This window comes from Palaemon carinicauda, chromosome 45, assembly GCF_036898095.1.
Source record: "Palaemon carinicauda isolate YSFRI2023 chromosome 45, ASM3689809v2, whole genome shotgun sequence".
Taxonomy (NCBI): Eukaryota; Metazoa; Arthropoda; class Malacostraca; order Decapoda; family Palaemonidae; genus Palaemon; species Palaemon carinicauda.
This window is the reverse complement of record NC_090769.1, coordinates 21,370,898-21,501,425: the sequence shown is the minus strand read 5'-3', so window position 1 is coordinate 21,501,425 and position 130,528 is coordinate 21,370,898. Positions and strand designations below refer to the sequence as shown.

At 38.4% G+C, this 130,528-nt stretch overlaps 7 protein-coding genes across 13 annotated transcripts in view; 3 read left to right on the top strand and 4 right to left on the bottom strand.

The window, feature by feature from the left end:
• Positions 1-9,370: 9,370 nt before the first annotated feature.
• LOC137635002 (transcription initiation protein SPT3 homolog) lies at positions 9,371-18,239 on the bottom strand. The gene is made up of 7 exons (XM_068367607.1): positions 18,114-18,239; positions 16,624-16,733; positions 15,521-15,629; positions 14,908-15,134; positions 14,121-14,249; positions 12,385-12,549; positions 9,371-10,456 (listed from the first exon to the last, which is right to left on the bottom strand). The coding sequence occupies exons 1-7, from the start codon at positions 18,127-18,129 to the stop codon at positions 10,286-10,288; spliced, it is 927 nt and encodes a 308-aa protein (XP_068223708.1). The 5' UTR covers positions 18,130-18,239; the 3' UTR covers positions 9,371-10,285.
• A 924-nt stretch (positions 18,240-19,163) lies between these two features.
• On the top strand, positions 19,164-33,502 carry LOC137634926 (uncharacterized). The gene is made up of 8 exons (XM_068367485.1): positions 19,164-19,294; positions 21,361-21,482; positions 22,632-22,783; positions 22,956-23,015; positions 25,802-25,873; positions 29,343-29,405; positions 31,068-31,133; positions 31,731-33,502. The coding sequence occupies exons 2-8, from the start codon at positions 21,382-21,384 to the stop codon at positions 33,407-33,409; spliced, it is 2,193 nt and encodes a 730-aa protein (XP_068223586.1). The 5' UTR covers positions 19,164-19,294; positions 21,361-21,381; the 3' UTR covers positions 33,410-33,502.
• Positions 33,503-36,512: 3,010 nt separating this feature from the next.
• Positions 36,513-40,080, bottom strand: LOC137634666 (aspartate beta-hydroxylase domain-containing protein 2-like). The gene is made up of 2 exons (XM_068367144.1): positions 38,871-40,080; positions 36,513-36,911 (listed from the first exon to the last, which is right to left on the bottom strand). The coding sequence occupies exons 1-2, from the start codon at positions 39,715-39,717 to the stop codon at positions 36,685-36,687; spliced, it is 1,074 nt and encodes a 357-aa protein (XP_068223245.1). The 5' UTR covers positions 39,718-40,080; the 3' UTR covers positions 36,513-36,684.
• A 1,092-nt stretch (positions 40,081-41,172) lies between these two features.
• Positions 41,173-48,488, top strand: LOC137634936 (mitochondrial import inner membrane translocase subunit Tim9-like). Its single transcript, XM_068367500.1, has 3 exons — positions 41,173-41,286; positions 44,214-44,419; positions 48,305-48,488. The coding sequence occupies exons 2-3, from the start codon at positions 44,222-44,224 to the stop codon at positions 48,404-48,406; spliced, it is 300 nt and encodes a 99-aa protein (XP_068223601.1). The 5' UTR covers positions 41,173-41,286; positions 44,214-44,221; the 3' UTR covers positions 48,407-48,488.
• Positions 48,489-49,130: 642 nt separating this feature from the next.
• LOC137634935 (NF-X1-type zinc finger protein NFXL1-like) lies at positions 49,131-86,819 on the bottom strand. Its single transcript, XM_068367499.1, has 16 exons — positions 86,697-86,819; positions 84,219-84,385; positions 74,329-74,465; positions 73,633-73,760; positions 72,873-73,012; positions 64,108-64,286; positions 62,271-62,533; positions 60,892-61,122; positions 60,355-60,486; positions 59,652-59,863; positions 58,682-58,826; positions 58,065-58,154; positions 55,798-56,007; positions 53,529-53,723; positions 52,375-52,554; positions 49,131-49,401 (listed from the first exon to the last, which is right to left on the bottom strand). Exons 2-16 carry the CDS (start codon positions 84,383-84,385, stop codon positions 49,180-49,182), a joined length of 2,631 nt encoding a protein of 876 aa, XP_068223600.1. The 5' UTR covers positions 86,697-86,819; the 3' UTR covers positions 49,131-49,179.
• A 3,445-nt stretch (positions 86,820-90,264) lies between these two features.
• Positions 90,265-104,423, top strand: Yip1d1 (Yip1 domain-containing 1). 2 transcript variants are annotated; one of them, XM_068367265.1, is made up of 2 exons: positions 90,265-90,394; positions 93,017-94,876. In XM_068367265.1, exon 2 carries the CDS (start codon positions 93,017-93,019, stop codon positions 93,806-93,808), a length of 792 nt encoding a protein of 263 aa, XP_068223366.1. In that variant the 5' UTR covers positions 90,265-90,394; the 3' UTR covers positions 93,809-94,876. The 2 variants fall into 2 exon arrangements, with proteins under 2 accessions (XP_068223366.1, XP_068223367.1); XM_068367266.1 differs by lacking the exon at positions 93,017-94,876 and adding an exon at positions 99,632-104,423 and having other exon boundaries at positions 90,331-90,394.
• Positions 104,424-108,755: 4,332 nt separating this feature from the next.
• The window catches only part of LOC137634751 (uncharacterized), a 22,162-nt gene continuing 389 nt past the window's right edge, over positions 108,756-130,528 (bottom strand). Inside the window, exons 1-7 of one of the 6 annotated variants that reach the window (XM_068367254.1) lie at positions 125,155-130,528; positions 117,086-117,166; positions 116,179-116,259; positions 115,892-115,967; positions 115,097-115,199; positions 110,667-110,818; positions 108,756-109,999 (exon numbers count right to left, since the gene is read on the bottom strand). The exon at positions 125,155-130,528 is cut by the window's right edge and continues 389 nt beyond it. In XM_068367254.1, coding sequence (XP_068223355.1) covers positions 109,879-109,999; positions 110,667-110,818; positions 115,097-115,199; positions 115,892-115,967; positions 116,179-116,259; positions 117,086-117,166; positions 125,155-130,528 — 5,988 coding nt within the window. In that variant the 3' untranslated portion in view covers positions 108,756-109,878. Of the gene's footprint in view, positions 110,000-110,666; positions 110,819-113,985; positions 114,110-115,096; positions 115,200-115,891; positions 115,968-116,178; positions 116,260-117,085; positions 117,167-125,154 lie in introns of those variants that run through there. The other 5 variants (XM_068367252.1, XM_068367255.1, XM_068367253.1 and 2 more) reach the window with 5 other exon arrangements.

The following is a 130,528-nucleotide window of genomic DNA, read 5'->3' as shown; positions in this document are numbered from 1 at the left end:
ATAAAAATATAACTTTCTGAGTCAGATCCTTGAGGGGGCATGAATCATTGTCCAAGTTGGAGGCGAAATGGAGCACCTTGTCTAGTGACCAGGAGATCGGTTTCGGAGGGGGTGCTGGGCGTAGGCGAGCACATGCTTTCGGCAGTTTGTTAAAGATGTCGTTGGACAGATCAATTTGGAAAGCATATAGAATTGGTCTAGTCAAAGCCGATTTGCAGGTTGAAATCGTATTGGCTGCTAATCCTTGTCCATGAAGGTGAATGAAGAAGGACATACAGAAATCAATGGTGATTTCTTTAGGATTTTTTGCTTTAACAAAGGAGACCCATTTCCTCCAGGATGATTCATATTGCCGTCTCGTGGATTCGGTCTTGTATTCCTCTAGGAAGTCTAGACTTTTCTTCGAGATCCCAAACCTCTTCTTTGCGGCAAGGGAGAGAAAATCATGAGATGAAGGTCCTTGATTTTCGATGATGAAGCGAAGACAGTCGACTTCTGTACTTGTTGAGAGAGAACTGGGCCCGGGAGAGGGATCAGCTTGGGCTGCAGCTCCAGGACCAGGGGGTACCAGTTGCTCCGGGGCCACTTGGGAGCCACTAGGGCCGCTGTCCCTTTGAAGGTTCTCAGTTTGGAGAGGACTTTCAACAGAAGGTTGGTGGGAGGGAACAGGTATATCTTGGACCATCTGTTCCAGTCCAGTGACATGGCGTCCACCGCTTCTGCTTTGGGGTCCTCGTACGGGGCTATGTACAGAGGAAGTTGATTGTTGTCGCTCGTTGCAAAGAGATCTATCTGAAGTTCTGGACTTGATGAGAGATGAAGGAGAATGATCTTGCGTCTAGAGACCATTCCGACTCTATCGGGTTTGTCCGAGATAGAGCATCCGCTGTCACGTTGCGGAATCCTTGTAGGTGAACTGCAGACAGGTGCCACTTCTTCTTCTCCGCCAGACGGAAGATTGGGAGAAGCACCTGATTTATCTGGGGCGATCTTGAGCCTTGGCGATTGAGACAACGAACTACCACCGAGTTGTCTAGGGTTAGACGGATGTGGATCGAGGGCGGCGGGGATAACTTCTTCAGAGTAAGAAGGACCGCCATGGCCTCCAAGATGTTTATGTGGAACGTCTTGAATAGTGGAGACCAGGTCCCTTGAGCTTGTTTCAGGTGGGAGTGACCTCCCCAGCCCTCCAGTGAGGCATCCGTGTGGATGTTGAGTGATGGAGGAGGGTGTTGGAGAGGAATGGACCTTTTCAGGGCCTTTGCTTCCGACCACGGCTTTAGGAGGCGTCGAAGTCTGTTTGGAAGCCGTCTCTTGAGGTCTCTTCGAGCGATGGATGCCGATCGTCTCCAGACTCCCGCGGCATCCTTTAGCTGTGCACGAAGCACTGGGTTTGTCACTGAGGCGAATTGTAGAGAGCCTAGAACTCGTTCCTGCTGTCGTCTTGAAATGCGTTTGGATTTCAGTAGTCGCTTGACAGACCCTGCTATTTCCTTCCTTTTCTTCTGGGGGATGGAAAGGCGGTGTGACTGAAGATTCCAGTGGATTCCCAGCCACTGAAACTTCTGAGCTGGAGAGAGGCGAGATTTCTTCTCGTTGATCTTGAATCCCAGGTGTTCTAGGTACTGGGTAACTTCGGCGCAAGACTTTGCACACTCTTCGGGCGATGGAGCCCAGACTAGCCAGTCGTCGAGGTAGGCCATCACCTGGACGTTTTTCAGGCGGAGCTGTTGTACTATGGCATCCGCCAGCTTTGTGAAGATCCGAGGGGCCACATTGAGGCCGAATGGCATGGCCCGGAAGGCGTAGCTTTTTCTTTGGAGTCGAAATCCTAGGTAGGAGGAAGCATGATGGTTCATTGGAATGTGCCAATAGGCATCCGCCAGGTCTATAGAGACCGTGTAGGAACCTTGAGGCAGAAGGGTCCTTATTTGTTGAAGCGTCAGCATCTTGAATTTGTTGTTCTCTATGAACTTGTTGAGGGGGGATAAGTCCAGAATGACTCTGAGCTTGTCTGAGTCCTTCTTGGGAACGCAAAACAGTCTCCCTTGGAACCTGGTGGACTTTACCTTCCTTATCACCTTCTTGTTCAAGAGGTCTAGAACATATTCTTCCAGAATGGGGGTCGATTGTTGAAAGAACCGCTGGAAGATTGGGGGTGGTTGCACCCAACTCCAGCCTAGACCGTTCTTGATGATGCTGTGTGCCCAGGGATCGAAGGTCCAACGATCCTGGAATTGGCGGAGTCTTCCTCCCACCGGAAGCACTTCATTGCTTCTGGTGTCCCGAGGACTTGTTGCCTCGGCCGCTAGCTCCCTTTCCTCCTCTACCTCTGGAGGGACGACGAGAGGCGTCTCTGCTTGCACCCCTGGACGAGCCTCTACCTCTGGCATGAAAGGTAGTAGATGGCTGCTCAAAGGCAGGGGTGAAGACCGGTGACTGTGACAACACCGGTTGGGGGACCAATTGAAAGGTCTGCTGTGGTTGGGCAACCACTTGGGAGGTAGCGGGTCCCGGAAACTGACGTCGTTGTTGACGTTGCTGGGGTTTTGGCTTCTGAGGTTTCCTCTTAGGCTGAGGTCCATCGTCCTGAGAGGTTTTCCTTTTTCTGGACATGCCCCACTTGTGGAGAAGGTTCCTATTCTCCGTGGCGGCTCTGTCAGTTATTTCCTTGACAAGGTCAGAAGGAAACAGGTGCTTTCCCCAGATGTTGGAGGAAATCAGCCTCCGGGGTTCGTGTTTCACGGTGGCACCGACAAACACGAATTCACGACAGGCTCTACGAGCCTTTATGAAATGGTACAAGTCCTTCATTACTGTAAGTAAGTGGGATTTGGCTAGTACCATGTAGTGATCAGGTACTCTTGTGTCACAGGCCATAACTTCAAGTTGGACTTGATGAGAAAGAGATGCTGCAAGCCTCTCCTTCGTGTCTTGTTCCCGGCGAAGGAGGTGATCATTGAGCTTAGGGAGGTCTTCATTAAACTGACGTCCGGCGACGTCAGGATCGAGCCTACCCACGACGAAAGTATGTTGAACATCTTTCCATTGTCTAGTGTCAGGGGGTGTCACGATGGAGAAGGGTCTGCACTCCTCCAGTGCAGGGCAGGGTTTTCCTTCTTCCGCCGCTTTAAGGCATGCAGCTAAGGCCTTTTCCAAGAAAGGAAGAACCGCAGTGTCAGGCGCGACATATGTAGGATGCTTCTTGCTCAAGGCAGGAAGCTTAGAGCAGGTAAAGCCCCTGCTCTTAAATGCGGAGGCTAGTATAGCCTGGGCCTTTGCGAGATCGAACACTATCTCTTCTTTAGGTTCGGTCTCCTCCTTCGAGGCAGGTTCGGAACGAAGCCGGACGTAACAGTCCGGGTAGGCCTCGAAGCTTGGGAAGAACTCCACATCTTCCAACGGGACCGTGCCGATCTTGTCACTAACAAAGATCCTGCCGGTCGCAATAACCATATGCTCTGCATACCTCCACGGGTTGGCATGAGAGCAAGCTGGGAGATCCTTGACCGAAATCTTCTTCGGTTCTCTGGATCCAATCATTGACCTGATGGACTCCTGGTTCTCCTTCAGTCTGTCGTCCATGACAGCTCTAATCAGCTGGATCAGTTCTTGGGTAGAAGAGGAAGGATCCAGGGTCGAGGAGGTAGACGGAATGGACATTTCCGTCGGTGTAGGAGTAGGCGGAGGGATGGACGAGGGGGTAGCTCCAAGCTCCGACTCGGTGTATTCCACCTTGTCTTCGTCCTCTTCGGCTCCTTGAGCCATAAGCGTCTTCTCCGTGTCTTCCGAGACGTCTGAGATCTGTTCATCATCCTCGGAATCTAAACGACACTCGTGCATGGACTGAGCCATGACCACATCAGGTTCCACCGTAATTTGGACAGTGGGGATTGCTTCTTTTGGAACCACTGAGTCAGGGGAGGCCTTAGGGAACAACAGGGACCTCAGTTCTTCGGTGGCCAGGTACGGTCCAGTAGCATTTCTCTGAAAGCCACGCACCCACTTGCGCAGCTTTTCACGAGCAATGTCTCTAACCTCCGCTGAGGGAGGGTTATGGAAGGCCTCAACTAGGTAGGCCTGGCAGACCGTACAATCCAGTGGATTCCAGAACTTCAAATCCCCTTTCTTGTCTGCACAAGGGGCGTGAGTCCTGCAAGCCGTATGCCCGTAAAACTGCGGGCGTTTCACAGCGCAGAAGGCGAAGTCACACTTCATCTGCTCCTCCTGTGGAAGAAAGAGAAAATGAGTATGGGGGAGTCATAGGAATGGCTCTTAAACTAAGTTAATATTAATCATTAATTTTAACTTAAAGAAGGTGTGATGCATAGAGAATGAAACAGTAAAGGAGAACGCGCTCCATGCATCTCGCACGGCTGGTTACCATAAGCTTGGTCCTGGGATAATCCAAATGACCGAGATCATTGGATATAGTTTCCTAGGATTCCCATTATATTGGAACTCCATGGAAAGCCAAGGACAAGGTTGGGATCGAATTCATTCGGTTCCCAGTTAAGAGCCAGAAGGCCTCATTAAAGGTAACTGCCTCTGGCAACCAGCCGTGCTAAGATGCACATAGCATGCTGGAATTAGAAGAATGCAAAGAGACAGCATGATCACTAATAGAGCAGTACTAGGTACTGATCTTAAAAGCAAAGCAGCTTATCTATTTGCTATGTAGGGCTATCTTAGTCTTATGATAGCTACAGTGAGGGGGTGCAAGTATTCTTGACGCCTCCGGGGCATCCGGCAAGCCGCCGGCATGCCGGAGCTCGCTCCAGCATAGATTCTGGCACTAGAACAGACAATTTTCAAAGTCAGTTAGATACCAGGATGGCGGCCGCCGGCACAACGGCGGCACGCCGGCAGGGAGCGGCGGCTCCGGCAGCCGGAGGATGCCAGGTTGGTGACTGGGGTAAGGATGGTACAGGTAGTATCGGGTTGCCGGCAGTATATGCCGGCACTCCGGAGATCGACCGGCAAGCGGACGATTAGATAGGAGTAGGAGAGCCGCCGGTAGTAGCCGGCGGCAGCCGGCAGTCCCTCGGTACACGGGGGGCTGGCGGCAAGGGTAGGGAAGTCACCAAGAGGGAGGCAAGTATTGCCGACAATAGAGGCGGCAAGAGACCGGCACCCGGATAGATAGAGAGACAGGGGGAGGGGGGAAAGGATGCAGGAAGTACCGTCAGGGTTCCAGACATCCCTCCCCCTCCCTGAGAGGGTGTACCCATGATAGAGACAGGCTCTAGCATCCATAAGCAGGGGTCACTAGGGACCGGGAGCAGGTAGCCCAAGGGAGGACTAGGGAACACCCAAGAGGGGGGGGGGGAGACTCCCCTATGCAGAACTACACTAGTAACTAACCTTATAGGACACTATGAAGGTATATGTACCAGAGCGGACAGCACAGGGAAGCTCGGGTAGCCCTACTCATCCACCCTAAGGAGGATTTGTAGGACAGGGGACAGATGAGTATAAACTAACCTAAGCATAGGCTAGGCTATACAAGAGATAGGTGGGGAGGGAGAAGAGAGAGGTCTTCCCAGGAAGGGTTTCTGTACCAGAGCGGCCACTAAGGGAAGGGAGGACACTCCCTAACCTAAGATCAGGCTGATCGGCTAAAACGGTGCAAGAGTACAGTTTCAGCATGGAACAGAGAAACCTTCCTAACCCGACCTAGAGCAGGGCTAAAAGTCCTGAACTAGGCAAGGAAGAAGACATATCGCTATCGCAGGAAAGTCATAGACTATCCTAGCCATAGAGGTAGGCTAGCCTAACCTCACTCTCAGACGCAATCCTAAAGGGGGTTCATTCCTTTAGGGAGGACTGAGAGGCGATATATATATACTCTATTAGACAATTAATCCCTTTACTCAGAAAAGGGATCAAGGCTAAATAGAGGGAATGTCAAGGCAGGGGATGAAGGAAGCATATAGGGGTCCTAAGGTTAGGTTAGGCTAGAAAGAATCACTGACTAGCCTATCCCCTATATGGTCCCTGAAGGCGAAAACATTTGCATCACTAGTCAAAAGTATTGTAAAATAATAATGCCACTATCTTCATAACTTAGTCTAGGATCACTAATAAATCATGCATGAACACTTGTATGTAGGCTCCTGGCCTGGGGGCTATAGTAGCCGACTGGTATGAGGTCAATCGATGACCGATAAAAAGCGTCTAAACACGATATAAAAGTTCCTAGCTATGAAGACTAAATAAACTAATGTATTCGATTAGTATATAATGCCGGAAGCGTTGTTGTGGCTAACTAAATAAGACATGCAAAACAACAACGACGCCATAAAATGGCGGGTCCGGTAGAGGCACAGCTCTGCCACAAAACATCAATTATTTCGCAAAATAATATTTACTTTACGGCCAGAGCTTAATTAAACAATACTGGAACCTTGTACTCAACTTTCCAGAAGAAGGCGAGGCTGAAGGTAACGACATAGCGAAGATGCAAAGCGATAAAGTTAACACAAGGGAAAATCCGTCTAAGTAGGGCAGCTACTAAACAAAGGATAAAGACGCGCGTGACGTCATTAGAGCAATGGCGTCCGTTTGTTTACGTCTCGAGTATCAGTAGTAGCCACGAGTGAGATTAGCTGTGGAACGGCTCCCAGCTATTCTCAGTCCTTACACACCGAAGCATTAACTCTGTTCGGGGTGGAGATAGCTATGTGGCACGTTCAGACATGCGTGTCCCCTGTTGTATTACGATGTCTTAAAGGGAAACCTTTGAGATACTCGCTCCAGAAGTTAGAATTCTGTGATAACCTGTGGTTAAATTCTCTGGGAATATCTTAGTAGTCTTATACACAAGGAAGCTACCAAACAGGAACCTTCCATCAGGACGCCATGGCTTGAGCCCAAAAATATATATATATATATATATATATATATATATATATATATATATATATATATATATATATATATATATATATATATATACCTAAATATACATTTACAGTAGCCCATGGTCCCTACTTATGGCATTTAACGTCGCTCATGAATGGCAGAGGCAAGGGACAGGCACATTGTTCTAGCAGGAAAATGCCCTAGAGACTGACCATATATGCATATGGTCACTGGCCAGGCCTCCTCTCCATCCAAGCTTGGACCAGGGAGAGCCAGACTATGGCTATTGATTCAGCAGGTAGACCTATAGGCTCCCCGAAACCCAACCCTATTCTTAGCTCACAGGGATGGTGAGGTTGCAGACACTAAAAGACATTATCAAGTTTGAGTGGAATTTCTCCATTTTGGTTTGGAACTTGGTGTTATGTATGGAATTTATGGTTATGTATGCAATTTTGGGTTATATATGAAATTTAGGGTTATATATGAAATTTATGGTTATGTATGAAATTTAGGGTTATGTATGGAATTTTGGGTTATATATGAAATTTAGGGTTATGTATGGAATTTTGGGTTATATATGAAATTTAGGGTTATGTATGGAATTTTGGGTTATATATGAAATTTAGGGTTATGTATGGAATTTTGGGTTATATATGAAATTTAGGGTTATGTATGGAATTTTGGGTTATATATGAAATTTAGAGTTATGTATGGAATTTAGGATTATGTATGAAATTTTGGTTATATAAGAAATTTATGGTTATGTATGGAATTTTTGGTTGTATATGAAATTTTGGTTATATATGAAATTTATGGTTATGTATGGAATTTTGGGTTGTATATGAAATTTAGGGTTATGTACAGAATTTAGGATTTTGTATGGAATTTGTGGTTATGCCTGGGAAAATGGCAATATAGCCAGTTCTCGATGCCATTCAGTGCCAAGGAGCTATTGCGAGGTAATCTCTCAGTTTCATTATGTCTAATCTAATAGAAGCCTGTTACCGATGACGACATTGAAAGCTCATGAATAAATTTTAAATGTAATGTGGACGCTCCTGCTATTTGTGTGCATTGATATGACTCTCCAGGCCAATCTTAGAATTCCCAGGGGTGAACAATGTTCCTGGGTACCATGACTGCTCCCACGAAACATCCGAATGTTTTAATTTTCTAAGATGTATGTTTCTTTTCATTACAAATTGAACTACACAAGATAACTTCATCCAAGAGTTGTTTATAACTGCAATTGTTTTTTTGCTATATTTTACATTAACCTGATTTTTGTTTTTAAAGGTCTTTAAAAGTCGCTCATGAATGGCAGAGGCAAGGGACAGTGACATTGCCCTATCGAGAAGGACAATGCCCTAGAGACTGACCATACATACATATGATCAACGCCCAAGCTAGGACCAAGGAAGGCCAGGCAATGGCTGCTTATGACTCAGCAGGTAGACCTATAGGCTCCCCCAAACTGCCCCATCCTTAGCTCACAAGGATGGTGAGGTTGCAGCGGCCAAAGGAACTAACAAGTTTGAGCGGGATTCGAACCACAGTCTGGTGATCACCAGTCAGGGACGTAACCACATCGGCCAACACAAGAGCTAGTTGAAATATAATGAAAATAAAAGTGATGGAAATGCTTTAATACAGATTTACTAGTAAAAAAAATGCAGTTGTGTGCAGTACATTGGCAATACTGTGGTACACTTTTACAAGTGTTCAAAATATGAAAATACAAAAATAAAATGACACCATTAACTATAAAGTACTGTACTGCAAATTTGCAAATAGGCTGCTCATGAGGAGAGCTCAGAAATAAATATTTCTTTAAATTTCAAAAGGTGAACATGACATATTTTCATGAACGCATAATAATGAGACCTAAATAAAACAACCTAGGTCATTTACATTCCATCACTGCTAACACAAAGAGTAATTGTGATGATACTTGCTATCTAAAATATTAGTATATTACAGTCCTGTAAATTAAATGTTACCTTTTTGGAAAAGAGAAGAATTTATAACATAAAACTAACCTTACATAAAAACAAAGCAGCTTCCTCAAATACTTATTATGATGTACAATACGTGTCATAATATTAACAGCAAAAAGCCATTTAGTAAGAGAGAAATAACTGAAAGAAAATAGTTTGCAAAAGGAACACCTATAAAAGTTTTAATTAAATCTTCCTGTTTTAACCAACACAATTAAGACTTAACCCTTTTACCCGCAAAGGACGTACTGGTACGTTTCACAAAACTCATCCCTTTACACCCATGGACGTACCGGTACGTCCTTGCAAAAAACTGCTATTTAAATTTTTTTTTTGCATATTTTTGATAATTTTTTGAGAAACTTCAGGCATTTTCCAAGAGAATGAGACCAACCTGACTTCTCTATGACAAAAATTAAGGCAGTTAGAGCAATTTGAAAAAAAATAACCCCTGGGGGTTAAGGGTTGGAAATTTCCAAATACCATGGGGGTAACAGGGTCAACTTCAAATACCGGTAATCTGACTCCTCATACTAACCTCCACGTATTAAAAAATCTCCGAGGATCTATATGGTAATGATGGGAATACAGGTATCAAATAGCTGACAATTTCTATTTACTGTGTTAAATCTATCTTCACTGCATAAGTCTGCATAAAAATATAGAAACCAAGCCACATATGAAACCACAAACAGTTTTAAGCTTAACTAGGAACCCTCACAGTAGAAAAAAAAAAAAATACAAAGAATATTATATAGTCAAATGTAGACCTAAATCTATGCAATCACGTTACAGTACTTGAATTTATTCTGATAAGCACTTCATCAACAAAGGGATTAACCGGTGATGAAATGTGGGACAGAGGTAGATGGAGAACGCTGTCCAGAAACATCGACCCCACATAAAAGTGGGAAAAGATGCAGACAAAGAAGAAGAAGAAGAAGCACTTCATCAACAACCTTGAGCTTATAATATGTGTATATCCTACTAAGATTTCATACCATTTAATACAGATGACATGATTAACATTCATTACTTCAGAGAAAAATAATTTAGCTCACACTACAAAAATGTCCATGATCACAAACTAATCTAAGAACTACCCATCCATAACTACCGGTAACTTGACTCATATTTTTCTAAAACATCATTACATTCAAAAGGAAAAGTGAGAAAATTTACCAATTCCATAAGTACCTAAAACAGAAATACGCAAATATTAACTTCATGAATACACTGGAATGTTCTTTTTATTCTATTCTTGAGGATACTGTATTTCTCTTTTACCGATGGCAAATTTCTTACTTTGAATGCAATTTCTTTCTCCCAATGGAGAGATTTAAGTGGTAAATAATACATAAATCTCAGACAATTCTTCAAAAACAAAAGTAAATAAATATAACTTCTCATACAATATTAATCTAAGCTGCTAAGAGTCTAGTATTTATGGGTGAGCAAGATTTTGAAAATGGAGCAAGAGGAGAATTATTTGCCCAATATCGTCGAACAGCTTCTCTAACTTGAGCAGGAGTTATTGGGTCCATACCAATATTGTGGTCTTCATTGGAACCCATTTCTTGCATTGATCCACTCTGAAATCAAAATGACAGATTGTAATACAGTACTGTACCTAGATCATTCCTAAAGTTTTACTTTCGTTTTATTGTTTCACCATACCCCCTTATCCTCACTTTCTTCTAAATTGGGACTACAGTAAATCAATTTCCAGCTACGACATTTGGTTCGTTGATATGACGAACTACGTTACTTGCAAATGCAAAGAGAAACTATAATCAATTTCTTTTAGCGATGCAGATTTGCACCGACTCGCAGCGGTGCCCTTTTAGCTCGGATAAGTTTTCTGATCGCTGATTGGTTGGACGAGATAATTCTAACCAATCAGCGATCAGTAAAATTTTCCGAGCTAAAAGGGCACCCCTGCGAGTCGGTGCAGATCTGCATCGCTAAAAGAAATGGACTATAATGCCCTGGAGTAGTGTGTCACGCGTTACTTTAGCATTGATTTGCCATCTTTGTTTACAAATTCGGGATTTTGGTACTGAATTATCCACTTTCTATAGCAGTGTGAAGGCCAACCATAGGAATAAAAGTAAAGAATTGTTATATGTATCACTCATTGTCTACTAGTATTGTATAAGTGTAGATAAACCATTCCGACATGGTGTAAGAATGGTTCCCTGTCATAGCCCGTAGACCTCCCGCATCATAATGTTAACAACCGTTCACAAAAAATTACAGTATAGTAATTGTTTAACTTAAGAAAGTAACAAAGCCAACAACACTTTAGTCAGATAAGGTTACACACTTAACCTGTACAGTAATGAACAGCTTCGAGATATAAAGTACTTCAGTATCTATAATACTGTTTTCTGTTTATGCTCTGTATACTACTACAGGTACTATTTTCATAATGAATGTATGTATACAGTAGTACATGTATTGTGCTGTATTCATTAATTTTATATAAATATTTTTTGCCATTTTTCATTTAAACTGTTCACCGTAGAGACTGACATACAGTTATGTAAAACGGCATATCACCAATTTAATAAGCGAGTACAGCCAGAACTGACGTACGCAATGTTGAACCTACGTAAAAGGGGTTACTACTGAGTCTCTGAATAGTAATAATAGTGACGAATGCATCACCTTTAGCCTCGGCAACAGAGAAAATGGGGAGGGAGGAATCAATTTCATGTATCCTTTCATAATTTGATATCATGAGTGAGCAAATTATCTTTAGACATTAGTGATTATTTAACAATAACAACTCAGAATAGGGTTTGTTATAAAGAATAAAACTTTACTACTTTATCAACTTGGTAATACAGTATAATCCCTATGATGTTTAAGGCTTTGCAGTCTCACAACAAAATGAGGGAATACTTTAACATATTCTATAGTTTTACACATATCAAAACGTATTTCTATGCAAACTAAATTCCTTTTTATACTGTATCGGTATTTTCCACTCTGCAGAGGAAATACGATATCTCGAATCTGACTTTGAAAATATACAGTATGCTACTTCTCGAATCTTATTTTTAACATAAACTTTTCATCTGAGATCTGCATCAAAACTCTTGACATTTTAGTGGTTTGTAATTAAACATTGTAAAAGTACTCATCGTCAACTGCAAAACATTATTATAGTCCATTTCTTTTAGCGGTGCATATTTGCACCGACTCGCAGCGGTGCCCTTTTAGCTCGGAAAAGTTTCGTGATCGCTGATTGGTTGGAATTATCTCGTCCAACCAATCAGCGATCCAGAAACTTTCCCGAGCTAAAAGGGCACCGCTGCAAGTCGGTGCAAATATGCATCGCTAAAAGAAATGGACTATAGTTCATTAGTTGAAATATTCCACAAGCAAATACTTTACTCGCAAATCAACACTACCATCCTATGGCAACTTTCTTCAAAATAATATCCAGTAATTAAAATGTCTACTCTTGAAAAATGTGCAATAAAACATCGCTGTAAATTTGATGTGAACAAACCTGATGTATGAAGACGCATGGATAGTCAGGGTTCAATGCAGTTGGCGTTCTAAAACGGGACAAATCAGATGTGTGACCTGTGGCATCTCGTCTCACAAGCAAGGCTAGATCCACTATTTGTGCTACCGTTTCATAAGCCAAGCGGTTCAGCATTTCTAAGACAAGCTGAAATAAATATAAAAAATTAATCTCGGGCAATGAATACGTATCTTGAAACCATTCTAAAAATAATTTGTTCCGACACAGATACAAACCTTACGGTATTAATAGGATGGGAGGATTACTTTCCCCCCATCTTATAAATAGCTCCAGGTTTGTACAGTATGTTAGGAAAAATACAAATTATTTCCAAATTTCTTATATTTAACCTATTACTTCACTCTTTATGTGACAAATTAACTCAAAGTCTGCTACCTCTGGCCAAGCATACAGGGAACTTGGTAAGGTAATATGATTACAATTTCAATGAGCACTTTAAAGAATCTAGTGAATGAATATGAGATTTTACTATATAATACTGTATTTACTCTTTAATCAAAACCTACAATTTATATTTACTTAATCCATAGGTCAGAAGCTCCTCAGACACCCGCCAACAGAAAAAGAAGAATACTTTACCTGCCAGGTATCCCTGTGGGTGGGGCCTTTAATGGCGGTAGCAGTAGTTTACACATTCACTGTTACAAAGTCTTACTACAAGAAGAGAGGTGGATGAGAGGTGGACACATTATCATGTAAACTGATGACTTAGTATTGAAAAAACTAAATTAATTTTCATAAAACAATTTTTTCATCACACCATATCAGTCTACATTTGCCCAAGTGGCTATTTAGGTGGGAAGGACCTTGTTTAAAGGTTTAAAAGTCACTCATGAATGGCAGAGGCAAGGAACAGTGACATTGCCCTATCGTGCAGAACAATGCCCTAGAGACTGACCATTTATGAGTATGATCAGCGCTCAAGCCCCCTCTCCACCTAAGCTAAGACCAAGGAGGGTAAGGCAATAGACCTAAAGGTTCCCCCAAAGCCCCCATCCTCAGCTCACAAGGATGGTGAGGTTGCAGCGACCAAAGAAACTAATGAGTTTGAGCAGGACTCGAACCCCAGTCTGGCGATCACTGGTCAGGGATGTTACTACATTGGCCACCACAACCCGTATGAAATATGAGTGAGAGAAGATATGAATTCAGATCTTTGTACTATCAATGGGTCAGAAGTAAAAGAGCTCTACACAAAAAGTATAAAAAAGTGTAAACAGGGGCAAACACCAGTTAGGGTTGTGGTGGCCGATGTAGTCACGTCCCAGACTGGTGAAAGCCAGACTGGCGTTCGAGTCCCGCTCAGACTCATTAGCTTTTTTGGTGGCTGTAACCTCACCATCCTTGTGGGCTAAGGATGGGGGTTTGGGGGAGCCTATAGGTCTATCTTGAGTCATCAGCAGCCGTTACCTAGCCCTCCTTGGTCCTAGTTTGGGTGGAGAGGGGGCATGAGCGCAGATCATATGTATATATGGTCAGTCCCTAGGGCATCTTCCTGCTTGATAGAACAATGTCACTGTCCCTTGCCTTTGCCATTTATGAGCAGCCTTTAAACCTTTAAGTGCTGTACTTAGTCAAAGAGGTAATGAGATATATGATTAAGAGGAAGGGTGAGCCATATATAAACCTCAGGTGAATTAAACTTAATTATAGTATCTTATATATTTAATCCTCATATTGTCCAAACGTATACTTGCCTGCGTCAACTTAACGTCCCCGCTTTCATCCCGAAGCAACCATTCCCTGAACTTGTTCACTCTTAAGCGAGGACAAAATGAAGCTTTCCTTGCTTCGCAGTATTCTTTATATTTCTGACAACTCATACCCTGCAAATAAAAGCAAAATTGTATCAAGATAGTCTTAATTTTAATACTGGCTAGAGGATTCCTTAAGGCTCAAGACAAAAAGTTAAACTATGCAAATTGTGATGATTCTAGCTAAAAGACATTGATAAAACAAAAATATAAAAAATATAAAAACTTCAAAAGCATAATCCTCAGGAGAACATTGAATGATAGTATAGTTTGAGGAAAACATAAAGATATAGTTTTGTCTCGGAAGTAACAAAACACTTCTCAAGATTTAATTTGCATGTGAAGTAGGGAACAAGCATTTGAGGTGTAAAAGCTACTTTTATAGCAACCCCCATCAGATATACATATGACTCAAGCTGCTTAGACTCAAAATTAGCCCCCCTCTCTATACGATGAGAGGAAAAGAAGCATGAATAACAATTTTATTATCATTACAAGCTAGGCTATAACCCTGGTTGGAAAAGCAAGATGCTATGAGCCCAAGGGCTCCATCAGGGAAAATATAGCCCAGTGAGTAAAGGAAATAAGGAAATAAACAAACAATATGAGAAGAATATACAGTATAATCAAAATGAAAAATTTAAATTCAAGTCCATAATCTTATTTCAGCTTGTGACAAAAAATTGCTCAAAATATCTCATGACAGGCATACATACAAAATATCATTTACCTGAGTCATACCATCAAGACGTGATGCTCGTTCAGCTCTGATTGGATCGTAAAAGGAAGATGTATACAATGGTTCGTACTGTCCAGTCTGATCAATGCTTTGTAAGAAACTTATACATAGCTTTTTCCTTGATACTTCAGTACCAGGTTCAGGCCCTAGTTCTTGTATGTCATTTGTCCCACTACCAGAAGTAGAAGCCCTTGCTCTCTGGTAGACATCACGAACACCTAAAATTATCAATAATGTATAAACATTAAATTGACTACTACAAACTATACAATAAAAGGGATTTTGACATGGTAAAAATCTATTATTGGGTGAGATAGCCATGTCGTCCTGATTGAAGTACCTCTAGGCGGCTTTCTACTTGGGATATTTTCTACTTGTGATATACCAGAGAATTTTACCTGTAGAGGTATCACAGGGTTACTATCCCTAGAGAAAATATCCCGACAGATATCGTGCATGTGTTCACTATGTTTATCCAAGTAATCATAATGATGTCAAACTTCATATTCCAGTGCTTTTAATCAGTTTTGACTGGAAGAATCACACTGACAATTTTTCTGATAGTGGAAACAACCAAATGTTTTTACAGTAACATTGATCTTACCCATATAATGTACCAGTCGCTGAAGCTTCAGCGGATCCTTGCGCATTATGAAGAGGATATCTTCAGGACCAACCAACCTGGAACCTCTCTGTTCGGCAATCTCTGTGGCCTGTAAATATTCTATGCTATATTACTTGTTAACAATTACAATACATGCATCTAAAAAAATACCTAAAAATGTCAATTTATAGCTGTTTGGTTTCTAGGTAATAAAAATAATTCAAAGCAATGTACTGTATGTTTCATAAACTCAAACTTTTATTTTTATTCATATTTAATGGATGTGGTAACGACCCTGACTGGTGAACGCCGGACTGGTGTTCGAGTTATGCTCAAACTCGTTAGTTTCTTTGGTCGCTGAAAACTCGCCATCCCATTACCTGGGCCTCCTTGGTCCTAGCTTGGGTGGAGAAGGGGTTTGGGTGCTGATCATATGTGTATATGGTCAGTCTCTATAGGGCAATGCTCGATAGGGCAATGTCACTGTCCCTTGCCTCTGCCATTCATGAGTGGCCTTTAAGCTTTTAAACAAAGGAATCTGCTGTCTGTATGGCTCATTCTATGTTCTCTAGCAGCTGTACATAAGCCAACCTCTTAAAGCAATATTTCCGTAAAGTTACAATATGTGAAATACATTATACTGTTTTATTGTTTTATGAACTGTGCTTTACCCAATTTACTTTTTCTGTGCATTAAATATGCATCCACTACAAAGTAAGAAGACATTACTGTTTTATTGTTTTGTGAACTGTGCTTTACCCAATTTTCTTTTTCCTTGCATTAGTTACAGTACAAAGTAAGAATACATTCTCATTAGAAAGTACAGTTACAAAAATGTTGCAGAGCATTATAAAGTTTAATTTACCTGTTTCAGAAGTCTTAAGAAACCATTTTTAAACCTTTCTAAATCTCCATACTTGAAGATTTTATTGAAAATTGAGAAATTTTGTATCATAAATCAATCAAAACTTATCCATGCAGAGCTAAATTCATTACAGTTTGAATTTTCAAATATTGTCCATTAACTGCAATAAAATATTCTACTGTACATAAAGTAGTAAGATTACAACTAAAGAAATATAGAAAAAAAAAATCCATTTTACCTGATGAAGAAAAAGCGTCATTTGTTGGTGAACAACAGATTCTATAACGGCCGCAGTTTCAGGTAAGGGCTTGCGGCAGTCGCCAAACCCATGCATCATTAGCTGTATATCTGTAACAAAAATATATATGTATATATTGTCAATACAAAATTAACTATGGTTGTGATATGTCATTCCATGCACCTGCAAAATCATACTCTGATGTTCTATTTCATTATTCATAAATTGTTGCTAATTATAACTTTACCCGTACACTGTTCAGATATACTTGAATGTTCAATGATAAAGAAGACCTCTTCCTTGGTCAATTTAATCTGAGGGTGTGTATGGGGGTTCTACACCCTCCCATTATAATAACACATATTCTAGGTTGGGTTCAGAGGAATGCGAGGTTTCAATGTACATAAGTGTCATCTCTAGGGTAAAGGTTTTCCCAAATTTTAATTCTATTGACGTTAAAAACCTTGGGGGTGTATGGATAACTCCCTTATTTTCAACCTTATTGCGAAGAATACAGGGTTTAATTATAGTTATGGATGGGAAAAACTTTCCTACAGATTTTTTCTTTAAAAAAATACATGTTTTCTTGAAAAATTACACTTATTTTCACCGCAAATAAATACATTATTTTCTAAAATGTATAATAAATCCATGGAAAATCGCACAAATTATCTATATCTTTGAAATGTTGTCTAGTCCCTAACTATAATTTTACCGAATACAGCAGCGTAGGAGGTAAGTAGGCAAGTACACGGACTGTAGATAAGGGTAGGTGGAGAAGTTTAGGTTATGGATGGTGTTCTATGCACACAAAGAGGTCCTGTCCGTCATTATACAAAGGCTCAGGTATGGGGAAGATCGAAATGGAACTTGGGAAAATTTAGAACAGTAGGTACAAGAATTTTATTATCTCAGTTATTATTACCCAGCGATTCATGGTTATGGGAGATAAACGATTGAATATTAATGATTTATTCCAATATGCCGGTGAAAATCGTTTTGAGAAAATTGTCGAAATTTAAAATGAAACTGCGCATGTGGTACGGATGGTTGAGGGAGGAAGGTCAAGAGGAAGATAAAGAGGGGCCTTTGTATATCAGCGTCCAGTTCCTCCCGTGTGGATTACAATTGGACATCAACTAACCTAAAATTTCCCCCCCTAACCTAACCTATAAGCCGTGTCCTTAGCTACTTACCTAACCGGGGGGGGGGGGGGGTAAAGCCCCTGCGACCCCCTTACACTGCCGTATTCTAAGTTAGTCATAATCCAACATACAGGTGGCCGCTATCGTACATACACCTCGACAAAAATTTGAATGACGCAATAAAAAATCATGACTTAGATGAGAGGTTTAGTAAATATGTAAATATTTTAGATAGGAGTTGGAGAGGACGGAGCAAGGCAACCAACCCCTTAGTTTATTGATAACTAGAAGGGATAAAGACGATTTTAGATATACGGATAGATATTTAGATAGATGCTTACTTACCAGTAACAAACGACATTGTAGGCCAGGTACTGCAAATTGTATTATATGTGCAAATTACGTAAAAACTAATTAACAATATTCCCGGTTCTTCGTTGCTCTCTCCACAACAATGTGAATTGTGGGCACACTACTAGAAGGAGCGTTGTAGATGTAATCTACGTAAAAAAATATTTGTTGTTGTTGTTGTTGTTGTTATTATTATTATTATTATTATTATTATTATTATTATTATTATTATTATTATTATTATTATTATTATTATTACAACTACTTGTTATGCTACAACCCTAGCTGGAAAAGCAGCATGTTTAAGCCCAGGGTCTCCAACAAGGAAAATAGTCCACTTAGGAAAAGAAACAAGGAAAAATAAAATGTTTTAAGAACATTACAATTTTAAAATTTGCATTTCCTATGTAAGCTATAAAAACTTTAACAAAACAATAAGAAGAGGGATACAGATAGAATAGTGTGGCTAAGTGTACCCTCCACGAAGAAAACTCTAACCTAAGACAGTGGAAGACCATGGTACAGAGGCTATGACATTACCCAAAACGAGAACAATGGTTTGTTTTTGGAGTATCCTCCTAGAAGAGCTGCTTACCATAGCCAAAGAGTCTCCTCTTCCTCTACCCTTACCAAGAGGAAAGTAACCACTGAACAATCTCAGTGCAGTAGTAAACCTCTTCAGAGAGGAATAATTGTTCGATTATTTGTGCTGTCAAGCGTATAAGGAAAGAGTAGAATGTGTAAAGAATAGTCAAGACTATTCTGTGTAGGTATCGGCAAAGGTGAGAGAAGGATCCAATGTAGTACTATCTATCTGGCAAGTCAAAGGCCCCAATAACTCTCTAGCGGTAGTTTCTTAACGGGTAGCTGATGCCTTGGCCAACCTACTACCTACTGATGAATTAAGAAAATTTAGAAGCAATGGGATAGAATTAGGGAATTTGGAATCACCAACTAAAGATGTTACCCGATATATTAAATAGGTCCTTGTTAGAAATAAAAGTACCATTACGCTTCTTCTAGTAGTGTGCCCACAATGATACAGTCAGTGTGTTGTGGGGAGAGCAACGAGGAGTCTGGAACTTGTCAAAACAAAAGTTCCAAAACTGTTCAGTACGTTCTTCAAATCTGATCTTGAATTTCTTGAAATTGATTATGAGCACTAACCTACCAAGGTAAGTCTGTGGTATTGCTCCTGAGTAAGCAGCTTAAGATAACGTCTAAAGCCTTCCAATTGTATTTTCATACCCAGTACAATAATACCTATATTTCAGGCCTGGGCTTAGAAAAAACCAGTAATTTGGATATACTATCTACTTTGGTCTTTGAATAGGTTAGACTTTGGGTTGCCAACATCATTTTGGCCCCAGGCATAATTACAAAATACGGGTAGTTTGTAGCGCTACGGCCAAGCGTCCTAATTTGCTTATTATCGCTCCGACTGTTATCTTGTATAGAATAAAAACGTTTGGAAATGGTCTACGGATCTTAAATTTGTGCTTAAACGCACACTTTTATGTTTTTTGCCGAAAAGCCTAAATTACCTGAAAATTTGTGGCTCGAGTTCTTACTCCGGCCACGAATCTTCTCGCTCCTGTAGTAGGTAAGGGGGGGGGTCCGGGGGGGCGAAGCCCCCTTGGGTAAGGATACGGCTATTAGCATAGGTTAGGTGGGTTTTTTAAGTTAGCTTCTCCCGCCAAAATCGTTTTTAGAACGACGGCCACAGTTCAGAATATTCCAGTTTTCTATGAACTCGATTTTAGAATGACGGCCACAGTCCACCCCACTTTATAATATTCCCATTTTCTATGAATGAAAACGGATCTGGCCCTCACCCTACAAAGGCTCCGACTTTGGGTTGCCAACATCATTTTGGCCCCGGACAAAATTACAAAATACTTTAGCTCTCGGGTTGTGGTGGCCGATGTGGTAACGTCCTTACTGGTGAATGCCAGACTGGGGTTCAAGTTTCGCTGAAACTCGTTAGTTCCTTTGATCGCTGTGGCCTCACAATCCTTGGGAACCTATAGATCTATCTGCCGAGTCATCAGCAGCCATTGCCTGGCCCTCCTTGGTCTTAGCTTGGGTGGTGAGGGGTGTTAGGCACTGATCATATGTGTATATTGTCAGTCTCTAGGACATTGTCCTGCTCAATAGGGCAACAACAAAAAGGGAAGTTGCCATCGCTCTCCAAAGATGCACCTTTGTTAATCGGACTATGCTTTCTTCAAACCCGCAGCCTTTGCAACCTTACCGACAATGCTGTTTCTTAGACAAGAATATCTTTGCTTATCTTCCTGTATACCTGTTAGAATTCCTTATATTTGTATTGTACTTTAAAGTTGGAAGGTTTAAGGATATAGTTTGGTGATAGGGTTATTTTATTTTGATAGCATTACATATTTTTTATAATACTGTATTGTTGTTGTTATTACAATACTGTATTATTGTTTAGCAAGACGACTTCATCACATAGCTAAACTGTCACAATACAGTCTGCTGTTCTTAGGAAGGTTCGGTTGTGATATTCTGTACTTTACTTAGCTGACACATTGGAAAGTGATATATTTGCCCCTCCCCTTTTTGACTAGTCACGGAAAATTACATGGTGGACAGCAGATAATAGTCAAGGGAAGATAATGACCAGTTAACACTATTACTTGTCATAATTAGGTCCTTAAGTCCAAAGCACCCAATCAAGACCAGTCCTATGACCAGTTATTCAATCATGATATGCAATATATCTTCTTATTAACTTTGCTAACAGTCCTCTTGCTTGTCGTATCTTCAGCCATGTCAGTATGTATGTATCGTATTCTAATGTTCAAATCCTCCAAGAAACCTACTGTATTTCATATCAAAGGGTTTTTTAACTTTCAGTTATCTTTTATAGGTTACAAAATTTTACTAAATCTTGATTTACCATATGGAAATTTTTCTCTATTAATGTTGATCTTATCTTCCGTGTTTAGTTTATAAAATGTTGAAAAATAATGTTTGTTAGAAATGCAAAAGAAGACCTTAAAGTATTTTAGTTTTGTTTAAAATTCATCTTACAAGTACCAACTGTTGGGAAAAGTTAAAGTTTCATTTGCATTACAGACTATACTGTAGTTGCAAATACCTACAAACTTAAAAATCCACAGTATAATCAAGCTATCAAATCTTAGTGAATATTGTGCTTGTACTAATATAGGATAGTCACATGAATATTTTGAGTTACTTGATTTTGATTCTACAGGCAAAGCCGTTTCGACTAAAAATGCCAAACAAAATAAGAGGACATCGATGTGTTCTATGCAGAAGGAATAAAAATGACTGTGGGTCATTGATGTTACATCGATTTCCCAAGGATGTTGCCAGGTAAGAAGTTATTGTTGTTTTATAGTTGCGCTCTAGTTTTTTTAATGTATTTTGATCACTTACAGTACAGTAGTCAGTTTCTGAAGAAAAAGCAATTATATTCAAATTCCTGTCTACATCGTAATCACTTGAACAAAGTTGCATATCTAATGACAATATAGAACTCTTACCTATACAGTACATTATACTGTAGTCTGTTGTGACTATTGAATGATTACCCATGAAGTTTAGTGATGAATGAAAGCCAAAGAGTGTGGCCTTTTAACAATTTGATAACTGACCATTCAGGTAATTTGAATATCAAATTGCTTTCTTCAAAAGAGTTTTATTCGTGAAAGACTTTTGCAGCGGAAAATCATAGACATGTGAGTTTTGTGAAGCCTACCATAGACCAAAATTTAACCAAATCGGACTTACAAACAGCTTCTTGGAACCTATCAAGTTTGTAAGTTAAAGTGGCTCCTCGGTGCTGAATGGCCTCCCATTCCTTGCTCCAGCCATATGGCCCGAAGTCCTTAATTCACAGAGACCTTATTTGTTAACAGATACTGAGCAACCCTGTTATGTGAAAATGGTTTTGTATATCTGTGGAGACTATGGAATTAATTATGCAAACTGTAGATCTCTTGTTTAACCCTTTTACCCCCAAAGGACGTACTGGTACGTTTCACAAAACTCATCCCTTTACCCCCATGGACGTACCGGTATGTCCTTGCAAAAAAATGTTATTTAAAATTTTTTTTGCATATTTTTGTCAATTTTTTGAGAAAATTCAGGCATTTTCCAAGAGAGTGAGACCAACCTGACCTCTCTATGACAAAAATTAAGGCTGTTAGAGCAATTTAAAAAAAATATACTGCTAAATGTGTTTGAAAAAAAAATAACCCTTGGGGGTTAAGGGTTGGAAATTTCCAAATACCCTGGGGGTTAAAGGGTTAACAAGTGTTGAGTTTTCTTCTCGTTCGGATGTCAGTAGCGTACTGTAATTGGATCTCTGGTCTAATATGCAAAAGAGCTTCAATATATTGTAATCTATTTGGTATGGGTATTGGCATTATGTAGGAAAACACTTTATTATGTTTTATGAAATGTGTAATTATTCAAAATAATGCAATTTCCTGTCTCTTTAACTGATGCTCTATTTTCTAGGTGTAAGAAATGGGTGGAGGCCCTAAATCTACCGAGTCTTGCACGTGTTCCTCCTCATCAGCTGAACCACTCGTATGTATTATGCAGTGACCACTTTCGAGATGACCAGTACCTCAATGGGCGACTTTTATACAACAGTATACCTGTCAGAAGTAAGTTTGCCAAGTTACATGGGCTACTGTTTTGCTGGTTTTACTAATTCATATAAGTTATTATACTTGAAAGTTGTAATCATGTGTATGACAGTATACTGTACTGTAGTGCATATTCAATTTATCATTCTTTTTTAAAGGTTGATATTGAGATGAATCCCCTTTTTTACAGAATTAACACGAGTTAAGCAAGGAGATTTCAGTGAAGAGACATCAGACTCCGATGAGAGAGGTAAATAGTATGATACTTCATTGAATTGTAGTACCTTTGAAGTTTTGACGGGTCACAAAATAGCAGTACAATTGGTTGTGATGTGACGCAGGATTTACGTAGAAGAAGCTGATGTAGTACTGTACCATTATTATTAGCTAAGCTACAACCCTAATTGTAAAAGCAGGATGCTATAAGCCCAAGGGCTCCAGCAGGGAAAATAACCAAATGAGGAAAGGAAACAAGAAAATAAAATACAAGAGAAGTAATGTGCTATTAAAATGAAATATCTCAAGAACAGTAACAGCATTAAAATAGATCTTTCATATATAAACTACAAAAACTTTAAAAAAAAACAGGGGAAGAGAAATAAGATAGAATAGTGTGCCCGAGTGTACCCTCAAGTAAGAGAACTTTAACCCAAGATGGGGAATACTATGGTATAGAGGCTATGGCACTACCCAAGACTAGAGAACAATGGTTTGATTTTGGAGTGTCATTCTCTTAGAAGAGCTGCTTACCATAGCTAAAGAGTCTCTTTTACCCTTATCAAGAGGAAAGTAACCAGTGAACAATTACAGTGCAGTTGTTAACCCCTTAAGTGAAAGAGAATTGTTTGGCAATTCTAGTGTTGTCTGGTGTGTGAGGACAGAAGAGAATGTGGAAAGAATAGGCAAGACTATTGTGTATGTTTAGGCAAAGAAAAATTAGCTGTAACCAGAGAGAGGAATCCAATGTAGTACTGTCTGGCCAGTCAAAGGACCCAGTAACTCTCTAGCGGTAGTATCTCAATGGGTGCACAAATTTTGTTTTCAAAAAAGCCACATTCAACTGCCTTTGTTTTTGCATGAAGTTTTTGAGATTTCTTAATTCTGAAGTTTTTTTATGGGTTCATATAGAATACAAAAAATTATCTTTATTAGTGTGAGTAAGCCCTGTGGAGACTGGGGAGAACACTCTACTTGTAGTCATATCTGAAGTTAGAAGGTGGGGAAGCAGCTTCATAAGAAATAGATACTATGCATAACATTGAATAGAATGTCTATATACCTTCACTGCTAGCCAGCCTCACTTTAATAGTACCACTCTTGGTCTTCATGTGCAGGTCAGTTGAAGGAAGTGTATTCCCGTTACATGTGGTTTGCCCTAAAAAACAAGCTCGTTGCATATGCAGATGATGCTACTCTCTTTGCATTAATTCCATCTCCTAAATGTAGATCTTGGGTTACTGAATCCCGTAATAGAGATCTTGCTAAAATTAGTGTGTGGTGCAAATTATGGGGCTTGAAGTTGAACCCTAACAAAACTCAAAGTATGATTGTAATTAGGTCAAGGACAGCGGCTCCTCAACATACTGATCTCAGCATTGATAATAATCTTTTAAATTTGTATGACTCCTTAAAAATTTTAGGTCTGATTCTTGATAGCAAATTTACTTTTGAGAAACATTCTGTATGTCTCTTCTTCAGTTGCACAAAAAAATTGGCTTATTGAGAAAGAAAAATTGGAAAAGGGGCTCCATTTAATTTTTCTATGATGTCTTCATAAGGTTTATACCAAATTTCAGTGCTATAGCTTTAAACTTGAGGGAGGAAATAGAATTTGAAGGTCAATAATATGGGTGTTCAAAGTTGTTCTATGTATTTTAGATAGAATTTGAAGGTCAATAATATTGGTGTTCAAAGTTTTTCTTTGTATTTTAGATAGAATTTGAAGGTCAATAGTATGGGTGTTCAAAGTTTTCCTTTGTATTTTAGATAGAATTTGAAGGTCAATAATATGGGTGTTCAAAGTTTTTTTGTACTGTATTTTCACAAAGACGGAATCAATAAATCACGATGATTATGAATTTTATATTAATTTTAGGGTATTACTACACCAAAACTATGTTATTTATCATAAGTTAATCATAAATGAAGATTCATTTACTCAATATCTAGCTTCTGTAGGTTCTTGTTGGTCCCTGCCCTTTTTCTGTGGTAGGGAATTCCTTCACTAACTCTGCTAAGTTCGCCATGGTTATGCACTTCTGAACTCTTATCAGAGCAAATTTTCTTGTTCGGTATGTTAGCTAGATGTTTTGATTGTCTTTTCCTCTTTGGCATGACGAAATTCTTGCCAAAACAAAGATAAACGTATACTAAAAGCAAGTGAATGTCAGAGGTCAAGCTCAAACATGTACTCTCTCTGAGGTTTCTGTTTGCACGGAAGGGTGTAAGCATATCACAATTCCATCTTGTGACCTGAGGAAACTACAGATGCCATTACTCACACTTTTTTATATTAGTGTAATAATTTTCAAAATTTACAATAACAGGACTACTGCATTTTCTTGTATGGATCAGCAATTTTGGCTTATTAAGTTACTAATTACCCTGTAATTATGAAAGTAAGGAATTTTGACAAAATATTTTGTATAAGCATTATCCGTTGCCATACGAAGCTCCGTGGAGAAGTCTAATTGGAAAGGGATCTCTGGTAGTGGTATCACTCGCCCCAGTTATAATACCGACACCCTTTAGGGGTGAGCGAGCTGGATATATTTCTAGCATTCCATGCAACTTTTTTCTCTGGTATATTTAGCAGTATTTATACCTTTGAAATGGTGCTTTAAGGAGCATTTCACGGAGCGACATAGGTTCCTCGCCCAGAAATAGATTTTTCCTTCTTCAAAATCCTTTTATTAGAAATATTTTTTATAGACAAAACTTTTAGATCTGTGTTAGAATAACTGATTGAAATAGTGTGTAAATTTTCACTATTGAATTTGAATTATTTTCAAAATCATAGATGATTGTTTTTTCCAGCATTGTTTGTACCCAAGAAAGAGCCATCCGTGGTACGAATCATAGACAACAATTTCCCATTTGTAAGCACAGGTAAGTTATTTTTCCCTAGTTTTGTCCCATATTTTTTTTCTGAAACATTCACAAGGTATTTGTTCTTTCATGAATCCAAACCTCCGTCTTTTAATACGAGTATGATTTCCGCGAAGCTTGAACTTAGTTGTTAAAATTTATGACAAGGCGGTGGGAGTTACTGGCCAGTGATTGGTAAGACCACCTTCTCAACAGTCTACTGAGTAGCCACTTCGATTTCAGCTGCTGAGCATACGAGTTTTCTCTTTTTGATTTAAGTTTTTGGCCGTATTAATTTGCTATGCTTCCACTTTTCTGTGTTTTCTATTTGTGTGGTGCGATGAAAAATCCACGTGCAGACGCACAGGTCTGCTCTGGTAAGCCTGGCTACAATTACGGCAGGTTTGTGAGTATGACTGACATGAATCTTCGTTTCCTTTTCATTTTATCTGTCTCATCATGGGTGGCAACTATCAAGCATCTCCTCTTTCCCTTTCTCCGTCTCTTCACGGGTGGTGACTATCCAGAGAATGTCTGGCCGGTTTTCCTCTTTTCTTTCCTCTCTCTTTGGGTGCAGAGGTCATGACATTTGCTGGACTGGGCACTTGATACAGCTAAGCCTCACAACCGAGCAATTATTCTGAAAACATTTTTTTGTGTAGAAGTATCTCCTTCATCTTCCTTAACGAAGGGGAGGATTGATTTAGATGTATGCAAACCCATTTCTCATAAATGACTTTATGTGGATATAGATTCTTCCATGAATGTCTACCAATTTTCTTGGTAGAAACTTAGCTTAACACCTAGGTCATCTTTTCCCCAGATTGTTAGGAGGTTGCGAGGATTCATCACTTAGGTTCCTTTTACAAGACCAGGAGCTTTGACATCCTGGGAATTAAACCAGCCAGTTTGGTTATAGGAACTACCTCCCTCCTAAGGATAAGTCCTATAAAAAGATGAAGGCTTGGATATGTGTAGGAATAAATCGCACATTTTTAGTCATTTGTATTTTTCCTAACTCTACAAAACTAAGTCCTTTAAGTTAATGCATCTCCAGAGAAATTCAATCCTCATGCACAACTCAGAATGAGACCTTCCAATTTCATCTCATTCAACCCTGGTACAGATTATTAAATCCAAAAACAGTCACTATATCAGGCACCAAAAATCATTCAGAATTATTCATTTGGTAAGAATCCTGTCAGTATCTTCAAAGAGTGATTCTCAAACTGCAAGATCTAGGTCTACTCTTCTGCAACCCTTCATTAATAGAGTGGGGAGCAACTTTTGAGAGCCTTCACCTGTCATGAGCATAGTTTGATATAGTCACGGATGCACACAGATATCCTAGAATTGCTAGCAGTTTTCAGGGCATCACTACAGTAAGGGGACATAGTGAAAGGAAAAGCGATTGCTGTACGTTTGAACAACACAACAGCCTGGTCTTACTTGAAGAAACATGGGGGTATAAAATCACAAATTACTATGTTGGAAAGAATAATGGCAAATCAATGTACTATCCCATTTTGTTCCAGAGAAGCAGAAGGTCCAATCAGATTGATTAAGCAGGAACGACTAATTGTTAACCACAGAATGGTTTCTTCACCCGCAGGTGTACCATTGATGAACATTTTTTTAACATCATTAAACAAGAAGAAGGATGCTTATTGCTTCTTTATTCAAGACCCTCAAGCTTGGGCAGTGGATGCCCTGCTGCAAATTGCTTAAGTCTAGTGATGCAGACTTTCCCTCTCTTTGCCGTGATTCGTTCAGTAATGTATTCAACAAGTTCCGTCCCTCGTGAAATGCAAGAATGATTCTTGTAGCCCCTGTTATGGCTACAGAGAGAATGGTTTACAGACCTGTGTCCTCTTCTAATCCAGTTGCCTGCCAGGACAAATCTACTCAAACAACCACAAAGTCATGCAGTACACCACAACCTCCTCATGCTACAGCTAACCATATGAAAACTCTCCACTGTATCCTTAGAAATAAGGGAATTTTCAAAACACTTTAGGATATTTATTATTATAGCAGACATGATATCCTCTACAAATATGTTATACTAACATTAGTGACACTTGCTTTGTTCTGTGTAATTGTAGAAAGATATGAGCAACCAATACCAGTTTGAACAATATTATTGCATTTTCATGTATCTTAGATATAAAAAAATATTTTGCTGTTTCATGATTTAAAGGTTATAGGACCAATGTTGACTTCAGTCCTGAAACACAGGGTTCTATATTTAGACGCTAACTGTAATAAGGAACACTGTTAGGTCTTACATTATTGAAAGACCTCCTCTTTAAAAAAACCCAATTAATTAGAACTTGGATGTGACTCCTCAGTTTGAACATCTGGATAAAGTACCATTGAAGTATTTAGCAGTTACAATCCTGCTTCTTTTAGCCTTAGCAACAGCCAAAAGAGTAGAAATTAATACAAGCTAGCTCTGTTCTCATGGGATTCAACCAGGAAGGGGCATAGATTTCACTTTTGCCAAGTTTCAGGGTAAAAAATTATTATTATCATTATACTAGCTAAGCTACAACCCTAGGTTGGAGAAGCAGGATGCTATAAGCCCAAAGGGCTAAATCAGTGAAAAATAGCCATGTGAGGAAAGGAAACAAGGAAGTAGATGAACTACAAGAGAAGTAATGAACAATTAAAATAAAATATTTTAAGAACAGTAACAACATTAAAACAGAGCTATCATATATAAACTTTGAATACTTCTAAAAAATTGGTGGGAACAGCTATAGTACATGCTGAACATCTTTACAAAGGCTTATTATATTTTTCATTTGGCTGGAATATTCACACGGAGTATAAATAGCAAATGAATATCAGGCAAAAAATAAAATCATGAATTTTATTTAAATGATTAGGTTTCTCAACCTTCAGAATACAAGCATTTGTAAAATACTCATTTGCATGAAAGGAGATACAGGTATCACATCTTTCTAATTATTTTTTATTAACCGAAGTTAAGTAGAATCAGAGATTTAATTTAATTAAATCAAGATAATCATGATAATATTTAATTAAGATTTTATGAATCATTATGTAAAATACTCATTTGTATGGAAGGAGATACATGTATCAGACCTTTCTAATTATTTTTTTATTAACCGAAGTTAAGTAGAATTAGAGATTTAATTTAATTAGATTAAGATAATCATGATAATATTTCATTAAGATTTTATAAACCAACTTGTGTCTCTATGTTAGATGTCTCCATACATTGTAAAAATTATTTTGGTTTAGTTTACCTGTGATAATAAATGGCTTAATTTTTTATTTGTTCATTTTTAAGTAGAATCAGATTTATTTTAATTAAATATATATTTTCATTATAATATTTGATTAAGATTTTATGAAACAACTTGTTTTTCCCTGTTAGATGTGTCTCCATACATAGTAAAAATTACTTTGGTTTAGTTTACCTGTGAAAATAAATAGCTTAATTTCTTATTTGTTTTTCTAGACTGGAATTTCCATGATTTTCCACGTGGATGTTATGATAAACAAGCGCATGGCTCCGATGAGGGTAAGTTTTTATCTTAATATTAAAAACAATAATTGTACTGTATATCTATTAAGCGACATTTGTTGAGCTTTTGCATTATTATTATTACTAGCTAAGCTACAACCCTAGTTAGAAAAGCAATATGCTATTAGCCCAAGGGCTCCAACAGGGAAAAATAGCCCAGTGAGGAAAAGAAATAAGGAAATAAATAAACAATATAAGAATGAACAATTAAAAAAAATATTTTGAAAACATTAACAACATTGAAACAGATATTTCATATATAAACTATACAAAGACTTAAGTAAGTCTGTTCAATATAAAATTTCCTGCAAGTTTGAATTTTGAAGTTCTACTGTTTCAACTACCCGATTAGGAAGATCATTCCACAACTTGGTCACAGCTGGAATAAAAATGCTAGAGTACTGTGTAGTATTGAGCCTCATGATGGAGAAGCCTGACTATTAGAATTAAATGCATTGCATTACCAATATCATCATTATTAACATTGCTTCAGTTAATATACCCTAACACGCATATGCTTTAATTCTTCAAGTTCGAGCTTATGGGAAGAAAAAGTATAACCAGAAGTTGTTCTTTAAAGGTTGCTCATAAATGGCAGATGCAAGGGACAGATCAATGTCCAAGAGGTTGACCTTGTATACGATGATTAGTGCCTAATCCTCACGTTCAAGCTAGGACCAGAAAGGGCCAGGCAATGGCTGCTGATAACTCGGCAGGTAAACCTATTATCCCTTTTACCCCCAAAGGATGTACTGGTACGTTTCACAAAAGCCATCCCTTTACCCCCATAGACGTACTGGTACGTCCTTGCAAATAAATGCTATAAAAAAATTTTGTTTCATATTTTTGATAATTTTTTGAGAAAATTCAGGCATTTTCCAAGAGAATGAGACCAACCTGACCTCTCCATGACCAAAATTAAGGCTGTTAGAGCAATTTAAAGAAAATATACTGCAAAATGTGCTGGGAAAAAAATAACCCCTTGGGGGTTAAGGGTTGGAAATTTCCAAATAGCCTGGGGGTAAAAGGGTTATTTTGCTAAGATCATTTGAAAATCTGGATTTCATCTCATGTCTATGACAGAAAAGATCTGTGAAATTCATATCTCGCGGACTGAGGTAACGAGCCTCTCTTCCCAGCCATTAGTTCAGGAACAAAATTAAATTGAAAAGAAGTAAGGTCCAGGTGGACCCTGCTTTAGTTTTCCTGCAATCTGTGATGTATTATAAAAGAGAGGAAAAGAGAGTCACTCAACCTGAACACTTATGGCCACAGCAGTGGCAGAACTAGAACTGGAAAATTTTACCGAGACATTAAAGGGTGAAAGCACCCACATCCGTCTTTCAATAAAGATTTTGAAGTGAATGGAAGTTGCAATGCATGTACAAGTACATATAAACTCCTGCATATTTTACCAAGATTTTTTATGTACTGTAATTCATTATGTAAAAATTTAAACATACTTATTTCGTACTGTATATAGCATTTTATCTTTAAAAGGAAAAATTATAAAAAATTAAATACCAAAATTGTTTTCTATTTTAAGTTTTGTAGTTAAATCCAAGAAGATTATAGAATGGTGTGGATGATAGGTACTGAATTATATTAATATCATGAAGTTTGTGGTAAGCCGTTCATCATTTTTCTAAACTCTTCCAGTACGAGTGGGGCCCTCATTCTCACACGGAACAGGAACCATGGGAAGAAGTTCTCCGGCTTTCATAGGTACGTTTCACGAAGCTTAGTTTATTAAATTTTGAAAACTTACCGAATCTAATTTACGAACTGGCCAAGAAGGTTGTAGGCTCCTATAGCATTTTTGACCTATTCCTTTAATATGAGTGTTCCTTTAAAAAAAACTTTTGCATCTGACATATGCCATTTTTTGTGACATGAAGAATGATTTATCAGTATGCTATACATGTACTTTTCCATCCAGTATACTGTATACCATTTACAGTTAACCCTTTTACCCCCAGGCTCTTTGGAAATTTCCAACCCTTAACCCCCAAGGGATTATTTTTTTCCCAGCACATTTTGCAGTATATATTTTTTAAATTGCTCTAACAGCCTTACTTTTTGTCATAGAGAGGTCAGGTTGGTCTCATTCTCTTGGAAAATGCCTGAATTTTTTCAAAAATTCATCAAATATATGAAAAAAAAAAATTTTTATAGCATTTTTTTGCAAGGACATAGCGGTACGTCCATGGGGGTAAAGGGGTGAGTTTTGTGAAACGTACCAGTACGTCCTTTGGGGATAAAAAGGTTAAGAACATTCATACCGCATCTTATGCAAATGAAAAATGTTTACCTTATCCACAGGTCCTGATGTCCCAGGCACTCATTTACATTGCAAAATAGAACCAGGCCCAGCTTGCCTTATCCCATATGATAATGATGGAATATCATTAGATTTCATTGACGTTTATCCAACTACTGTTGATAATGAAGCTAGAAATGTGACTGATAATACTATCAAGAGTGTTGGGTATGATTTTTCATTGAAACTGGTGAAGAAGGACGGTACTGTCATCAGAGTACGTGAAGAAAGGCCTTCTAGTGTATTGAATAATCCTCGCGTGAACTCATTCTTCCGGAAAGATCTGAAAAAAACAATGACTTTTAAAAGGTCAAACAACAGTCAAAAAATGAATATATTTGCACTTTCTACCTACAGTAAGAATCCAAAAGTGTACAATTACTTGAAGGAAATGTTTGGGCTTCCAGATGTTAAAACAGTTAAACAATGGAAGAAATCTATATCTTTCGATGACGAGTTTTGGAATTCCTATATTTTCTCCTTTTTTCAAAGAAAAGCTTCGGTAATGAAAGTGGAGGACAAATTATGTGGAATTGTTTTACATGTTTTTCCAGTTCAAAACAGCCCTGCTGAGAATACTAATTTGTCTCACGAGGAAGACTTGAGCCAGAGCTCAAAAAATGAACAGAACAGCAATATAAATGAAAACTCGGAAAATAACTCTGTTGGTCATGTTCTCGTTTTAGTTCTGAAAAGCCTGAAGAAGAGCTGGCATTATGTTCTAGGTTGCCACCAGCTAGGCAACAGCATTAAAGCCAGTTTTGTGAAGCAGATTCTGGAAGAATATGTTATTAAACTTCAAAATATTAAAATCTACGTGAAATTTGTGTTGAGCATGTATGATCCCGTGAGTTATTCTCTTAAAGAGCTATTTGGAGTGACACCAGACAAACCATATATCACAGTAAGGAAGAAAAGACTGTATTTTTTGTGTGATCCGCAAGTGCTTATTTTGGATACCCTGAAGGCTTTCTCCAAGAATGATATCTACACTGGAAATGGCTTAGCAAAATGGGACTACGTTTACAAGTTTCTCGAAAAGGATTCTCAGAAGGACATAAGTATTGGTCCAAAGTTGGAGTCAGTGCTTGAAACAATAACATTGGAAAAATCTCTTGATAGTTGTGTCAAAGTTGCGTCGCAAGTTTTTAGTCAAGCAGTTGCTTTGGGCATTTATATTTGCACTACATCAGATGTTCTTCCAGAAGAAGCTGTGCACACTGCAGAGTTTGTTCTCATTCTTGGAAAATTGATAAATTGTTTTCTTCTCTCTAAAACATTAAGCAAACCTTACGAGAAGAAATATGTTGATCATATGAGATTTCTTGAAAGTCTGAAGTCTGGTATCTTTACATGTAGATTTGTGTCTAAAACTAATGAACAAAGTATTGATTCATCTAATGCAGAAAAGCATTGTTTTCTTACTTGGCAGACCAATGTTAATGCGCTATTGCAGATGTGGAAAGAATTATTTAATATCTATAAGATTTCACAAATTAATGTTCAAACACTTTGTCAGACATGTGTAGATGATTTACATAAATTAAGATATACGGACAAGGATCAGCCTATGCTAACTCATCTACAATTTGAAAAAGTAATGAAGAAAATATTTTTCAAATCCCTAAGACAAACTTCGTATCTAGAGGACTACGAATCTTTCTTTCGTCAGAATCCTTGAAAAAGTATTTTGGTGTTTTGTTAAGCATATGAGCCTTTGTCATAGATTTTTCAGTATTAAAAATATTTGTATGAGTTTTGAAATACTAGATTAGTTTATTGCTGTTATTTTCCTATTGTAAGCAACAAGATGAATCTTGCGTCGAGGTGTATTTTTCTTCAAGTCAATCATATATATATGATTGTGTGGAATATGATTAATTTTTATAACATTTCTTGACGCTTTCATCATTACTGGTGAGATATATGTTTATAAGTCTCAGTGGGATAAATCGAGGCTAGGGTCTCCCCGAGGTGGGGTCCGGCTCTTTAAGAGCCGGCATGGCTGAACCTTCTTTGTCAGCTTGAATAGTAAGACCTGTCCATTTATCCGTAATAGGCAAGGCAACAATGAGAGCAGTTGTAGATATGGCGTATTCCCCATTGTGTGGGGTGAGCTTGGAATTAGCGTACTCCCAGACCGACAACATCCTGGTCCAGACAGATCAGGCCTGCCCTTTAGGAAATAATACCGTTACCTTCGGTACCTTGACTATGGGCGTCACAGGTCAACCCAGAAATATAAATTTTGGGATGGACAGATAACATGTAGAGGTCAAAGGCCTTTGAGAAGATGAAAATGGAATTACACAGTACTCCCAGTCATCTAGACTGGTGAATAATTTTTTTAGAACAGTTTGGAAAACTCTGTTCATTATCATAATGATGCAGAAAGCTACAAAGCAGTGCAGATGACTTGGTTGATAGCAGAATCAGAAGAAGAATTGGTTGTGATATTAAAAAGACAAGATGGGAAATGGAGAGAAGAGGATTGAAAGTCCTGGCATGCTAATCAACTCATTGCAGCTGAAGCAGCAAAGAAAAAGGTAGAGAAAAGTGGCCATTTGGATCGTATTAAATAGAACGGGGTGAAATCAGCATTGTGTATTAAATGTAACAAGTTCCAAATTGCTGCTCAGGATTACAAGCTAAGATACTTTTTAACCCCAGACCCTTAACAGGCCTCTACAAAGTGACAAGCTGTTCTAAGCAGTGAAGGGTATTAAAATAAGCATTTATTCGAACTACTATATTGCATTTTAATATGGGCAACTAAACCCAGGTAAGTCGATTAAGTTTACAGTTTAAAAGCCAAAGGTAGAATAACTGTAGTGAGCTTAATAATATATTTGTTAGGTTGAACAAAAATATGAAAATGTCATCTAGACCAAATGTTTTCAGTATAAAGAAAAACTTTGAAGTTGAATAAATTTTATTCACTAAATCATAAATTCTTTGATTATATTACTATGAACATTTATTTTTCACAATCTATAACTAAATTACAGTATTCAAACTACATAATTGCCTTCACAGTATTTTGAAGTTAAAATACTAAACCAATCTGATCATTTAAATCAACGTTCAAGGTATACCGTACCGCAAATAATTATTCAGACATATCGTAAACCTTTCCATTAAATTATTAACTAGCATAGTGGAGGTATAATGAATGACTTTAAATGGCAAAAAAGAACAAAAAGATCTTCATTTCAAAAGAAATGACATGGCTTACAAATTATTTTTCTTAATGATCAGCAATGTCGTAGAAATTATTTTTCTTAATGATCAGCAATGTCGCCAAAATGGGGAACCAATATTTTACATACTGATAACTACCCAATACAGAAATTGTAGAACATTTTCAATTGGCAAAACTACTGATCCAAAATGTGTCGATACTATTGAGATTTTCCATTGTTTTATTGCTCTCGCTTCCTTTTTAATTAAACAATATACAAAAGACAAAAATTATGTATTTCTATAAATTTAAATTTAATCACTAGATTTTTAGTATGAAATATGTTTGTAGAAAGTATTGCACTGGTAGGAGAATAGATTACCCTTTCTTTTAATCATGACTCAATATCTTCTCATTATTATTAACAGGTACTTTAACCAGATCACCAGAATTTAAGGTAAAAACATCATTAAGAGAATTATGATATCTACATAAGAGCCAGAAAGCTGTTGCAGTTCCTTCTGCCTAATGACCGAAATTGCTAAAGTCTGTAGTTTGGCACATCCTGAAGGTAATACCTATACAGTACTAAGTATGATTAGATAACCCTTTTACCCCCAAAGGACGTACTGGTACGTTTCACAAAACACATCCCTTTACCCCCATGGACGTACCGGTACGTCCCTGCAAAAAACTGCTATTTACAATTTTTTTTTTATATATAATTTTTTGAAAAAAATCAGGCATTTTGCAAGAGAATGAGACCAACCTGACCTCTCTATGACGAAAATTAACGCTGTTAGAGCAATTTGAAAAATATATACTGCAAAATGTGCTTGAATGAAAAATAACCCTTGGGGGTTAAGGGTTGGAAATTTCCAAATAGCCTGGGGTTAAAAGGGTTAATTGACAGTCAAATGAGGTACCTTTATTATCATAATCATTGTATACCGATGTGGCTGCATTCTCCATCGTTTTATAACGAAGGGCGATCATATATTTGAGTTTTATTGTAGAACCTACATGCAAACACATGGAAAATTATTGTAGAACCTACATGCAAACACATGTGGAAAATTTCTAATTAAATACTATACAGTATACTGTAGTGAATTTTCAATATTCTTTGTAGTCCTCTGAATTTATAAGACCTAGAGCATTCCACAATAATCCAAGGATGAGGCCTTCAAAGTATACTTTTATTTCAGTTGCAACTATTATTTATCTCTCTTAAAAATTCAACACCACCAGCAACAGAATGCAAGAAATACAAAGGACTAAAGTGAACGAAGATTGAAAAGCTAAAGTAAGCAAAGTGTTTACTAACGTGCAATTCTCACTTTTGCAAACAGACTAGAGTGATATCCTAAGTACTTAATATCAATATATAATGGTCCTCCTATTCCTTTACTGGGCAGTTCAGTATAAAATATTTGTTTACATTTGTGTAGGAATAACTTGTTTTTTCCATCATCATCATCACATACCATACATATTTTATTTTTCAAAGTTTAAGATAATTTTAAGAAAATACTTTCGTGAAGGGTCAAACCTTTTGAAATGACAAAAACATGTGTGCACTTGAATAATATAAATGTTGAGCTTCATATAAATACATTTATTTCATTTATATATACAAATCTCTCCTTTCACTGAAGCCTTAACATTTTGTGCATTTAAAGAATTAGTAGTAAGGGACTTTGTAAGTCATACAAATAGAAACACTTATTCATGACTATAAGAATCAACCAAAACAACTCTATCCTTATCGCTTGTTAAGGAGCTAACAATTCCATGAGTACTTTCTTTTCATCGCCAGATATATCAGGATGCCAAAAATCTACCATCAGAATGGCTCTTGGCAGAGATTGTAGTGAACTGTGATTATTTTTGAAAGTAGCAGAATGTTCGAACGAGTCGTCAAAGATGATGGTCTCCTTGACTTCCCATTTACGTTGTTCTCCTCCGACTTCTAAGAAACATCCGTCTGGTATCTTTAAGCCTGAAAGAAAATATAGTTACTAGTGCCAAAATGTACGTAATATCACACAAAATTAAACACTCTAAATATCTTTAACATTTGGAGTTACAATAGTACCAAAGCTTTATAATAGCAATAGTTCTAATTTGGATCCCAGAGACAGTTTAAGCCCCTAACCACAATAACTATAACTGGACTATACTAGAAGTGTCCCTGTATAGTACAGGTATTCCAAAATGTTTGGTAATTTCAATTTAACATTTTAAAATTTTTAAGATGGATAAACAGCTAGAAATATTTTAAGGAGTAAAAATTTTGTCTGGATGAGAACGGTCATCAATTTCATACATAATTAACCCTTTTATCCCCAAAGGACGTACTGGTACGTTTCACAAAACTCATCCATTTACCCCCATGGACGTACCGGTACGTCCTTGCAGAAAACTGCAAATTACATTTTTTTTTCATAATTTTGATAATTTTTTGAGAAACTTCAGGCATTTTCCAAGAGAATGAGACCAACCTGACCTCTCTATGATGAAAATTAAGGCTGTTAGAGCAATTTTAAAAAAAACATACTGCAAAATGTGCTTGAAAAAAAAATAACCCCTGGGGGTTAAGGGCTGGAAAGTTCCAAATAGCCTGGGGGTAAAAGGGTTAAAGCAGTAAAGTCTTGCTCTGTTACTTTTTTAACATGGTACTGAGAATTAGCTTTATGAATTGGATGCATAAGAAGTTCTCTAATCAGTTTGAGGTTGTCATAGAATTGATAAAATTTCATGGAAGACACACAATGCTAATGAGTAATGTAATGGACACCAACTAACCTAAACTCCCCCCCCCCCCAAATGTATTATTATATCTAACTTAGAATACGGCAGTGTAAGGGGGGCGTTGGCCCCTTCGTTAGGTAATTAGGTTAGGACACGGCTTGTAGGTTAGGTTAGAGGGGGGGTCGCAGGGGGGCGTCGGCCCCCTCGTTAGGTAATTAAGTTAGGACACGGCTTGTAGGTTAGGTTAGAGGGGGAAAGTTTAGGTTAGTTGATGTCCATTTTGGTATTATTTTACCGTATTACAGGGCAATGTAACCTAGGAAAAAAAACTGTGACCAAGAGCCAAAGTGATACCAAAATATTCATCAGAATTAAAAGATTGCATCATTATATTTTTTCATGCTGTTATCATAAAATTTCCTGGCCCTCTTATGCCAGTCTGTGATTCACCATGGGATTTCATATTTTTTATATTTTGTCAAAATCTTCTTCATTAAAAGCATGGCACTCATATTCACAATTATTTGGGCAAAAGTGTTGAAAGTGTGGTATTACTGAATTGTATTACACTGCATATAAATGGTAATTTTGAGTTGGAAAATAAATATAATTTGTCTGAAAAATTACATCTTGAGTGTAGCTAAGTCTACTTGTCTACTTGTTTGAAAGTGTATTCCTTTCAAGAGGACATAATTAAATTAAATTAAAAAAAATTAATAGAGAAACAATATACTTTTCATATCAATCAAAATAGATCAATTTCCATCCTAGGTCATAGAGTATACGTAAAAATACACTCAATGGCAATTTTCCTCTACATTTAATAGCTAAAACAAATCAGTTTTAATACAAAAATTTGACATTACTGTGATAATTTGATAAAACAAAAACTTTTTGTTGAGTATTAAAAGTATTAATGAGAGCTTACTACTGTATCTAGAACCCCAAAGAAAGTTCTAGCTAAATTTATCAAATAATTAATCTAAAACACATGGCTGACTAAGAATATGGCAGTGTAAGGGGGTTTGATGACCCCCGTTAGGTAAGTAGGTAAGAACACGGCTTGTAGGTCAGGTTGGGAGGGGAGTTTAGGTTAGTTGGTTTCCATTTTTAATGTACGCTTAAGGAACTGGCCGCTGATAAACAAATACTCTAATTAATCCTAAACACAGTAAAGACATTTCTTATATTTTATATTGTTCCTCACCTAAATGACATCTCAGTCGCAAGTTTGTCGGTCCATGGTGTGGTTCTATGTGGGAGTCGGGATATAATATAGAAAAGCAAGCATTTCCAAACACGCAGTCTCTCATAACGGAAGGCAATGAGCCGAGCATCGTAGCCGTGTTCGGGCATTTTCGGCAATTCCTTTCGACAGCGACTCCTTGATCTATGAACGGGTAAATACACCAATGACCATTAGCGATGTCATTTAATTTCCATCCATGACTACTGCCACTCTGTAGACTTTCAAAGACATCTTGAAATTCCTCCAAAATAATTTTGAAATTCAATTTCAAAAGCTCTACTTCTGGAACATAAACATTAAAGTCGTTCCAGAAAGCATTTGCAGCAAGATCCATATAGAATATGGTTGGGTTTTGATACGATGACCTGCGTTTTTTTAATTTACGAGTTGATTCGACCTGCTTATGGTCCGAATCCATATGTTTGTTATGGCTAACATTCTCCTTCACAGATTTAATCGCTTCTTCAACCCTTGACGTCAGTCGTACATTCCTTATTTTCATGTCAGCATATCTGCTAATGAGTTGAATAGACAGTTCTTTATAATTCTGACATCTAACACAACTAGGATTCTTACACGCAGACAAACCCTTGGTATCGGTCTCTTCGTGGGAAGGCAATGCATACACCAACATTTTCCCAACATCAAAGGCAATTTCTCTGTATGGTTTATTTGTCTGTCTCTTGTAAACTATCACGAGAAAAAGGGCTGCGAAGAATGTTCCCAGCAAAAGCGATGGTAAAAAGGGTACTGCTGGATCAGGGAGACCAGCCACAAAGGTCGAGCAACATTCTTTGAACCCCATTTTAAGGTATATTTAAGTTTCCTCCCGAAATTTAAGAACCCAGCTCAGTTAAAGTCCTTTCCTTTTCACCTATTAGTACCCAGATAATGAGGACTGGTAAGTTATAAAGCTTACAGTATATTGATAGCAGTGTTTGACGTCCATCAACGATTCGCCACAAAGGTCAAACTTCCTTTGAACCCCATTTTAGGGTATATTTAGGTTTCCTCCCGAAATTTAAGAACCCAGCTCAGTTAAAGTCCTTTCCTTTTCGCCTAATAGTACCCATATAATAGGGACTGGTAAGATTTAAAGCTTATAATGATGGCAGTGATTGACTTCCATCAACGGTATCACTTCACTTGACACAGCAATGTTTGTTTTGGATTAACAGCTGATTTTGAGAGAGACGCCTTTTAAAGGGTACGTACTCGATGACATTTAGTATTGTCTCGTAAGTAATACACACCAAAACTATATTTTCAAGATATAAATAAGCTGTAAAATTATAATAACTGTTTTATTAGCACATCAAAAAACACATAAATACTAAACCCGTGTGCTTTTGTACATACGATGCAAGAGAGATATTGGTGTACGGCAAAGAAGAATTGAAAAAAAATAGTTATTTAGTTTCCTATGGTAAAGAATTGGAAAGATAAATGAGATACCATTTAATTTCTTGTTTTATTTAAGTATAATTTATGTAATATTCTAATTAATCTGTTAATACAGTTAAATATAATTTCCCCATCTATCAGCTAGACCGTGGGAGAGTTATTACTAATTTGTAAGTACAGATTCAGTTGTTGGGCTGAGGGACCTCTTTAGTTTTCTTCTTTATTCTATTTCTTTGATTCTTTCTCCCCTTTTCCTCATATTTAGCATATAAATACTCTTTCTTTCTATTCTTTCCACCTTAAATAAACAATTTTTAAGGGGACAGTTTATACAACAATAGTGATTAACCAAAAAAAAAAATTGTTCACGGTGTCACAGTTTGAAGATTATTCCAAACCATTTCTAAGATTCTTTTATGGAATCATTATAAAATCAATTGTAGTGCTGGCATTTAAAATTACATAAGAACTTAATAATAATCTTATTTTATATAACACAATCTAATGTAATATTAATTAGAACACGAGACGTAATCTAAATGTTATAATACGAGTCGCCTCATAGAAGCCGAACTCAGAAACTACGGAACTGTTACGTCGTTAATAGTAAACACGGCAGGGTTGCCATTCGTACGATAATTATAGTACGTGTACGATTATTTTGGGTCCGGTACGATGTACGATACATACCTAAGGTATAAACAATGTAGGTGTGTGTGGGTTTAATTAAACAATTATACTAAAATCTTTTGAAATACGTCAATCATGTAACACCCTAATAATTATATTGAAACTGTGTACGATAATTTTGGTTGAAAAACGACAATTTCAAGGCTCATGTACGATAATTCAGTCGAAATCATCTGGCAACCCTGAAACACGCTTCGTGGGTAGCTGACCATCAAGTGTGTCACTTATCTCTACTTTTGATAATATTTATAATATTTAAAGGGAACCGATCTTTTTAAAGGTAACTTACTAAGTTATTTTTCAGTTTATCTATTATACTGAGTGTTGAGGCAGAAATTTACTAAATTCAGTCTCCTTCCAGGTTTAGGGTACATCTCTGCCTACCGGTAGTCTGCCGCTAGTCCATTTGCTTTCATTTTGTGAATTATTTTTATATTATATTTTCTTACTTACCTTAGCAATATTACGATGAATTTATTTCTCACCAAATGCATGCACTACCGGTATAAATTTTCCCCTATGGACATTTTGTTTATTGTATTATTTCGGTTTACCTGCATTTCTGACTTTTTTTTCTCCACCCCTGTCGAAATTATAATTATGGGGAATCCTGGGGGTGTATGTATGATAGCAGCCACCTGTATGTATTATTATGTCTAACTTAGAATACGGCAGTGTAAAGGGGGTCGCAGGGGAGCATCGGCCCCCTCATAAGGTAAGTAGGTTAGGACACGGCTTGTAGGTTAGGGTAGGGGGGGGGAAAGTTTAGGTTAGTTGATGCCCAATTTGGTATTTTACTGAATTACAGAGCAACGTAACCTAGGAAAAGAACTACTTTTTCTTATAGAAAAAATTACGCTCTTCGAAAATGACACTCGTTCCCGTCGCAAATGAATAGTTTAAGCCACACAGGAGGAACTGGCTGCTGATATACAAAGGCTTCAAATCCCATATGAAAACGGGCTTTTGGGTGGGGACACCTGAAAATTTGTGTTAGGCCAGTTTGGTGTTCACTAGTCGAGGACGTTACCACAATGGCCACCACAACCCCTAAGATTGGACTTTGAATGGTCACGCAGATCCTAGCACTGGTATTGGTCAAAATTCTTAAATCAAATTCCGTAGCTTCTGTATATCAGTGGCCAGTTCCTCACACGTTCATGAAAAATGGATATCAACTAACCTAAACTTTCCCCCCCCCCTAACCTAACCTACAACCCGTGTCCTTACCGACTTACCTAACGGGGGGGTTGGGGGTCACTAATGCCCCCTTTGCGTCCCCCCTTACACTGCCGTTCTAAGTTAGATATAATAATACATACAGGTGGCCACTATTATACATACACCCCCAAATTCCTTTCATTATGTATCCAGCTACTCATTTTACTAAGTAATATAGTTTTCTTACTCTTTGTTTTGAATATTCACCCTCTAAAGTATTTTGCATTCAAATATATGCTACTGTATATTTGTTATTTGTATTTTCTACCTCCTCCTCCTCCTCCTCCTGGTGTAATATGGTTTTTCTTATACAGTACAGTAATGTCTTTCTATGATTCGTACAGATTTGGTCTGCGTCTGTCTGATATATTACTACACCATCGGTGTAACGTGAACATAGTTCTGCAAATTTGGTACCCTGTAAAAGTCGCTTTTGAATGGCTGAGACAAGGGACGGGAGTGTTTTAGAGACTGATCATATAATATATACGTATGATCAGCTCCCTAGCCCACTCTCCATCAAGGTAGAATCAGGGAGGGCCAGGTAGTTGCTGCTGGTGAATCAGCAGGTAGGCCTATAGGCTCTCCCAAACCTCCAACCTTTGCTCACAAGGTAAAGGTTTGGAGACGCTATTAGATACTATCGAGCTGGGGCGGGCCCGAACCCTTTCCAGTAGACTACCAATTATATCCTATAATGAACTATAAATGTGAAATTATTTGTCACATAGTTTTTGGTAGGATTATTTCAAATTTTGTTATTTTTTAGCAATATTTTTTTTTCTTAAATCAGTAATACTAGACAAGCTGCAACCTTAATGAAAGAGCAAAATGTCATCAGTTTAATGACCCTAACATGGAAAGCAGTCAAGTGTAGAAATACGGAAGTAAGGATTAAACTGTACAGTATTGTTTAATAGAAAGAGAAAAGATTAATATAGCTTTTAATATATATACAATACTGAAAGATTACTATATGTATAGCATTATCTATAAGTTTCTTGGTTTAGATAAAATGTTACTGAATTGTTATGAAAAAATCTTATGGTATAACACAAATTTGTTTATCGACAAATTTTTGGTGCCTGGGGACAAAGCTTCTAATTATTAAAATTAATATTGTCTTAAGAATTATCAAAATTATAAACCATAGTTCTATCTGCCTCCAACTATCCTTGCATTTGTCTTGTACATACATACATACATACATATACCAAGGCACTTCCCCCAATTTTGGGGGGTAGCCGACATCAACAAAGAAACAAAAATAAAAAGGGGACCTGTACTCTCTACGTTCCTCCCAGCCTAACAAGGGACTCGACCGAGTTCAGCTGGGACTGCTAGGGTGTCACAGCCCACCCTCCCACATTATCCACCACAGATGAAGCTTCATAATGCTGAATCCCCTACTGCTGCTACCTCCGCGGTCATCTAAGGCATCGGAGGCAGCAGCAGGGCCTACCGGAACTGCGTCAGAATCGCTCGCAATTCATTCCTATTTCTAGCACGCTTTCTTGCCTCGCTCACATCTATCCTCCTATCACCCAGAGCTTCCTTCACTCCATCCATCCACCTGAAGGAAATTATAAGGGTACAACCTGGTGAGTTGATGGATTTCCCATCATAGCAGACCAACACATACACACACCTCTTGCTACTGTATTGTCAAGATTCCATAATTGAACCACTTTATGCAATATATGTGTCTTAAGTTAAAAGACTTATGTTTGTATCGTCTATCTAGTTGAAATTCAATTAGATTTTTAAAACTGCCTTCTTTTCTTTATAAGTAAAATTACTGTCTTACAATTAAGCTCACCATTCCTCCCCTCTGATTAGGGCCATACTGAAGCTCATTTGACATTTAAAGAACCGAAATTGAGGAATTATATGCTGGAATCATAGTTAGTATTTATTATAGTGGCTTGTATTAAAAGAAATTATTGTTTCAAGACTGATATCTTGTGTATTTTTCATGCATTGCAGGAAACAACATGGCGGACATAGATATGTCATCAATGAGTGATCAGATTCAAGCAGAAGTTCAGGTGAAGCAGTTTAGGGATTTTCTAGTTCAATATAATAAGTTGAGTGAAAATTGCTTCAATGATTGCGTTTGGGACTTCACATCCAGGAATATTAGAAGTAATGAGGGAGATTGTGTACAAAATTGTGTCGAAAAATATACAAAGGTAAGGCAAATTTATAATTTGAGTATATAAAAAATTTATAACCCCAAATATTTACTGTACTACATTTAGTTCATATTAGATTTTAAACCCATTGCTTACTTCTGCCTTTCTTGTTCACTTTAATTTGGAATAAGGCTCAAATGGAGAATAAGCAAATGAAAGCTGAATGGATAGTTAAGCATAGGTTTAACTGAAGGAATTATTTTACATTAGAATCTACTTCAATGTCCCATCCCATGCTATTGGGGACAGTTTCTATGGTTTGTTAACAAGATTGTGTTGCCTTGGATATGGTATATTCTTACATTTTCTCCATTTTGCATTGACTATTATTATCTATTTAGAAGATTTCAAAGCTAAAAGCCATTTGTTCCAACACGGAGAACTTACCTCGAACTACTTTCTTAGGAGTATCTGGGATTCTCCTCCCAACCGACCAGAAATTTGTGTAGTTTCCCCTATCTCCGTTTTCCCTAGTGGGTCCCTCTGTGGCGGATTAATACGCGCCCTGAGGCGACCCGGGTCAGCGAGAGCGCGTGGCCAGGTCTCGGTCACCAGTAAGTTTCTGCCATATTTTAAGTAGGCTCATACTTTCGGATATTGTAGAAGATGCATATTGTCGTTATGGGACCATGCCAAAGCACCTATTTCAGAATTTGGGGTTATATTTCTTGAGTTCCCTGACTAGTGGTCAACGTAATATCAAGATGTACATCGGTGTGCTTGTGGCTGTGGGCAACAAATACAAAAAATTCCCTAATTAGGATGGGTACTGGTGTTAATTGAACTTTGACTATCTAAGTCAAGTTCTGGTAACTGTATGAACATTGGGATACTGTCATTATTATTATTGTTATTATGATATAGTTTAACCCTTTTACCCCCAGAAAAATTTGGAAATTTCAAACCCTTAACCCCCTGGGGGTTATTTTTTTCCCAGCACATTTTGCTGTATATTTTTTTAAAATTGCTCTAACAGCCTTAATTTTTGTCATAGAGAGGTCAGGTTGGTCTCATTCTCTTGGAAAATGCCTGAATTTTCTTAAAAAAAAAAAAAAAAAAAAAAAAAAAAAAAAAAAAAACTCAAAAATATGAAAAAACAAAATTTATAGAGCATTTTTTTGCAAGGACGTACCGGTACGTCCATGGGGGTAAAGGGATGGGTTTTGTGAAACGTACCAGTACGTCCTTTGGGGTAAAAGGGTTAATAAGACTACTTATGTATGTTATCAGACATAACATGGAAATTCTCAATAGAGTAGCTGTAATTTACCAATACATGGCAGCTTTGCCATAGCACACTGTACAGAATATGAGTGCCTGTAAATCCTGGCACATACCCACCAGGATCTTTTCATGCTTGTGTCATGAATAGAAGTTCTCCGGTTGACTTTGGTTTCCTATATTTTCCCAAGTGTTTTAGAATGCCACACCATATTTTCTGTTTGATGGTTTTACTGCCTCTTCACCAGTCGAGAGGTTTTACCACCTCTGCCATGTTATGGACCAGAGTGACTGTAGAACATTGGGATTCATTTTTAGAGTTTGATATGCTGAATTTGCAACATTTACTTAAATGGTTTCGTCTGTATATCCTTTTTTTTAAACCATTTACGGTATTGTCTCACAGGATGTAGATACAGGAGAGGGGGTTCCCAGCCCCCTCGTCCTGTCCCTTTCAGTCGCCTCTTACGAGACGCAGGGATAACGTTGGCACTATTCTAATTTTTTATGTGCCCCCACGGCCACAGGAACGTAGAGAGTAGAGGTCCCCTTTTTTGTTTTGTTTCATTTGTTGATGTCGGCTACCCCCCAAAATTGGGGGAAGTACCTTGGTATATGTGATTTACGGCATTAGGGTGTTTTGGCTTTTTCCTGCCCAAATGTATGGAAGTATCGTGATTTTATCATAAGTACAGTATCGGTTCTCTCGTAATTGAGAAGGCGAGATACATTTTGCAATGGCCTTTATTTGTTTCAACATCAATATTCTTTTAACCCTTTTACCCCCAGGCTATTTGGAAATTTCCAACCCTTTACCCCCCGGGGTTATTTTTTTTTCAAGCACATTTTGCAGTATATTTTTTTCAAATTGCTCCAACAGCCTTAATTTTTGTCATAGAGAGGTCAGGTTGGTCTCATTCTCTTGGAAAATGCCTGAAGTTTCTCAAGAATTATCAAAAATATGCAAAAAAAAGAAATGTAAATAGCAGTTTTTTTGCAAGAACGTACTGGTACGTCCATGGGGGTAAAGGGATGAGTTCTGTGAAACGTTCCAGTACGTCCTTTGGGGGTGAAAGGGTTAATACTCCAGACAATTCATGTTCACTAACCAGCAACTTTATTGTGTACATGTTAAATACGGAAGTTGGGCAGCTTTCCTTCTTTTCCTTTAGTCTGTAGTTCCATTATCAATGGAGATTCCTTTCCAAGTTCCTCAATGCTCATATGATGGGTTAGGTTATCCTAAAGAACAGTTGATTAGGTTGAAGACATCCATGTTGTATTCTTGAAGGGATTTCTATGGTAATTTTTTTTATGAGAGGTCTTTTTATATATTTTCCCTAACATAATGAAGACTTAAACTCCTATCCAGAAAGTATTCTAGCTGCCTAGGTATATTACTAGTTTAAAAAGAATTGGTAATAACAAAGGGGAATTGGTTAAAACACTGTATTCTTTTGTTACTTCATATAAATTACTAGAGGGTCCTCAATTTACAAACACAAATCTAACTGAAATAATAAATGTCGGGTATTGTTTCAAAAGTTTATAATAAAAGAGTGTAATTAAACAAATATAATTCAATGCAATAAGCAGATTTGAGAATAAAGCCTTCATTAGGATATTGGTAGTTGAATGGCAAGACAGGATTAAAAATTAAACTATTAAGAGATTACTAGATTGCCATATGTGGATGAGATATTGGTAAGGGGTAGAAGGAGATGGTTTGGGCATGTTCTTCGCTCTTCCCAAGAGAGAGAAGCTCACCAAATGTTTAGCTGGGCTCCACAAGCTATTAAAAGAGCGAGCACAGGATTTTAATTCGCATAATTTCCTTGTTGACAGATGTCAGGATGCCTGAAAACCTTAAATCAATCCAATCCTTGTTGACATTTTCTTCCTTCACTAGCATCCCACCTCCATTATAGTGGGAAAGTCAGCAATATGAACATCAGGGAAGGTTTGTAGAAATAAAACGTTATTTTGATAAAATGTCTCTTTTCTATACTCACCTGATGTTCATATATATGCCCACCTTCCTCCCCACTGACTTATTTCAAGTAAAAGTGAATACTGTACTGCATGTATATCACAAATGCTCGTACACTGTAACTGTATTTCTTGTTTTGTATATTTTCGTTATCGCTCTCCCTTCTCACCGATAACTTGTTCATTCCTCTTATTTTCCTACACCATTGTGTTTGAATTTTTGTGCCGTTCTTGACTGGAATGGGTTGTATAAATATTCGAGCTCTAACTGGTTCAATTACATTCACTAGTCTCTCTGTTACAACCTAAGTGCTTGCGGCACAATACTTTAAGACTTCCAAACTTAATGCTGTAATGTGTAATATACATTACTCCTTACCATTAAGCACCATTGTTCCAATACTTTACTAGGGATGTGTATTTTAAAAGGGAGGAAAATAGAAGAATTTTAAATAAATTTTGAGGATAAAGAACAATAAAAACAGGCTTCTTGGGAAGAAGCTATGTGAACATCAGGCGAGTATAGAAATAACAAATTTAATTATTAAAATTCCTTTATTATTAGACAAAACATGAAATATTGTATTTGTCATTGACTGGTGGGCAGCAAATGCATGATACTATGCTTTCATGCAATATATTATTAGTATAATAAGCTTTGTGTTTTTTCAGGTAACACAACGAATATCTGAGAGGTTCCAAGAAATTCAGATGCTTTCCAATGAAAATGCATTAGCCGCATCGCAAAAACTTGGGAAGATGCCTGCAATTTGAATTTTGGTTTTAGGTAAACTTTATAAAATACTTTATAATTTTTATAAGTGTAGAATTTCAGGATGGTATATTTAGCGAGGTTTTATTTAATTGTCACACAATACTCTTTATACATGGCTCGAATGACAAGTAGAATCAAGTCTTAAATTTATAGATTTCATCGTTTTCGTAATACAGTTCTGTGCTTTATTCCCTTCTTTTGTCGTGAGGAATGAAGAAATTAATAAATAAATAATCTGACATGACTACTGTACAATTGAGTATTTCTTACAGAATTTTCTTCCATCATAAGAATCTAAGAAAAAAAATTAATATACTTCTTTGCAGAATTATTTCCTTCCAGCGTAAGAAATCCAGCCAACTGAAATTTATTAAAAAAATTTCTTTAAAATTTTGGTTTTTTCCAACTACTGGTCATCTAATGTAGTGAAATGCCATGGATAAATGGAATAGATTTGTTGTAAAAATCTGAACTTTGTTTTTGTAAATAATGTACATGATTTCTAGTTCTTGTTTTTTAAGAATAAAGTTTTTATGTAATCTCCAATATTGGTTTTAGTAATTATTATGGAATGAATTAGCAGTCCCCAATTCATCAAGTTTAATGATAAAAGTATAGTATTTACCGGTATGTATAAATTCAACTTGTTAAGATATACTCTTACTTAGGAATACAATGTCAAGCAGAAACCCTATATTTTACATTTCCAGGAAAAGGAAACAATTTTTGTACAAACACCATTATTGCAAGAATTTTCAAACTCCAAATTACACTATTCATTCCAATAGAAAATACAATATATTAAAACATTTAAAATCAGTATGAAAATACTAAGTCTAATCCACTTATTGTTAATCCACTGTGATTCCACAACTTCAGCCTCAACCTGTTTTCGGTTCTTCTTTTTGTGTTTTCGTCCCTCGGGAAGCTTTTCTGAGCTTTCTGAGTCTTTCCTCTTTAATTCCTCCTCCTCTTCTCTTCTTTTTTCTTCAGCCTGAAAATATAAATTTATAATGAGGTATTGATACCTATACATGTTCAGTAAGTTGTAGTTGGTCATATATAAAAATTTAAGATTAATTCCTCTTATAATTACTGCACTGTATATCCTCTTTTTATAGAATTGTGAAAATTGGCGTACCTTCAACAAAATGAGCGCACCCACTTTTGTGACAGTTTAAACACCGACTATGTCTGTTATACTTAGTGATGACTGTTTTCATACAAGGATTACCACCCATTGCCTAGAGATATTGCGGTGTTACTTTGAAGGACAGAAAAGCATTGGAATTCATTAATGCACTTACCTCCAAGAAAGATTAAGTAATAGTGACCTTATGTAATACATAATGCCCCCGTCGTTCATAATACTTGAAGCTTACTTTTTGTGCTCGACTAATGCATCATCATCATAAGAGTTATTTTGATGTATAGACTTCCATCATAGAGAATATTTTTCTCCTCGTATTTGTTGATCACGTGTCGCACTGCTGGGTTGTGGAGGTCATTTAGTGCCCAAGTGCAAGTGCGGGTAAATTCCTATGCAACGCTCGCCTAGTAGCGATAGCGAACCTGGACATTTACACTACTGGAGAAGCGTATGCTCCTGTCCACACACACACCCTCGTGTGCTATTGTTCATAATGTTCACAAGAACTTGCCAACCAAACTGCCTGTGTGTGCTAATGCTGCCCCTGACTAAAAGCACTCGCCTGCCCTCTCGCCCTCATCGGGAAAGACAAAAGGGATGGAACACATTAGTTCCCCTAGGTATAAGTACCTACCTGTTTGATAGAACTCTCCTGTTGGTGAGCGATCTTCCATTTGCAATCATGCCAGACCTGACTAAAGTAGCTCCTCAACTTTAGAAAGGCAACCTAAGGTGAACAGTCCACAGGTTCTCCCGGAGTGAACACTTGTGCCCTGCAGCGATCCAGTTCTTCTACCATTCATCCAAGGCTCGCATGAGATCAAATAATACCTCCAGGAGGAGGGGGGCTAACGTGGCATTCTGCTATTTGAAATACTGACCAGGTTCTTTATCAGAACTAGGAAGGTAACCGGTTGACCCTTGGCGACCCACTTTTGGGAGATGAGTCGACATGTTTGGATCCTATTACTCAGGACTCAGATGCTCAAACAGAAGCAGAAAAAAAAACCCTGAATCTAAATCAACCTTCCGCAAGATGCCTGCCATTATCAGGCAAATGAATAGCTTAGGGGAAGCTTCCAGGGCTGCTCCAGTCAAGACCTCCATTAACTAATTATTTTGGGCTATACAAGGCTCAAGAACCTCCTTGGTATTTTCCTGGTCTTAACTAGCTCTTGAGGAAATTGAGAATGGAGATGTACAAGTTTCAAGGAGAATTCTCTCAGAGTAAGCTATTCTAACAAAAATCTACCCTCGGCACTCTCTAGGCAGAAGGGATTCAATACACCCGTGGAATCCAGTCCTTCCCCTCGAACTATTGATGACGCATTTACAACCCTGACTCTAGGGACATCGATGGAAAGACTATGATCTCGTCTTCCAGATGTGCCAGCATGGAAGCTGCTTCCATGGTAAGCGTCCAGGGGACACCTGGCTTTGGTCGAGTGACATGCTTCACTTCTCACAATAATTCAAAGTCTGGGAACAAAAGACTTTTACCAGCCCGGGGTAGCCCAGGCAAAACAAATAGGAAACGCCGTATCTTTTTCAATATCACTAGTCATTCTGAAGGATAGAAAAAGATCTCCATCACCTTAGTTTGGAAGTTTAAGGCCAGGACTTAGAATCCAGGTGGCCATCAGTCCAACCACCCTTCATCTCTTCTCTCTAGAGTTGAGTAGCAGGGACCAGAATAACTTGCCTTCCTGTTTTGGGGGGAGGCACTGCAACTCTTCCTTCTGTACTGGATGAATTAAGGAGAGAGATCTTAAAAACTTTATCTTTCTGGTTTCTTGCTACAATCTCACAAGATAACTAGAGGACCACCCTGGATTCGATAACACGAAGCCAGAATATCAAATCTGCTCGCAGGAAGAACCTATCAAGAGGTGCTTTTCACAAAGACAGTACTGTAATCCAATAGCAACGGACAAACCTTCGGAGGTTACTGGATACCTGTATCCTCGAAACAGTGGTAGGGACTCGACAGATATTGTAGGAAATGCAAAGCTCCCTCAAGGGACAAGAAAACACCTTGTCTAAGTTAGGTGTCGTCAAAATAAGAGGTAAGATCAACTGGCCTTTTACCTCTCTATTCTTCCCCTTCCTTGGTGTGCAGCAGTCAAGCGGTTATTCACTAAACCGAATGATCGATATGGGCAAGCCGCAAGATCGAGCAACTTTTCTTAGCAATGGTAAGCCACATGATCGAGCCACTTTTCTTAGCAATATGATTTAGTTTAGAAGTACCTCTCCCATCCTTCAAAATGAGGGGAGGAAGTATAAATGTAAGCAACCATGTTATCATATGACAATGATGACCAAATATTTAGCATACGTCTACAGATGTAAGATTTTCCTTGAATGTATACCACTTCATTACAGTAACTTAGCCTTACGCCAGCCTTATCTTCACATCCAAGTTATTAGACAACTGCCAGGAGTTGCCACTTTTGCTCTTATGCAGGACCAAGGTGCTTAGACATTCCCGGAAAAGTAAACTAGCCAGTTAGTTATAGGAACTTCTTCCCTCTGAAGAATAAGTCTTCTATTAAAAGACAAAAGTTTGTATCTGTGTAAGAACAAATGACACAATTTTAAACTAATTTCTAATTTTCCTAATTATACAAACCTGAGGGGTGTGGCTTTCCCACCACCAGCCAGTAACTACCAGAGCATTGTTATACATTTTAACAACTGAGTTCCAGTTAAGAAAAATAGAAATTTCCTTTCAAAATTTGTGAATCTGTTTTCAAGTACTGTACAGTCCAAATTTTTCACTATAAAGCACTATCTAATACAAACTGAATACTTTACCTTTTCCTTGCAAATGTCATCGCATTCTAATTTAACTTGACCTGACATCACCAAGTGACACACAGCCTCTTTCTTCATCCGTTTGCAAGGACATCGTATGGTGATTCGTTTACGACAACTTGCTGGGTCGCTGCATGGGCCACTGTGACATTCTTTCATGCACCTGTGACCACATGATATCTGAAATGACATTTCATTCATTAAGAATTAGATTACTCCACATCTTGAGTGAGAATTACTAGTGTATTATAATTTCAGTAGAGCACATTCACAAGTCTATTTAACCCTTTTACCCCCAAAAGGATGTACTGGTACGTTTCACAAAAGCCATCCCTTTACTCCCATGGACGTACCAGTACGTCCTTGCAAAAAAATGCTATAAGAATTTTTTTTTCATATTTCTTATAATTTTTTTAGAAAATTCAGGCATTTTCCAAGAGAATGAGACCAACCTGACCTCTCTCTGACAAAAATTAAGGCTGTTAGAGCAATTTGAAAAAAATATACTGCAAAATGTGCAGGGAAAAAAATAACCCCCTGGGGGTTAAGGGTTGGAAATTTCCAAAAAGTCTGGGGGTAAAAGGATTAATATGCCAAGAATATTTCACCTCATTTACTGTAATCAAAAATTCTTGAACCCAAAACTATACCACATGAAGTTATTGGAGGAAATACCAATGCTATCTAAAAAAAAAAAAAAAAAAAAAAAAAAAAAAAAAAAAAAAAAACATTTCTATTTAACCCTTATACCCCCAAAGGACGTACTGGTACGTTTCACAAAACCCATCCCTTTACCCCCATGGACGTACCAGTACGTCCTGGCAAAAAACTGCTGTTCATATTATTTATTTTTTTTTTGCATATTTTTGATAATTTTATGAGAAACTTCAGGCATTTCCCAAGAGAATGAGACCAACCTGACCTCTCTATGATGAAAATTGAGGCTGTTAGAGCAATTTAAATAAATTATATTGCAAAATGTGCTTGAAAAAAAAAATAACCCCTGGGGGTAAAGGGTTGGAAAGTTCCAAATTTAAATAAATTAGATTGCAAAATGTGCTTGAAAAAAAAAATAACCCCTGGGGGTAAAGGGTTGGAAAGTTCCAAATAGCCTGGGGATAAAAGGGTTGAAGAATTTTAAATGTAAAACTTACTGATTTATTGCAGTGATTTCTACAGCTGCACAATGTCTCCTTGTCATCTTCAACAGCAGTATTTAGAGTGTGACACTCAACATACAGATTATTGAGTCCACAGTGACATTTCAGTTTGACCAGCTGTTTGCAGAAAGAACATTTCCCAGGATGACAGGGGATTCCACACACGTGACTACAACCCTTTGGGCGAGGCTGTAAAAAAAAGAAAGTTATATATGCAATGCATTTGAACAAATATAGTGGATAGATAGGAATTTTGGAAATATGCACTGTATTAATTTAAGTTATAATGATGTACTTTACGTACGCCATTTCTATTCCCTTCAGCGCCATATGACATAACTTACAGCCCTTAATTAATATTTACATATGAAAATTTTATAAAATATATAACATTATATATCAATGGTAGGGAAATTTAGTTAACCATACAGTAATATATATTGTAAATTCTTATCTCGTAAGATATTTGTGCTACAATGATGCGAGTAAAATGTCCAAAAAGATAAGGGTCTGAGCTTCAGTGCCAAACCATTTAGGAGGTGTTATGGCTTGTTAACAATTTCTTTATTATCAATTATGAAAGTTTACTTCTTTCCATGAAGAAGCGTGTTCACTTGATGTTATTAACCCTTTTACCCCTTACTGGTATGTTTCACAAAACTCATCCCTTTACACCATTGGATGTACCGGTACGTCCTAGCAAAAAACTATTTAAAATTATTTTTGCATATTTTTGATAATTTTTTGAGAAACTTCAGGCATTTTCCAAGAGAATGAGACCAACCTGCCCTCTCTATGACAAAAATTAAGGCTGTTAGAGCAATTTGAAAAAAATACACGGCAAAATGTGCTTGAAAAAAATAACCCCTGGGGGTTAAGGGTTGGAAATTTCCAAATAGCCTGGGGGTAAAATGGTTAAACTATAAAGTAGTTGTCAGTAAATCAAATAAACCATGGTATTTACGAATCTTAACTGGCCTGCGTACGCTACTAGAATACCACCTTAATATTGGTTGACTGATGCTACCCAACAAAATAGAAACCATAATCGTTATTTTCCTGTTGGAGGCTGAAATATATCCACCTGTCTTTTGGCAAATACAATACTTGGAAATGTACTGTAGTTCATTCAAAAGCAGGATTTTCCAAGACTTTTGTAATACCTTTTTTTTTCTTAGTACAGTATGCATTGGTAATGGTACTGTATTTGAAGCTTTACATTTGTGTCTAATGATACACGTTTCTTGTGATTCACGAAAGTTTAATGCCATTAAATGGCAATAAAAATTATAAATTTATTTCTATACTCACCTGATTTTCATATTGCTTTTTTCCCAGATGCTCAGTTAATTGACATTTATCCTTAAAATAAAAAAAATAAATTCCCCTTTTGTTTCTTATCAATGGACACATGCCTCTAGTTCTAATGTGACAGTAGCATTAGGTACTCTGTTATTTCAGTTTTGAAATCAAACTATTCACTATCCTCTTGACATCCTAACTCAGTTGGGAGGAGAGTGGACAAGTATATGAGCTTAGGTACCATGACCTTCCACTGCCTTGGATTAGAGTTCTCTTGCTTGAGGGTACACTCTGGCACGCTGTTCTATCTCATTTCTCTCCCCTATTTTTTTTAGATTTTATAGTTTATGTATGAAAGATCATAATTCAATGTTGTTACTCTTCTTAGTATATTTTATTTTGAGTGTTTAATACTTGTAGTTTTTATTTCATTGTTTCCTTTTAAGTTACGGCTGAATGTTGATAAACTGGGCTTTTAGAGAAGCAATATGAACATCCGGGGAGATATAAAGAAATAATTATACTCACAAAGCACTACATGATTGAAATTATATACCAAAACTGTTATCTTAGTTTACCAAGGCAATAGGAATATGGCAATGTTTTGACGTGTGAATTTGTGTTTACACGAGCATTTGACATACATGGCCTTTATTAGTCATATATTTCTTTTTATGATCCAATAATTAATTGTCAGAAAGCAATTGCATTGGTTGAACTATGATTTCTACCTGTATATAATCATGCAGATTTCAAAGAAAATGAATTACTCTCATTACTGAAATCGTCAATATTTCAGGAAACTTCTTCGTAGATTTCCATAAAAATTGATATAACATAAATAAGAAAAACAAAACTACTGTGCAAAATTATCTTCATTATTCCTCATAACCATATAAACCAAAGGAATAAAGCTAAAGTTTCTTGTATATTACCCCAGACACCAAGAATATCAACTTACTTTGGAACAGAGTTTATCACACGGTGCACAGTTCTTCCCAGCGTCCTTTACATTAACTGCTCCTTCAACAACATGACATTCACGAGCGCACGTATGATTGGTGCAAGCTAATGCTCGTCCACACTTCCGGCCACAAGAATGGGGGCGGATGTCACAGCAACGCCAATCTACTGTCTCGTGATTACCAAAACAAGTTGTTGGTACTGGAACCTAAAATCAAGAATTTTGAGATATTTATTTACTTGTCTGTTCAACCAAAAAACATCAAATGAATGTGAAAAAAGTCCAACAAAAACAATCACTTTGCATCTACAATAAAACCTCCCTACTTACCCGTAAGGAAACTGCTATAAAAAATACCTGAACATGAGCTGATTGACTACAGAAACCCAAAGGATGTTCAATACAGCATAATTTTGTTTACCAATGTATTTATCCATAAATAGGGGATCTTGACTTCTGGAAAAGTCGACAGGATATAAGTGACTGCCACCCCTATGTTGAATATGTGTAAACCCTTTAAGAAGAAAATTGTAAAGGCATCAGTTTCATATGCTTACAATAGTGGAAGAGAAAAAGAGGGCTTTTGAAGAATGGCTGCAGAGTAATAGTATAGAGAAGTATGAAATATATAGAGAGAAAAATGTGGAAGTAAAGCGCAAGGTACGTGAGGCAAAGAGGGCAGCTGACCTGAGGTGGGGTCAGGGATTGGTCATTCATATGAAGAGAATAAGAAGTAGTTTTGGAAAGAAGTGAAGAGAGTAAGGAAGGCTGACTCAAGAATTGAAGAGACAGTGAAAGATGGAAATAGAAGGTTGTTAAAAGGAGAGGAGGCAAGGAAAAGATGGCCGGAATATTTTGAAAGTTTACTGAACGTTGAGGATAATAGGGAGGCAGATATAATTGCTGTTGCAGGTGTTGAGGTGCCATTGATGGGAGATGAGAATGAGAGAGATTACAAGAGAGGAAGTGAGGAGGGCACTAGATGAAACGTGAGTAGGAAAAGCATCTGGTATGGATGGTGTGAGAGCTGAGATGTTGAAGGAAGGGGGTGTGACTGTACTTGAATGGATGGTGAGATTGTTTAATATGTGTTTTGTGTTGTTAATGGTAACAATAGATTGGGTTTGTGCTTGTATTGTACCACTATACAAGGGTCAGGGAGATGTGCATGAGTGTTGTAATTCAAGGGGTATTAGTTTGTTGAGTGTAGTTGGAAAAGTGTATGGTAGAGTACTGATTAATAGGATTAAGGATAAAACAGAGAATCCAATCTTATGAAGCTTTATCTGTGGTGGATAATGTGGGAGGGTGGGCTGTGCCACCCGAGCAGTACCAGCCAAACTCGGTTGAGTCCCTTGTCAGGGTGGGAGGAACATAGAGAGGAGACGTCCCCTTTTTTGTTTCATTTGTTTGATGTCGGATACCCCTCAAAATTGGGGGAAATGCCTTGGTATATGTATGTATGTATGTGACCAATGTATTTATCCATAAATAGGGGGCTCTGACATCTGAGAAAGTCGTCAGGATAAAAGTGATGTTGAATATGTATGAACCCTTTAAGAAGAAAATTGTAAAGGCATCAGTTTAATGTACTTACAATAACTTATTGGCATCATGTCAACCCTCTTTAGAAATTCTGTGCAATTCACCTCAATCTTGCATCGAGAAAATTGACACAAATGCATTTGGTGCAATGCCTGCACAAATATGTGAAAAATCAGCTAAAAATTATAACCCCTCTATTATTATATTCAGCAACACAATTTCAGTAAAAAAAAAATTCTCAGGCAGCAATCTCATTTCTCAATCAATTATTAACAGCATGGCAAAAATACTATAAGCTTAGAATTCAAGTATCAACTGCTGAGCACGGGGATTAGAATTACCTTGAATAAATGTCTATTAAGGACAGTCTCTTACCAATAATCCAATAATAGATTAAAATACTATTGGGACAGCTCACTATTTGCTAGTGGAGCCTAAATTTAGGGTTTTATTATTAGGTGAAAGCTAAAACGCAATTTAACTGTCACCAAATGGCCCCTACCAAACACCTTCAGTACAAGTAATATGTACTGCATAAAAGACACTTACAGCATTAACCTAAAACAGCACCTCTTCAAAGTGAATCTTCACTTCACATGGTATCCATAGGCTTATAAAAATTCATTAGCCTTTTTTTTTTTTTTAGACAAATTTTAATTTGAAATGTATGACCCAATGTAAAAATAGCACGCTGGAAACGAATCAACAAAACTACTAACCTTACATGGAGGACAGGGCTTCTTTTGAATTTCAATGCGTGGCCCTTCTACGGGTTCCCAAGGACCAGCACGTTTTTTGTGACTTACAATCTGAAATACAAAGCAAATAGAATTTATTACAGAACGACAAACTTCTAATCTTATGCTCTGGAGATAGCTGGACTGGTCGTTGACCGTTAACAAGGTAGATAAGACGCAAGAGGTTAAATATGTAGTGAGGTATTGCCCATTCATGTGTCTACTGGAGGAAGCCCAGGGTAGTTAAAAGCAGGATTATGGAAAAAAGACCTCAGGTAGCTATTATGTCTTTAGTTAAAGTAAATAAGACATCTCGATGTCTATAATACAGTAATATCAATAATATTGTTAGTCTAAAAGTATTCAATTCTGCAAAAATGTTTCTGTTCAAATGTGTGTGCTACCAATACTATATAATAAGAATTATAATAAATAAAAAACCCAGGATCCTAGACAATTGACTGTTCTTCAAGAACATAATGACTTACCAAGAACCTTAAAGCTTCCCTCAAATAACTTGAAATGCCTAAAACTTCCTCCAAAACACGAAAAGCTTAAAATCTCAATGTAAATGACAATGTAGAAGATACGTAACTTACCTTGACAGGTACAGCATCATGACATGGTGCAGGGCAAATGTGACCACAATTCAAATTAAGGCTACATATCATTCGACACTGGGGGCATTCTCCGCTGTGACATTTATGTTTTGCTCGTGCTGGATGATGACAAGCTGGTGGTTTCCTGTGTTGAGTAAATATGGATTGATTAGAGTTGAAACTGCAAGAGTAACTCCCTCCTATGTGTGCTGGTCTTAATAATAATCAGTCTTTATTCATATATTTAGGCTTTTTAAAATTACTGCTGTACCTGTGGAAGTAGTAGGACAATGACTGCAGAAACTCACAGATTACCTACATATTTGATTGCTGAATTAATTTTACTATAATGTCCCACTTTTAATGTTACAACAGGTTCCTTTTCAGTTCTTTGTGTATATATCTCTACAACAAGTTTCTTGGTTCCAATATTCTCAGTAATATTTTCCTTAAAGTAAGCCTCTTTCTATAAATCAGAATTAAATAATGGAATAATGAATATTATTTACAATTGTAACCTTTATATAAATCTTGCAGAAATGATATCTTGTTTAACATATGCACAAAATTATTATAAAAGTCTGATTGAGTAAAGACTTCCTTCCATAACTATCCTATCCTGCTTTTTATAAGCAAACATATTACTCTACATAAATAAGGAAATGGAGAAGAGTGCCAAGGCTTGTAATTTTGAGATGAAACTGGAACATTATCAGTCATAACTTCTTTTCAGTAAAAATACATACATACATATACCAAGGCACTTCCCCCAATTTTGGGGGGTAGCCAACATCAACAAATGAAACAAAAACAAAAAGGGGGACCTCTACTCTCTACGTTCCTCCCAGCCTAACAAGGGACTCAACCGAGTTCAGCTGGTACTGCTAGGGTGCCACAGCCCACCCTCCCCCGTAAAAATAGCCTTGCATTTAAGAATCGATAAGCTTAAGACTGGCAAATGGTTACAAACCTGCATAGTTTTGTGCATTTTGGGGGTAAAGTATCCTTTTCTCTCCCACAAGGGACAGTAATATTTGTAGCTTTGCAGCTGCAACTTATGGTATGGGTTAGAGAGCAGGGGTAACAAGGTCCAGGGTGGCATCGACTCTTGCATTTATGATTTCGACAACTTAAAGTTCGTCCACACACGTGGTCACACGGAGGGCAGTTGCCTTCGCAGCACTGAAAATAAAGTCATTCACAATGCAAAATAAAGTCATTCACAATGCATTAACAGTTAAAACCAATATGGTACGTCTGTTAAAAAATGCTACATTAGAAGACAATTTCTAAAACAAAGTAAAAACCAAAATATACAGTGAAAAGTCACTGCATAAAAGAACTAGTTCTTAACCATAGGTCCTTGAAAGTTTAGGGATCAAGAAAGGTTAGAGTGAATTAACACTAAAATTCCTGGTCTTTCATGAGATAAAACATTAAAAATGCTAAAAATCTCAAAAACAAATTTCCCCAGTACTGATTTCTTAATACGATGACACATTAGTAATAACCGAGTGCTAGACACAGCACTTTTTCTCATTTATAAACTTTGAACACATCGCTTTCTCATTAATAAATTACACGTAAGTCAAAAAATACTCTGTATAATTGAACTATTATTAACAAAAAAAATTAATTTATAAAATAAATACTTCTAAATTCATATACTGTACCTTCCTATTACAATTATGACGTCTGCAATCCTTGATATTCTTACACTTGATTTCACAAGTAAATTCTTTACTACAGGCCATCTCCTTTTCTCTGGCACCACATCGACATTTCTTTACACAAAACTGAAGACACTATAAAAAAATATAAGTTTCATATATTAAGTGTATTTTGGAATACATTGAAATTAAAATAATTTTAATAGATAGAGGATGGATTAAATTCTAGTACTATCCTAAAAGACTATTCAGCAGTGTGATGAAAGAAAATAATGGCAAATGAAAAAGTGGTTGATTAAGATCTAAGGTAGTGCACAAGAGTGACCTCCATCATCCTCTTTCTTCTTTGAATGAATAATGTATAACATGAATCCCAGGTAGTTTCATTGAAATAATAAAATTCCCTTGTAAATAATAATACCAAATGTATAAGTATCGCAGCACAGTTATGCAGATGTGTAAATTATGTGTAAAAAGATTGCTTATTACCCATACCCAAATACAATAAAAATAAACATTACTTGAAACGTCACTACTTACTGCGGCACAGCTTCCCTTGTGGCAACGGTCTGCACAGTAGTGCATGCCACAAGCCAGCTGTTTTCCACATGTATCTCCACAACCGGGAATCTTCTCGGTACATGGTAATATATGTGATGTTTTGCCACACGGACACGTGCGAGGCCCGCTAGAAGGACATTTGCCGCATTCCCCACCGTGACAAACCTTCTTGCACTCGTGATGGCCGCAAGTATAAACCTTATTGCAAACCTAAGGCAAAGAAAATCAATAATATCATGTTATCTCAGGAGTGATGTATATCACAAAGATATTTTCTACAATCATCTCTCGGTTTTATGTCTATGGAAAATGAGCTCTACATAAACACATATGAAGTAAGAAAAAAATTGTAAATGCTTAAGAAACCCTAAAAATGTGAATTTTTTTTGCAAAAACTAACATGCAGACCTAAAGTAAAGAACAAGGGCTTTAGGAGCAAAGTACATAATTATGGGTAGGGATTTTATTTTGTAAGAAAGTCCTCAACTTAGAAACTTAATAGGTTCCAGGAAGTTCTTTGCAAGTCTAGTTTTGTTACATTTTGGCCCAGGGTACAGGCGGGTTAACACGATAGAACGGTTTTTCGAACGCGGTTTGACAGGCAAGTGTTTGAAGGGATGTTCGAACGTGTGAACGGGGTATTCAGTTGTCGAACACGCTCGTCGAAAGAAAGTCTGTTTTCGCCTGACTTTTGTGGGCGGGGCTTCACTGTCCACAAACCTTTTGCAATAGTGGCTGACTTCACCTCCTCGAACCGTTTGACAGGCAGGTTCGTCATCCAGGTTCGACGAACCGTTCGATCGTGTATACCCCGCTTAAGCCTAATCTGAATTCCATGGCAACGATTTCCAGCCACAAAAGTTAATAAATTGTAGGGTTTCATATGAAATAAATATCTGATTAATACTAATGTCATTATGCTTAAGTATTAAATGATATAATGTTATTATATAACAATATTTCTTTATCTTATCTTTGTTATTTTCTGTTGGATTTGTGTTTATATCTCCCATTTTTTTCAAGTCAAATGTTTGTACGTTTGGGCCCTTTTACTGTAATTTTCATTTAGATGCATTTTCTTTTTACTTCCTGGATAACGTTATGAACCAAAGATTTTACTTACTTTCATAAGTTTATTCATCAAAATTATAGAGAGATGATCTTTAAATAATACCATGAAACCACAGTCTGAGAATTAATCTAATCAGTGGTATGCTAATTTGATGGCTAACTATAAAATCCATACCTGAACACCAACCTATGCTAACTATAAAATCTATACCTGAACACCAACCTATGCTAACTATAAAATCTATACCTGAACACCAGCCTATGTTCTCTGAACTGTATGACCTTACCTTTTCACACTTCCAAGAGGGATCTGCACATAACCTCATAGTTTTTTTATTGCCACACAAACATGGCTGAAGGCTTTGTCTTGGGCAGGGTTTACACTCGTCTGCATGACACGGCTCTTCGCAGGTATGCTGACCGCAGCTTAATGTACGGCCACACGCTTTTCCGCATGACCAGGCTTTGGCCGAACACCTGCGTGTTTGAGGTGGTTGACGACCACAGTAGCATTTGTTTTTCACCATTGAAGGGCAAGGCGGGCATGGACCTTAAAAGAAAATCTTTATTAGAATATTATGGGCATAAATTTAGGTCATAGGGCCTAGCACTAATGTTGGGTAGGCCATTCAATGACACGATTACCATTAACCCTTTTACCCCCAGGCTATTTGGAAATTTCCAAGGGTTATTTTTTATTCAAGCACATTTTGCAGTACAGTATATATTTTTCAAATTGCTCTAACAGCCTTAATTTTTGTCATAGAGAGGTCAGGTTGGTCTCATTCTCTTGGAAAATGCCTGAATTTTCTCAAAAAATTATCAAAAAAATAAAAAAAAATTGTAAATAGCATTTTTTGCAGGGGCGTACCGATACGTCCATGGGGGTAAAGGGATGTGTTTTGTGAAACGCACCAGTACGTCCTTTGGGGGTAAAAGGGTTAAGTAATTATGAAAATGTAAAGATTGTTGGAAATTGCAAAATTACAAAATTGGTTACTGTAACTTCCTGAAAATAATAACAGTAATCACAACATTTGTAGTACTGTATCTAAAGAATAGAAAATGACCTGTATCTTCGTGACAAAATCATAGACAGTCCTTACTGAAAATGAAGGATGTTAGCCAATATGAGACAACTTTTATTTAACAGCATTGTAGATGAAGATAGATAATATGAAAGGAAACCTTTATTCCAAAATATAGCAGAGGATGAGGAATAAAGTGTCTCCAGAATTACGGAATACAATTATTGGTAAAAATACTAAGAAATATTAAATTGGTTCTGTAACTTTGTTGGCAGCCAGCACAAACATAACTCTTTATATCAAAATGCCAAAGCACATAAAAAAATATTTTGATGAACCCACTCAAGCCAATGTCTCTTAAAGAGAAGAAATATGAATTTTAGGCCAAGAGATTTTGTAGTCTTATAATTTCTCCCCACAAAATTTAACTTCCATTTACAGTAAGGTAGGCAGAGTGAGAAATGAGCGTAAACTGAAAGTGCCCTTGCAAATGCCAGTATCAGTGCTCTACAAAAAACATTAAACCATATTCTAACAATGTGGTGTAAATGCAGCAGTGTAATAAATAAAAAATGAAAACTATCAAAATTCATGGTTCAATGAAGACCACAACAATCTATAAATTAGCCTATACAATAAATAAATGTGTATCAAGAAGGAAAAAAACCCTCTCTATGACAAATGATGTCTCCCCAATTGCCCCAATAAATGCTGCGCTCTTCATAACATGGAACATGACTTCTGGTTTAGTGTTTGGCTCTGCAGAAAGATGTCAACAAATTATTTTTTCACCGACTCAATTTAGAATCTTGAAGTATATTTGACAATACAAGGCTACTCTATCATTGCTACTAGGAAAACATAATGTGATACCTGTTAAAATTATACAGTACACTCAGGGCCAGACATTTAATCTTTGAGGATTTTTTGAGATTCTAACTGAATAAGGAAGCAATATTTAGAAAATAAATTTAGAAAATAAACAATGAAACCAAAATATTTACTAAACATTACGTCACATTAACTCGGATTCACTTCCTATGATTTCTTATTCCAACAACCTGTCAAACCATGCAGATCCACGTTAAATACATACCTGGGTGACATAATATCAAACAAGAATGACCACATTCTGGCTTGAGATGTTTGCGGCAAGTTTCTCCACACGAATGGGGCACTAGCCACGGGTCAAACTTTGGATCCTCTTGCTTGCCGCAATAACAATAATATCGACTTGGTATAGCAGCTTGAGCGTATTCGGTACGACATTTTGGGCTGAGGAAAAAAATAACGCTCTAGGAGTGAAACTTGTATCCAAAAAATTTCAAAAATTCAATTAAATAAATATGGAAATAATTGCTGAATAAGTAATTGAGGATTTATAATAAGGGTGCTTGCATCCGTTCACATCGTCTCTCTGTCCCTTCCTCTGCCTACTTGAAAAAAATATTTCTAGCTACAGGCTACTTCCAACCACTCGTATCTTTCGCCATTAGGTTTTTTTTTTTTTTTTTTTTTTCGAAAATAGGGTCCCTCAAATTTTATATTTTTAATGATAAGGGTGCTTAGCAATAAACCTGTCAGTTTTGGATACATAAAAATACTTTAAACTTAAAAATACACTATGCTCATTAAATAGAACCAGTTGCACTAAAATACGCATGAATAAAACAAACTTTATAACATAAACATTTTAAGATACTACAGTATAGGATATTTTCTTACTAATATATAAAGGGTAAAGCTATTACACCAATAGAGCAAAATATCAAACTTAGTTGGGAAAGCAGTGTATATACATAACCAACATGTATACAAATCAAATTCAAAAGTGAGGATATTTGATATAGATGTGGTAGCTTTGATGACTTTCAATCTGTGGGTCGAAGTTCACACCCTGTTCATGTCACAATGAGTTTTCATACACACTATTCACCCTCTTTAACCTTAGAAAATTCATACTCTATAAGGTCTTTTATTATATTTATTACTCTCTCAATCAAATCACTACCAAATACTTTCCTCCAAATACTTTCCTAAGTGACATTATGACTTAAATTCTAAGTCTCCTACATCATCTTTACCTTGTGCACTGTAACGATATTCCCTTCCCCTTGCCCATACATACTGTACCTTACAAACCTGATCAATCACTCTATCAACCACCTAGGGGGCTAGACGCACCGTCAAAAAGCCCCTGTCCGGAGAGAAGCTCCGGGCAATCTAAAGAAGAAGAACCACTCTATCACAATATTGTCCCATTACAACAGATATCAATCGTAACCCCATCAACTCCTGGTGTCTTCCATTCTGAAAACATTCTTCAAAAGCATTCTGAAACTTACACTAATCATTTCAATACTGCATCACTCAGCTTTGCCTCTCCTCTACCTTCCACATTCAAAAACTCTCTAAAGCAATCACTCCATCAACACAAGATTTAATTCCATTAAAATGTTATTTTCATTAGTAAAATAAATTTTTGAATATACTTACCCGATAATCATGTAGCTGTCAACTCTGTTGCCGACAGAAATCTACGGAAGGGATACGCCAGCGATCGCTATACAGGTGGGGGTGAACACCACAGCGCCATCTGTGGTCAGGTACTCCAGTACTTCTTGTCAACACCACCTCAATTTTTTCCTCGGTCCACTGGTTCTCTATGGGGAGGAAGGGTGGGTCAATTAAATCATGATTATCGGGTAAGTATATTCAAAAATTTATTTTACTAATGAAAATAACATTTTTCAATATTAATCTTACCCGATAATCATGTAGCTGATTCACACCCAGGGTGGTGGGTGGAGACCAGCATACATGTTAACAAAGAAGCTAAGTATCCCGTATTTTATTTTATTAGTTATTCAAAAATAACATAAAATAAATAAGTACCTGGTAAGGAAGACGACTTGAACCATTACTCTGCCTTTATTAAGTACGTCTTTCTTACTGAGCGTAGCGGTCCTCTTAGGATGCTGAACGACTCTTAGGTGCTGAAGTATAAAGGGCTGCAACCCATACTAAAGGACCTCATCACAACCTTTAACCTCGGCGCTTCTCAAGAAAGAATTGACCACCCGCCAAATCAACAAGGATGTGGAAGGCTTCTTAGCCGACCGTACAACCCATAAAAAGTATTCAAGAGAAAGGTTAAAAAGGTTATGGGATTATGGGAATGTAGTGGCTGAGCCCCCGCCTACTACTGCATTCGTTGCTACGAATGGTCCCAGGGTGTAGCAGTTCTCGTAAAGAGACTGGACATCTTTGAGATAGAATGATGCGAACACTGACTTGCTTCTCCAATAGGTTGCATCCATAACACTCTGCAGAGAACGGTTCTGTTTGAGGGCCACTGAAGTAGCCACAGCTCTCACTTCATGTGTCCTTACCTTCAGCAAAGCAAGGTCTTCTTCCTTCAGATGAGAATGTGCTTCCCTAATCAGGAGCCTGAATAGGTAAGAAACTGAGTTCTTAGACCTTGGAAGAGAAGGCTTCTTGATAGCACACCATAAGGCTTCTGATTGTCCTCGTAAAGGTTATGACCTTTTTAGATAGTACCTAAGAGCTCTAACTGGGCAAAGTACTCTCTCCAGTTCGTCCCCCACCAAGTTGGACAGGCTTGGGATCTCGAACGACTTAGGCCAAGGACGTGAAGGAAGCTCGTTTTAGCAAAAAACCGAGCTGCAAGGAACATGTAGCCGTTTCAGATGTGAAAACTATGTTCCTGCTGAAGGCGTGGATCTCACTTACTCTTTTAGCTGTTGTCAAGCACACGAGGAAAAGAGTTTTTAATGTGAGGTCCTTAAAAGAGGCTGATTGGAGAGGTTCAAATCTTGATGACATAAGGAACCTTAGGACCACGTCTAGATTCCAGCCTGGAGTGGACAACCGACGTTCCTTTGAGGTCTTAAAAGACCTAAGGAGGTCCTGTAGATCTTTGTTGGTGGAAAGATCCAAGCCTCTGTGGCGGAAAACCGCTGCCAACATACTTCTGTAACCCTTAATCGTAGGAGCTGAAAGGGATCTTACGTTCCTTAGATGTAACAGGAAGTCAGCAATCTGGGTTACAGTGGTACTGGATGAGGAAACTGCATTGGCCTTGTACCAGCTTCGGAAGACTTCCCCTTTAGACTGATAGACTCTGAGAGTGGATGTCCTCCTTGCTCTGGCAATCGCTCTGGCTGCCTCCTTCGAAAAGCCCCTAGCTCTTGAGAGTCTTTCGAAAGTCTGAAGGCAGTCAGACGAAGAGCGTGGAGGTTTGGATGTACCTTCTTTACGTGAGGTAGACGTAGAAGGTCCACTCCTAGAGGAAGAGTCCTGGGAATGTCGACCAGCCATTGCAGTACCTCTATGAACCATTCTCTCGCGGGCCAGAGCGGAGCCAACCAACGTCAGCCGTGTCCCTTTGCGAGAGGCGAACTTCTGAAGTACCCTGTTGACAATCTTGAACGGCGGGAATGCATACAGGTCGAGATGGGACCAGTCCAGCAGAAAAGCATCCACGTGAACTGCTGCTGGGTCTGGAATCGGAGAACAATACAACAGGAGTCTCTAGGTTATCGAGGTAGCGAACAGATCTATGGTTGGCTGACCCCACAGGGCCCAAAGTCTGCTGCAAACATTCTTGTGAAGGGTCCACTCTGTGGGGATGACCTGACCCTTCCGGCTAAGGCGATCTGCCATGACATTCATATCACCCTGAATGAACCTCGTTACCAGCGTGAGCTTTCGATCTTTTAACCAGATGAGGAGGTCCCTTGCGATCTAGAACAACTTCCACGAATGAGTCCCTCCCTGCTTGGAGATGTAAGCCAAGGCTGTGGTGTTGTCAGAGTCCACCTCCACCACCTTGTTAAGCTGGAGGGACTTGAAGTTTATCAAGGCCAGATGAACCGCCAACAGCTCCTTGCAATAGATGTGAAGTGTCCTTAGCTCCTGATTCCATGTTCCCGAGCATTCCTGTCCGTCCAAAGTCGCACCCCAGCCCGTGTCTGATGCGTCAGAGAAGAGACGGCGGTCGGGTTTCTGAACAGCCAAAGGTAGACTTCCTTGAGAAGAAAGCTGTTCTTTCACCACGTGAGAGTAGACCTCCTCTCTTCGGAAACAGGAACTGAGATCGTCTCTAGCGTCATGTCCTTTATCCAGTGAGCCGCTAGATGATACTGAAGGGGGGGAGGTGGGGTCTCCCTAACTCGATGAACAGGGCCAGCGATGAAAGTGTCCCTGTTAGACTCATCCACTACCTGACTGAGCATCGGTTCCTTCTCAGCATGCTCTGGATGCAATCTAGGGCTTAGTATATCTTTGGGGCCGACGGAAAAGCCCGAAAAGCTCGACTCTGAAGATCCATACCCAGGTAGACAATGGTCTGGGATGGGACGAGCTGGGACTCCTCAAAATTGACCAGGAGGCCCAGTTCCTTGGTCAGATCCATAGTCCATCTGAGAATCTCCAGACAGCGACGACTTGTGGGAGCTCTTAAAAGCTAGTCGTCTGACGGAGCCGGACACAAGATCATGGTACTGCTGCACAGTCTGTGAACTGTCAACCATGGGGAAGCGAGGACGTACAGTGACAACCCGAAGCTGTCTAGACTGTCTGGGTCGTACAGACAACTCCTTATCGGGTTGCTGAGGTTGCCGCACTGCGTCACAACAAGTCACTTCTGCTGGTTGTTGAACGTCTTCCCAGTGACACACTGACTCCGTAAACAAAAAATCCTCTAACAAGGACTAAGCTTGGACTGCATGTCTTGCAACACAGCTCAAGGTCTATGGGAGCAGGTGTGGTAACAGACGGGGTTAGCGACTGAAGTGGAACCATTACCCTCCCTGGAAGCATGCTATGCTTAAATAAAAGTCCATAGGAGGCTAAGCAGCTAAAGGTTCCCTCCAAATGACAGAGTCCTCAAGGGAAAATCAGGAGGGAGAATAGCACTTTCTAATCTACAGGAACCATATCCGAGAAAAGCTAAGTTCTCTCAGTGAGGGTTTCACTGGTGCAAAAGCAGCAGACTAGAAGGCAACGTTATGAAACTGCTTGACAGTCTAGTGAGTTGGCAACAACCAAAGATGTGTGACTGAGAAGCATGCGGTAAGGTATGCAGAGCATACTGTATGCAGAGCATGCTGTATGTAGAGCATGCTGTAAGGTAAGCAGAGCATGTTGCATGGCGTGCGGCTTATGCTGCATGGGATGAGGCTCATGTTGCATGGGATGAGGCTTATGCTGCATGGTATGAGACTCATGCTGCATGGGATGAGGCTCAAGCTGCAAGGGATGAGGCTTATGCCGCATGCGTTGAGGAGGATGCCGCATAGTATGAGGCTCCTGCCTCATGGGTTGAGGCGGTTGCCGCATAGCATGAGGCTCCTACCTCATGGTTTGAGGAGGATGCCGCATAGCATGAGGCTCCTCATAGCATGAGACTCCTGCCTCATGGGTTGAGGAGGATGCCGCATAGCATGAGGCTCCTGCCTCATGGGTTGAGGAGGATGCCGCATAGCATGAGGCTGCCTCATGGGTAGAGGAGGATGTCGCATAGCATGAGGCTCCTGCCTCAAGGGTTGAGGAGGATGCCGCATAGCATGAGGCTCCTGCCTCATGGTTTGAGGAGGATGCCGCATAGCATGAGGCTCCTGTGAGGTTCCTGCCTCAAGAGTTGCGTCTGCCTCAAGGGTTGAGGAGGTAGCTGCGCAGAGAGAGGCTCATGCTGTGAAGAATGCGGTTGCTGCATGCGTTGAGGCGGCTGCCTCATAGCATGAGGTTCCTCAAGAGTTGAGGCTCTTGCCTCAAGAGTTGAGGTTCTTGCCTCAAGAGTGGAGGTGGCTGCCGCAAGAGTTGAGGTTGCTGCCTCAAGGATGGTCGAGGTTGCCGCAACGCAAGAGGTTGCTGCCTCGAGGATGGAGGAGGTTGTCGCAACACATGAAGCTCCTGCCTCAAGGGTAGAGGAGGTTGCTGCAAAGCATAAGGCTCCTGCCTCAAGTGTTGAGGAGGTTGCCGCATAGCAAGAGGCTCCTGCCTCAAGGAAAGTGGAGGTTGCTGCACAGCGCTGGTATCTGGCAACTCCCAATGCGGCAGCTCACGCGTGGAGGTAGGTTGAGGAACCTCAACATCATACGTCTGGCAGGGTGGACTGCGCAGAGGTGGAGTTGAGGCGGCTGCCTCATGAGCGCTCGCAGGAGGAGGTGTGCTAACCTTCTCTGCCTGAAACTCCTGCATCAACACCGCAAGCTGAGACTGCATTGTCAGCAGCATAGACCACTAGAGTTTAAGAAAGACAACAACAAACGGAGCTACTGTCCGTTGAAACTGAGGGTCTAAAACAGCTGGTGCGGCAACAGACGGAGTTACTGTCTGTTGCGATACCACCTTGCCTCTCTGGGAGGTGTGCAGTTGTCGTACTGCAGCAAGTCCGAACTGACCCAGTGCTAATGGTACCACCTAGGAGTTGGACTTGCGCGGAAGGGACCGACTTGCACTTAAAAGCTGCAAGATTTGGTCCATGGTTTCTGCGAGAAACCTCTTCCGCAGACGAGGAATAAAAGGGCTCTCTCATCTTTGTGTGGGTGGGGTGATCACGTCGGCTACGTGAGTTGGTAACACCCGAAACCACGGAGGGAAACGTCTGTTCGTCGATCAAGGCCTGCTGAACCCATAAGTCCTTCGACATTACTTCTCCCCTGGGCTTGGGAGCTTGTAAGAGGTCCCAGACTAGGCGAACAACTGGCACGAACAGACGAACCCTCGAACGCAACACTGTAACACTTTGCGCTTATCACTTTATCACTTTTGATTTTCTGTTTGCACTTATTTCACTGAACTCGAAACTTTAAGTGGTTTGTACCTGAAACACGCAATTCTATCCTTCATTAAAAGTTAGTAATTGCGAAAACAGTATTACAATGTAACAGAAAAACATAATGAAAGATAAATAATTCAGTGGCTGGAAAAGAGACTAAACACTAGATCAAATAAACTACGTTTAAAATCTCTCACCGCATAAAGCCTGAGAACAAGAATAAAACTCTAGAAACGTTTACCTTCTTCCCCTAAAGAGACTAGGGAGAAGAGCAAAAACGATAACAACGTTACCAGCTTGAACGAAACGTTTATCCTCCTCTCTCTCCCTCCGTCTCTATCTCTCTCTCTCTCTCTCTCTTGACTTAGCACCTGAGAGAAGAGCCCAATTATATATATCGTTAAAACATATTATTGTTAAAGGAAAAAAACTGAAAGATTTCCCAAATAAAAAGTTCCTTTATTAGAATTAAAACCATTTAAGCTAAGAAAGAATGAACAAAACGCTAGAATCGGTTTACTCTTACTGCAACGTGACACCGTGATAGACTCTCTCTCTATCGTAACGATAGAACGCAAGTTGAACGTTCCGAACGTCAACAAGTGCAGAGACAAAACAAAACGTTAGTTCAACTTTGAAAACAGTACAAGACTATCAAAGAAATTCTTTCAAAAACATTAAAATAGCATAATATGTTAACAGGTAAAAACGAAATGACGGGCTCAATGTTAATTAACTTCGGTTCCAAGAAAAGACCGCCTACTATTAGGAAAGGTCGAATATAAACAAATATAAAAATTAATTTTAATAAGTTTATAATAAAAGGAAGTTAATCAAAGAGGCCTATAAAAGGCGGAGAGATATAAAATAAATCTATAACTTTGTTAAGCAAAATTAAGAGAGTCTATACTCTCTTCGACACCAACACTTCCGTCTAAGGGAAGGGTCGGCCATTTAAAAGTGAAAGAGAGTTCATACTCTCTTCGTACCAAAATTAAATCAAAAATTAAATCAAATTAATTCCAAAAACTTGCTAAGCTAATGATATAGCTTCCTGAATAGCGAAGGCTAAACTCTAGAGCAAATACATCACCAAATCGTGAGCAATAACTCCAGAATCAACAGCGTATCCATGTAGGTCTAGCCGGAGGCACGACAGAGGAAAAATTGAGGTGGTGTTGACAAGAAGTACTGGAGTACCTGACCACAGATGGCGCTGTGGTGTTCACCCCCACCTGTATAGCGATCGCTGGCGTATCCCGACCGTAGATTTCTGTCGGCAACAGAGTTGACAGCTACATGATTATCGGGTAAGATTAATATTGAAAAACATCATCTCTCAATTGAGTCTTTCAGTCGAGAAACATGCCAAGTGCCATTTTTAAAAAGTGTCAGAAATCACGATTGAAAATTGCCAATATTAAATTGTTTATATTATTATTATTATTATAATCATTATTATAATAATAATAATAATAATAATTATTATTATTATCATTATTATTATTATCATTATTATTATTATTATTTTTATTATTATTATTATTATTTTTCAATCACAATTTCCGACACTAATTAAAAATGGCGCTTGGCATGTTTCTCGACTGAAAGACTCAATTTACATGTTATAGTCTGAGATTCTTGGCTTTCAGGCGGCTTCTGTATAGCACGGTCGATACCTTCTTTTGTACGACAAACGTACTGTACGGCTGGTGGGCCTGGGAATTTTCAAACATGACAAATTCGAAGATAATTTGTATTTTTCCTAACCATACAAACCTTAGCTATTTACATTGGGTTTACCTTTTAGCGTCCAATGTAAATAGCGTGGTTTGTATTTCGGTTACGGAACAAATGACAAATTCGAAGATAATTTGTATTTTTCCTAACCATACAAACCTTAGCTATTTACATTAGACGCTAAAAGGTAAACCCAATGTAAATAGCGTGGTTTGTATTTCGGTTACGGAACAACTGAATATTAAAAGCATATATAAGATCAACAGGGCCGTGATGAAACACTCATCTATCATACTGCAGAGAGAATGTATACTAACCAGCACCAATTCAAAGTTGATTTCTTAAAATGGGGATCAGATTCCAGATGTGCTTCAGATAACTGGTAAATGCTATCCTTTGCCCATTTTTGTACACAGCTCATATGGAAACTGCAGAAACACTCCTTACAGCTCCAGACCTATTAAAAAGAAAAACAAGAAGCATCTTCATTTACCGCAAATCCATTACTTTAAGACTTTTGTGTATCTACAAAAAATGGCTATGTAATAAGAATGCATGCCAATAAAACACAATTGGGTGTTTATATGAAATGCAAATCCATTACTTTAACTAAGATTTTTGTGTATCTACAAAAATGGCTATATAATAATAATGCATGACAATCAAACACACTTGGGTGTTAACCCTTTTACCCCCAGGCTATTTGGAAATTTCCAACCCTTAACCCCCAGGGGTTATTTTTTTTTCAAGCACATTTTGTAGTATATTTTTTTTTAAATTGTTCTAACAGCCTTAATTTTCATCATAGAGAGGCCAGGTTGGTCTCATTCTCTTGGAAAATGCCTGAAGTTTCTCAAAAAACTATCAAAAATATGCAAAAAAAAAAATTTAAATAGCAGTTTTTTGCAAGAACGTATCGGTACGTCCATGGGGGTAAAGGGGTAAGTTTTGTGAAACGTACCAGTACGTCATTTGGGGGTAAAAGGATTAATATGAAATCAAATTTGCTAAGGATATTGACAGTCAAATGTGTAATTAGAGATATTTCTTTCCTCCTTAAAACAAAGAAAAACTTACCGAATCTGCATGCTTGATAGTGTCGATACAAATGAGGCAAACTTGGGCACCAATCTTACAGGCATCCTTAAGGAACTGGTCTGTACGCGAACTAGTTCTTTCTCCCACATATCCTTGATACAGCTTTTCTATAAAAGTAAAAAAATAAATTAATACTTAAAACTTATTCACATACACTACTATAATAACTAAGCAATTTACCTGTCATATACTGCATTGTGGTTTCAGAAATTATAAGTTATTTCAACTTTATTGCCTTATAATAATTTACTTAAATAGCAGCAAATAATAAATTTTCTAATGCTGTACTTGAATATTTAGTCATGTGTAAAACAATCTTTGTTATTTATGTCATTATAACAAAGACTACTAAGGTTAAAACACAAGAGTATACGGTAATACACATGTATTTCATACACGCTTATACTTTGTAATGCGATTGCTCTTTTACTCTCTCTTTTTCTCTCCTGCACTGATTATAGAAAAACCTGTTTAAGCTTGCCATTGCATTTTTCACAACGTTAAAGTTCTATATCATTGTTATTAACCGTTTGTATAACAGCTTTTTATGCCACGTTAATAAACCAGTCATGTCCAGCCCATCTTTCTATTAAGACCTAGTCCCAGCCTGTCGCAATACATTTGCAAGAAAATACATACATATTAATACTAACAAAATTAATATGAAATCCATACCAATAATTCCATCTTCTTCAAGATCATCGCCGTCGTCGTCATCACTTTCTACATCCTCAAACTGATGAGTTGCAATATACTTTTCCACATTCTTTTGGATTTCTTTGCATGCATCCTCAAACTTTCGCTCGCCAATCCTGCAAAATATAAACTGTATTTTTCCTCTCATTAAAACTTAATATCTAAATGTATATAGTTGTGGTCAAGCACATTAATTTTTCATAAAGAGCAATAATGTAAAAAAAAAAATAAAAGAATAATAACGAAATCCATAACTTTATTTCTAGCATAAAAAAAAGTTATGTAAACACCTCTGACAAACAGATCTATAAACATAGGGTGTCTGGTTCATATTATATTGGTTTGTCAAAAATAAAAGTACTGTATTATACCACTACAAAATATCCTTCAATAATAGAAAATTAAAATATATACAGTACTATGGATCATACTTTAGCCCAGAAATCTGGGCCTTGATAATCAGAACTATAAAATAAAACATAATAAATGCTGAATTATTTGACTATGCCTAGTATCTCGTTGGTGAACTATCTAAGATAGGGGAGGTTTGCATTTCCCACCATAATGCGTTTTCATATGTTTTAAAGCAGACCAACAAATGGTCCTGTCAAACGGAGTTTAGTAATGAAAGCTACTTCTTGGTAATCTAACACACTGTTTAAACACTTTCTGATCACACAATGCAAACCATTACTTTTATTCAAGTTCAGTTACTATTTATTATCATTATTATTATTATTATTATTATTATCACTAGCCAAGCTACAACCTTGGTTAGAAAAAGCAAAGGTTCCAATAGGGAATGTGGCCCAGTAAGGAAAGGTAATAAGGAAAATCAGTAGCGAATAAACTACATACAGTACTGTATAAGTAACGAAAAAAAAAAAATATTCTTAAATCAGCAATAACATTAAAACAGATCATCGGTTATAAATAAACTATAAATGAGACTTGTCAACTTGTTCGACAGAATAAGAATTTACAAAATGTTATAACTAATGAAGTTCAACCGATTCAACTGCCAGATTACAAAGTTCATTCCACAATCTGGTCACAGATGGAATAAATTGTCTAGAATACTGTGTAGTATTATGAATTATGATGGAAAAGGCATGACCGTTAGAATTAACTGCACACCTACGTGCAGGATGGTACAGTCTGGGTAGATCTGAATGCAATGGATGATCTGAATCAATGAAAAATCTTATGCAATATGCATAAAGAACTCATTGATTAAAGGTACCAGAGATTAACCCTTTTACTCTCAGGCTATTTGGAACTTTCCAACCCTTAACCCCCAAGATGTTATTTTTTCCCCAGCACATTTTGGAGTATATTTTTTTTAAATTACTCTAACAGCCTTAATTTTTGTCATAGAGAGGTCAGTTGGTCTCATTCTCTTGGAAAATGCCTGAAGTTTTTCAAAAAATTATCAAAAATATGCAAAAAAAAATGTATATAGCAGTTTTTTGCAAGGACGTACCGGTACGTCCATGGGGGTGAAGGGATGAGTTTTGTGAAACATACCAGTACGTCCTTTGGGGGTAAAAGGGTTAATATCCACTTCAGGAACAAAGAATGTAATGACTAAAAAATTTCTATCCAATAAACTAAGACTCGAGTCGGCAACTGAAGACCAGAAAGGAGAACAATGCTCAAAACAAGGTAGAATGAAGGAATTAATGCATTTCTTAAGGATACACTGATCACTGAAAATATTTAGATTTTCTCAATAAGCCAATTCTTAGTGTAATTGAGGAATAAACAGACAGAACGCACTTATCAAAAGTAAATTTCCAATCCAGAATCACACATAAAATTTTAAATGAGTTGTATATAGTTAATAAGACATTGTTAACGCAAAGATCTGGATTTTGAGGAGCCACTGTCCTCGACCAACTTACAATTATACTTCAAGTTTTATTAGGGTTCAACTGCCCCATAATTAGCACCATGCACCAATTTCAACTAAATATGACAAATTCGAAGATAATTTGTATTTTTCCTAACCATACAAACCTTAGCTATTTACAAAGGGTTATTACTTTTAGCGTAGCTGAAATGGCGAGCCATTAGAATTTAACGAGGGTGTATTACCCCCGCGCTAGTTAGCGGGGGGGTAGGGGAGTGGTAGCTAGCTACCCCTCCTCCCCCTCACACACAGGTGAATACTCACTTTCACTTAGAGGTAGGACTTGTCTTGGGGGACAGGGCTGGCGGGCAAATATGTGTAAATAGCTAAGGTTTGTATGGTTAGGAAAAATACAAATTATCTTCGAATTTGTCATTTGTTCCGTAACCGAAATACAAACCACGCTATTTACAAAGGGTGACTTATCCCTTAGGAAGGGTGGAAAGTCCCCAGCCATACTGGCTTTGGCTTTACCCGGGGACTCAGAATCCGAGTGAGTCGCACTCGAGAAAAGGAGTCCCTGCACCTCACAAGTTCCTTGCACCGCAAGGAACCATGTGGCCTATGTAAGCTTGTGTGTGAAGGAAGAAGTGTGACCCGTCTTAGGCAGTTGACCTGGAGTTCCAGAAGGAACTCTGGGTTAAGACGTTCCCAATACCACCTCGTCAGGGTATGGGGGACGCGACAGTATTGACTCAATACTCGGAACACAAGGAAGCATGGTTTACCTGCAGAGGTTCGAGGTCAGCTATGCAGAGACCAGGATGCTGCTTCCCCGTAGAGGGGATGATGAAGAAAGAAGTAAGGGCCAGACATACTTCTTTCGTTCATGCAGACTAAAACCTGATAACAATGCCCTCAACCTTCTGCTACCTGTCCAAAAAGGAGCCTGAGGTTAGACCAGCTGTTGTGTAGCCACCACAGAGCGATAGAAAACGTATCGAGACTCCTGTGGGTCACGCCCTGCAGGAAGCGGGCTGCGAAGGTCATCAGACGCTTCCAGACTCCAGCTTGTAGCACCTGCGTCACAGAGTAGTATTACTCGAAGGCGAGGGACGTTGCGATGTATCCAACATCGTGCTGTAGGGCGACGTGACGGGGGAGGGTCTGAAGACAGGTCGAGATGAATGTCCTTGAGTCCGGGCTGAAGAGGTATACTGGTGACTCTCCCCCCATGTCCTCCTTGTGTTCCCAAATCGGCTGCAACTGAGGCCAAACTGCAGCTGTTCCCAGCGCTAACCTCTCGATTCCTGTACTGGCAAGAAAGAGAAGGTCTTGGGACATCAGACACAGAATGGAGACTCAAAATCTTGAATGAATCGGACCGAAGGGTCGGGACCCACAGATTCTGAGTCTAGCCAACAACTCAGGAGCGAGCCTGAATGTTGCCTTCCCCTCTTCCTTAGAAAGGGGGGGAGTAGTAAGAGACCAAGAAGATTGCTTACACACTGGCCGTGGCCAGAGTGAGCAGAAGACCCAGGGCGGAATACAATCCGAGGCCTGTCGTAAAAGGGTCTTGAGAAGATCTCTTAAAGGACTAAAAGTCCGAGCCATGCTCCAAGTTGGAGGTCTTCCTCCGACTAGGGCAGGGACGATCGTAGCTTCGCATGAGCGAGGATAGATCCAGCGGGCAGGAAAAAGTTATTCCTTTAAGCCTGAAGGTCAGGGAAAGGCTGAGCGACAGGCTTCATTGCCAAGAGCGGAAAGGAGTTTCCTCCCGCCGAAAGGCAATAAGACCGTTATTGCTGGAGAAGAGGCCTCACGGGAAGAGGTATATCTCCCACGGCACCAACCACCTTAGACTCTTCACTTTGCCTGGGAGACCCCTGTGGATGACTATCGCAGATGACGCGACCTCCGTACCGCGACTGTAGCGGGTTGTCTCTTCTAGAGGAGGAAGCGTAGTGTCTCCAGGCATGAAGCCGAAGCGACGCCCCGGTTCGGGAGAGATGTCGCAGTGTGGTTGCTTGAGTAGTCTGCGCCGTGGGAGAAGCTCTCCCGGGAGTTCCGTCAGGGGAAGCAGAGGGTCCAGAAACCGTTCTGCACATAGTCCCAGTGGAGCTCTCCCATTGAAAGGTTGACAGACAACCTGGTTTTGTTGAGACCCATTGTCCGCAGACAAAAAGGAGGGAAGACGCAGGCGTCGAAGTTGTCCCACCATCACCGGAATGCATCTTGCCAGAGTCTCGGGGTCTGAGACTGGGGGGAAAACTAGCGGAAGCTTGAGGTTCCAAGCTGTCGCGATCAGGTCCCCCAGACCAGCACTTGCTGGTTACCCAAGGTCAAAGACCCCTAGGTACACTCTCTCTATGAGGCTCTGCTCGGATAGTCTGAGAGAAACATTCCCCTGCCTGGAATGAGAGAGCCGATGGTGGAATTGAGAGAATCTCAATCATCCCGATATCTCTACTGCAAGATGTGAAGGTGTGAAAATGTGTCCCCTGCTGGTTAGCATGAAGTCGACACGCAACGGGGCGACTTGGCAGGAGCGGTAGGATCTGAAGAGGGGCCAGACTAAGGCCCTTAAGCCTGCCTGAATGATGGAGAGGTATCCTTCAGGTCTTGACCATAGGCCTGGACCGGAACATGCCCCCCCCCCTTTCCTTTGACGAGTCCGAGAACCGCATCAAGAATGTGGGGAAAGGACGAGAATATCCACTACCATCAAGAGGCTCCATAGGTCAACACCCATTGTAGGTTTAATAGTTCCGCTGGTCCCATAGGGCCAGGGAGTCCGGTTAAACATTGCCTGAAGCCACCGGAACTTGGATCGCCCCACATGGAACTTATCCTGAGGCGACCGTTCGGACTATAAACGGGTCAATGAGGAAAGAAGAACTAGGAAACGTTCCAAGGTAGGGCTGAAAACTCTGCTTGACTGAGAACAGGTACTGCGACTCTCCTCAGTCTTGCCACGGTGAACCGAAAGGAAGGCTCGGAGGATGTGGTAACAGAATCTGGCGTCCCCAGGTGGTCACCCATCCAAGTACCGACGTTGCTTAACCTCGCTGGACGGACGAGAAGCGGGGTTTCCAACGTGGTAAGGCGGTTGACTCAATATCATGGCCAGATACTCCAGATGTTGAGGCAGAGGAAGAGAAGGCTCCAAGCAAAATACCATGAGCCCACACTCATGGTCAGCATTCGGAAGCTTTTCCCGGCGCTGAAGAAGGTCGAAACCCGAGCCTACCGGAGTTGACCAGCCCTCCAAACAGCAGAGGAGGCGGAAGTCTGCACCTGAGCGGCCAAGAGGAAGGCAGGGAGAGTTCTCTGGGGAAACAAACCTGCTATGCCACGGCGGGATAGCCACACTGCATCATAAGCAGGAATACTTGCAGTTTAGGCTGAATTCGACGAGCACCCTGGAAGATGGATGGAATGGAAACTGAAAGTACCCGTCCTTCCGATCCAGGGTTAAAGGAGTCCTGTCGCCTCGTTACCAGTCTGATCGATTCTGCTGGTCTACGCTGGCCGAAGTTTGTTCGACAAACTTGATCAGGGCTGAGAGGTCGACTATGGACATCCCCTCTCAGATCCTTCCTTACAAGAAAGGATCGACTGAGGGGGCCGGGGGTGAAGCCGTCGATGATCCTAAGGAAGACCTTCGCCTAAGGTATGGATCATTCTGCCCAACCGGGCAACTCTGCTGATGCTATGGCATAGAGGTTCAGAGACACTGAATTCGCTGACAGAGACGGCAGGCGCGATATCCTTGGCTACTCACAGAGATTGTGCGGGAATGGGCATCGGGAAGCTGTCATTCGGATGAGTAACCTTAAGCATCCTCCCAGCGAAAAAACCTGCAATCCTAGAGTTCGTGAACTCCTTTTAGGACTATGCCCCCCCGGGGGAGTCTCCCGTGCCATCTGTTCCTGACAGGAGGAAACTGCAATTGGACACCTTGTCCCAGTTGTCGTAGCCGATAACTTGGGCCGACGTGGTTGAAAGAAAAGGGAGCTGGAGCCCTGCAGAGTCTGGAAGAAAGCGCCTTGGAGGAGTGAAACCGGAAGTCGATTTACTCCGCACAGCAGACGTCTAAGTCTCTGTCCTTGGGCAAAGACAAAACTCTTCTCAAGGATGGAAGGGTGTCTGAGGTCGTTGACCTCCACAGATGAGACACCCGAATGAAGCCTTCAGTCAGCGCGTCCAGATGGTACAACATCGAGCTTGTCCGCAAGTAGATACTTAACAACGAAAGGCCAAGGTGCCTGAGCTCGAGAGGAGGAAAGTACCCTTGATCTTCCTGTAGCTTCCTTGAACCAAACCTCGGGCCGTAACCGAGGAGGGAAAGAACCTGGTAAGCTCCCAGAGGAGGAGGTAAGCAGTCACCCCTTGTCCGATGGAGAAATCTTCAACGGAAAGCCCCCCCGCCAAAAATCCTTCCAGGGCGGGAGAAGGAGAGAGTACTCGTGCAGGAGAGGGGACCCTCGAGACCGACCTCTTGGGAACCAACTTCGCCCTGGGGGAAGTCACCACGAAGTCCACTCCTCTCTTTCTCTTCAGCGTAGGAGAGACAGCCGCTGGTTTGTTACCCTGGCCGGTGAGTGCTGGTTTCATAAACCTCATTAACGCCCGTGCCAGCGGATCAAACCATGTCTGCTGCTCCAAGGACACAGAGTCCGAAATCCTCGCTAAGGTGAAAGGGATCGGGCGATCCTTTGGAGAGGACACGACGGTTCCTGCCTGAAAAGAAGGTGGGAAGAATGCTGTACTGACCTGTCTTCGTCCTGCACTACCAACCTGTGCTTGGATGGAGGTGATCCCGAGTGCCGCCTAGGAGCACGCGTCCCTGCTGCTACCACCGGCTGTGGAATTCGCCGCGAACTATGGTCGCGCGAGGGCGAACAGTCGCGCAAAGGCGAATGGTCGCGCGGGCGCACAGGCGAGTGGTCGCGCGGGCGCGCAGGCGAGCGGTCGCGAGGGCGCGCAGGCGAGCGATCGCGCGGGCGCGCAGGCGAGCGATCGCGCGGGCGCGCAGGCGAGCGATCGCGCGGGCGAGCGATCGCGCGGGCGCGCAGGCGAGCGATCGCGCGGGCGCGCAGGCGAGCGATCGCGCGGGCGCGCAGGCGAATGGGCGTGACGGCGAGGGATCGTGCTGCCGCGTAGGTGAAGAAGATCGCTGGCGGTAAGCGATGGCGAGCAGCATGTGTAGGTGAATGATCGCGTGATAGGGTGCGATGGTGATCAGCATCCGCAAGAGGGCGAGCGTTCAGGGTTGTGCGATGAGGAGCAGCATGCGTAAGCGGGCAATCGTGCAGGGTTGTGCGATGGCGAGCAGCATGCGCAGGTGAATGATCGCGTGAAAGGGTGCGATGGTGATCAGCATCCGCAAGAGGGCGATCGTTCAGGGTGGTGCGATGAGGAGCAGCATGCGTAAGCGGGCAATCGTTCAGGGTTGTGCGATGGCGAGCAGCATGCGCAGGTGAATGATCGCGTGAAAGGGTGCGATGGTGATCAGCATCCGCAAGAGGGCGATCGTTCAGGGTTGTGCGATGAGGAGCAGCATGCGTAAGCGGGCAATCGTTCAGGGTTGTGCGATGGCGCGATAACGATCAGCATCCGCAGTTGAGGGTCGCGCGATGGCGATCAGCATCCGCAGTTGAGGGTCGCGCGATGGCGATCAGCATCCGCAGTTGAGGGTCGCGCGATGGCGATCATCATCTGCAGTTGAGGGTCGCGCGATGGCGATCAGCATCCGCAGTTGAGGGTCGCGCGATGGCGATCAGCATCTGCAGTTGAGGGTCGCGCGATGGCGATCAGCATCCGCAGTTGAGGGTCGCGCGATGGCGATCAGCATCTGCAGTTGAGGGTCGCGCGATGGCGATCAGCATCCGCAGTTGAGCTAGTAGCTGGCGAACCATGTTCCTTCAGAAGTGTTGGAGAACGTTGGCGTGCCAGCTGTAACACACGTGGGCGATCCGGAGATCGCTGGCGAGCTGATGATCGCTGACGAGCTGACGATCGCTGGCGAGCTGATGATCGCTGACGAGCTGACGATCGCTGGCGAGCTGATGATCGCTGACGAGCTGATGATCGCTGACGAGCTGATGATCGCTGACGAGCAGAAGGCTACGCGTGGAAGCCTGTGCAAAGAAGAAGAGTCCTTGACCCCGACCTGAACCGAAGTTCTAGATCGCGAGGGCGAACGTGGGCGCACAGGGCACGTAACAGGAACAGCAGGGAAGATCATCTTGAAAGCGCTGACGAACAGGAGAGCGCTGACGAACAGAAGGGCGCGCAGGGAAACCCTGACACGCAAGGGAAGAACCCCCGTGGGGGCAACCCTTAGCCCCGAAGGGATCGTTGTCCGCCGGGAGACTGATGTCCGTCGGAAGACCGCTGTCCGTCGGGAAGACCGTTGTCCGTCGGGAAGACCGTTGCCCGTCGGAAGACGAGATTAGACTGCTGTCCATCTGCACCAAGACGGAAGATCGAGAAAAAGAAGTTGTAGGCTGCAAACGGAGATTCAAAAAGGCGCCTCAAGCACCCTTATAGGGAGATGAGAGGCCCTTACGACGAGGCGGACGGAGGGCCTTACGGCGAGGGAGGCCAACAGCAACAGCAACAGAAGAAACCTCCGAAGAGGAGTCTCTATGAGTGTACTCTCTCGCGAACGAAAGAGAAACACTTCGTGGAAGAGACTGGTCAGCCAGTGACCTAAAAGGGGCAATCCTCCGAAGAGGAGCTCCTGCAGTTGCCCAGCCCCTTGAGCGAAACTGCAGGTGCGACCGCTCAGCACCAAGAGCATAGTCGCACGAAAAAAAGGCAAGAGAAGAACCCCCCAAAAGAGGAAAAGCTCAAGCCTGGACAGGAAAAAACTTCCCTCGGAAGGAAAGTTATCCGCCCAAGGAGGCAAGCCTCCTGACTGTTCTAAAATGAACTGGAGAGCTGTCCGTCGACACGGGAGTACTACCAGTAGAAGGAGACACGCCCCTGACGACAATACAAGGGGGGAGGCAGCAACAGCCGAATCCCCAGGACTCAACCAGACAGCTCACACCGTTGCTATATTACAGAAACGAACTAGATCGGTAACTGTAAAAAAATAAAAACAAATAATATTAGTACACATTCATTCCCCCGGGAAGGCTCCGAAGAGGAATCCCGAGGAAAAGGAACAAGAATTACACAACAGGCACGTGCCCTCACAACCACTTACACTCGCGGAAGGAGAGCTGTAACCAAAACAGAATTATAACAATTATAATTATGTAACTATGTAATTATGTAATTTAAAAATGAATGAACACTAAAGAAAAAAACGAAAACCCCGAAAGGAATCGTTCTACAAGCTGAAAAATTAACAACTACAATTAGATTCATAAACTAATTGAAACAAAATGTACGGCGTAGCAACCCCACCCACACGGGAAGGAAGCTACAAGGGCGTAGTAAAACATAGTAAAAGGGTGAACGACCTCAAGAGAGAGAGAGAGAGAAAGACCGAAGTCAAACTCGATCGCAACCCATAAAATTAGGCCGTGGTGGCCTAACTGCCGAGGCCTCCACGTAGATATCGTACACTACACACACACATCTGAAAAGGAAACTTACTTATTTCTATACTCAAATATATATACAAACATGAAAACATGTTTACATATATATTGAGTAAAAGAAAAGTAAGCGATTAAGTAAAGACAAAACAGACAATGGCTGCCAAGCGAGGACCAAGACAGAGACGTCTGTCACAGTCCGAGCCAAAAGTGAAAGTGAGTATTCACCTGTGTGTGAGGGGGAGGAGGGGTAGCTAGCTACCACTCCCCTACCCCCCCGCTAACTAGCGCGGGGGTAATACACCCTCGTTAAATTCTAATGGCTCGCCATTTCAGCTACGCTAAAAGTAATAACCCTTTGTAAATAGCGTGGTTTGTATTTCGGTTACGGAACAACTCTATTAACGAACTCTGCAAAGAGAACGTCAGTTGATTTGAACTCAAGAATTATCAAAGCTTACTTTCTTTCTTCCTCCAATTTGGCAGCAGGTCTAGCACTGGGGCCAGGATCCTTTTGAGCCGACTGCAGCTCTGGACGTGAATTTGGTTTACCCCAGAATCCTTCATCGTTGGTACTTGTAGAACCTCTACCTCTGCCTCTACCCCTGCTTTTTCCACGTCCAGACATCTGTCAAAAATTCATAAATAAAAATGAGATAAGTACAGTAAATCAGAACTAACATTGAGTATGTACCTTAAACATCATAAATATACTAATGGTCAACCATATGTATTTTTCCTAGATTTGCAAATCAGATTCTTATGTGATGTATGAGCACAGTATTCCGAGTGCAAGTAGAATTAATAGTTGAATCTTAGTAACAAGACAGTTAGATGGTGACAGGTGTTGCAATGTCTCAAATTTTGATGGACTACACACTATAAACTGTGTCTTTCTTCAGGTATAGTAAATGGGGTGTGGGGGCCTCTGTTATATAAGAAGACAGCATCCTTTATTGTGTTTGGGGGAAAAGGAAGGACTTGATGTTTGCCAGTGATGGTGCGAGTAAAGATTTAGCCTATCTCAATGGGCTAACGTAATCATTCACCCAACACAGGAAAATAAATGAGGAAAATTTAATACTTAAATTTCACACCAAACTTGAATTTGCTAAAAGGAATGGATGAGTACGGGTCGTTTCGCTGTTTGTAACTAAAACAGCCTAGTATTTACACATCAGTCAACACAAATATCTCAAGCAATTTGGATTTTTCCCAACTACACAAACCTATGATCTTTAATAAGAGTATAACTTTAGCGAAATTGGAATAGTTGTTAAACTTTTAACATGGTAAACAATAGTAGCTTTCGGGTGAGAGGTAGGCCCTGCCAACACGACAGGTAGAACAAACGGTTTCATTGTAGTGTATTACAGGGCAATGTAATCTAGGAAAACAACTACTTTTTCTTATAGAAAAAATTACGCTCTCTTCGAAAATGACACTCGTTCCCGTCGCAAATGAGTAGTTTCAGAAATATATATACATCTATATCCTCCCGTAATGGGGGACCCCCAGTGGGAACTCAGGGTTTTGGGTGGGGAAAACATACTGGGGAATCGATATATAAACGTAAAACAAACCTTTTCTTCTCTATACATTACCTTCTTGAAATTATAATAACCGGAGGAAAATACAAAACAGTATATCTGGATAAACTTTGGAGGCGCCGTTGCAAAGATTGTGTCATGAAAAAATACAGTAACCAGTGCTGCCAACGTCCGATGTAGATCAAATGTTATTTTGTGACCTGTCATACTACTAGGCTAGGTTAGGTGGGTTTGTTAGGTTCTGTGCCCTTTTTGTTCTTTTTATATATTGAGTAAAACTTATATGGAGAAATTATTTAAAATACGTATGGAAATATCTATCATTACTGTCGTTAGTAATGTCAGCATGCCGTTGGTAACTGTGTACCATACGTCAACGTTGGTAACATTGCTAATGTTATCGTTCGCAGTATATTCGTAAGAGAAGTGACACCGTGCAACTAATTGGTTGATCTGTTTGTTTCCGATTGAAATGAACATCAAATTCGGTTAATTCACGTTATTTACTATAGGAAAACATATTTTCTGTTCGAAATCTTACCCTGTAACACAATACAAAATTACCAAACAAACATCACTTTGACCTTTACCGAACCTAAACTTCCCCACCTAACCTAACCAACAACCCGTGCCCTTACCTATTTGACTGACGGAGGCTTAACAACCCCCTGCAACTCCTCTTACACTGACATTCTAATGAATAGGGTTCAAAATAAGTGAGTTGTGTAGCATGGCCGTCATCATACATACAACCAAAAATTGTTATATTTATTCTAAAATATATGTCACTACGGGCTACTTTGATTGGGGGTCGGCAGTTGTGTTCGGCAAAGTCCCTCGCCCCATAGTTAAGTAAGGAGGTTGGACCTGGCCCCATAGGAAAGATTTGTCGGGTGTGGTTAGGTGGATGCATCCATTTTTTTCCTTCATTGGGCTCCCCAATCATTACAACATATTGGGGGGTGGGGAAACGTTTACAACAACAAAGAGGACCAGAAATACATTAAACACGACATAACAGTCTATAAAAGGTTTAATTTCTGTATTTGATGAGAAAATAAAGTATCAGATAATTAACTTCTTTCGTGGCCTATGTATGGTCACGCCTACGGTATTCAAGTTACTAGATAATGGTAGGTTAATTGGGCATGGGTTAAGCAACACCTAAGCTATTCTTAAAACTAATTTGGATTCAAAGTTGCTTATATCTAATTATCCAATTACATAATATACAAATAAAGAATGGGGTAATGTCTAACCCATACCGTACCTAACCACAACATTAAGGCAAGAATGTTTTCGTTACTTTATTATAAAAATCAAAGCAAAAATATGAATGAAACTATGGATATAAGGTATATAATCCCTTTAGGCCATAATACAACTTACTAGAAGTCAGCACACTCAGCAGCCTGTCAGAAATACGTCCGGAAGTCAGCAATGATGATAGTCACTCTAAGCAACCTGTTAAAGTTTACGAGTTCTGAACAGGGTTGCCAGTTTGGCCTTTTTTCAGGCCAAAAAATCTCAAATTTGTCCTTTTTTAAAATTAGTTGGCCTTTAGTAATATGAAAAAAAATGTGGGCTTTAAATACCATATTTTTGGCCTTTTTCTAATAATGGGTTGGCCTTTTAAAGCTGTGGTTTGATTATAAGTTGGCCTTTTCTCATTTAGAAAACCTGGCAACCCTGTTCAGAACTCGTAAACTTAACAGGTTGCTTAGGTTTTCTAAATGAAAAAAGGCCAACTTATAATCAACAGAAGCGTTAAAAGGCCAACCCAGTAGTAGAAAAAGGCCAAATATATAGTCCTTAAGGCCTGCATTTTTTCATATTACTAAAGCCAAACCAATTTTTTAAAAAGGCCAAATTTCAGGGATTTTGGCCCGAAAAAAGACCAAACTGGCAACCCTGGTTCTGAACTCCAAATTCCTGATGTCCAATGAATGAAGAACAAATTCAATCAGCTGATTCTGAAACGTCATCAGTTCGGTGAACATTATCGCTTTGTTTAAGTTTATTGATTTATTAATGCATAATTAATGAGATTTTACATGAATGATTTACTGTACTGTACTTCAGTAAGCACTGCGTAGATGAGAACAAGTTTTAAAACAATTCTCTGCTAGTCTGCTGCCTCTCTAAATTATATATATATATGTTTTTTCAAAAAGGCCCATAAAAGAAACACAGGAAATATGAATAAATCACACTATATTTCGGTCAATAAACATCGACCCTCTTCAGGAAGTAAAGTTAAAGTGAGAATTACAGTGGAGAGTGACGGTTTATATATGAAAGCAAAAGGGTGTGTTCAATTGTTCTATAGTTGTTATAATTGCTGGAAGGATTAGCCAAATTTAATTACATCCAGGTGCGTGTTCTTATTGTTGAGCCGCTTGAAGGAAGTCTTGACCTCTGATGCATGTCTGGTGGTCGGTCTCCGTGGATTATCTTCTTAATGATAGGGTTGAGAAGAGTATTGTCCACTGTGTCAGCTTTCCATTGGCCCCCACATAGGTTCATTGTGTTTGATTGATTTATGATGGCTGATTCCAGGATTTTCCTTCTGTACGGACAGGTACTCTTAAAAAGCAAAGACGACTCACTCCAGTTAATCTGGTGCCCTAAATCCCTAAGGTGAATGAAAATCCCCGAATTTTCATACCCATATCTAACAGATCTTTTGTGTTAGATATGGGTATGAAAATTCGGGGATTTTCATTCACCTTAGGGATTTAGGGCACCAGATTAACTGGAGTGAGTCGTCTTTGCTTTTTAAGAGTACCTGTCCGTACAGAAGGAAAATCCTGGAATCAGCCATCATAAATCAATCAAACACAATGAACCTATGTGGGGGCCAATGGAAAGCTGACACAGTGGACAATACTCTTCTCAACCCTATCATTAAGAAGATAATCCACGGAGACCGACCACCAGACATGCATCAGAGGTCAAGACTTCCTTCAAGCGGCTCAACAATAAGAACACGCACCTGGATGTAATTAAATTTGGCTAATCCTTCCAGCAATTATAACAACTATAGAACAATTGAACACACCCTTTTGCTTTCATATATAAACCGTCACTCTCCACTGTAATTCTCACTTTAACTTTACTTCCTGAAGAGGGTCGATGTTTATTGACCGAAATATAGTGTGATTTATTCATATTTCCTGTGTTTCTTTTATGGGCCTTTTTGAAAAAACATGTTAAACTGTTCGATTACAGTTATAAATAAGACATATATATATATATATATATATATATATATATATATATATATATATATATATATATATATATATATACAGTATATATATATATATATATATATATATATATATATATATATATATATATATATATATATATATAACATATATATATATATATATATATATATGCACAGAGAGAGAGAGAGAGAGAGAGAGAGAGAGAGAGAGAGAGAGAGAGAGAGAGAGAGAGAGAGAGAGAGAGAGAGAGAGAGAGATCCTTACATAAGAAAATTTAACCGAGTCAAGTCTATGGGCTTAAGTATAAATGGTACAAATATGTACAAGAATTATTATCAAAGTATGTTAGGTGGTTTGGACAAGTGGAAAGAATGGGCAATGGTAAATCGGTTGGTATTTCGAAATGGTGAGGATGTAGGATGAGAAGATTATATAAAGGATGTTGCATTTTGACAGGAAGGGGATACTGGAAAGTAAGGTCTTTTAATATCCAGGAAGTGAGAGTGGTTGTGTGTTTGGGGTGAGTGACATATCCTACAGGTTAATTTTTGTGAGTCCTCTATATAGTGATCCTCATTTTGTCTTATCTGAATTACAACCTCATGTGTACTTCCTACTTTGAGGATATAAGTTTCACTGTGAATTTTTTTTTTCTGTGATGAACTGCAAATCAGGTGTCTCGACTATAGTATATAATGAGAAGGATACATAAATTATTTTCAGAATTACACTCCTTGGACATTTACACACATACATTCAGATGAATTTACCCTTTTTTTAGACAATTAATTCGATAGACTTGTTGTCCACGAGGCTTGTTGAATTATACGGCTCTTTACAAAAAGAAAAAAAAACCTGTTTGACAGGTCCTGTCTGGGACTATGGACCGCCCCAGGATGGTCCCATTCCTCTACCATAGATATACTATCTTTTCTAAGGATATTAAGATAATTATATACTGTAGTCTTCATAGGGAAAAGCTGACTTCATTTATTAGTTTACTGGACTGGTTGATTGATAAGCTCAAGTTAATACCATTACCATTTAGTTGAAGTAAAATTATTTTAATATAGTCTTAGAAATTCAGAATTTGCAGATACACTGGTGAAGAATGGAAGAAATTTAGCTGCTGAAGGTAAGAGGAATGATCAAGACTACTTTGATAAACAAATCTACTGTAATTTCTCAAATATATCAAACAAAAAGATGATGGATGGTTAACAGTCGAACAAATAAATAAGCGAATAGACCAATGAATGAAGTTAAAAAATATGAAAAATTAATATTATATGAAAGTCGAAAGTTCTGAAAAAGTAAAACGGAGTTCTTATCAGTATGAATTAACAATTTTTGCTTTTGATGACTAAAATTAATTGGCCTACGTCCAAACAGTTATAGATATTTAATTGAAGATGCTAATGATCTTAAATTAAAGATTATAGATGAAATATTCTTATTTGCGTATGATGAAATTAAAATAACTTTGACCTCATATACAGTTCCTTTCTGAAATTCCCTAAATGCTGATTTTTTCTTTTATTAATTGATAATAATAAGTAAAGTGCCAGCTGTTTCTGACACAACAGATCATGACGTCATTTTGTGAAGCTCAACTTGAGTTATACATCTTTGAAATTGATTTTAGCGACGCTGATGAAAGAATTATTTTAATTTTTACTAAGATTATATATATTTTAAGATAAACTTTCTTAGTAAAAATAAGATTATCTATTTTCTTGGTTATTAATTCATCTATGGGCATATTTTTTATATTAATTTTTATTAAAGATGTAGTACCTTCGCCTCCAGCCTGGTTACATGTTGGAACTGTTTGCCTGAGATCTTGCAAAGGTAATTATTATAAACATTAAGTACTTAGGACTCTCTATTATAATCTGTACTTGATTTATGATCTATGATTATTAGGGTGACAAGAATTAAAATCCATAAACTCAAGAATAATGTAGTTTCCTAGTCCGGGATGCTTAGATTAGGGTAGACTTCATGGCTATGTCTCTCGTGTAGGTTATTTAGCCGTACCGTATATTTTAAGTAACATATTTAACTAATAATTTAACTGATATATAACATATTTTAACTAATTTATATACTAAGAACCTTCTCTTGCCTAACTTAAATCTATGAAGGCTTTGTATTATGCTGGAACCTGATTAGGGACCTCATAGAAAACGGGAGTTTTTCAATACGATTTTATTTTATTAAGAAATATCCGATATTTATAATAATACCACTTAATGAGGCGCTTAATCAATTGGCAATTGCATTATTACCACCTTATCCTCTGTCTTGGCTAGTGGTTAATATTTTCCGAGTGTTAAAGTCGCGTGGATACGTATTTTGGAGTTTTGGGGGTGTATGTAGGATAGCGGCCACCTGTATGTATGATTACAGCTAATTTAGAATACGACAGTGGAAGGGGGTCACAGCCCCCCCCCCCCCCCCCCCCCCCGGTTAGGTAATTAGGGAAGGACACGGCTTGTAGGATAGGTTAGGGGGGAAAATTTAGGTTAGTAGATGCCAATTTTTAATCGAAATAGGAGGAACTGGCCGCTGATATACAAAGGCTCCATAAATGGTGACGACCAAGCCCCTCAACTCCATTTTTTTTTTTAATATTGTAGTTATGGTCAGGGAAACCTTTCCTAGTAAAAACCAACTTTTCCATATAGAAAAATGCCCGTTTCCTTCTTAAATGACACTTATTTTTGTCGTAAATAAATACTTAATGTACTGAATTCAAAAGATAATGAACTTATACGGTGTATATATATATATATATATATATATATATATATATATATATATATATATATATATATCTATATATTATATATATATATATATATATATATATATCTAAATCTATATCCGCCAATAACGGGAGACCCCAGTGGGAACTCGGGGTTTTGGATGGGGAAAAATTATACGGAGCTTGATGTTTTTATTTTTCGGTGAGCGAAGCGAGCCTACTGCGGAACAAGAACCATTATATTCAGGTTAAAACATTTTGAACAGAAAATATATGTTTTTCAGTAGTAAATACAGTAACATGATTTCACCGAATTTGTCTTCATTTCAATCGCAACCAAACAGAACAACCAGTTCGACTAACTTCTGCGCAGAATGTAGTTAGCCGAACTGGTTGTTTTGTTTGTTTGCAATTGAAAGGAAGGTCAAATTTGGTTAAATCACGTTATTTACTACAGGAAAATATATATTTTCTATTTGAAACGTTTCCCCGACCGTAAATAAAATTTCACCGTAGGCCTCGATAAATTTTGTCAAGCCTGACTTCTTACCAATATATGAACTGATGGTTATTTATTCTTACACTACCTCTGTTAAACAACCAAACACAGCATTCCTCCCCAACCCAACCTTGAACGCTGTGCTCTAACTCATTGGGAAAGACAGTCTTTGACCAGTGTAAAGGTAAATTAATGCCCATAAACAGTAGGACTATATTTACAAATTCTTCTCTCATGTGCTATGCGTTATTACCTGTTAATGTTGATGTAAACTACAATTATTTTATCATCTACCCAGAAGTATTTGAGACCCCAATGGGAAAGATGATTTTGGATGGGAAAAAACTCATATAACTTTGAATTTTAATAGCCCCAAATTCATGTCATACAGAGAATTATTTTAACCCTTTTACCCCCAAAGGACGTACTGGTACGTTTCACAAAAGCCATCCCTTTACCCCCATGGACGTACCGGTACGTCCTTGCAAAAAAATGCGATAAAAATTTGTTTTTCATAATTTTTGATAATTTTTTGAGAAAATTCAGCCATTTTCCAAGAGAATGAGACCAACCTGACCTCTCTATGATGAAAATTAAGGCTGTTAGAGCAATTTAAAGAAAATATACTACAAAATGTGCTGGGAAAAAAATAACTCCCTGGGGGTTAAGGGTTGGAAATTTCCAAATACCCCGGGGGTAAAAGGGTTAATAGCCCCAAATTCATGTCATACAGAGAATTATTTTAAAAAATTGATGTAAAATTTAAAATTGTATTTTCATTAAAAGTTGGTGTTTGGCACCTGAAAGAGCTGAGCTTGTCTTTTGTCGATGGTTAACAATTTTAAATGGCTTTTGTAAAGGAAGTGATTTTATTGGCAAAAATGTAGATTGGTTTAAAATTTGATAGAAAATTATAAGGGTAAAGATTCTTTAACACATGCATTTTGGTACATATATGTCTAGCTTAATAAGATCTCACATTGTTGTTATTATCAAGTCAATCTGGAAATGTTAGCATTTTTGTAGATATAGCACTGTATATAAAGTACAGTACTACACTATTAGCAATGAACAAGTGCATGTTGAACTAATTTGCTTCATTCACATAAACCTATAAACTTTATTTGGTCAATGCCGTTAGTACAAATATAGTAAATAAATCTCAATTGAACTTTCAAATGAATTTTGCACTTGTTCATTGCAGATGTCCTACAACGATTGGGACCAGCAACAGCAGTATGGGAATGCTTGGGGAGACCAATCCAGTTTTTCCTATGACATGGGTTCACCGGACTTTGGAGCTGAGCAACAGTTCCAAAGTTTCGATTACAACCAAGCAGCATCAGCTCCACCACCTCAAGGGCCTCCTCCTACGACAAACTACTACGCTAGTAGCCAGCAACCTACCTTCTTCACTCCAGGACCTTCAATCATGACTCCAGGGCCAAATCCAGAAAACCCCATTCCAGGCGACTCCATAGAAGATGAACCGCCTCTCCTGGAAGAGTTGGGTATTAATCCAGATGCTATCTTGCAGAAGACCTTGACCGTTCTCAACCCAATGAGGCGCACAGACCCTGTAATACTCCAAGACACAGATCTTGCTGGACCGTTGGCATTTTGTCTTGCATTTGGTAGTTTTCTTCTACTCTCTGGGAAAGCGCAGTTTGGTTATATATATGGTATAGGTTTATTAGGGTGTATATCCATGTATGGTCTCTTAAACATGATGTCCATGGCTGGTGTTAGTTTAGGGGTGGTTGTTAGTATTTTAGGTTACTGCTTACTTCCAATGGTAGCACTTGCAGGTGTTAATGTTCTACTGTCTCTCCAGGGAATTGTAGGTATGCTACTTACTGGGGCTGCCATCCTTTGGTGCTCTTTCTCAGCTTCTAAGTTGTTTGTGACAGGATTGTCAATGGATCACCAACAGCCGCTTTTAGCGTATCCTTGTGCACTTTTATATGCTGTCTTTGCACTCCTCACAATTTTCTAATGATGCAAAAATGTTCTCACAGTATTCCCTAACTTCATTTGTATTTAATAAAATGTTTGTATCAGTGTGGAAGTTTCTCGATTTTGTGTGTGCTTCTTGATGAGACTAAATTAAAAATTTTATGATGTTTATTCAGTATTGACAGTTTTTGTTGCTACAACATGAGTTATATCCAGCAGTGTCCCACTGTAGCTATTTAATCATCATACTAGGAATCTGAAGTCTTACAGTAAACTTGATTTCCATTATTGCTATATCCAGTTAACCTACTTCTAATGGCCAATGTAATTCTGCTTAGCTGTATTTTCTTTTATCGTAGCTGGTACTTTTTCTTTGGTAAGCAGTTGCTACATATCTTAGGTTTGAATATTTAAGGCTCAGTTGAATAAGAAAATGATGAGCATTAATATGAAAGTTGAAACAGTATTTGATATACAAAAGTAAGTGGATGAGTTTCAGGAAAGTTCAACATAAATATAAATTGTACAATGTATATTAAACATGCTTATGTTCTATATGATTTTAGTGATGTGAATTAAGTTCTCATGCTTATTATCGAATCATTGCAAATATATCTGTAAATTGTTCATCTTTAGGAAACTGCCAATCAATATGAGCAATTTGATTAGAACATGTCAACATTATCATAATTATAATAATTTGTTTTTGTATAATCAGTTATATGTAGCTTTAATCATGCCTAAAAAAACTTTATTACAATTTATTACTTTCGGGAACTTTAAAGAATATAGCCATTATAATCATTGAAACACTGAAATTACTACAAGACACATATGTTACGATGTAATGAGGAAATTTTGATAGAAAATAAAACCGCTACGGGAAAGTTATTTTGCAGTGTTTAAAAACTGTCATCAGGCGTAATGATAATACTCTTGTAAGGATATTTAGGAGTTGTCATGTTGATAGGCAACTTGAATGTGGTTTAATTACAGCAAATGCCACGGTCCTAATTTCTCCATTGCTCATTTGGTTGAGATTTTATAATTTTTGAAGATGTACTATAACAAAGTGTATATTCTTTATATTAAAAATAAAGGAAATTTATTTCGTGTTTAATTGACAGATGGCATGCATAATAAAGGGATATTGACGAAGGAAAAATCTATTTCTGGGCGAGAGACCTGTGCCGCCCAGTGAAATGCTCCTTTAGCATCATTTCTAAGGTATATAACTGCTATGTATTACCAGAGAAAAAAGTTGCATAGGAATGCCAGGGATGAACCCAGCTCGCTCACCTAAATAGGTGTCGGTATATAGTAACTGGGGCTTTCAAACCACTACCAGAGGTCTCGTGCCATTTAGATACAGTATCTCCTCTTAAAATGTCCCTGTTACTACGAGGTGCCGTTCTACATCCACTACTGATTGCTACTACCTCTATCTCCACCCACGCCAACTACGTCACTCCTTTCATAGTATCTTCGGTGTTTACCCGCGCGTTCCCTTGCTTGTGATTTTTGGTTGTTTTGGTGCTTGTTTGTACAAGATGTCGGACGTTCAGGCTTCCTCATCCTAGTTAAGTACTAGAACTATGGATTTTGAGTTTTTGGAGGTAGCGATGCCTTTTAATCTATTTAAAGCAAGTTATTAAACTTTTTATTTGGTTTGAAAGATTTTAGAAACTAAGCAATGTTGCTTATGTTGCAGATCAATAAAAATATAATGGGAGAAGATGCAATACCAGTGTGATTGTATATAGACAACATGTTTTTGTTCATGCCTCAGTGCATGAGAAAAGCAGAAGAAATAAGTACTGCATTCCTACCTACATATAGGCAGACGAGTCTACACACATGAGGAACTTCCTTCATACTAGTAATACCATCTGATTGAATACTTTTCTTTTTATAGAAAGTGACATTTTACTTTCCATAATCTCATTTTTAACAAAAGCGCACCATCCCATGCTTATCCTTCTTTTAATTTCGGTTTCGTGTCCCGGGGAAACACTACCTGTCTGTCCTAAGTACGTATAATCATTAACAATCTTTAGAGGTTCGTCCATAACCCTTATTTGTTGCGTACCTGTCCCTTGAACGGGAGTTACTATAAAATCCAGAGGAAGACATCAGAAAATGCATTAAAAACCTTAGTCTTGAGGCAAAGATTCTGTAACTCTCCCAAGCTTCAGTTCTTGCTATTAATTGCTAGTTGTTCTTGTGCAAAATACAAACCACCTTCTCTTTACTGTTTAGTATTATTTCGGCAAAGCTGAAACCAGCTAATAAACTTTTTTTGTCGGACCGACCATCCTTCGACTGTTCCACCATTAGTCAAGACCACACTAGGCAAGGTCTTTTCCATCAGAGGATCAAGTACCGGCAGAGCTTTCTCTCGAGAGGCAAATTGCTAGCACCAGTGTCAATATGGCTAAGGCATCTAACATCTCTCGAGAAGTTAGTGCCCCATGACTGTCTCCACATACAGTCTCTACAATGACAGCTGATGACCTTCTGGTCTTAGCACAGAGATTACCGAGTACCCTATTACCAGTGGGACCCAAACAGAAGAGTGACCTGAGTTTGATTTGTTGTTCTTCACAGATGGCTCAAAAGAAATGGGGGTGTCTCATCTGTTACACCTGACGGCATTCGGACTAAGGTCCGAATCCGAAAGGTGGTGCCACATAACCTTCGGGAAATGAGGACAGCTTACCTGGCCCTCGCGTACTTCCATCTGTTCCTTTCAGGGCATTACATACCGCTGATGAGCGACAACACTACAGTAGTGTTCCACATAAATAAACAAGGAGATACAGTACCTTTCCACAGCACGAATGTCTGCTAGCTGTGAAATCCTCAGGTAGATGGAAGAAAATATGGTAGCCTTAACAACCTACTTCATCCTGGGCAAGAAGAACATACTGCTGGACAATCTAAGCTGAAGGATCCAGATAATTGTCTCAGAATGGACAATTGGCCTGTCTGCGACGTCCCACAACTGGAACTTACGGTGTACTGCTCACTAGTACTGGAACCACTAAGTATTTGGGCAGGATGCTTTTCAACAACCAAGGGACAAGAGGGATGTCTATGTGTTCCCTTCTTTGTGCCTGGTAAGAAAGCTATTGAACAGGGTAAGGGAATTGCAAAATCTAGCAATGACCCTCATACCTGTATTTCCACTGTGGCAACATGCAGAATGGTTTCCAGACCCTCTGCACCTGCTCATAGAGGCACCAGGGGAACTCCTTCCACTTCCCGAGCTACTCGGACAACCACACGTGAAGATTTTCCACCAAACGATACCATCACTTCGTCTTCACACCTGGAGGCTATCCAGCAACTACTGTACTCGTAAAGAGAGGTTTTTCGAAGCCAGTTGCTAGGTACATGGCAAGATACCTCTGGGAGTCGTTGTCTGCTGTGTATCAGGCGAAGTGGTCTGTCTATTGTGGTAGGTGTCATGGGAGAAGTGCCTGTATTCCAGCAGTACAGTAGTGGAGATTTTACTGTACCACTGGGAGGAAAAACTCCACTCAGTGTTGGTGGTGAAAGGCTTTCTTTCAGCCTTGAACATTCTCTTCAAACTGAATAAAGTTAACATTTCCTCTTTTAAAGAATTGTCACACCTCATACAGAACTTTGAGCGTTCCTGCTCTCAGTCGGAAGTTAGACCATTTCCTTGGAACGTTGTCAGGGTCTTACGTTCATGGAAAGGAGCCCCTTATGTGGCTTTACGTCAAGCCTTGGATAAGGACTTGACCTTAAAGATGGTTTTCTTTTGGCCCTGACCTCTGCAGGTAGAGTCAGCAAGCTACATAGTCTTGTATACATCATCACCCATTCAAGGAGATGGTGGGACAGGTTACACTCGGTTTCAACACTGAGTTTGTTGCAAAGACTCAAAACCCGTCCTTTGCGAATCCTAGATTTGGGCCCTTTCGGATTGGGAGTCTCCGATCGGTAACAGACGATACTGATAAACTGTTACTATGCCCCATAAGGACGATGAGGTTATATCTCATAAGGATGAGAAAAGCTCGATCACAGGTCAACAAGCTGTTTGTCAGCACGGGGAAGACCAAGAGGAGAATCACGAAGAACTAGATTTCCTCTTGGAACAGGCGAGTAATAGAAAGGGCACGGGCTTCAGACACGTCAGCGTCGAGATGTCCCCGTGCCCATGATGTCAGAGGAGTAAGTATTTCTGAAAGAATTTGTCTGTTCAGCAGGCAGATGGAAACGTCAAACAATGTTCACCTCCTGCTACCTGCAAGACATAGCCCACAGGAGTTTAGACATTCTCAATATGTCTTGTGGTAGCTGCTCATACCATGATCTAAACACCTTGGCTCCCTTGTGGGACAAGTATCAGGGGTTCGAGGGCGGACGTTACCCGTGAACTAAGTCTAGGATGAATGTGGCAGTGACTGGCCACTTCCTACTTAATCTTTCCCTCTCTTGGGGTGTAGCTTTTGGAGGACTCTGCGCAGCTGACCTTGTTCTTCTGTGGGTGAGTATCACGCTCTTTGGACAACCGTGTATACATGTATACTGTATGTGTTATGTCCCCGTCTTCCTGTCAGGGGGAGGCGGGAAGAAATATACATTAGTAGAGGGCCTGGCCTGAATAGCTACAATGTACAGTATGTTCCAACAGATTAATTCCTTATTCTCTAGCAAGGATTGCCTGGGCTGTTATCCTACAAGGATAATGTGGTGCAGGATCTGTCAAGGTATCCCTATAGAGAGGCTATCCTGGGACAGTTGCCAGCCAGTTGGTTTCAGACTTCCATCCACCTAAAGGAGAGTCTCCATAGTAAAGAGTGGAAGGTTTGTATCTTACTCAGGAACAAAGGACAAATTTGGAATTAATTTTTCGTAGCAATACAAACGTGGAGCTCTTTACACATACTGACCCGCCAGTACGTGTAAGTCCTGCCGCAATTACAAAAGTGAGGGCTAGTCGCTAGTACTGCTGTGAGTGGGAGGATTAACTTATCTCCTCCCTCTAACTAGTGGTGGGTAGTTAGACCTTGACAAAAAAGCTTATCGTCTGGTTTCAGCTTCGCCAAAATAATAGTCCATAGAAAAGAACTCCAGGTTTGTATTACTAGGAAAAATACAAATTGCTTCCAAATTTGTCCTATTGTCTCATTAACCCTATTTGGAACTTTCAAACCCTCAACCCCCCGCCATTTTTTTTTTCAGGCACATTTTGCAATATATATTCTTTAAATTGCTCTAACAGCCTTAATTTTTATCATAGAGAGGCCAGGTTGGTCTCATTCTTTTGGAAAATGCTTGAAGTTTCTTGTAAAGTTATCAAAAATATGCAAAAAAAATGTAAAAAGCCGTTTTTTGCAAGGACGTACCATTACGTCCATGGGGGTAAAGGGATGAGTTTTGTGAAACGTACCAGTACTTCCATTGGGGGTAAAAGGCTTAATTAATATAGGCATAAGCTAAATCTATTGAAGTGAAAGAAAATGTGAAATTTGTTAGGTCGAAGGGTAAATATTGATAAAATCAAGCTTCCAGGGAAGAAGCAATATGAACATCTGGTTAGTATAGTTGTGACAAATTTTTAAATATTCAATTTTTGTAAATTTAGACACTGATTTTCATTTTTTATCATGCGGCATAATATTACCAAACTTTCTGAACAAGTAATTGGGTATCAAAATTGCCATTTAAAGTTTTTGAGGTGACTTTAATTGTGACCCCGTTATTAATTTTTAATTGTCTATTCATTGTTTGACAGCAGATGCTGTATGCAAAATTACCATAATTAAAAAAGCACAATTATTGCTTAATTATGTAAATTTTTAAGGCATTGCTTATTTTTTTTTTCCAGATGCTGAGAGTAAAAAATATTAAAAATGTCAAGATATTCCAGAGATGTAGCAACAATCACATTTATTATAGTGCACAAGGTAAGACGTATGAAAACTTCTTTTCAAGTTCTTCAAAAGACCCCGCTGACCTCCGTCGGTCAGGGGAAGAGAAGCGTAAATCCCACGAACCTGATGTTAAAACCGGGGATGAATCGGGAAATGGTCATAATCAAAAGGTGAATGAACACAGGCCTCCTGATATTCGACTACCTATTAGGAGGCGCAGGAGGTACATGGCCCCAGGGTCAAGAATTGTGAGTATGCTCCCTCAGCAGTATTGGCAGGTAGCGGGAGAAAGTCGAGAGGAGATACAAAAAGCAGTTGGCGATGTGCAGCAGGAGTTTGGACACAAATCGCTGAATGAGGGTAAAGTTGATATAGATCAACGTATGGTTGAAAATGTACCTCTAGGCGACAAACTTGAATTGGAGGGAAATATCAAACAAGAAGAAAATAATCCAGTGACAGTGGGTATTTCAAGAACTGTACATTCTGGGGAGGTCTCTGCACACCTTTCTCCTGTTATGCCTAAACTAAGACGACAGAGAACTCTAAATGTATCTTCAAGACTGAGCCAGTTAATCGATACAACTATTGACTATGGTGAGAAAGATGAAAAAGTAAAATCTAATGAAGAAAATAAAGAAAAGTAACCTTGTGGTAATTGTTTATAGATACATGTAATTTAGTGTCATTACACAAGGCAAATGAAGTGGATGTGAATCACAGAAAAGAGAGGAAGTGAAACATTTGTTCTGACAATAATACTAATTTATTTATAGGATTTTAATTTCTACTTTTTCCGCATTTTTAGTCTTATTCATTTCTGATGCTTTTCCCAAAAATGTCAACCATATGTTGAATTATTTCTGTTCATGCTGTCTGCTTTTTGTTTAATTATTGATATAGATTAAAAAAAGTATTTTTATTGATAAACAGCCGACTCACATAAGAAACTCTAGCCCACTCGCCCAGTGTTGCATAAAAAAGGGTTTTTCTGAATTGGCTCCCCCTTTGTTTAGATGTTCCACTATTTTCTTCCACTCTTGTAAAGTTCTTAAATACAAGATTACTTTTGGAAATTGTTCCACTATTCCACCTAATCCTTTCGTTCAGAGATCATAACTCCTGATTATTTTAGTGTCGACGATATATAATTAGACAAGCGGAATGATTAAAGATTGTAAGAGGGGTATAAAAAACTCCACTATTGAGAGTTGTACTAATACATGTTGAGCTGCAAATGTGCCTTTGAAATGCCAAGTGTCGTCAGAAAGTTTACTGTACAAGTGAAATTGTTACAGAAAGTTAGTAAAATTCAGAAGTAGGTAAATACATTTCACCATACCTTTACTGTGGTCACTGTTTATTACTTTATTATCTATTTACTTTCTTTCAGATGGCAGTATTGTGGCCATTAGATTTGCATGTAGGTGGTGGAGTTAGTTTAAAGTCGTTATTGCATCGTGTCGATTACAGGTTTACTTTGTATCTTTGGCTATAAGGACATTTCCATGCTCCATTCACCATTTCTTAGCTTTTAGAAATGTTATCCTCCTCCATCCCACTTACTAGTTGGTTTATTTCATAACACTTCCTGATAAAACCAAATAATGATGTGTGAGGTGGAAAATTCAGGGAAAAATTCATTCGGGACGGTTGAAGAAAAATATTACCTGAACAAACATCCAGCGCAGACGAAACTGGCTTGTACTCGAAGTGAATACCCAAATGCACATATATTCATCAGGAAGTGAAGATAGTTCCTGGATTTAAGGCTTTTATAGATTGTATAATGCCTTTTGGGTGGAAATGTTTCTGACTATAGACCAGTCTTTCATGATTCACCTCTTTCAAAACCTCAGGTCATTAGCAAAATTAAACAAGTATTTGCCTCCTTTCACTTTTGCCCCAACAAAAAAAGCCTTGATGATGATAGCTTTGTTTCAGTATTAGTTTGTAAATAATTTCATGACTGAAGATTATTCCTGTGATATTTCTTTCAAGATTTTCATTATGAAGAATGTCCTTTTCAATACTTATTGGTTTGGTGAACCATAGGTTCAACTACTGGGTAGTTAAAGGTATGACTCCCTTATCTAACCCTTAATTCGTTGTCAACTATCTATGATAGTTAGGGTGGGGACCAGTCATTTTGTGAGCCTATCTCTCTTTTGTATATGTGGGGACCTGTATATTTGGGGTAGAAATACTACCCCTCTCCTAGTTAATATTGAAATACTGGAGGTTTTCAATTATAGCTTTTTCTTAGAGATTAATAAAATCAAGTAAAATATGTCCAGGACGGATGTGATAATCCAGCGGGTTAGTCATCACAGTGACTGTTTTGCTTCTGGGAGGAGGGTTCGTGGCCCTGTCAGCTGTTACATCTGTTCACAGTTGATCCATCTGCATGAAATATGGATCCACTTGCAGCAAGCTTGAGAGAGAATGCCATCCTTCTGCTTTCAATGTGGACGAAAGGGTTTCCGAAGATCGCCAGTTCAACCGAGTATTTACCTGAGCTCTAGCGGACAAAGCCAAAGCCGATGCTGAGACAAAAGCCACTTCATTCCCCCAAAATATATCCCCTTTATTCCTATAATGGGGTAATAAAGAAGCAGCATATATCCATCAAAAAGAGAGATAGATCTGTTATAACAACATGAAGTAAGGCAGCGTTGGATGGAACACTTCAGTGAAGTCATGAATAGGAGATTTGAAGGGAATAATTTGATTGATTTACCCAAAGCTGAGGAAGACCTTGATGTGCCCATGAATGAATTCAGTGTGTTTGAAGTCGATGCTATTATTAAAAAAAACTGAAGAGATGGAAAGCCCTTGGATACAATGGAATAACTACAGAGATGATTTTGGCTAAAAATGAAGTGACTCCCAGAATACTTGTAAGATTATTTTGTAAAATGTGGCATGAAGAGGCAAAAGCAGATAAATGGGAGCTAGGAGTGTTGGTGAAAATGACCGAAAATGGAGATCTGACTGATTGAAATAATTACAGAGGCATCACACTTGTCAGTTGTCATGAAAATATATAGTATGCTCATTCTAAAGAGACTAAAGAGAAAGATTGATAAAAAGCTGAGAGATGAACAAGCAGGATTTCAAGAAGGTAGAAGTTGTACTGACCACATTTTCATTTCAAGACATGTGCAGTAATGTGTAGAATATAGAAATCCAATTTTGATGGCATTTGTGGACTAAGAAAAAGCATTTGATAGTGTACACCATCAAATTTTATGGAGACTCCTGCATTATTATAGAGTTCCTCTTGAATATGTAAATTTGATTAAGTCTGTTCATGAGCATAGCAAGTGCTAAGTTAATGTCAGTGGAGTCCTATCAAATGAATTCCCACTGAGCAGTGGAGTACTTCAAGGGAATGTGTTGTCACCTATTTTGTTTATCCTCCTCATGGATTTTGTAATACATAGAACAGTTGGGGATGGTGAAGGATTGGACTGGATTTGTAACAGAAAATTAGCTGACCTAGAGTATGCTGATGATGCTGTCTTTATTAGCAGAACACCACAGAACTTGCAAAGCTTGCTTACCAGAATGCATGAAATATCACATGAGGTTGGGCTCAAGATAAATATAAGAGACAGTGATGTTGAGAACGGAATATGCTATGGAATATGAAATATCATTAAAAGGAGGAAGGATTAATGAAATGGAATCATTTAAATATTTAGAAACTATGATTTCTAATACAAGATCTTTAGAATTTGAGTTTAATGAAAGATTGAAAAAAGAAAACCAGGCTATATATAGGTTTAATGAGATCGGTGTTACTGTAAGGACATGAGTCGTGGCTTGACAGTGAAACAATATCCAACGGATTTGTAGATTTGAGAATAAAGCCCTCAGAAGAATATTTGGAGTTAAATGGCAGGACAGGATTAGAAATGAAACTATAAGAGAGATTACTTGAGTGCCATATGTGGATGAAATCCTGATGAGGGGTAGATGGAGATGGTTTGGGCATACTCTTTATACTCCCCGAGAGAGATTAGTTCACCAAACTTTCAACTGGTCTCCACAAAGCACTAGAAGATTTGGAAGATCCAGGCCTACATGGCGAAGGACTATGAAGCTTGAAGTAGATGATGATATAGAGATATAGAGACGACGCCCTTTGATTAAAGGTATTCTTCCTTGATAGGTATTGGTAATATTCAGAGGGGATGGCTGATATCCTAGAACTGGTATGGCATCCTTAAGACATTGTACCAACTGTTTTTTGAAATCCAATCGAGAAAGCTACATTACTTGGGAATGGGCGGAACAATTTAAGAAAACGAGGGTTGGCATTTTAATTCAAGAAAAAACAGGAATGTTTGCGGTCGATAGATAGGAAATTAAAATAGATTAGGTTAAGGATATACAGTAGAATAGGAAAAGTGCAAAAATATGAATAAAATCAAGCAAGAACTAGAATTACCTTACATTTCTTTATTACATCTATTTCTTGAGTAAAGTTGCCTTATTTTCACAATGTATAGTATTCTTTGTCATTAGATTTCCATCAATTACTACTCCCAAGTTCCTCACTGTGTACTATTTAAACTTGTGTATTTTAATTTTCTAATTCAATCAAGTTTTCTTAGGTTTTATTTGCTACCATGGATGTACGTTATCTTAATTTCATCTAGTTATGTTTCATTTTATCCAGTTCTGTTTGGCCATGGTACTGTTTATGTTTTTCCACTATCCATGGTAATTCAATATTTTATGTACTAAATATAGCAATGTCAGTCCTTGGACTCTGGTTTAAGATATTCCTCTTCATTTAGTTTTAGATGCAGATCGATGATGGATGTTCTACAACTGATGCACAAAGGATATTAAAATCTCTCCAAAACTTACCAGAACCATCATCGTGTGAGTGCCCGGGAAGTCTAAACACAAAGTAAGAGGCCCTAAATGGTACCCATTGTATCTTCATGAACATCAGGCAAGATATTTCTTTGAAAATGTATTCAAAAGTATGTAAAAGTAGATGTATTATTATTATTAAATGCTAAGCTACAACCCTAGTTGGAAAAGCAGGATGCTTTAAGCCCAGGGGCCCCAACAGGGAAAATAGCACAGTGAGGAAAGGAAATTGTTTGGCAATCTCAGTGTTGTCAGGTGTATGAGGACAGAGGAGAATCTGTAAAGAATAGGCCAGACTATTCGGTGTCTGTGTAGGCAAAGGGAAAGAACCATAACCAGAGAAAAGGGTCCTATGTAGTACTGTCTGGCCAGTCAAAGGACCCCATAACTCTCTAGCGGTAGTATCTCAACGGCCGGTTGGTGCCCAGGCCAACCTGCCATGATGTTTTTCGGGCGGTTGGTGCCCAGGCCAACCTGCCATGATGTTCTTTCTAATATTTCTTTACTGACTTTACCCTCAAATTATACAGGAGTTTAACTTACAAACTTCTGGAGGGAATTCATCTTAATCACCTTTCTCCTGACAAACTTTTGTACCTTAGAAAGATATTGCTGTGGTAAATTTAATGACTGATCCAAATTCTTCAATTTTGCATTTAGCAATTATCATTTATCTGGTTCCAGGCTTTAGCCTTTAAATGATGTTTTTAAATACCAACGGAAGAAGAAATGTGGAAAAATTTCAGTGACCTCGCAACCCTCTCTGAATCATGACTGATTTATGGGTCTCCTAGGTTATCAAGTTTCCAACAGTTTGGTATTGGTTTCTTTGGAATTGAGGGAAACAAATTCAGCAGTCACTTCTTTGTTGGCTTGTCAGATCCTTGACCCCCTCTAGCTTAGGTCCAGAAGGGGATATACGAAGCCTTTCCGAGAATCAGACAATAATGAACACTATTGTATTCCTTTTCTTCGGTAGTTTGCTTTTCGTCCTCAGTAGAAATTTACGACACTGAATGACTTCTCAGCCATAACCAAGTCCTGGTCTCTCTTTTGTTGTAGTATTTTCTTTTAATGATTATCAGATTGCTCCTTTGTAGTTTCCATTTTCTACAGATCGATACGGATTTCTCAGATTCCAATATAATCTCAATGAGACTTTGTTTGTAGAAGCTACTGTACAGTACTTGCATGATTCTGATCATAATCTATTTTCTCCATGATCTTTCATTGTTCCTACATGAATACAAACCTTCGTCCTTCAATAGGAGAACAATTTAAGCAAAGCTGTTAAATTGTCTGTTAAAAATTATAACAAGGTGTTGGTAGTTAAAGGCAGCGAGCAGGGAAAGCCCTGCCCCCTGCTGGCTCACTGAAAAGTCAAGAGTAGTATATACTTACTCTGGGTCAACCAAGTAGGATTATGAATAACTCTTCCTTATCTTTTCAAATATCTTGTGTGTTCCTGTTCATGGTAAACCCATGAGTGGGCATGCAATCTTGCCCTGGAATTCCTAGACAATGTTGCCAGACTTTTCACGAAAAAGCCTAACATGTATCCGCATTCGTTATGTCCTGCTTACATGGATATGATTGTTTGCAGTCTTCCCATTATAATGAGTGTTGGGAGGGGTCAGCCCCCAGGAGTTCAGTAAGATGAAGAAAAAGGAAATCAGGCGAGTCTTCCCATTCTGGCTCTCCCCTGAAGGCGATGAAATTTGCTGGTTCTCTTCTCTCTACTTTTGGAACTAAGGCTTCTGATCCTTCTCCATCCCCCTCCTCCAGGGGAAATATAAAGAAGGAAGATGATGGTAATCGAACAGTGGGTCAATCCCAGGGTGAGGTAGCGGTACTGTATCTGCTTCCCCTAGAGGAGCACATACCTCTTCTGTTCTTGCCAAACCTGATAAAAACTTTCCAGATTACACTGCTAGTGACGATGCCTTAAAGACGTTTTGGCCATCATTAGTATTAGAAGGAATACTTTCCAGAAAGAAACTATTACAAGCCTTTGCTTTATCCAAAGTAAAGCCTCCATCACTGGAGTCTGCTTCATCTGTTGAAGATGCCCTTGGCTCTTCGCACTCAGAATTGTCTAATTCAGGATTAAACAGCCATCCTCTCCTTTAGAGACACCTTTAGCTTCAAGGATGCCCTTATGCCCTCCTTTGCCTCTCATCTCTTTATGGGGCTACACCTTCATCGGATAATTAATCTCCAATTGTGGACCGCCTTTACAAGACAGAGAGTTTCTCTTCGACAAGACAAGGATGTTGCTGTCTCACCCAAGGAACATCCTTCCCCTCCTGTCAGGAGACATTATTACGTCCTCGGAGGAAGATTTCCTTCATAATAAAGGATTCCAATCTTTCTATGGGAAGCAAGAAGCCCCCCAAGTGTGCATGCCCAGACTCTTTTGAATGCTCCCTGACTGGATCTCTTTCACAAGTGTGTGCCCCTTGGAACAAGCACATTTGCCAAATTGCACTCACTCTAATTGAACTTACTCCTCATTGATTTTGAGCACTTCAGTTTGCCTTTGTTCTACGAGAGAGCATTAATTTCGTAGCAGGTGGGCCTTTGTGTTCGCACGCTACCTGAAAGTTGATCGTTGCCTCTAGCAAAAGTTATCTCCAATTCGCGTGCGGAAGTACTTGCTTCAGAACGTTCTCACCAACTTCTTGGCGCTATACCTTCAGACTTGGAAGAATCTCCAGCAAGCAAACATGTGCTTCACAATGAATACTTTCTTAATAACCAACTATCTTCTATGACAGCATGCCAGCCAATGGGAATGTGCAACTGTGAGTGTTCTAGGATATTTTCTCAAGGACTTTTCAAGATTGCCCCTTGTCTCTGTTGCCAGACGAGGTCATAGATAGGGTATTGTATATGCGCTCTTCTCACGCTCAAGCGCGATCATCCTCACGCAAGAGCTTTACACAAGAAAGTATTCTTGTTAGAAGTCGAGACATAGACTTACAGTACAACATGCGTGAGTGCTCTCACAGCGATTTACGATATTCTGAGCGCAAGTGCTCTTCAGTACTGTACAGTAATTTCTTCAAGTCTTTTACTCTCAGATCAAGAAGAAATGCCTTTCAAAGAGCATTCTTTTGCAGATAAAAGAGTATCTAGGCGCGTGATAGCGCGTTTTCCTTCGGATTTGCGAGTTGGATGTTATTAGCATTGATCTATGCATATAAGAACTACTAATAGGAAAGATCAGGTTATGCGCAAAAAGGTGCAATCGCAGTTGGTAGTTAGAGCTCATAATACGCGCTCAAGTTCCCAAATTTTGGAACACAATCTAACTCCCACAACTACTTTAATATGCTATCATGGAGGATCACCTTGTACTTTATGTAGTTCACGCTCCCAATCAATTTTAAACGCTCTCCTCCTATAGCAGCAAAAAAACCTTTTTAATAACATGTAGGAGGCACTCATGACTTGGAGAAATCTATCCAACACATAGACTGAGGACAATTTTACCCCCTTAAGCCGGGCTTTCTGCTGTCATTCTCTTTGGTAGGAAATTGTTCTGGGTGGTGTCAAATGGACACATTTATCTAGCAATCTCTTTACGAGATAACTTCTTGGCAAATCTTCTTCGTTACTAAGGATATAAAAACCATACATCATATTCACATTTATTCCATGACAATTTTCAGCATTAAGGCTCCATAAGCATAATAATAGCATTCCATGATAAGTGTAATTAAGCACACAAATCAGCTTTCATAAAAAAGGAAAAAAAAATCTATCTTCTAAATATAATAGTTACACTATATTTGAAGCTGAACTATCATTTTATATATATATATATATATATATATATATATATATATATATATATATATATATATATATATATATATTTATATATATATTTATATAATGAAATATGAAATGTGTTAGAAAGAACTTATTGAAGTGTTATATATGTAAAATATCCCCTTTAAATTTAAAGAAAACTGATGCCATCAAGGCAAAAGTACTCTGTATAAAATCTCGAGCACTATTCTAATCAAAAGGAACCACGGGGATTATTGTCAATGAAGCTTTTTTCCCCCCAGCGAGATTTCTGACAAAGTTCTTTCCTAAAACGCACCATACTGATATACTTTTACTTATCCCTATAAGACACTGCTTGGCACCAGATTATGTCACAATAATATCACAGCATTAAATTAATGAGATTTAGCTGCGAAAGGGTAAAAAAATGGTGAACATTACTGTTTTTATAAGAGAGGAGAAAGAGTAGCATCGGCCACAAAAATGTACACAAAATTACTATTCCTAAATAAGACAGAGTACGAAATTTTGTTGTCAATTTATAGTTTAAAAGGGAAAGAAGCATCAGGATTCAGGATACAGCATATTTAAACATCTGAAACACAGCAAGTACCACGAGCCCTATTCTACACTTAGTAACTCTATCTTCATTTGAATAATACACATTTATACATACTGTATATAGTTATGAAGTATAAAAAAGCATCACCCTAACCCAAGTATTGGTTATTATTGTAAATGATGCTAATTCACAAAGAAAAAAATCATATACCTTTGCAAGAGAATACATTGAGCTCTGTATTGCGAGTACTATATATAGTACAAATGTTACATACAGCTAAGGTATGATTCGCAATGAAACACGTGCGTGTGATCATCGAAACCTATTGTGACTTTCTATACATAAAAAATATAATTTGTGCCATGAAGGATACTTCATCTGAGTTTAAATAAAGCACCAATAAATTTTCCATTCAATAATTTAGGCTTAACATCATAAGGTAACACAGTGAAGTATCCTTGGCACTTTTCATATTGTGCCTTCAGCATGTAGGAAAGTCGATATGACCTAAAGCGCTCTGGAATTTCCAAATTTCCATTTTATTTTTCATTTTCATTAACTGCACTATTTTACAATACAGTACACGAGAACACTGTCCACTGGATGACACTCCATTGAATTTGGTCCCATTAGAATATGGATAAATAAATAAATAAATAAAAATTAACAGCAAAATTCTACAATGGCAATTTTTTTTCTTCTGAAAAACAATATTATACACTACTACTATAGGACAGACACATAACAGCTGCAGACACTCAAGGATGTAGACAGCAGGGCCAACCAATGTGAATATTGCTTGGGTAAGCAATAAACAGTTAAGCACTTGAATCTTGCTAAACTTATTTTTTTATCACTTTATTACACTAAACCTGAGCTTAGAGGCTCTTGCAGTGTAAAAAAAATCTAATTCCTTCACTTAAAATTATTATGAGTTTTGAAACACTTTCATTATTCATCTTTAAGTCGTTTATAAAGGGCCTGAACGTAGGTAAAGACACATTTCCAATCTGGCTTTTTCATCATGACCATGTCCTCAACATCCAAGAGGGGATATATCCCAGCTTTCTCACTGAAATTGAAAATAGAATATAAGTTAGTACCTGGAAAAAGTAAACTAGATCACATTGAAATGCTGTACAGTATTAGACATCTGCCATTAAAGTCTTTGATTTATATTTTGGAGGTTAACTTCAAAATATTTCCAATTACATCTGATTCCAGGTTAAACTCATATTAACCCTTATACCCCCAAAGGACGTACTGGTACGTTTCACAAAACCCATCCCTTTACCCCCATGGACGTACCGGTACGTCCTTGCAAAAAAATTCTATCAAAAAATTTTTTTCATATTTTTTTTATCATTTTTTGAGAAAATTCAGGCATTTTCCAAGAGAATGAGACCAACCTGACCTCTCTATGACAAAAATTAAGGCTGTTAGAGCAATTTAAAAAATATATACTGTACTGCAAAATGTGATGGGAAAAAAATAACCCCCTGGGGGTTAAGGGTTGGAAATTTCCAAAGAGCCTGGGGGTAAAAGGGTTAAAGGCTACCTTTACTGTACCTGACTTCCAGTACAGTACTATGAAGCAATGGTTTTTAGTTTAATTAACGACTGCTCATTATTCATTAATGAACTAATACTTGCGACTTGAAATTTGTTGAGATTAAAACTTACGATTAATAAGGCATTATAACCTTTAATCACAATACAGTACTGCTTTTCATACTTACTCTGCCACTCGGAAAGCGAGATCAAAATTATAACGGCGATTCTTAGGGTCTAGTTTATCAAAGTCGAAGGCATCGGGGTAGAAGTGGTGAATGAGAGCGCAGAAGGCCATACCATCATTCCAACTTGTGCTGAAGTTCTCGATCTTTATTCCCTGTTTCAGTGATGATAGCAAAAGTGTCTATTAACAATGAAATACTTTTTGGGGATGAAATTCTAGTTGGGTCTGGGTAAGATAGATAAAAGAAGACCTAAATGAAGCTGAGGACTAAAGTATAGCAAACTGCCAAGGACAGTGAACAATATCCACTAATGTGATATATCAAGCAATGAAGTGTAGATATCATATATAACTGTTAATACAGATTTTGTTGCATTAATTTGATGTCTGAAAGCACAAGTCTATAGAGCAAATGTTGGACAGACTGCAAAAAGAAATTGGTTAGACAGAATATTGCATACTGTTATCAGAAAAGGAAATCTATAAATATGACTATACATGTACACTTTACTCCACTATAATTGAATGTATGCTCCATGCTCATAATACTTTAGAATTAATTTAAATTCACCTCAAAGGCTCTACTCTAGAACTTAACCAAAAAACTATTTTGCTCAATGCTATGTTAAGGTGCTATTCTCTTTAAAAACTGATTTTGGTGACTAAGCTAAAGGTTATTTTTATAGGATTTTTCAAAACGGATGCGTTCAAATTTCATGTCATGCAACGTAACATACAACCAAGCAATGCTGCATCTTTAAAGGTGCGGGGATTTATGAAGGTCAAACCTTGAAGGTTGAAGGATATACTTTTAACAAAACAACAGAGGATATAGGAGACATTTTCATGGTCCATAAGTTCCTATGTATTCAGCCATAAAATTATCAACTCTTTTGGTCAAATATTTCCAAGATGTACGAGATATGAATGCTATGTATACAGTATACAGTATCTGAAATATATACTATAAAATCAAAGCTTATTGTACAAGTACTTAATGAGTCTTGCCAATTTTTGTATGATAAATCTAATTATATTGATTGGTTTGGAATAGAATAAATGGTATTTTATTATATAGGGTACATACTCTATAATTAAACCAATTTGAAAAATATTAAAAATACAATTTTGATAATAAAAATTCTTATTGCTAGACTAACCATATGTTTGTATTGCTTCTTCTCCAGAAGCTCAGTTTATCAATGTTCACCACCAAAATTTATTAAAAATTTTCCCAATTTTCTTTTGTTTCAAAAAGAGATACAGTACATATCACTATGGTCAATTTCTTTTAGTGATGCAGATTTGCACCGACTTGCAGCGGCACCCTTTTAGCTCGGAAAAGTTTCCTGATCGCTGATTGGTTGGACGAGATAATTCTAACCAATCAGCGACCAGGAAACTTTTCCAAGCTAAAAGGGCACCGCTGCGAGTTGGTGCAAATCTGCATTGCTAGAAGAAATGGACTATAGTAAGGTAATGAAACAATCTAGTGGTTAATAGAAAGGAATGCCAGCCATTTCATGTTATTAAGTTTTGAAGTTGAAAGTATTCCCTATTCCTCAATATCACAAGTCAGTGGGGAGTAGGGTAGCTATGTATATGAATATAAGGTGAGTATAGAAATAAAAGAAAATATTAATAAAATTCCATTATTTCTAAGAACTTCCCCTGATGTTCATATTGCTGATTCCCACACTCAGTGAAGGGGAGAAAGGTGAAAAACACATAAAAAGAATAATATAATTAAAATTGTATTTTGTGATGGTTTTCATTAAATCTAGTCCAATGGAGTCTAGAATTTTAATTATATTATTTGATGTAATATGGATGAACCACTTTTGAAATGGGTCGGTCAAGTATTGTAGATTGATTGGTATGGCAACCTCCTTGGACACTTGACAGAAGATGGTCAAAATCTGCAGATCATTCTACCATGTAACGAAAAGGGGTATTATAGTCATTGTGATTCACAGAGAGCTTAAACTTGTTTAACGCCTGCTAGATCAAGGATATGCAACCTTTTCAAATGAAGGGGTACTAGTCTGGAATCTCAAATTATGGAAGCCACACACAGTGGTATTTGAAAGATGGCCTTGGTAAAAATTAACAGCAAAATTAGTTTTGTATCTAATTCCTGAAAAATATTTAGTTACAAAGAGGCTTCGCAGGTCATGTAAATATAGCATATAATGAAAAAATATGAAAAAAAATCCACCTAGGACCTATGTCAAATAAATCTTAAGAACCAAGATTCTTAACATATTGTTACCCATCCCAAATAAAATACTCTTGATCTCTCACCCAGTACCTATCTGTATTATATACATGATATTTCCCAAGGCTTATTATTAGATACTGCTATGATACGCACATAGAGTAACTGTGTATCTGAACTGATAGTAATATCCTAACGTTCTTTATGAAACCAAATGAAAACCTTCTCTAGTGGGATGGCTATCTTTGCATTTATTGGACCAACAGGTCATTATCAGGCTGAATAAATATGGTAACATGCTCTTTTAGTATTTATCAGTTAGTGAGGACCAAAATTTATTTTTAACCAGTTTGATTAAAACAAAATAGCTATAGTAAGCATCATACTCCTCACAACATTTATTTAAAACACAGTGCTACTCTTGTGCAGGAATGCTAACAAATCCAGCTGGGAAGAAAACTTAAAATTCAATAAACACTCATCATAATCTGGATGGGGGATAAGTCCTTATGAGACTGACACAACAGAAAACTGAATAACATGGAACAGCTGGCAGTCTTTACCATTAAACACTAGATTGTTTCAGTACTTAAATAGAGACATGTACCTTTTTCCAATTAAAGAAAATGGGAAAATTTTAAGTAAATTTTGGTGTAAAAGTCGATAACCAAGCTTCTGAAGAAGCAATATGAACATAAGCGGAGGTTCACAGACATAATAACTGTAAATACTGTAGATTAATAAGTTGCGTAATTTACGCTGTGCAACTTGAATCCAATTTCCACTACGTTTTTTTACGTGGAGCAACTTAGTACACCTGTTCGACATTATATTTCAATAGATAGATGAACATTTCATATCACAGTGCACTTTAATAATTTTACACTTTATATACACTATAGATAATTAGGCTATTATACAATGCATTATTATTACATAAATGCAATCAGTTGTTTACCACAGTCATAAAGTGGACTTTGCTAAACAATACTGTAATCTGTCACACAGGTGGGTAACATAGTGCAGTGTTATGTGGCTGTTGAATCCTAGGGCAATCATGCATGAGGCCCTTCATAGGATACCCTTGTTAGGCCCTGTATACCTTATAGTCGCGGGTGCGGCACTGGCACCACTGCAGAAGCATATCCTTCACCCCTGAGGCACTGCGACTCAGCTGACTGGATAATTGGAAAAGTGGGCCACCACCCGCAGACTTCGACTTAGAGCTGTAGAAGGAGGAAGAAGCCGTGAAGCAGCAATGACCAGCAGGCAGTAGAGCACCTTCAGCAGTAACATCATTGGCAGCATAGCAGCCAGCAGGCACCCAGAAGGTTAGTGCCTCGTGCTACATAGCTCATGCAGCAGCTCTGCACTATCACTTTCCACATACGCTTTATAAACTTATAAGCTAACATCTAAGGTTACCGTATTTTAAGATGTTAATGGAAAGTAACACAGAAAACAAGATCCTTATATGCACACATTCACGCAAAGGATAGAGAAGAAACAGGCCACAATAACAATAGCATTTCAAGAAGAATCAGAACACAAGTCAGGACAGGTCTACTAAGTAAAAAATATAAAAGGAAAAAAATCCTAAAAACCATGTTTAACCAAAAAAATCTAGCAATTTACAATAAATTATATACCCAAAACTCCCTACATCTATTTTTTTCTTCTAAATACTGTAATCATTGTCTTCAAATAAAATTAATTACAAAACTTGAATTATCAGGTCAAAGACTATCAAAAGCATAGTTTTGTATGAATAGAACAATACAGTATTTAGGTTAATTGACATACAGTATATACAAAATCTATGGTTGATCTAGTGTTAATTTCTACATTAACTATATTCTAAGATTCTAAGGGACTAAATGTGTATATGTTGGTAGCTGTATTAAATGTTGTCTTCAGGAGCTATGATCTAGTGAAACTATATTTTGGAAATGAGCTATGATCTAGTGACACTATATTTTGGAAGTGTGTCAAATGCACTAGGAGCAAGGTAAGCACTGGTAAGCATAACAAACTAATTCTAGATTTAAGGATGGGGGACTGGTGAAAGTAATTCTTAGTCGGGGAAAACACATCACAAGAGAGGAGAAGAGGGGGGCAGGGAAATAACCACACCAGGGAGCTAATAAGGGAGCGGCTGGATGGTTGATGTTCTATCTATAAGACCACAGGGGAACCAGTTGAACCAACTCTACCTTGCTCTCGTACTCAGCTGTGGATCTCTTACAGAAGTCTAGGATGATTTTTTTGATTGTGGCAGCATTGTGTCTTATAATGGGCAGGGTCAAGGAGAAGGGACTGAGGAAACATAGGTAGCAGGAGTTAGTGTATTCTGTGTACGGGAGGGCTCATCCAATCACGGAATATGACAGCAGTAACAAGAAAATGTAATAATATTTAAAAAAAAAAAACTGATTCTGCAAGAGCAAAGGGTCATAATGATAATTGACATCTGTCAATTATTTGCGAAAAAGAAAGTCAATTTCATAATTTGATTCATAATAAAGGGAAATTATATTCAATGTAATGTTGTGTAAAAGGATTAGGTTTCATACTACAATATACCAAGCAACAGATACAATACTTATTCCGCTACCCAAAAAGAACCTGTAAAAGCTACTTTTATACACATTTAAATAAAGCAGGTTTGATGCTTAAGATATACTTAACATCCAATAAAATTAAACAAATCTAGAGTAATATTTTTCATGAATAATAAAAAAAAAATAGCAATTCCCATGATATACAATATTTTTTTTTATGATATTTACAGTATAATACTTGCAATATATGATCTACACCTTATCCATTTTCTAAGAGTTACTGTATTTCTAAACCTTCTCCACTACTATCCAATTAAAGAATAATCACCAACTAAATGTTTACAGAAGTCAATTCATTATGAATAACTGTATTCCAGTTTTTCATACTGAGTTAAGAAAAAAAAATATATATTTCAAGACTTAATTATAAACTAAAAGCAAACTTACTTTGGTGTTCGTGGAGTTGGTGCATCCATCTGTTTGAACTTATCAAATGGAGACACAACCGATTTACTGTCAGCTGCTAAAAAAAGGTAAAGAAAATGTTAAGTTCAGCAGAATAATCAAGTTTCCACTTACAATGATGCACAACAATAGTATAATTTCACATAAGATTTTCTTCACAATACTATAATGAGAATTATACTGTGAAGTATTCTACTGATAAAAGTATAATTTAGAAAGCCTTGCACTGTATTTTATCTGAGTGAGTACTGTACATCAATTGTACCAACCTGTACTGACAGAGGATGTCTTGAATGACGAAGTTGTGGAGGAAGAGACATTCGAAGAATAGGAACTCTTTTGGACATTAACTGAAAGATGATTTAAGATTATAACTAATTTATCAATAACTAATTTTCAAAAGTAATAGGATTCACCAGTTTTTTTTAATAAACAGTATTTTACTTTATTTCAACGAATTAATGAGATAATAGTAAATATGAAAGTGGATAACAGCCTCACTATAATGATCTCCATATGAGAACATTCATCTCCAGTTTTTGAAGGTTATATTTTATACAAGAGTTTGCAAATGAAAACAAAGCTAATTTACATTGCAGTGCAAATACTATACTGTACAAAAGGGTTTAAAAAATTGGAGTAATCAAATCACTGAAAAGGCTGTACTTTATTTGTCAAGGAGAATGGAAAGACAAAAGAAGACTTGGAGCAGGATTTAAAGACAGCATTATTTGGATTAAATCTATTTGACTACAAGGATGATCTGATTCTGCCTAAAAATACTAAGTAACAAAAAGCAAAGAGGTAAGCTGATCCATCTGTCTTGAGAAACTATACATTAACTACAATTCACAAGGAAAAAAGATAATTCAAATAAAAAATATCAAAATATTTTTCAAAGGGCATTCAATTTATCAGATACATCCACAAATAAAAAAGTGTTAAGACCAAGAGTTATTCAACTCTTGCTTTAGTGTACGTATTTATAAAAACTAAAGAAAAACCATTAAAAGATGAATAGGAATCAAAACGACAGCAAAATCATTTGGAATCATGATAAATGATAAGTCTCTTGTCATACAGATGAACTAAATTTTCTTCATTGGGGAAAGTTCTCTAATGGAATCAGAATCATAAGTTTGAATTTGAGTGAATATCCAACAGAAATATTCCTACCTTGGCTGGAGCTGCGTGTATCTGTGGTTGAGGTGCGGGACGTGCCGAAGGGAGACATGGTGGAGGAGGCCTTGGCATCTCCTACAGAAATTCAAAGAAAGTTAATCTAACTTCCTGAAGTTTAAGGATATATTAAATACAGTAATTCCAACAGGTAAGTTTATATTGCACATTATTTCAAGCCTTTTCTTCTGGGTTAAAATTGCTGGAAATTTATTCTGCAGTGTTCATGTTCCAACTAATCAAAAATATATCTGCGGGAATAATACAAGTAACCTTCACATAGATGATAAAGTCCTGTATTACCTGGGTATGCAATGAGACATGCCATGTTGACTCACTAATGTAATGAAGTTGTTTAGTCTAATGTTTTTCAAGAGAACTTTCTATCACCAGAGTAGTTGAATAACAGCTACAAAATAAACTAATGCTGTAAGGATTAACTCCCTAAGCTGGTCTGGCCATACAATAGGGTGATATCGAGTGCACTGTGCCAGTTCAGATTGTCTACCTTGCCTCTAGACATACGATTAACTTTGTGCTGCCAACATCTATAGTAGGCCACAAAGATGGATGGAGTTAAATATACACTAGACTGCGTAGCCTAATTATGGCATTATATCCGTGATCTGTGAACTACTGACACACTTGAGGGATTCAAATAGTACCACTAACATGACAATATCTCGGTGGTCTACATTATTATAAAATAGTTCAACGTGATGGCCGAGCCTGAGGGAATTTATTTCAATGACATATTAGGTTTTATTTTAAATAACTTTTCTTTTTTCGGAATTGGTAAAATATTTTTAAAAGAATTTTTATTCAGTATGTCAAAAACTTTAGCAAGGACTGAATGACATATTAGGTTTTATTTTAAATAACTTTTCCTTTTTTTGTAATAGGTAAAATATTTTTTAAAGAATTGTTAATCTCTATGTCAAAAACTTTAGCAAGGAATGAAATTTTATGCTCTTGTACCTTTACTCGACTCACAAATTCTTTAGTTACGGTATATGGATGTTTACGACAATTGAAATATTTACAGTACTTTATCAACAAAAGTGAAACGGTTGCCTAGTAAGACATAGTAATACAGTAATAAGTTTGATTTAATGGGGAAAACAAATTATTGTGTGTTATTAATGTACACTGCCATATTTCCAGAAATTTCAACCAGTAAAAATTCCCTAAGCATGGTCAATATTAGGAAAGCATATACAGTTTTGATTAGCAATTAGCATTCACCCTGACTTGTTATGTATTGAAGCTCCAGCATTCCATGTAAATTCTGTATTTACAATAACTGTAGATGAATATTAGGACTTTATTTAAGAGCTAAAATTAAAACTCTACCCTTAAATCTTGGGTGTTACAGTGTGAACTAGTTATCTTATTTACATCATAATAAATCAATAAAATATAAAAGACTGTATAGTGAGGATCAGATAAAATCAAAATTAGAAAAAAGTATTTCTGAGTCGGGAGTTAATTTGCCATTACAGGAAATGTTACCTGAGGTGTGTTGCAACGATATCTATTACGGAAAAGAAAGACCTGTAATGTAATTTGGGGTATTTAAAGGTTCCTTGGAAAATGTAATACATGGAAATAAAAAAAATGACCTTCAAAATGGCAATAGTTTTCAGTATATGCTGTACTACTCCCTTACTATTTGTCAATTGTTTCTCCAAATATAGCTGACTAATTAGGTTGTTCAGACATTTATAAGATTCAAAATCTAAGTTTCATATTTAAATAAAATTAACAGTGTAACCTATATTTATAAATTCCAACAGGTTAAACTACAAATTAAAAGTAAATTTTAATATACTGTATAATGTAACGAAACACTAGTGGCATGCGATGTATGCAAACTAAGTTTTGTTTAACTATAATTGTTTACCATAAAAAGTTTTCAAATCTTTGGAACGAGTGTAAAGAGTGAGAAACCAACTGATTGTTTTCTGTTAAGAATATTAAGAGGATTATTTCTGTACTGACATAATTAAGGGTATGGTGGCACTGAACTACCCACCTTGGCGGGGGCCACCCTGAGTTCGGTGATCGGGGAAGTTCTCCTTCAACCAGTCGTTAACCAGCGCCACATCTACAACACAAACACATGCCACTACAACCCGAGCCCCCCAAAACAATGACAACAAGCACTGAGGTAGGACTTGTAGCACAATAACATGGCTGTTCTGAGCAATGCAACTAAGAAAAAAGGAACTTAAATGCTAGCCATGGGGAGATTTGAAAAAAAAAAAAAAAAAGCTACTAGTTTATATATAGCAAAAAATAATTACAAAATGCCTTGAGGATATTAGAGCTGTAAAGGATGAATCTATTAAACAGACTTCAGAGGAGGGAACAGTTAAATAATGATTAAAGGAATGATCTAATATACAGTGTATGACAAAAATAAAATAAAATTAAACTTTATTATTAGAAAATGAAGTACTGTTATTAGTAATGGATAGGATAGGAAAGGTTAGGAAATTTTTATTGAAATACCCTATTGCCAGGCTTTAAATACAATAGGATGAGGGATAAATGCAAGTTGAGGGGGGATTGTGGCAAGAATCAGATTGAAACCTCTAGTCATCACTTGTTTCGTGCCTATGTAATAGTCGGACATACTCCTCATTGCTTTTTTCTTCAACTTGCGGAAAAATATTTATTCAATATCAACAGGCAATTGAATGTATTTGTAATATATGATTGTATATTACCCCGCACACGTACAGTACATTATATATACATATGTAGTTATACATATATATATATAGTTATACACATCAATTTTGGTTGTTAAACCTCTGAGGAGCAATGGGTTCACTTCTTTGATAATGTATAGTTTCTCTCTTCCCTTATAATGACTTGCAGTATTAACAAACCTTGACAAAACTTATGTCCACTACAAAGCAGAAGCTCTACAAAAATGCATCTAAAAACAAAGAATGATTTATCTACAGATATAGTAATGAAAATCGAACGAAGACAACACGGCAACACCGATTAAAACATACTTTACTTGAAAAACAAAATTGTAGTCTGCTCTACAGAAAAATTGGTCTAATACAGTAGTTAATACACACTCATTGCAAGACAACACTGCAAATTAAAGATGACTAAGCTGCAGAGTTATTACGAATTTTGTTTATTACAATGAGTTATGTCAAAATTTGTATTCCTAGACAACAGTACGGTATGCAGTTTACGTAAGGCCTGACAGAAGACTGTACAGTTCAGTTCAAATCTATGAAACTTAAAGAAAAGAGCCATAATGTTAATTAATAAATGAATATGACTGCTGCGTGGTAAAATTAAGATATAAGAAATCCTCCTTCATTTTCAAAGATGACTAGAAATTTCAATTGACAGTTGTAATGTAAGTAATGTTGCAGTTAAGAATGCACATCGCTAAAAATAATTATGCACATTGCCAAAAAAAATGTTTAAATATTAAAAATATGTACTCTAACTCATTAAATGCACTAGATGATAAAACTCATGCAAATAAAAATGCAACATACATGACACAAATACTCATACTGTACATAAATACACAATGATGACCCTTTAAACTGATATCAATAGATCTGCAACAACAATTTTTTGCAAAAATGCAGAGCAGCCAAATACAGTAGCAGTTTTCAGGTCTTGGTCTTTTTATGAACCTTCAGAAATTGAAACTTGAAGGCTACAGTATAATGCACTATTCTATAGACAAGCTTACCTCTCACTGCAGATCAGATGCTTGAAAATAAAAATGAAAGTGAATGTAATAAAAACACACAGAATAAAGGAAAGAGAGAAAAAGAGTTCACCATTTAACCTGAAGAAGCAGCCTAATTTTTAATGGTAATCTACTTTTACGAAAAGAAAATAAAACAAAGCACTGGAACTAAGTGCAGTACTGTACAAAGAAGATAGGTGACCATAGCTATAGTAAATGAGCCATAAAGTATAAGCATCAGCAGCATTTTGTACTTTCACTGAGATCAAATATTTTAGAAATTTAGCACATGACTAAGAATAAAATACAAGCAGAGCATATGCAGAAAGGGCCATACAAGTAATGAACATGAGCTCATCTTGGTACTGTTGGCGATTAATGATTAGCACCTCATATCCAGTTTCTGCTGACCATTCCCTATTCATCTCTTCACTTCTTTCGTTCGAATGTTCAACTTGTTCCGATTCTTCACCTAATGGTACATTGCTGATTCCATTAAGAGTTGCATGTACATAACTTCCCTCATCAAAATTACTTCCTATATATTCATGTCTCTTTTCTGCACATTCACTTTCAAATGAAAAGTTCTCACCAGATCTATCATTACTAAGGTTTCTCTCTAGACAGTGCAAATTATCATTAATGTAACTACGTGACGTGTAGTTTTCATCTTTAATCCCAGATCTTCCTGTGATATTACCATGATCTGAAAAATCAGCATTCCTTTCACAAGCTTCAAATTTGGTTCCACCAAGACTAACTGTGCTATATCCTGATCTTTCAAGGACTGTGATGATAGTATCTGAATTGCTACTGACAGAATCAGAATCTGAAGACATCAGGCAATCATCTTCAGTTACAAAAGCATCTTTAGAATATTCAAGATTTTCCATATCATACTGTAATTCATCACTAGAATTGTAAACACAGTTTGAGGGGGAATCCAAATTCGGAAACTTATCTGAACGTACACCTAAAGTGGAAAGTGATGATGTCGAGTGCGATATTGAATTAAATAATGACCAGTTGCCCGTAGGCCTTATATGAACGCATGGTGATGAAGGGTTTTGAGCGGAGGGTGAAAATGAAAGTGTTAATTCTGGAATACAAGAATGTCTGTCCATGGATATCAAAGGTGAAGAAGCTACATTTGGAAGTAATTCAGTTGAAGTTACCAAATATGACGTCCCTACAGGTAAAGATGATGTGACTGATGATGATGAATACTGTGGTTGTACTCTAAGGTGATGTATGTAATTTCTCTGTGTTTCAAAAGATGCCTGTGAGAAGAGGAAACTGGTGGAACTGTTTGCATGATCAATTGATTTTTCAGAATCTTTACTAGAATTAAGGATAGCATCATTAAATTCACAATCAGTTTTTAAATCATAAACCATATTCCATGTTTTGCCATCCACATCAGTAAGAGTTAATTCAATGTCACCATTTTCATTGGCAATGTTTACATTCGTATTAATAAAATCTTCAGTTGCAGACAAAGAGTATTGACAAAATGAATTACAGCTATAGGCCCCATCAAAGGTAGTGGGTTCTCCCTGTGTGGCATTCTGAAAATGCTCATGCAATTTAGCACCAGGTAAATTCTCGCCCACTTCCTTCCTTTGTTTCTCTGGAGGCTGTGTTTTCTTGTATACATCCATGCCTCCATTTCCTTTCAAGAAATTTTCCATGATATAAGAATGCTTTTTACTTATGGATATGTTTGAATGATGAGCACTCACAGTTAGAAAATTACCTTCATCACCATCTGACGGTGGAACATTTTCAGCGATTTCTTGGGGAAACCCTTCATCTAAGTCTGTTATGGTTATCTCTGGAATGAGAAACTGTTCCGTATAATATGGGTCATCTGGCCTCCTAGTTTCACAATTGCAAAATTGTTCTTGCTTCCTTGAAAAACCTTCCTGGTTTTCTAACCCACAATTACTTTTGCTATAAAACTCATGTGAATTGCTTTCAGTGTGGTTCTGAAAGCTTTTTAAATTACTCTCAAAATGCACTGTAAATGAGATCTGGTTTAAATATCTTGATGAATTCAGACTATCTTCATTATCATTCTGTTGGAAGTATGGTTTTTCATTAAAAAAAGATGGAGTGTATGAACTAGGTATAAAGTGGTCAGCAGGAAATGGATATTCATACAAATCATAACCGAAATTTGTGTTGTTAACAAAGTTGTGACACATACCTACGGAACCTTCACTACTACTATCGTCACCATCTTCAGCAGGAGTTACGTCACCCCTGCTCTGCCCCCTACTAGGTATTTTTTGCTCATTTAGCCCCTCAGAGGTCGAGTCTGACATATTATCAACTGCTTGATCAAGGCAATGTGACTGACTAACATCCTGTGAATCTACGCTGGAATGAGGACTCGGTATACGTTCACTTGTTACCATAAGGTCTGCGTAATCTTTGAATGTTTGTGACCGTGTTACTTTTGCCCCCATTACTATTTTTGTCATTTCAGTGTCTGAAGCCTCTAAACGATTTTCGCTGTAAGTTCTACGACGGTGTTCCGATCCAGGTGAATTATCCTCTTCTATTAGTTCTATGTCATTTAGCAAAGCTTCAGTAAATGCTTCGTCAATGGAAGTATTTAATTCTGTACCTGACAGTAATTCTTCCCATGAATCATTCAAGTCATCGGGAAGGACAGACTTCTCTCTAGAAACTGACATTTCGCGGATGACTGTCTTATCTTTAATGACACGAGTAGTTTCTTTACTAGTGTTCTGACCATCTTTCTTCCCCTTTGCTAACTCTAATTTTTGAGAGATTTGGGCACTGGACTGTTGGAAAAATGCTGCTATTTCTCTACGCTTTTTCTCAGCACTTTCTGGAGACAAAGAGGCTTCAAACTGGTTCTTACCATAAATCATTTTAGTATTAGATGTTGGAGTTTGCCGTTTTGGAGGCTCTTTACCCCAAGGTATTTTCATTGCATTTCCAGGTTCAGGTTTAGGAGCAGAAGGATAAAATGAGAGACTTTGTGGCCTTTTGTGTTGCATTTGCATTAATTCCACAGGAATCTTGAGGCTGACAGATTGAACAGAGCTCTGGGTCTGTTCACTTCTTTCCATGAGAGAAGAGAAACGTTCGCTGTGGAAGTCGTGGAAACTTCGTCTTTTTTCTAGGAAAGACGACTCTGGTTCTGTTGGTGATTCGAGGGATGGCTGTCCTTCAAAGACAGATAACCCTAACTTGATAAGTCCAGAACCTGAGTGGCGTAATGGTGGCGGTGGTGCTGATACATGGGTATCTTGGTCACTTGCATCAGCAAAAGCTGCAATACCTTTCTTTACAACACCAGATCGTGAGTGTTTCAATCCTGGAGATGGAGTAGTATCTACTGTTTCTTGTTTATCTAGCATCCCTTGCTCAAAGGCAGCTAAAGTCTTTTTAATAGCACCGGAACTTGAACGACGGACATGTCTCGGTGGTGTTACCTCACGAGAATCGCAAGGAGATGTAGTGCCATCTTGAAATTTTGTTATTTCTTTTTTAACTTGGGAACTTACATTAGATTTTTTCCAAACTGTAAAGCCTACTTCATCATCACCTGACTCTTGGAAAGGTATACCAGTTTCCCATTTATCATACTGTAATTTACTTCTCCTTTTAACTTTTTGATTTCCCTCACCATCTGGCTCTTCAATTTTATTGCCTGAAGCTTCCCAGTGGCTAATCTGTTCCTTGCTTAATCTTTTAACTGATCTCTCATCCCTAATGTTCCTCTGCTCTTCACTGCTCATATTTTCCCAAATTTCTTTCTTTTCTTTATTTCTCATTCTTACTCCTTCTGTCTTTAAAACATTTACACTCTCATGACATTCTTCTTTAGCATTTTCCCATTTCTTTATATGGCCTATATCTAATCTTTTAGGATCAAAATTTCCTTTTGTGTTGTCCTCTTCCCTATCTGTCATATTCTCCCAAACATTGTTTTTAATTTTACCTACCCGCATTGAACGATCTTCCCCCTGAGAAGCTGAACTAGAAGTGCTAGAAGTTTTTTGCCAGACATCATACTGACTCTTTGCTACTTTCTTAATTTTTATATCAGATTTATTATAATCTAAAGTTTCTTGTACAATCTGGCTTGAAGTCTCTTCAAGCTTCTGTTTGTTCCTCTGAACATACTGACCAGTTGCATCAGGTGCAATTCCTCCCTTCCATGGTTTCTGTGATGTTGAAGACTTTGATTCTTCTGAAGCACTGACTGCTGATTCCCAGATATTGGTGACCTTACCTTGATTTCCTTGTAGATTACTTTCTACAGCTGAATTTAAGTTAACAGACGCACCTGTTACTTTCGTCGAAGTAGTTTGTTCAAATTTCATCGCAGCAGAGGACACATTCTTACTACTTGTGGCAAAAGGACGACCTATAGAAGGTTGTGATGTTGCCTGCATTGATGATGAGGATAACTGAGAAGAGGAAGAAAATGTTTGATGCTGCATGCTAGTTATTCTTGAATCCTGCGTGGGAGCAGAATTTAAGCGACCACGTTCTGTCTTAGAAGCTACAGGAATAACGTTATCAGTTACTTTAGGGTCGGAGACCGAATCTGGAACACTTCCCCATCTGGACACTCCTTGCTGAGGCATACTAAAGTTAGGCTGAGGAGGAGGATTGAACTCTAAATTCTTAGGCTTCATTGTATTATCAGGAATATTACCCCAACGAGAGACTTTTTTCTGTTGCTTTTCTTGCTGTTCACGAAGCTGTTGCTCTCGTAGCTGTTGTTGGCGCATAACTGTTGTTGGAAGAGGTGGAACTACAAAATCTGTGGCCTTTGGCTTCGATGAATTATTATCAGATATACTGCCCCATTTAATAGCTGTTGGTGATGGGAGACTTGATTTGTTCTGCTGTAGGAATGTTGATTTTTCTTTTACTTCCGTTCCAGTAATACTCTTTAGGGATTGGCTAACACTACCTAATGCTGCATTCTGAGCACTTATTGGAAGACTTGGTGCTTTGATTTGAACTTTTTCATTTAGAGTAGAAATTGAAGAGCTTTTTGTTCTCACAGTTTCCCGTGTTGCTGCAGTGAACGAAGATGCTTGATTAATAGAATTAATTGGACTAAAAACTTGTTGACTTTGACCAGTATTAGTTAAGCATGTAGTTGATGAACTCTTCTTCATTTTGTCACTATCATTTATGGAGGATGATATACCTCCTGGAGTCATTCTGTATGATATCACTGGACTCTGTATGAAGACAGGTGAATCAGATGGTGAAGCAGAGCTTTGGTTATTAAATGATACATTATCAAAGGAATAGTTCTTTTGGAAAGCTCTGACTTTTGTTTTCGGTTGCTGCGGCTGCTGGGGCTGGAATTTTTCAGCTAATGAGGAAACGGAAGAGCTCTTACTACGGTCCATTTCCTGTAGCTCAACTTTGTTGACTTCACGTCTTGGTGACCCATGCTGACTATGCACACGACGAAGAGCTGGTTTCTCTTGAGGACTTTTTGCCACTGGACTACTTTGGTATTGATGAGGTGGCGTACTAACAGGACCAACAACAACTTTACTAACCATGAATATTTCACCAGAATTATTTCTATTATCCAAAGCAGCACTGCTGTTTAGTGAATTTGTATACTGCACTTTTTCCTGTTGATCATTAGAGAACACATCATCATTCATCTCAGTATCATATTCAGCACCAAAACCTTCTATATCTGGATTGGAAGACTGTCCAATAGAATTCTGACTGCCATTCATACCAGAAGCCGAGAGGCTCGTTCGTCGTACTAATTCTTCACGAGACTGATGACGAGACAAGGCAGCAGTTACCATACCTGCAGCACCTTCAACGCTGTTTTTTCTTCCATACGTCGTTTTGGATGTCCATTCTGTGGCATTGTTTTGAGGAACCCTCTGTGCTTGCTTGCCAAAGGTAGGTCCTTTCTGTAGGCTCTCTTCAAGCACAGCCTGTTGCACAGCACTAAGAGCTTTCCCTTGTTGAACCACACTGCCTTGTTGAGGCTGAGATATTGGTTGAACAACAGAAGATTGTTGGACATTAACTTGGCTATGCTGAGACTGCTGACTAAACGCTTTTTGATCAATGGTGTTTAGCCGTGTCTCCTGTACGTCAAGGTTTTGCTGCTGGCTTTGATGTCTCAGTAACTCTTCTTGTTGTTGTTTTATTAGTTGTTGTTGCTGTAAAATTTGTTGTTGCTGCAGTAATATCTGCTGCTGAAGTTCCTCCTGTTTTCTTTTTAGTTCGGCTTCCTTTTGAATTTCTAATTTCCTCTGAAATTCTTCTAGCTCCATTTGCTTTCTAACTTCTTCTTGTCTTTGAAGTTCTTGCCTCATTAGTTCTTCTTGTCTTTGCCTCTCCTGCTGTGCTCTCAGTTCTTCTTGTTTCTGTAATTCCTGTTGCATTCTGAGTTCTTCTTGCCGCTTTTGTTCCTCCTGAATTTTAAGCTCCTCTTGTCGCCTTAGTTCTTCTTGCTTTCTCAACTCTTCCTGCATTCTTAATTCTTCTTTCCACCTCAATTCTTCTTGTTTCCTTAGTTCTTCTTGCTTTCTTAACTCCTCTTGTCTTCTTACTTCTTCTTGTCGTTTTAGCTCCTCCTGTTGCCTCAGTTCTTCTAATCTTCTTAGTTCTTCTTGCCTCTTTATTTCCTCCTGTCGCCTCATTTCTTCCTGCTTTCGTAATTCTTCTTGCTTTCTTCGCTCTTCTTGCATTATCAATTCTTCTTGTCGCCTAAATTCTTCCTGCTTTTTACGCTCTTGCTGCATCAATTCTTCCTGCTTCCTAAGCTCTTCTTGACGTCTTAATTCTTCCAGCTTTCTAAGCTCCTCTTGTCTCCTTTGCTCTTCTTGCTTTTTCAACTCCTCCTGCCTCTTCAGTTCTTCTTGTCGTTGGATTTCTTTCTGTCTTTGAATCTCTTGCTGTCTTTGAATCTCTTGCTGTCTCTGAATTTCTTGCTGTCTCTTCATCTCTAGTTCCTTTTGGATTTCTTTTTGCCTCTGTATCTCCTCCTCTTGTTTTCGTTCCTCCTCACGTTGTACTTTCTGTAGCTCTTGCTGCTTTTGTAATTCACGTTTCCTCATTTCTAGCCCTTTTTTATACTCTTCCTTCTTTTTTAGTTCTTGTTGTTTTATAATTTCTTGCTGTTTTTGTTGCTCTTCTTTTGCTTGTGCATTTTGTTTATTTCTAAGTGACTGTTGCCTTAAAAGTTCAATGAGCTTTTCTTCTTCATCATCTTCATCTTGCTTCCTTCTCGTAACGCGTTTATTCTGGTGAGGCATTCCTTGCCGTGCAGTGCTCACGAATTCATCTGCAGCAGCATCAGGATTTGATATTGTATTCATGCGATAGAAAGTGCGATTAGAATGGGTCGATGTTAGTTCAGCCTCAGCTGAATTAGCTCTCACCATACCGGATCTACGTTGTTGCTCACCTTCACTTATTTGTTTACTTATTGCAGCTTTATGTACAGCAATTTTGACCATCATTTCAGGAGTAAAAAGTTTGGTGCTTGGATCATCTGAAATACCAGAAATGCCATTTTCCAAGTTTTTGTGATTTTCATTTTCACTGTGAAAAACTGCTTTATCAGCATGGTTAAGACCTTCATGCCCATTGTTAATCTCCATTTCAACAGCAGAAGTTTCTGAAGAGAGCAGTTTATGAACATGAGAAACTTGGTGTGTTTTGACCTGAGTATTAGTTTGAAATTGTGTAACACTTGGCTTAGGAAGACTATCTAAATACATTTTTTCTTCAATGCTCTGTTTACGTCTCCTTGTTAGATTTCCAAGAGGTTTATGCACTTCTATGTGTCCAGACACTAAATGTGCATTAGGAGTTGACTTAGACCGTGTTATTAATTGTCCATGATGTACCACAGTGGTCCCCTTGTGAGTACGACCAATAGCTGGCGCGTGGTACTCGCATTCCTCAGACGCTGACTCTGCTCGGTGTGGAACTGGTGGTGGTTGAGGAATCTCGCCTCTCTGAGGCAAGGGTGGTGGTGGTTCACTCGAATTATTTTTACCGTCTTCAAATAGAGCAGGACGACAATCAGGAACTGTAGGAAGAATAGCTAAAGACGTTGGCCGTTTAGGGGGAACTATGGGTGCTCCCTGTTGACGTGGTGGCAATGCCGGTGCTTGAGACTGCTGTTGCAAATGTGGACTTACCTGTCTATCTTTATTTGGGTTTTCACCCCAAACAGTTGGCTTGGCATCTAAAGCTTTTTCCACAAAGTAACTGCCCTTTTTCTTCACATCCTGCCTTTCAAGCTTCTGAAAAACATTACTTGATCTCACAACTTGTGATTCTTGTTGTCTATGGAATACACCCGGATGGTGAGCTTTTATTCCAACTCTGACTTGATAAGGTTGAATAGAAAAGACTTCTCCCTCATCATCTGAATCTTCTGAATCACTTTTGTCACTAACATGATTTGCTTGTTTTGGTGGGTGTGATACTGCAGGGCTATGTGGACTTATACTTCCAGCTGAGTATGATGTCACCAAGTGACTATATTCCACTTTCATACGTTCAGCAGACTTGGAATGTACAGGTTTATGCATAACCCCAAAATCTTCATTGGAATTAGAACGGTTAAGAAATTCCCAGTTTTTCTTCATATCTTGTATTTTGCCAACTGAATGGCTCTGGTAGGTTAATGGGACTTTGTAGGAGTCAGTCTTTGAATCCCACAGCTTCTGATACTTTGTTTTCTTTCTTTGAACTAGTTTAGCCCCTGCTAGGTGGTCATATACAGTTACTGGTGTAGGAGACTGGCTGTCAGTCTGGTTTGGCCTCTCAAAGCGCTTCTTGGCAGCTCTTATTTTCCAGGGAATCTCTCTCTTTTCTTTCCTTTTTGGATTATCCTGATCACTATAATTGCTCATTCTACTGTCAGGAGTTCCATCTCTTGTTGACCCCTCTTGAGCATCCATAAAAACCTCATCTTCCTCATCTTCATATATATTGCCATCACTGGGTTGTCTGACCAACTCTTCACGTGACTGGCACCTACCTATTGCTGTGGAAAGAATCACCCGAGCCTCACTAATATTGCTGTCTTGCTGTAGAGACTGTTGGTCACTGGTTGGACTCGAATGACCAGAAGGACTTTTTGAGATTCTACTAGATACGTTCGAATGGCACCTCTCCGAAGACTGAGAGTGCCGAGTGTAGTCTTTCTCAGATTTGGTTTCATCTACCTTGAGAATTACACCGCTGGCCTCATTCATATTAACTGAGAATCTAAGTCCTCCTGTTACTACTGCAGGACTTCCAGCACCAGAAGAGGCATATGAAGATGAATGCATCAGGCCAGATGAATTTGACTTGAGTACACCACTCATGTTTCTTATCGATTCATGAAACGTTTCAGCATCACTGTCTTCATCTTCAGCAGCCCCTTCTTCCTCTTCTTCATCTCCACCTTCCTCCCTCTCCTCTTCCAATTCTCTTCGATCTTCTTCCTCTTCATTACCATCATCCTCATCATCTGCATCATCAATATAATCAGCTGACATTTTATTCAGTAATGCATCAGCATCAGCTGACTTGCTTTCCTCATCAACATTACAATCAAGTAATGCTCCTCCGAGGGAATTCTGGAGACGATCGATGAGTGAAAGCAATTCCGTTTCTCCTTCTTCATGTACTTCAGGAATACTACTTTGACTTTT

Bases quoted from the DNA above. Each gene is read 5' to 3' on its own strand.
- LOC137635002 (XM_068367607.1), bottom strand. The intron at 14,250-14,907 runs GTAAATGATATT...TTTTATTTGCAG, and splicing joins GTCTTGATGGTATGACTCAG to GGTATGAGTTGTCAGAAATA. The intron at 12,550-14,120 runs GCAAGTATACGT...TATTTATTTCAG, and splicing joins GGGACGTTAAGTTGACGCAG to CTTGTCTTAGAAATGCTGAA.
- LOC137634926 (XM_068367485.1), top strand. From the start codon at position 21,382: ATGCCAAACAAAATAAGAGGACATCGATGTGTTCTATGCAGAAGGAAT. The intron at 22,784-22,955 runs GTAAGTTTGCCA...CCTTTTTTACAG, and splicing joins CAACAGTATACCTGTCAGAA to AATTAACACGAGTTAAGCAA. The intron at 31,134-31,730 runs GTACGTTTCACG...CCTTATCCACAG, and splicing joins AAGTTCTCCGGCTTTCATAG to GTCCTGATGTCCCAGGCACT.
- LOC137634666 (XM_068367144.1), bottom strand. From the start codon at position 39,717: ATGGGGTTCAAAGAATGTTGCTCGACCTTTGTGGCTGGTCTCCCTGAT. The intron at 36,912-38,870 runs GTGAGGAACAAT...ATTTTCTTTCAG, and splicing joins GCGACTGAGATGTCATTTAG to GCTTAAAGATACCAGACGGA.
- LOC137634936 (XM_068367500.1), top strand. From the start codon at position 44,222: ATGGCGGACATAGATATGTCATCAATGAGTGATCAGATTCAAGCAGAA. The intron at 44,420-48,304 runs GTAAGGCAAATT...GTGTTTTTTCAG, and splicing joins GTGTCGAAAAATATACAAAG to GTAACACAACGAATATCTGA.
- LOC137634935 (XM_068367499.1), bottom strand. From the start codon at position 84,385: ATGTCTGGACGTGGAAAAAGCAGGGGTAGAGGCAGAGGTAGAGGTTCT. The intron at 59,864-60,354 runs GTACAGTATATG...CTTTATTTTCAG, and splicing joins GTCATAATTGTAATAGGAAG to TGCTGCGAAGGCAACTGCCC. The intron at 56,008-58,064 runs GTTAGTAGTTTT...TCTTGATTTTAG, and splicing joins AGCCCTGTCCTCCATGTAAG to GTTCCAGTACCAACAACTTG.
- Yip1d1 (XM_068367265.1), top strand. From the start codon at position 93,017: ATGTCCTACAACGATTGGGACCAGCAACAGCAGTATGGGAATGCTTGG.